General features: G+C 39.4%; 1 protein-coding gene and 1 non-coding gene across 6 annotated transcripts; both read right to left on the bottom strand.

The window, feature by feature from the left end:
• Positions 1-11,752: 11,752 nt before the first annotated feature.
• On the bottom strand, positions 11,753-126,856 carry Lims1 (LIM zinc finger domain containing 1). 5 transcript variants are annotated; one of them, XM_042695427.1, is made up of 10 exons: positions 126,659-126,856; positions 37,570-37,729; positions 25,366-25,432; positions 24,379-24,499; positions 23,957-24,106; positions 19,816-19,966; positions 17,900-17,992; positions 16,486-16,534; positions 15,000-15,075; positions 11,753-12,572 (listed from the first exon to the last, which is right to left on the bottom strand). In XM_042695427.1, the coding sequence occupies exons 1-10, from the start codon at positions 126,688-126,690 to the stop codon at positions 12,458-12,460; spliced, it is 1,014 nt and encodes a 337-aa protein (XP_042551361.1). In that variant the 5' UTR covers positions 126,691-126,856; the 3' UTR covers positions 11,753-12,457. The 5 variants fall into 5 exon arrangements, with proteins under 5 accessions (XP_042551361.1, XP_042551362.1, XP_042551360.1 ...); XM_042695428.1 differs by lacking the exon at positions 126,659-126,856 and adding an exon at positions 90,625-90,870; XM_042695426.1 differs by lacking the exon at positions 126,659-126,856 and adding an exon at positions 62,937-63,159.
• Positions 31,647-31,838, bottom strand: LOC122121388. Its single transcript, XR_006149932.1, has one exon. It is a non-coding gene; the product is annotated as a U2 spliceosomal RNA (small nuclear RNA).
• Positions 126,857-132,444: the final 5,588 nt, after the last annotated feature.

Raw genomic sequence — 132,444 nt, 5'->3', positions numbered from 1 at the left:
CCACCACCAGCCCATGGCAACAGCAAGAGTTTGACTTGTTTAGAATCTATATACAAGATCACACAGTATTTATTTGCCCATGTCTGGCTTATTTCACTTAGTATATATAAGTCTATCCATTTGGTGGCAAAAGACAAGATTTAGTTTTTTTCTTTTGAAAATACTGTACAGAGAGAGGGGTTACAATTACATGGGCAAGATAATGAGTACATTTCTTATCAAGCATTGTAGCCTCCTCCTTTGTTTCCCTTTCCCATCCCATCCTCTCCCCACCCCCCTCCCCCACTCAACCCTCCTCCCCCTACTACCAAAATTGTAAAGTTTGTTTTCCACATAAGGACTTGTATGACTTGTACTTCTCATTGTTGCAATGGGTCCACCTATATCCCTAGTTAAACAATTTGTTTTTCCCCCTCCCCTCCACAAGTTATACTGACATCAAATACAGTGAAAGCAGGGGTTATACCGTGGGGGAGGGACATACAAAGCAACAAAGAAATAATCTTATAAATGTGTTAGAAACAATTGCATGAAAGAAAAAAAACATTTGAGTACATATCTTAGGGTTCATTTCACCTAACGTGAACTTATCTGACCTTTTCTGCTTGAAAAGACAAGATTTATTTTTTAAGCCAAGTAATATTTGTGTGTGTGTGTGTGTGTGTGTGTGTGTGTGTGTGCTGTGTATGTGACACTTCCTTTTACCGCCCATTCATTCACCAATTACCTATCTTGCAGTAAACATGGGAATACAGTTACCACTTCAACATATTTCATTTCCATTAGGTATACATCCAGAAGGATTGCTGGATCATATGGTATTTGTAACATCTTGAGGAATCTCTACAGTTTTCCATTGTTTTAATTTATATTTTCCACAATAATCAAGGATTCCCTTTCCTTCTTTCCTCTTTCTCTCCCTTCCTTCCTTCTTTTTTTCTCTCTCTTTCTTCCTTTCTTCCTCTCTCCATCCACCTCCCCATCTTTTCTCTCTTTTTTTGTGTGTGCTGGTCCTGGGGTTGAACTAAGGGCCTGGGCACTGCCCCTGAGCTGCTTTTGCTCAAGGTTAGCGCTTTACCACTTGAACCACAGATCCACTTCTGTATTTTGTGTGTATGTGAGATTAGAGGTAAGCGACTCATAGATGTTTCTGCCCTAGCTGGCTTGAACAGGGGGCCTACTGAGTAGTGCTTGGCAGACTCTTAATTTCTCACCCAAAAGAACTATTTGCCCCCTTTTTTTTTTTTTTGGTCGGTTGTGGGGCTTGAACTCTGGGCCTGGGTGCTGTTTCTCAGCTCTTCAGCTCAAGGCTAGCACTCTATCACTTTGAGCCACAGTGCCACTTCCAGTTTTCTAGTGGTTTATTGGAGATAAGAGTCTCACAGACTTTCTTGCCTTGGCTGGCTTTGAACCTCCATCCTCAGAAGAGATCTCAGCCTCCTGAGTAGCTAGGATTACAAGCATGAGCCACTGGCACCCGGCTATTTGTCTTTTTTATAAAAGCTATTCTAAAAGGTATGCATACCTTTTAGATTTAAATTTGCATTTTCTGCTGATTAGTGATGATGACTACTTATCGCTATAACTTTTGATCAAGTGTATACCTTTTGAGAAATACCTATTCCAGTCTTTTTCCTATTTATGAATTAGGTGTTGCTGTGGGTATCGTCTTGTCGCAAGGTAGGGTGTGTGAACATATTTTCTTAGTTTTCATTTACTAGTTTTCTGGTTCCTGGTCTTATATATACATCTTCAAACACATAAGTTGGTTTCTGTATAGGTTGGGAGACAAAGATCCAATTTATCATTGCATGTAGATATCTAGATTTGCCAAAAATCCTTTACTAAAGAGAATGTCTTTTCCCTATCATAGGTTTTTGGCACCATTGTTGAAGACCAGTTGACCATGTAAATTCATGTATATATTTCTGATCTCTCAATTCTGTTTTTTTTTTTTTAATATTTGTTTCCATACTAGGGCCCTGCTGTTTTGATTACAATAGCTTTATATCATATTTTAAAATCAGGTAATGTGATGTTTTAAATGTTGCTCTTTATACTAAGAATTTCTTTGGCTATTCAGCCTTTAGGAGTTTCATACTAATTTTAAGATTCTTTTTGCTATTTTGTGATACTACTCAAATTTTTTATAGGGATGCATTGAATGTGTAGATTTTATTGAGTAATTAGTTGAGCATAGGTTTTTAAAGTACTGCCTCATAATCTTTTGGATTTCATGGATGTTTGTTGTAATGTTTCCTTTGTCATGTCCATTTTTATTGATTTGAGTCCCTTCTGTCCCTTTTTTGTCAACTTAGCTAAAGATCCATCAAATTTATTAATTTTTTTCAAAGGACCAACTTTTGATTTTATTCTTTGTATCGTTCTTTGTAGTTTCTAATTCATTGATTTCCTTTTATTTTGTTTTATTGTAAAGATGATGTACAATGGGGTTACAGTTACATGAGTAAGGCAATGAGTAAATTTCTTGTGGAGCATTGTTACCCCCTCCCCAATTAGCTGATTTCTGCTTTAATCTTTACTATCTGTCTCCCTCTAGTAGATTGGGGGTTGGTTTGTTCCAGTTTTTCTAGAAGCGTTAGTTGTATCATGAGGTTATTTACTTAAGCTGTTTCTGTTTCCTTTATGTACATGCTTAGAGCTATGAACTTTCCTCTTAACCCACAGCCTAGGTTTTTGCTGGTTATTTCGGAGACAGAGTCTCATGAACTTTTCTGCCCAGGTTGACTTTGAATCTCAATCTTCTAGGTCTCAGTCTCCTGAATAGCTAGGATTGATTACATAAGCCACTTGTGCCCAGCCTCTCTGTACTTTTTATCCAAGCTTTTCTAGGATGTGTGCAGCAGATCTTACCATGGTTTACTGTCAGCTCTGAATAAGTAAATATGTTGGACATTTTGCACAAATGTATTTCATCTACATTTCTCCTTTGCTAGGCTGTACATTTTAGTAATTTAAAATCAGATTGTAGCAGGTCATGTGATAGATGGGGTGATATGGATTGAAATAAAGTGTAAACATATGGAGATTTAACAATGAAATACTCAGGTACTGCTGACCTGTAAGCCTAACTCTTCAGGAGGCTGGTTCAAAAACCAGCCCAGGCAGAAAGTCTGTTAGACTCTTATTTCCAATTGACCAGTAAAAAGTGCTCCAGGCTCTGAGTTGAAGCAAAAAAGTACCAAAGATTTAAAAAAAAATAAATTTAGCAAAGTTGTACAATATAAAGTTAGTATCTAAAAGAATCCATTGTCTAATTGACACGATGGTAAACAAACTGAAAATAAAATTAAACAAACAATTCCAGCTACAATAGCATCAAAAGAATACAATGGATTATGAATAATTTCAATTTAAAATGTAAGACATAGTTAGGCGCCACTGGCTTATGCCTATAATCCTAGCTACTTTGGAAGCTGAGATCTGAGGATCACAGTTTGAAGCCAACCCAGGCAGCAAAATCTGTGAGACTCTAATCTCCAATTAATCACCGAAAGGAAGTGGGGTTGTGGCTCAAGTGGTAGAACACTAGTCTTGAACAAAACAGTTCAGGGATAGCACCCAGACCCTGAGTTCAAGCCCCAGGACTGGCACAAAAAAAAAGAGTAAGATTTGTAGATGGAAGCTACATAATCTAGTTCTGGAAACAACATAATCTTGTTAAAAGAAATGAGTTCAGCTGGACACCGGTGGCTCATGCCTGTAATCCTAGCTACTCAGGAGGCTGAGATCTGAGGATGAAGGTTCAAAGCCAGCCAGAAAAGTCCATGAGATTCTTATCTCAAATAAATTACCAGAAAACCAGAAGTGTCACTGTGGCTCAGAGTGATAGAGCTGAAGAGCTGAGGGACACTGCCCAGGCCCACAACCAACAGAAAGAAAAGACAGAAAAGAAAGGAAGCAAGAAAGGAAGGAAGGAAGGAAGGAAGGAAGGAAGGAAGGAAGAAAGGAAGGGAGGAAGGGAGGAAGAGAGGAAGGAAGAAAGGGAGGGAGGGAGGGTGGGAGGGAGGGAGGGAGGAATTAGTTCAGTGGAAAGATGACTTGTGTTCCTGACAATGCCTCAATCCACAAAAATGTGCATGATTACTGATAGCAGCTGATACCAGCATTGTTCATTAGTCAAAGGCTGATTAAATGTCCATTTACATGTCCCAACATAGATGACCCATGAATAATATATGATGGAAGCCAAGCATGACAGTCTCTGTTACATAATTTAATTCATGTAAAATGTCCAGAACAGGCAAATTAATACACATGGAAGGAGGGGCTAATGGTTATCTGAGGAGGAAAAGGCATGCACATGAGTGCTAACATGATTGGGGCTCTTGTGAAATGTTCTGGAATTAGATTGCTGGATTAGAATACTGTACTGTGGATTTCATTCAAAAACCACTGGTTAAATCCTATGGAGAAAGTTTTTTTCCCCCTTTGCTTCATGGATCAAACCCAGGACTTTGTGCATGCAAATTTAGATACTTTTGTTGAGGTAGACAATCTATTTAGTTAGGTTCCCACAAGTTCCAATCCGTCTTTTGCAGGCTTGAAAGTCAGTTTAGTTTTCTGTGTCCCCAGGATAAGACTTCACCATGCGCCACCCAGTGGCAAGTTGAGGGTCACACATGTATGTTCCTAGGAGACCCATGCCGAGACAGCAGGGGACAACTGGGGCTCCTAAACTGCATGATGGGATTGCTACCTGTGTTTTCACTTGCTGAGGCTTCTCTTTGTTGTTTTCCAATCAGGAAAGTTAGGCTTTATAGTTATCAGAGGGTAGAGTTGGTACAAAAGCAATAGAAAGGATTGCACTCTCTTGTAATCACAGTTCTGCCAGTTGAGGTCTTCTTCTTCAGCATTTTGGTTTTTTTTTTTGGTCCGGTCGTGGGGCCTGAACTCTGGGCCTGGGTGCTGTCCCTCAGCTCTCCAGCTCAAGGCTAGTGCTCTAGCCCTTGAGCCACAGTACCACTTCGGCTTTTTTCTTTTTATGTGTTGTTGAGGAATCGAACCCAGGGCCTCATGCATGCAAGGCAAGCGCTCTACCACTGAGCCATCTTCCCAGCCCCTCCTTCAGCATTTTGGCTCCTGGTATCCTGTTGGTCACCACAGCCTCAGGTATTATTGACTTCTCTTCTGATCACTGTTACCTGAACCTTAACTAGTGATGCCTCCACTCCAAACCTTCCTCAGTGTTCACATCCAGTCACAGAGCGAGGTAACAGGGGAACATGTTTTCACATCCTGCCCGGTTGTGATTGAACTCTCCCAATAGCTGGAGGAGTCCAGGGCCGTCTTGTGACAAAACACGAGTATTCAGATTGTTCTTAGCCAGATTAGTAACTTTCATCATTAAGCACATCTCCTTTTGTCTTCGGTAAAATTGTGGAGTGATTAAGTAGGTATGTCTATTTTGTCTAGCTAAATTTGGAGATGTGATGAATCTCTTCTCTCCTTCCTACCAGAATGAAAACTGATTATTCCTGAAAGAGTATAAAGGTGAAGCTATGACCAGTAAATAACTGGAAATGGTAAAACTGAGGGAGGTTTTTGTAGTAATGTGTGTGTGTGTTGAGGGGTGGGGTTAGGCAAAGGATAGGGGCTAGAGAAAGAGAGGGAAAGGCTCATTTTCATGACTTGCCACCAACACCACACCAGCAGATCTTCACAGCATATGAGGTGCCAATCTCACACTTGTACAAGCTTGGTCCTGACTACTGACCTAAGTGGAAGTCCCACTCAAGAGCTTCCCAAAAGCTCTGTTAACTTACCCTTTCACCTTAGTTGAGGCCTCTATCTATAATTGGGGCCTTCTGGTTTTGCCTCTTCTTTCCTAGATAAGTACACTCATTTCTTCTAGTCTAGCCTTTTTTAAATTTTAAGCCTTAGTTCATTCAGGGCTCCCACATTCCACCCCTACTATGTTAGAACTGGATATACGGTAAAGATGTAGAGAAACTGACCTAGAAAAGAAAGAACTTCAATTACCCAGGGTCAACCACAATCTGAATATATTTAATAAAATATTATAGGGCTAAAGGCATGGCTCAACTGGTAGAACAAGTGGTAGAACCTGCCTAACAAGTGAAAAGCCCTGAAATCAAAACAATAATCTAAAAAGAGTCCATTTTAAATTATATGCTTTTCTGAGTAATATGCTGTAATTTTACAATACCCAAGTTTATTCAGCCTGGTACATAAATACCAGCTTGGTTCAAAGTATTCATGTAGTATACTACCCACCCATCAGTCACTTAGTAGCTGTTTCCATCAATTGTTACCATCAATTATCATCATAGGGTTTCAGTTATTATACTTAACAATGTCACCAAAGTGCTAGAATAACAATGCAAAGGCGGCATCAAGGCATAAACATGAAGACACTGGTATCATGTGGCAACAATGCAGGGCAAAGAGGAGAAAAATACTTATCTATGGGCTTCAGTACCATCTATGATTTCATGCACCAGGGGAAGGAACTCTTGGAACAAATCTTCCAAGTACAAGAGTGAACTATTCTTATGTTAATCACCCCCCCCCTCAACTTTTTGTGGTTGAAATGGCAAGCTAAAATCCTTGAGAGCCTAAGCTTCTGGGGGCATGATGGGTGAAACTACTATTACCTCGGGTCTGGTCATGGCTCTCCAGGGGACTATTACCATTAGCCTGAAAGCAGATCAATCTCTGTCAGTTACCCAAGCAGGTATTTATAGTCTACCTTTAATATGACAGATACTATACTAAGAATTTCTCAGAATAGGTTCTCTTCCTTCTCAGATCACACCAGGCTCTTCTTGTTCTTCTTACAGGTTGTTGTATTAACCTAGGATCTCCTCCCCCCGCCCCGCCCCGCCCCCGCCTGCAACCCCCACCACCCTTGCCAAATCTGGAAAGCTGAGTCTTTCAAACACCCAGCTAGCATTGTCTATATCTTATTGATATTTCTATCACTCTGCACACATTCTGGTGCACTTTTGAAAAAGTTTATATTAATTGTACAGAGTAATTATACTTCCACATCTTAACAATATATTCAAATCAATCTCATCTTCTATCGCTGTATTTTCTCAATATAATTTCAATAGGTTTCCTTGGTTAGTTTTCATAGTTGCAAACATCTGGTACACTTCTTATGGCCTTTGGTAAATTGTGAGCTTCCCAGGGACTGAGGGTTTATACTTTATACTTGTTGTTGTGTGTGTACATGTATGTGCGTGCTTTGTGGTACTGGGCTTTAATTCAGGGTCTCATACTTGCTTATCTGGCTCTGTACCACTTGAGCTACATCTATAGCCTTGCTTTGGACTATTTGGGAGGTAGAGTCTCATGGACTTTTCTGCCTTGGCTGGTCTGGAACCACTGTCCCTCAGATCCGAGCCTCCTAGGTAGTCATGATTACAGGTATGAGCCACTAGCACTGGGCTGCTATTCAGTGACTGACAGTTGACCATAGATGTTTCTTTACCTTTAATCTACTTTCTCACTTCTAATTTTCTGTAGTGTATCAGTTATAGGTAACTCAGTAAGCTTGTTAAAATTATGTATCCCTTCAGAGTGAATAATAAACAATGCCTAAGAGATTTTTCTAAGTGCAAATATAAAAATCTTAGTATATGAAATTTTACATGCATTTATTTTGGCAGTACTGAATTACTACATTATGCCTGGCTTAGGTTTTTGCCTTTAAAAATTCTAACAACTAGCTGGTGCAGGTGGCTCATCTGTAATCCTAGCTACTCAGAAGGCTGGGATCTGAGGACCACAGTTCAAAGACAGCCTGTGCAAGAAAGTCAGGGAGACTCATCTCCAATTAAGCACCAAAATTTTTCAGAAGCGGAGCTGTGGCTCAAGTGGTAAGAGTGCTAGCCTTCAGCTTAAAAGTTTAGAAACAGCACCCAAGCCCTGAGTTCAAGGATGAGGGTACACACACACACACACACACACAAACACACACACACACACACACACACACACACAAACCACTGTTTTTTTTTTTGGGGGGGGGGGTCTGGTCATGGGGCCTGAACTGTGGGCCTGGGCGCTGTCCCTCACTCAGCTCTTCAGTTCAAGGCTAGCGCTCTACCACTTGAGCCACAGCGCCACTTCCGGCTTTTTTCTTTTTGCTTATGGGGTGCTGAGGAATCGAACCCAGGACCTCAAGCATGCAAGGCAAGCGCTCTACCACTGAGCCACATTCCCAGCCCCAATACTAACCACTTTTTGAAACTGCTCACTTACTCACTTAACAATCCCTGAGATGACAGGAGACACAGATGAAAACATTCTTTTCTCCAAAGCAGTCAGTTTTCTAGCAGAACATAAGTCAGGATTGTCAATGTACATCATGACCACTGAGACAGAAGTACATTCAGCTTGAGTAAGGTGGGATAGAATTCATCAATAGGATGGCATTTGAGCTAAGTCTCAGAAGGCTACATTTATAACCAGAAGTCAGCTGTGTCTGATATGCCACTGGACATTGAAGAAAGCAGACTCCACAACAGGTTGGGGCCTGCCTTTGGAGAAAGAGTGGGTCTTCATCTTGCTTGTCTCCATGAGCCAAGTAGGGAGTGAGCTGAGGACTTATTGTGGAGTGAGGAGGATGGCCTGTGGAGAAAGGTATTGAGATACGAGATGTGAGATCAGTTGGAGGTTACATCAACTTGTTATCAATTTTAGAGCCTGTATAGATAGTGGTTGAGAAAATAGAAGAGGACATAAGAGGCCTACCACCAATTGCCTTCCCTGTCTGGCTGGCTTCTATTCTTTGTACTATCCAGCTTCTCTAGGGAGTCTCCCTGGCTCCTATAGGTACCGTTATTGTACTTAATCCATCCTGGTATCTTCCACAAAGAGGTGTAATGGCCTATCTCACCTCCTCAGAGGGAAAGACAAGACAACTGAGACAGAGCCCCATGAATCTCTACATGTAGGGAGTTTTAGGTAGGTAAAAAGACAGAGGACTAAGCATAGGAATAAAAGTGTCCTGGCAATGAGCATACCCTCAACTCATTGTTCCCAATGGCTCAGGGCTGGCTAGACTGTGTATTAAGATATATATGTATCCCATGTGAAGAGTCATACACACCAGCATTTACACTCAACAGCAGCAAGATTCTACCACCATTCTATATGGTTAAGACCTAGCTTATACACAGTAGCCAAGCCATTTTCTTTTATTCATATACATAAAAGTTTCATACATTATATTGCATGAATATTTGTATCTTCATGTGTTGTGCAAAATGAAATGAGGTTCAACAGCTTGTTAATAATTATGAACATTTATTAAGCACCAGGAGTATAATGTAATAATTGCTAACATAAAAATATGTACTTATTGATACAGTTCCCTGCCATTAAGCTTACAATCTAAAATAAAATGCAAGAATGTGGTAAGTCTACCACAAAAATTTCCTTAACTTAAAAATGACTATACTGACAAACAGATGAGGCAAAATGGCCTTTTATTTCAGGTACAGTGTTAAGAAGGCTTTGCATATAATCTACTTTTCCTGGTTACTAAGAAACAAGAGCACTTAGGAATTTAGTAAGAAGAAGGAATTATTTTAGATGGTCCTGTATTTAAACAAAATGCTTATTGGGCTTGAGTTTCTCAGTAGCTAGAGAAATCCCATGAAAAATGTTATGAACTAGACCATTTTTGTCACTTATTACTTAAACCTGTTAAGTTTCTTCCTCTTCCCTTACATGTAAGGGCTCCAATGATACCCTATCAAGGAAATAAATACTGTGTCTAGATTCATGTACTCTAGTATGTTAGAGGCCTAATGAGCTAACCTTCTAGGGAATATTATTTCATATATATTTTTTTTTTTGGGGTCCAGTCATGGGGCCTGAACTCTGGGCCTGGGTGCTGTCCCTCAGCTCTTCAGCTCAAGGCTAGCGCTCTACCACTTGAGCCACAGCACCACTTCTGGCTTTTTTCTTATGTGGTGCTAAGGAATCGAACCCAGGGCCTCGAGCATGCAAGGCAAGTGCTCTACCACTGAGCCACCTTCCCAGCCCCTATTATTTCATATTTTAAGAGAAGATTGAGCAAAGATAGCAGTGGGACCTCTAACTGTATGAGATAACTGATTATGTATGACATGTAAACATAGGCAGTCAAATCCAGTCCCTAACTCTCTTAAATGATTAGGATTATTTAAAATGGCTTGCTTTTCTGTTCCATATTTCTAATACGGGAGTATGTAGAATTTAGCATCAAGACTCTAAACTACAAACTGTGTCCTATTTTTACTACATGCATAGTACAACTTTTAATAAATATTTTCAAGGTTTTCATTGCTGGTCATTATTAGCTGACAAAGGCACACTGAACACATTTTTTTTTATTAATTGTCAAATCAGAATTTAAAAAAGTGTTTTAAACTATGGCCACATACAATCTTAAAACTACATACTTTTTAGGGAAATTTTTTTTAACTCCAAGAGAATACTAAAAAAAATAAAGTAATTGGCTGAAAACAGAAACAGTATTTATTCTGTAATACGCATGATTAAAATTTTTAACAATTCATGCATATAGATATTTAATGGCAGAGTAGTAGCATCCTGAGATATTCTTTATGGCAAAATAGTATATGTCAGCAACTGTTAAAAAAATAATATTCCACTTAGTAATGTATCTTGAAACTTTTTAAGTGATTAATTTACTAGCAGCAACACTTAGAAATGTTCATAAAGCATGGTATAACAAGTTTATAGAGGAAGAATAGCCCAGATATTTTAGGATAAAACTTTTCATAAAATAAGAGTAATAACGTGAAGCCAGGCACAGGTAGCTGAAACCTATAATCCTAGCAATGTAGGAAGCTAAGATCTAAAGGCCATGGTTAGTTACAAGTCAGCTCAGTCAGGAAAGTCTGTGAGACTCCTATCCCCAACTAACTACAAAAAAGTAGCCAGAAGTAGAGGTGTCACTCAAGTGGTAGAACATCAGCCTTAAGCAATAAAGCTAAGGAACAGTGCCCAAGGCCTGAATTCAAGCCCCAGTACCTCACACACACAAAAGAGAGTAAGATGACCTCAGTGGTAGAGCACCTGTCTAGCATATGTGATACCCAGCTCCATCAAAAAGAAATAAAAGCACTAATGTGGATCTAAAGTTAATATTAAAACAAATACCTTCCAACTTAAAAGTATCATTTAGACTTTCTACTGATAGTAAATAAAATCCAATTAGTTATAAAATTTGAAATAGAAAACCTCAAAGCTGCTCTTCTTTAATAAGAAGACAAGAATCATCAATGGGTCCCACATAAAAACTCAGTCAATGCACTTATTTTTAGTTGGTATTATGTGAAACCAGAATTTCTGATTGTGGTATGTGTTTGTCTAAGGCAAGGCAAGTTTGACTATATATGAAGCATAGATATTAGCATGGTTATAAAGTCAGTATGATCAATACATATTCATCCTTTTTAAAAATGATACATTCCTAGCTACATAATACTTAATTCCATTTCTTATTTGAATATTATGTTTGACATCAAGCTTAGAAGCATAATTGTTGTATTACATTAAAAAATACTTCATTCTTCCAATATTGCAAAGTATGCTGTATTTTCAAATATCTGGTATGTTTTGTTTTTGTTTTGTCAGTCGTGGGGCATGAACTCTGGGCCTGCGTACTGTCCCTCAGCTCTTCAGCTCAAGGCTAATGCGCTACCACTTGAGCCACTTCTGGCATTTTCTACTTATGTGGTTCTGAGGAATCAAACCCAGGGTCTCATGCATGCAAGGCAAGCACTCTACCACTAAGCCACCTTCCCAGACCCTATTGGTATGTTTCTGCATGGAAATTTAAAAGATACACTTGCTAGTTACAATTACTGTGTTACAAGTAATTGTTCAAAGAAAGAAGTTCACAAGAAGAACAAAATAAAAACTAAGCAAAATAATTATTGCATTTAACAAAATATAAAATAGTTCTGAATATATTTGTTTCTTGTCCTAGCAATGTGTATATGCATTTTATAACTACTAATTTGATAGACATACTAAGATTATGCATGATTTGATTAGTTTTCTTCCTTATATCATCTCTAAGAGCACTGGGAGGTAATTTTCTTTTGAATAAAGTAAAATAATCTTATTTTTTGTTTTTAAATTTGAGTCATACACAAGTGACTCTTTAATTCTGAAAAGTTATATACTTCATTTTAGGGGTGAAATTAAAATTCAACATTTAATCATACTTTTTTCTATATAGTCTACATTGATATTGGGAAACAAAGGCAAGTCTTGATTTCATCTGTGTTTTAAATATGATTATACATTTTTTTCTGTTTAATGAGATGAAGAAAACCATTCTTCCCTCTCAACCACTTAGAGATACAGCTTTAAATACAGGTGGATCAAGTCAAGTAATATTGATTATCTATTATTTTTGCATAGAACACAAATAAAAGTAACATTATTTCCTTCCTAAGGTCTCAGCTAGTTTCTTAAGTCTTTTCTTCAGCTCCAGTGGAAATTTCTCATAACACTTCTTACAGACTGGCTTCATGTCAAACTCCACAAATTTATTCCTAAGGAAAACAAATATATATAAAAGAAATCATTAGAAATGTATTCAACACAGACATATAAGTAATATGAAGCAATTTCATGGAACTAAATGAAGACATAATAATTCTATTTTCATGTTACTGAAGAATTATAATTCTAATCTCAATCCTTATTCTGGTAAATGTGAAAATGCATAGTGTCAGCAGAAAAAAAGTAGCCTTTTGAATTGTTCCTTTGCAGTAATCTGAAAAACAGTATTCCGTTTTATTCAATGCTAAGTAAACAGGAAATCTAATAAGTCTATTGATGTAAAGTCAATTACATTTTAAAATATCATAAGAATACCTTAAAGAATAAATTTCCTTAAAGCAAACAATTGGTTTTTGTAATGTTAATTGGAGGCAGAATGATTAGTATCTTAAATTTTTATGACTGTTTTGCTTTTATTTCCTAATAAAGTAAGTTCTTACATTTATAAGTTCTTCAAAAGAAACTACCTGCAGGTGTTCTGTAACTTGTAGTTATATGAAGAATTCATTCTATTTTTTTAGACCTAGAACAAAACATACTACCAATCTGATTGTAAACAGAAAATGACAAGAGAAAATGACTTTTCAGATGGTCTGCCTTCCATCACTAACACATTTCTTAGTAATACAGAGGCTTATTGCTACTGAAATCCTGGGTATTTAATTTTTGAGTTGAGTACTTAACTTTTTTATAGAGTTATAACTCATTTCCTGTGATATATTTAGGAACCATTTGCAGAATATATCTAGTAGCACAATGTCATCTATGATGATAACTTCAAAATAAGCTTTAATGCATTCTTAAAGTATAGTAGATTAGACTACATGTTTTGAGGTAATTTTAAAGAACAATGTTACTAACAAAGTTAATTCCTAACCACACAATTATGAATGAAAACAAAAACATTTCTGTCTTTAGAGTACTGTACAGAGAGTTATTTTCTATTGTTTTTCACAGAGAAATTAATGGTGACATGTTTTCATAGAGAAGCTTATAGTAACTCAAATGTTACATTCCAACTGGCAAATCAAATGCTTCTGAAGAGTTTAATAAATTATCTGTTTTTACAGAGAGCACTTAGTATCTGTTCTATTGTCTTAAGTTTCCATTTGCCTTTTAATTCCTCTACAAAAGGAAACACAGAAATTGAAAGGTTCTTAGAACTTGAAACACAATGATAAATGAAAGGAAAAATGAAAGAACCATGCTAGTAATTCAACAGAATGTGAAAGACTGAAATATTTCCTGTAACAGTCAGATATAGTCTCAAAATAGGAGGAAAATGATTTCACAACCAATATCCTATGGCACTAAATGAGATTGTGTACACACACACAGTACACAGACATGATACACCACACCACCTATGTACCTTGTTATGTAAACAAGACATGCTGACAGAATTAAACACAGAGCTTATAACACATGCTATTTTAAACAAATCAAACATGAAACTTCTCAATTAAGTGATTTTAGACAAAGAAACCAAAGACTGGGATTTTTTTTGAAAGCTGCAGTTATTAGACAAAATTTAAAGTAACTGGGCCTCTAATCCTAGCTTACCCAACCCAAGAAGCTAAGATCTAAGGAGTTTAGATGAAAACCAGCCTAGTCAGTCAATTCCACGAGACTTTTATCTCCTCTTAAGCACCCAAAAGCTGGAAGTGGGGCTATGCCCCAAGTAGAAGAGTGCTAGTCTTGAGCACAAAAGCTGAGGGGCAGTGCCCAAGTCCCAAGTTCAATCCCCAGAACCAGCATATACATACAAAAAATATTTTAAAACTTTTGCAAATACTGTCAGTTAAGAGATTGGGAATCTTCTTAAGAGAAACTGTCTGCTATTATATGATTTAGAAGAAGAGGTTAGTTCATAGATGAAGGGAGACATGTGCCCAAAAGATAGTGTAAAGTGTGTAACTAAGCTTTACAATTTTAATAATTAAGCAAAAGGACCAACTGCACAGGACTATTTCAATCTCTGATGGCCAGAAAAGCATGCCAAATAAAAGAAACAAACAAAAGCAAGACTGAAAAAAATTCTAAAGGACTAACCAAAGAAGAAAGTAGTGAAAATGATGATAGAAGAGATAGAAAAGTTTACAAACAGACTGGCTTTTTCTTTTTCTGCTTGTCCTTATCCTTTGCTTCTCTCTCCCGTTTGGCAAGTCGCCTCTTAAATTCTTCTGGCATTTTCTCGTAACAGTGTTTGCAGACTGGTTTTAGATCAATTTCAACAAACTTATCCCTTTGAGTGAACAAAGAAAGAAGAGAACAAACAACAGGGAACAGGTTAAAGGGAAAACCTTTACTACCAGAAGTGAAACAAATAAGTGAAAGAAATAAGAAATAAAATTAACTCTCTTTTAAATTAGGAATGTTTCTCGCCTTGGAGTCACTGTATCAGACAGACGACTTACTTGAGTGTTAGTTTGGTGTTGCAGGTGGAACAGGCAAAGCAGCTCACACACCAGGCCTTGTTGAGGGCAGAGACAACTAGGAGAGAAAGGGAGAGAACATGTACTGGTCATATGAAAGTACAGACACTGCTGAGCTGAGGAAGTTTTACTTTAAATCCTGAAACAGGAAGAAGGCTGCCCCCTAGCTACTGCAGGAGGTTCCCAAGAACCTTTCTTGGCTGGGGATGGGGTGGTTGTTCCAGTGATTCTCTGTTATGCCTGTACAGCAAAGATGAAGCCAAGCTTAAACCCCAATGCCACACACACACACACACACACACACACACCAAAAAACAAACCCCTCTCTTCAGGCGTTCTTTTCTTACAAAAGAACCTTTCTTACAAAAGAACCACATAACTAAGAGTTCAATACCATTAAAAAGCATTGACTCGATTTTATTAATTTATTATGATTTTTTCACATTACTGAAAAAATTATATAAATCAAGTAACTAATGTCTTCCAGGACTGTAGGGTCCAATTAGAAAAGATAATTGTTTTTCCATTTTAATAATTAATTTTTTCCATTTCTTAAGAATCTGTGACATTAAAGATTCTGCACTTCCATCCTACAGACAATACAGCAACAAATGAGCCTTGCTGACAGGACTGGCAGACTAGCAATCAAGTTGCTTCTGTCCCTTACACTGTTGACTAAAGAAATACATTTGAGGTATATAGTTTTTAAGAATCTACATATTAAATTATTTAAAGTAGGAACATTTCTCCCAAAGTTGGCAATAAGAAAGTAGCTTTCTTTCATTGATAGCTTCCTTTACCTGGTAACAACAGTCTCTCAGTTAAGGTTTATTTTCAATGACACTAAAAGTTGTTTTCCTCAGCTAACTTTTCACAAAGTACATATGAACAGTGTTTCATAAAGTATTTCCTGAGTTAAGCGATGTCTGCTGATAACTATGAAGCATGTTGAAAACAGGATTGTTTAAAACTTGTGTCAGGAAGTCTCTGCCAGACTGTGCTGGTGACTATTAGCAAACACAGCTGTTTCCTCTCTGATCCAGTCAATCTGCCCTGCCTGATATCCACACAAGAGTGGTCAATCCCAGTAAGGCTTGCAGAAACTGTCAGGCTTTAGTGTGTGCAGAGTTAAAGTGACTTCCTAACTATCACAGCACACTGAATTGTTCCAAATAAACACTGTGCCAGAAACTGGAAATACAAACAGGTCCATGGGGAACAGCTCTCACAGGTGCTGGGCCAGCAAAACTGTGGCCTGAAGTACTATCATCAATGTCATTAATCCCTTAGTTCTAATTCACTGCTAAGATTACCTGTTAAATATACAAAAGCTGGGAGAGGGAATAATGATAGTGATTTATATTCCAAACAATAGCAACATCAGCCTTTTTCATATCAAAGTGATTTTGTGTCAAAATGGACCTGGCTGAGACCTACAAATATTTGGCCAAAACCTATAGATACTTACCATCACCCTCTATGACACGGTTGCAGTGGAAACAAACATCACCAAATAGCTGAGAATAGAAAAAAGTGGTAAAAGATGAATCAGAATTAAGTTTTGAACATCCAATATTCAATGTATCATTCTAGTTCTAGCACTTAAAAACAAACAGCTGTCATCCAAGATCTGAAACTTACCATTTCTACAGAAAGTCAGTACAAGTTCATTGACCATTTGTTACCATTTACAATAGAAATGATTTGTTATTCATTGTTTTAAAAGCTCTTCCTAGATGACAATATGCACAACAAAATAACTAATACAGGACTTTATGACTGCATATGGTAAGAAATGGATAAATGAAGACCTACAGTAGAAAAGGTGGACAGGCTCTTGCTCAAGCAAAGTGCTGAGGGCTGAGTGATAAGCCTGAAACTGTAATTTTTCACTCAGAGCATACACTAAATTTAGGGCAGATGTGATGAGGAACAGGCTGTATCCAAGGGAAAGTGGAAATACAGTCAACAAATACAGTGTAAATACAGTCAGGCAGGAATAAGCACAGTGTGATTTACAGAAGCCTCACTCAGTGTTCCCACCAAGAGCTCACAACCTCAATCAATGGTTAAGAATCAGTACAAGAGCACCAGGGGAAACACTAGAAACATGAAAAACATTAGAAATGTTTTAGACTTGAAGAAGTTAAGGAAATATAACAAATCTAGACCAACTCTAGTTTTATAGTAGGAAAAAACAGCAAACCAAAACAACTAACCACTTGAAGAACAAGGGCCAAGTAAAAAACTTCAATACAAGGACTGAAGTAATTTATTAATACTTATAACTGAGGTTATCTAAGAGGTTTCTATAAAATTGGGGAATATACAATGCAGTATTTAGGAATAAGGAAACATGATGACCATATCATAAAATGCTAATCCTCAAAAATCTGTTTTTATATATACAAATACATATATTTTCACCCATGCATATAAGAGTGTATTTTTTCTTTTCTTTTCTTTTTTTTTAATTGGTCATGGGGCTTGAACTCAGGGTCTGGGAACTGTTCCTAAACTCTTGCTCAAGACTAGTGCTCTATCACTTTGAGCCACAGCTCAACTTCTGGTTTTCTGGTGGTTAATTGGAAATAAGAGTCTTGTGGACTTTTGTGCCCAGGCTGGCATTGAACTGAGATCCTCAGGTCTCAGCCTGCTGAGTAGCTAGGATTATAGGCATGAGCCACCAGAGACTAGCTTAAGAGTTTGCTTTATACAGAAAAGCAAACATGAGAATGAAGCAAATGATGAATATAATGAATTTCTCAAATAAAAATCTAGAAATAAGAGCTTTGTAAAACAATGTGTATTTTCCAAAAGATTTCCTTCTAGCTAAAATGCTGAAGAGCTTTAATTCATAAGACTGTTTCTGGTATCAATACCTGGTTGTAGTGGGTTTCACAATAAGCCAGGCCTTTCCTCTCATAATGACGATGTCCAAGAAATGGTTTTTCACACTTGGCACAAACAAAATGCTAGAAAAAAAATCAATACAGGTCATTTTAAAATCGATTAACACCACAATGTTTTTTTTTATTTGGGGGGGTTGGGGGGAGGGGTTGGTCGTAAGGCCTGAACTCTGGGCCTGGGCGCTATCCTTCAGCTCTTCAGATCAAGACAAGTGCTCTACCACTTGAGCCACAGTGCCACTTCCAGCTTTTCCTTTCTTTTTTTATTGTGAAATACCGTACAGAGGGGTTACAATTACACGGGCAAGGTAATGAGTACATTTCTTATCAAGCATTGTTGCTTCCTTCTTTGTTTCTTCTTCCCCTCTCCCCTACCCCCCACTTCCAGCTTTTTCTGCTTATGTGGTACTGAGGAATCAAACTCAGGGCCTCATGCATGTGAGGCAAGTACTCTACCACTGAGCCACCATCCCAGCCCAACACCACAATGTTTATATTTTTTGTTTATGGTCACTCGTGGGGCTTGAACTCAGAACCTGAGTGCTGTCCCTGAGCTTTTTCACTCAAGACTAGCACTCTACCATTTTGAGCCATAGTGGTACTTCCAGTTTTCTGAAGGTTAATTGGAGATAAGAGTCACATAGACTTTTCTGCCTGGGCTGGCTTCAAACTGTAATCCTAAAATCTCAGCACCTGAGTAACCAGGATAACAGGCCATGAGCCACTGGTGCCTAGGTATTTACATTAATTCGGGTTTCTTTGATGGTTATGTTAAGCAGCCTATTCCAACAATCCACTTGAAAAGTGATATGAACATCTGAATGGTATCTGTAACTAAAAATAACAGTTCCTGTTGCTGGGTAGCAACCCTGATAGAATTATCTAAAGAATGTTTTTTAATTTTTTTGTGGTATAGGGCTGAACTTTGGGTCCTTGTACTTGTTAGGTAAACACTCTACCATTTGAGGCATACCCCTAGCCCTTTTAGCTATTTTTTTTTCAGATGGAATCTTGTGCTTTTTGCTTAAGCCATCCTTAAGGCTTCAAAATTCTTTGGCCTCTGATTCCCACATAGCTCAGATTACTATACCTGGCTTATTTGTTGAGATAGAGTCTCATTAAATTTATATCCCTCTGCTCACAGGCCAGCCTTGAGCCACAATTCTGCTATCTGTTTTGAGCAGCTGCAATTAGAGGTAGCATACCCAACCCCAAGAAGGATTTTTGTCAGTCGTAGGGCTTGAACTCTGGGCTTGGGCACTGTCCCTGCGCTCTTCAGCTCAAGGAAAGCGCTCTACCGCTTGAGCCACAGAGCCACTTCTGGTTTTCTAGTGGTTTATTGGAGATAAGAGTCTCACAGACTTTGCTGCCCAGGCTGGCTTTGAACCATGATCCTCAGATCTCAACCTCCTGAGTAGCTAGGATTATAGGTGTGAGCCACTGGCTCCTGGCCCCAAGAAGGATTTAAGAATAGGATATATATCCTGCACTATATTGACCTATCACAACAGGAGTGTATATTCTAGATTCTTAATTTCTACAACGTAAAGTATTGGGTTTTTTTGTTTGTCTTTTATTGTCATCGTGGGTCTTGAACTCTGGGCGTGGGTGCTGGCCCTGAGCTTTTCAGCTCAAGGCTAGCGCTCTACCACTTCCAGTTTTCTGGTAGTTAATTGGAGATAAGAGTCTCACCAGTATTCCTATCCAAGCTGGCTCTGAACTCAGATCTCAGCCTCTTGAGTAACTAAGATTACAGACATGAGCCCCTGGCATGTGGCTGTAAAGTGTTTTAATATGTCCACATTTTATTTCAGAATATCTTATTTTTACTAGTACAAATGAACCACAGAAATTCAAAAGTGCTAATATTCATGCTATTTAGTACATACCTCCACATGCCACTGCTTACCCATGGCATTTACCACACGTCCTTCAATAGGTCGCCTGCAGGCTCCACAAATGGGAACTCCCATCTTATCGTGGCATGGCAAGCAGTACAACTCCCCTTTCAGCTCTCGGGCATCAGCCGTCAGCTCCTTCCTATCAGCAAAAACATAAAAATCCTGCTGTAATAATCCCCAGTAATTGCTTTTTTACCATTAGAGGTGACCAGAGTAACCTGAACTAAACACCTGGAATAGGTTCCAGAGGGCTACCACAATGATAATGTTAAGGTACAAGAAGAGATCAGATATATTTATCATTTCCATCTCGTATTATCAATTACATTTCAGTCCATTTGTCTTCCTTAAAAATCACAGTGCTGACCCAAATGATCAAGAACAAGGTCACACTAAAGCTACCATAAACAGTGTTTATCGCAGCATTATTCATCAGAGCTAAGAAATGAAACCAACCCAGAGGCCCCTCAGTAGATGAACGGATCAAGAAAATGTGGTATGTATATACAGATATATACACAATGTAATTCTATGCCTCCATCAGAAAGAATAATACCACCCCATTTGCTAGGAAATGGAAAGACTTGGAAAAAATCATAGTAAGTGAAGTAAGCCAAACCCATGGTTTCCCTCATTTGCAATAATTAGTATACATCTAGGATAATTTTACCAAATGAGCAGGAAAGCTCAAAAGCTGTGTACATTTGACCATATAAGATTATACTAAGCAAAATGAACCCCAAGATATGGACACAAGAGGTCTGTCTTTGTTGTTGTTGTTTTTAATGTACTATGTGATTTTTTTTGTTTCCTTTGTATGTTCTTCCCCCGATGGTATATCCCCTGTTGTCACTGTACTGGATTTTGGTACCCTGCATCTTGTATATACAATTGTTTAATTTGGGGAGAGCAAGGGGAATAACAAAATGCTGAAACAAGGACACAGGATGACCCATTGCAACAATCATACCCACAAGACAGTATATTGGAAATGAACTTTACAACTTCAGGTGGGGGGAGAGGGAGTGGAAGAATGAGGGCGGTAAAGGAGGGAAGGGATAGTGGGAGAATAACAAGGGAAGAGATAACAATGCTCGACAAGAAATGTACTCATTGCCTTACTCATGTAACTATAACACCTCTGTACAGCATTTTTACAATAAAATAAAAATAAATCATAGTGCTGGTCAGGTGCTGGCTATAATGCTAGCTACTCAGGAGGCTGAGATCTGAGGATCATGGTTCAAAGTCAGCCCAGGCAAGGCAGTCTGTGAGACCCTTATCTCCAACAGACTACTCAGAAAAGGCCAGAAATGGCACTGTGGCTTACATGATAGAGCACTAGCTTTGAACACAAAGTAGTTCAGGGACAATGCCCAGGGCCTAAGTTCAAGCCCCAGGACCAGAAATTAATTAATTAATTAAATCATAATGCTGAGCTCTGTGCATTGGTGCACATCTATAATCCTAGCCCTTAGAAGGCTGAGACAAGAGAAATGTGAATTTCAGAACAGCTTGGGTAACACAGGAAGAACCTGTCTGAAAGAGCCCCAAACAAGCAAACAAACAACAACAAAAAGGCAAATCAACTGTGCTAAGGGCAACTACCACCTTCCCAAACACAAAGGGGATTGGATACCAGCTTCATAACGATTATTGAAGTTGTAACAAGCAATGGAGAGCCTAACTTATGGTATGGGAATAATAGCTTAGTGGTACAGTACTTGTGCCAGTTTGTACTAGGTCTTGGATTCTATTTCTCATACCAGAGAGGTAGTAGAAGGGGTAGAGAATAAAAAACTACCTTACTATAATATTTGGTTAATAGAATATAAACAATAAAATGGGGCTGGGAAGGTGGCTCAGTGGTAGAGTGCTTGCCTTGCATGCATGAGGCCCTGGGTTTGATTCTTTAGCACCACATAAGCAGAAAAAGCTGGAAGTGGCGCTGTGGCTCAAAGTGGTAGAGCGCTAACCTTGAGCTGAAGAGATGAGGGACAGCGCTCAGGCTCAGAGCTCAGGCCCCATGACTGACAAAAAAAAAAAAAATGCTCAAAATTATTTCTGTATGTGTTACTGGCTCATTTCAGGGTCTTGTACTTTTGCTTAGCTTTTTCTCTAAAGGCTGGTACTTTACCACTTGAACCACACATCCATTGCCAGGTTTTTCTGTGATTAATTGGAGATACAAAGCCTTTTAGATTTGGCTGCCCAGACTGGCTTTGAACCCCCATCATCAGATCTCAGTCTCCTGAGTAGCTAGGATTACAGGTACGAGTCACTGACTCCCAGCTTATTTGTCTGTCTGTCTGTCTGTCTGACTATGTCTACCTACTAGAATTTCTCTTTTTACATTCTTTGTCTTGGGAAGTAGGGTTTGAATTCAGCATCTTGCACTCACTTGGTTTGCCTGCTTGACTGACATTCTCCCATTTGATGTTCACCTTAACCCCTCAGAATTTTTTTTCTCTAAATGCTTAAATTAGCTATTATTTTGTACCATCAAACATTTAACCAAATATATTAATTTGAATTTCACTTCTTAAAATTCTCTTCTTAGAAATGATATGAAAGGGGCAGGGAAGGTGGCTCAGTAGTAGAGTACTTGCATGCATGAGGCCCTGGGTTCGATTCCTCAGCACCACATAAGCAAAAAGACAAAAGCTGGAAGTGGCGCTGTGGCTCAAGTGGTAGAGCGCTAGCCTTGAACTAAAGAGCTGAGGGACAGCGCTCAGGCCCAGAGTTCAGGCCCCATCACAGAAAAGAAAAGAGAAAAGAAAAGAAATTATATGAATGAAAAGTGGAAACTAAATTCTAAAGTAAGGAATAATAAGCAAGGAAACTACTCACAAAATAACAATTCGATCAATAAAAAGAAAGGGCACTGGTGGCTCTTGCCTATAACTCTTAGCTACAGAGCAGGCTGAGATTTGGAGGAACATGGTTGAAAGCCAGTCCAGACAGAAAAATTCACTCCATCTTCAATTAACTAGCAAAGAGCCAGGGTTGGGGGATGTCGCTCAAATGGTAGAGACCCAATCTAGCATGTCCAAGGCCTTGGGGACAAACCTCAATAACTGACAAGGAAGAAAAAAAAAAAGATAAGGTGAACTTTTAAAAGAAAACTGTTCTTTATCCTTAATCTACTATCTCTCCTTCCTTCTGAGTACAATGTAGCACATAAATTCATATTAACTAAAGTAACGAATCATTTTCCATGAAAATTTTATACCAAAAGCCGCGCTACAGTCCTGGGTACTTGGAGGTTGGGGGGAAAGGACAGTGCAAGGCAGAAGGAACCACTTGAGTTCTATATGCAGTTCAAGGCCAGGGTAGGCAACATAATGGGTCTCCTCAAAAGAACAACAATAATAACAAAACAAAACAAACAAAACCAAGATGTGGTAGCATACACCTATCTTTCCAGCACTTAGTGGCTGAGGCAGGAAAAAGGGAAAGTGATGGAAAAGAAAACAAATGAAATCAGAAAATTCATGGCTTAACAATTTATATAGCCTTTTGGAGATAAAACTGATTCAGATAAAATCAAAATAGAAAAAAATGCAATTTAGCATAATTCAAGACAACACCAATTATAAAACTGTGTAAACATATATAGAAATGTAACAATGAAGTTTTCCCTTGTGTAACTCTGTAAAATAGTAACAATAATAACAACAGTTTTAGGAACATTTATAGTTAATTAATATGAGCTGAGTAACTGACATAAAATTAGTTAATTTCTTAGGTCTGATGAGAATAGAGTTTTATAGGATAACATCCTTCATTCTCAAGGATGTGTACAAGAGTCACAATGTCAACAACTTGCTTTCAACTTGCTCAGTGACAAAGATGTTAAAACTAGGTGCATATATATACAAAAATATACATCCTGCCAAGGGAAAGAGTATGCTGTATACACTCAAATGTACAAAGCGTTAGCTGGTAAAACTAAAGCATATAATGCTCCTTATATAATTTTTCTTAGCCTTCTATAGATCTAAACTTTTCCATATTAAAAGTTGGAGAAAACCAACTTAGTTTGATGGAATAATGGAAGTATGGATTAATGGAATCTTTTATTTTCATTCCACTGCTTGCTTCTAACAAGAAAGAAGAAGTGTAATACCCGCAGTTGGCACAGTTGAAGTGGTCTGGGTGGTAGGGGTCATTCTTGAAGATGAGAGGCTGCTCTTCAATGATCGCATGGCATTTCTGGCAGATGTATTTCCCAAGGCCTCTGGCTTTCTCACGATTATGACAGGGACGACATAGGTGTCTAAAGAGGGTCCAAATTGAAAATCTTAAGTACTTCTTAATAAGTATGCTTCCTGTATCTCTGATGTCCACAGAACTTCCTCTCTGCATGGGTCCCTACTGGCAACACAGAAGGCATGATAATAGTCCTGCCAGTTACACAAAGCTGTGGGGTTATTTCCCATGACACCAGGCAGGGTGGTCTATGGTAGGGTCTGAGGGGAAAATGCATATGACCTTGTAAAAGTTATTATTTCAACCACCCCACACCCAGCACAGATGGCCAACTCCTACCTGCCAGCATTCTTGACAAACCCGATGTCTGCCAGCACTTCTTGGCAGAGGTCACAGCGGAAGCACTCAGGATGCCAGCTGTTGTTCATGGCTTTGATAACTCGACCAATGATGAATTCACCTGTGGGAAAGAAATACACAAAGGATGTCCTGTTGGCAACATATTTACTAAAACCAAGAGAAAAGAACACCTAAATCTTTCTTGATAAAGTGGTACTCCAAATTAAAGACCAAAAAAAAGGTCTTTATTTCATATGAATCCTTGTTTTTTGTTCTGTTTTGATTTCAGGCTGTTTTAGCACCCAAATCTAGCTTTCCTTTTAATGATCTGTGAGCTCTTTGGTGAGTTTTGATAATATCTGATCATTGCTGACAGATAAGTGAATCTACAGAACACTTTCTTTTTTAGTTTTTGATACTGGGGATTGAACCCAAGGCTTCAAGTATGCTCTACCTCTGAGCTACACTGTCAGTACACTTTTAAAAATACATACTTACTTTCTTCCTTCACTAAACCATTACAACATTCTAATCAGGTTCCCTAAGTATCCTTCTGGTAAGTGCTGTAGCAGAAGCAAGTCATGCAGGCTGAAAGCACCAATACCCTCCCTCCCCACTGAGATCTTCCTTGTCTTTTTCCTGGCCAGCCCATAAACAAACAAAGGGTATTTAAAAAGGAAAAACACTCCAGACCAATCACAGAAGTGTTCCCTAAAAACCTTCAGTCTCCTTTCTGTACAAGTCAATTCTGTTTAGGACTTGATACTTCCTAGTTTGGTATTATGTTAGTAATAGGGAAGAGGACAAATACAGTACTTCTACAATAGTCACTTGTAATAAGCATCAAAAACCATTCCTACCATTGGAGTTTTAATAGTGCTAAGTGAGGAATGGGACAAGGCTCAAGTGGTAGAGTGTTTGCCAAACAGTGCTAAATGATGTAAATAACTGAGAAACTTTTTAGTCTACATTCAGTGTAAAACTTACCACACTGATGGCAGCAAGGAGCAAAGAGCATCTGAAAATCATGTTCACAGTACTTCCTTCCTTCAAACTGAAAAAGAAAGACTTGACTTGTAAATAGGAAGCAACCAGCAGGAGTATTAGTTACTTTATGTAACCTATAGAAAATTAAGAACTCTTCCCTAAGAACTTATAATAAATTCTATTAGAATTTCTAAAAGTGAGTATTTGTATGATCTTCCATCTACTGTCATGTTAATGTAGTAAGGATAAACTGAACAAGCTGAAACCATAATGAGTGAACCTCCAGAGTCTGCTGGTCTTGCCCCTCCATGTGCTTAAGTATTTGCTGGCTCACCTACACTTACGGGTAAGCAGCTGGTGAAAGCTACAGACCCTATAGCCTAGAATTCTCTTCCCACACTATTTTTAGGACAGTATCTAAAAGTTTTTCACTTAAACATTTATAAAAGGCACATTTTAGTATAGCTTTAATATTAATTTTTTAAATTCTCAAAACCCATTAAACACACACAGACACACACACACACACACAAAACAACAGCTGCATGTGGTCAACATGTACTTGTAATCCCAGCTACTTGAGAGACAGATCTCAAGTTTTCAAGGCCAGCTTAGGCTACATAATGAGAATCTGTCTCCAAAACAAAACCAAATAACAAACCAAGCACCCCTCTCCCTGCCCCCTCAAAAAAGAAACCTCCCAAAAAATCCCCAAAGTAGCTGGATGAAGTGGCTGTAATTCTGCAATCCTAATTGTTTTGGAGGTGTAAGATAGGCTGTTCTCAGTCTTGGCCCCAAACAAAGAAAAGTTAGCAAGATTCAATCTCAAAAGAACAAGCCAGGCATAGTGCTTTACACCAATAATTCCAGCCATGTTAGAGGTGTAGGTTAGATGACCAAGGCTTAAGGCTGGTCTGAGCAAAAAAGGTGAGATTCTATCTGAAAAATACCTAAAGCAAAATGGACCAGGTTATGGTTCAAGTTATAGAGTGCCTGTCTAACAATAGTGAGTCCCTGAGTGGCCAAAACAAAAACAAAAATATAAACGTGTCTATCCTTTCAACCCAAGAGTTCTCATGGACTTGTGGTAAATATAATTTATTGGGAGGAAAGACAGGGCTCAACTTTAACCTAGGTTATTTATTTTTTCTTTCTTTGGGATGGGGAGCGAGAGAGAAGGGAAGTATTGGGGTATGAACTCAAGGGCCTTGAGTCATGTCTTCAGCCTTTTCGCTTATTTTAGGCAGGATGCCTATGCCTCTTACATAGCTGGGAAGACAGACATGAGCCTCCATGCTTGGCTTACTGGCTGACAAGGTTTCACTAACTTTTTGCCTAGGATGGCCTTGGACTATGATTCTCCCAATCATTGCTTCCCAAGGAGCTGGATCAGGATGTGAGGGCGATCTGGCTGTGACATCTGTCACCCCATTGATCACCAGGGTTGATTCGGCTGATCTGGCTGGCTAGGCGGGTGTCCCCTTCCTCCCTCACCGCTCCATGTGCATCCCTCCCGAAGCTGTGTGCTCGGTTGAAGAGGACGACCATCCCCGATAGAGGAGGACCGGTCTTTGGTCAAGGGTATACGAGTAGCTGCGCTCCCCTGCTAAAACCTCCAAACAAGCTCCCAAGTAGCTGGATCACATAGGGGAGCCACCATACCATGCCTGGTCTGTTTATGTTTTAAAGATATGCTAAATTTTCACTTAAATAAATCACAGTAATTGTTACAATAAAGTTTCTCTTGAATCTTTGAGCTTCTTATAATTCACATGTCAAAAAAACCCCACATACTGTTTATTAAAATACACTATTTTGTTGTTGTTGGTGGTGGTCATGGGGCTCGAACTCTGGGCCTGGGTGCTGTCCCTCAGATCTTCAGCTCAAAGTTAGCACTCTACCACACGAGCCTCAGCGCCACTTCCGGTTTTCTGAGTGGTTTACTGGAGATAAAGAGTCTCACTAGACTTTCCTTCCCAGGCTGGCTATGCACTGTGATCCTCAGATCTCAGCCTCCTGGGTAAGCTGGGATTATAGCTGTGAGCCACCAGCACCTGGCTAAAATCCACTTTTAATAATGTATCATTTGTCAATGGAATTTCCTGTTATAACTATTGATTGTGCAATTTAGTGAACATCTAACAAATTTAATTGGCAAAATTAGTTCTTGCTGTTAAGCCAACCAATTATTTTTTTAATTTTTTATTGTGAAAATACTGTACAGAGGGTTACAATTACATGGGCAAGATAGTGAGTACATTTCTTATCAAGCATTGTAGCCTCCTCCTTTGTTTACCCTTCCCATCCCTTCCCAGCCTTCCCCCCAACCCCACCAAAGTTGTAAAGTTCGTTTTTGACATGACAACAACTTCTCATTGTTGCAACAGGTCTACTTGTATCCTTATTTAAATGACTTGTTTTTCCCCTTCCCCTCCACAAATTATACCGACATCAAATACAGTGAAAGCAGGGGTTATACCGTGGGGGAGGGACATACAAAGCAACAAAGAAATAATCTTATAAATGCATTAGAAACAAATGCACTAAAGAAAAAAAATTTTAAATATATATGTTAGGGTTCATTTTCCTAACTTCACCTTATCTGACCTTTTCTGCCAAGCAATTATTTTTTGCTAGAAAATGTCTTACTTCAATTTGAAATTCACATTAATGAACTCTAATATGTTCACTATATCTTATTTTTATTTATTAATAGAGGATAATAAATGGATCTATTACTCAATACTCTGTCATAATACACTGTAATGTACAGTCAAAAGTAGATGTTCAAGCCGGGCACTGCACCGGTAGCTCACGCCTGTAATCCTAGCTACTCAGGAGGCTGAGATCTGAGGATTGCAGTTCATAGCCAGCCTGGTCAAGAAAGTCCGTGAGACTTATATCTCCAATAAACCACCAGAAAACCGTAAGCGGTGCTGTGGCTCAAGTGGTAGAGCACTGGCCATGAGCTGGAGACAGCGCCTAGGCCTGAAGTCCAAGCCCCACAATAGACCAAAAAAAAAAAAAGTAGATGTTCTTTGTGAAGCAAATTATATACTGATTAATGTATGTTAGACAGATAGATAGACAGACAGACAGATAGATAGATAGATACATGTAGAAGTCTGACGTTTATTTAGCTTTCAGTAGAAACTAAAAAAAAAAAAAAAAAATTAAACCCCAAAACTCAATTCCATTAGTTAGAAATGATCAATTTTATTGGGTTCAATGGAAAAGAAAGACTTGTGTTAATTAAAACAAAAGTTAACATATACATTTGTTAAAAGACACTAGAAAATCAATACAAACACTGTATAAAGTGAAATAAAATTCAGATTAACAGTAATTTGAGAATGGGGGGGGGGGGGTGCAACTGGTCCTAGGGCTTGAACCTGGGACCTAGGTGTTGTTCCTGAGCCTCTTTGCGTTCAAGGCTAGCACTCTATCACTTGAGCCACAGTGTCACTTCCAGCTTTTTCTAAAAAGTTTTATTAGAGATAAAAGACTCATGGACTTTCTTGCCCAGGCTGGCTTAGTACCATATTCCTCAGATCTCAGCCTCTTGAGTAGCTAGAATTACAGGCATGAGCCACCAGCACCTAGCTTAGTAATTTTTTTTTCTTTTTTCTTTTTTGAGGTGCTAGGGATTGAACACAGGGCCTTGAACCTTCTAGACAAATGTTCTAGCACAGAGCTATAGTCCAAGCATCCTGAATAAACCTTTTAAAATCTGATTCAGAAGATACAGGGTATCATAGAAGCTGAGAACATTAACCATGTATCCAGACTACATGAGTTCACATGCCAAGACCGCCCACTTTGTGACCTTGGGCAAGCTGTTTACTGTCTCGCTGCTTCTGAAGGTTAACAACCCTAGACTGCCTTGGCTGTCCTTTGATCTCCCAGAATACCTTACTATATTCACAACTTCTTGCCAATATTGCAGTGATTACTCTTACCTCAACAATTCACCATATACCTGAATACAAAACACTCAATGTGGTCCCAATGCCAAACTTTACCATTAACAAGAAAGTATGTGGCAGGAAAAGCAACAGGCTTCTAGGTATAAGGATTCCCAACTGATGCTTTTTTGTAGGAATCCTAGAGCAATTAATCAGAACAGGATTTGAGATTCCTTTTCTTTGTAACATGGAAGAAGCAAGTGCTAACATGAATGTAAATATATTATTGGGCAAATCAGAAAGGACCCAGAAACCAAGTCCGGAATACAAGCATTCAGAAATGATTGCCATGCTCCTGTGAAGTGTGTGCCCCAGTAGAAGGGTACTACTTCAATTCCCAGGGGTAAGCTGCTTCTATAAAAGCTGCCTGTGTGCAGACAGAGGTAGGCCCAAGTAAAACTCTGGAATGTAACAAGGAAGGAAAATCAGAAATCAGAAATTCAGAAGAATCAAACTTCCATAAATATTGTCTTTCTAGATTATGACACATCACATTCCAAAATGAACTTAAAACTAAATAGGAAATAGCCTACTAAAAATATTAATGCTTGGAACTAGTAGTGTTTTAAATTTTTGAGTTCCACTGCAGGCGCGAACATGTGAGTATAAAGGTGGACTTGAACCAGCAATTGATCTGCTTCTAACTGCTGGAGTTTGTGGTGATTTCTTTCCATGGGCAGGAAGGGAGAATAACAATTTTGTGCATTCAGCTTAGAACTAGAAAGTTAGTTGGCCTCATTTCAGGACAAGTCCAAGTGCTAAAGCTCACTTGATGGCTTAGGCTAGTTCTGCAGCGAGTGGGCAGCAGATAAGCTGGCAGGCTAGTTTTGGAATTTCCTTTTACCACTCTTTTTCTCAGCTTCATTTCTTCCTGAGTAATCAGGATATAGTATAAGAGGAAATTAGTTAAGAAATGGTTTTGTTAATGACCTTTCCATTAACCTACTCACTACAATGGCTCTTTGTTCATCCATTTTGTAATAGGGAAAAAAGGAATACTTTTGGGAAAACCAAAAAAGGAGAGAAATATGAGATTAATGGAGAACCCAGCCATGACTGTCAGGCGGAGCTGGCAGCACACCAGGTCCTCATCTAGGTCCTGCTTCTTGGCTCAGTCCATCTCAGCTTGGAATAGTTCTGGAATTGCATCACTCTGTGACTACTGGTTCTGATTTACTTCAAAATGAATTTGCTTAAGGGAAAAATTTAGATATTCCTTTCACTGGAGATAATCAAGATGCCATAAAGCCAGGCTTAGGAACTACTACAATTGGTGTCAGGGCCTGTGACTGAACGGGAATTTCTCTGAGAAATGGCATTTATTAGCCTTTCCTAACCACCACTGATTTGGTGGCTTTACAAAAAAATCTTTACATGCATTGGAGGATAATTGGAGATACTGAAAACTTAGAGTAACCATCACAGATGCACATTTTTCTTTGAGTCAAACTACAAAGTTTCAATATCAGTAATAACTTATAGCCCATAAATTTATATAATCTTTGGCTTTGTCTGAAATGATTACAGGAACCATAATTTCACCAAAATTTACTACAAAACATATTCCTGGTACCAGAATAAAGTGTGATCTAAGAGCATGCCATATGTTGTGGGCTTTCCATACATATGGTAGGATGAGGGTTTGAACTCAGGGCCTCATACTTGCTATCAGAACGTACCATGAGACACACCACTAGCTCCTTTTTTGCAGTGGTTATTTTGAGACTGGGTCTCACTTTTTGCTCAGGTCTGGGCTTGGACTTTGACCCTTCTGTTTTATACTTTATTGCCATAGCTGAGATGACAGATGTATAACAGTAAACCCAGATTATTCCATTGAGATGAAATCTTGGAACTTTTCTGTGTGGGCTGACCTGGAACTGTGATACTCTTGATCTCAGCCTCTCTGTAGTTGAGATGTTGGGTATAAGCCACTGCACTGGCCATAAGTGAATAAGCAAAAACAGCAGTGACAGCTATGTAAGAGAAAATCATGTCAAATTATAAAATACAAGTAAACCATTTCACTTCCAGAGATGCTGGTGATACATTATAATATAAGGTGGGCAAAGGTCTCACTTTGGTCATTAAGCCCAACCCAAATTCAACAGAAAGAATATTGCTTTTAGAAGTGAGTTCTAAATGAGTTAATCCTTTTAACATTCTAGAGATGTACTTGAAATATGTAATCATTATTTGTAGCTATGTAGGTTCCAGGTTCACGGCTAATAGTTAATGAGCAGTTGCTTGCATTGGGAGGATGTTGCCAAAGCTGGGTATACAGACCTTCCAAACTTTTAGAACTGTGATGGTAGAATGGGATGCACCATTCTTAGAGATACTTTCATACTAGGTTAATGGGTACAGTGGATAGAGCAAACCCTTTTTCCACTTCTCTGTTCCAAAATCTATTTAATAATTGCCTTTGGATAGAGGAAGTATGAAAGAATAAATTGACAAAAATAGGTACTATATTTGAACTTATGTCAAAGAGGCCAACAAAGTGGTGTAAACTTTTAATTAAGAAATGATATGCCAATTGCTACAAGTTATTATATTAAAATCCCAATTAGATATATTAGACTCTAACTTTAATATGTTACTAAATATGAAAACATTTAGGAATGTATCACAAAACCATCTCATAACTGTAACTCCTCTACTGCTCCTCCCAGAAAGTCAGATCAAGAACTATCCTCACAAATACTTAAAGGCAAACACCAAAGTTGTAGCAAATTGAAAGTTAAAAGTCTGCAACTTATTTTCAAATAATTTGGCAGAAGATAAATGTGGTGTGTTGATGAGAGAGTTATAAGTTATATGATGATCACTGTACTAATGTTTCAATTTTCCTGTCCGTTTTTAAATGTTCAAATACAAAACAAGGTTATTCAACAACTCAGAATGGCTTTCATGATCATATTTAATCAATGTTCAACACATGGTACTGGGAGCACGTCAAGACTTAGGAAACTGACTAAACTGATGGCGGGGGGGGGGGGGGGTGTTCTCACAATTGGACTTTCTAACTTCCATTTAAGAATGCATTTCGGGGGCTGGGAAGTTGGCTCAATAGTAGAGTTCTTGCCTCGCATGCATGAGGCCTTGAGTTCGATTCCTCAGCACCACACAAGCAGAAAAAAAAACGCAAGTGGTGCTGTGGCTCAAGTGGGAGGGTGCTAGCCTTGAGCTGAAGAGCTGAGGGACAGTGCCCAGGCTCCAGTTCAGCCCTTATGACCAAAACAAATACAAAAAACACAAAAATGCATTTCTTCCAGTTACTTGCACTGTCCACTGATAGGATAAAGTTTAAATGAGTAACAAGGTTCTGACATACAGCTTGACAATGTTTAAGTTAGGAAATGATTAACTTAGTTCTCAATTAATATATTAGCATTTTATTTTGTGACTATGCCATCCAAGCACTATAAATACCAATCATCTATTAGACATGTACTATATCAACTAAATTAATACTAGAAATACAAAGTGCTGTGTGGATTCTGAGAAGATACATAAATGAAACAGATGGGATTAGACTGTGAACACCATATAATAATAAATGCCTTTGTTAAAGATGACAGAACCTGTAGAGCACAGGAATCAGTAAATGCTTCCTTGCATTCCTTAACGGGGATGATATCTATCTTAATAACACTTTTCAGTTCCATGTTTGGGGAAAAAAGTCACAATGAGTCAAAGCCAATATAGGTAATAACCCTGATAACTGTTTTCTCTCTAAAAAAAACTGCAGATGAACCAGAAATACCTGTGTTCTTATCTCCAGATAAGGACATAGTAAATGGGTAGGAAATAAGGGTCACATTCCAGGCTTGTCTTTGTGGGCAGAATGTCCTGACTAAAAGTATCAGAACTTCCACACTGAAAAGTGAGTCACACTTTCCAAGGCAGAACTCATATGTCTTTGTTGTTGTATTTTTGAGACATCATTTCACTGTGTAGCCAAAGTTGGCCTTGACTGCACTATCTTCCTGTCTCAGCCCCTCAGGAGCTGGGATTGCAGGCATATGCCTCTACATCTGGCTCATCTATAAGTCTTCAGAGCTAGTTTACCAGGTGAAAAAAAGTTAAGTACTGGAAAAAGATTCTTCCTTCTTTTTTTGTGTGTGTGTGCAAGGGATAGAACCTAGAGCTTATGCTTGCTAAGCAAGGGCACTACCACTGAGCTATCTTGCCAGCTGTGCCTGTATCATTATACAAAGACTGATACATGTAAGTGATGTTTCAAATACTAACCAAATAAGGTAATTCAAACTTCCACTTTTGGAAAACATTTTATTGTTGGACATCACTGAAAATGCAGGTTATTTGTGTTTGATGCTATGGGTAGCTTTTTCTCTTAATATTATTTAACCAAAAGTAAAATTCTTATTTCCACTTGCAGGTTTTCAAATCCCTGACTTGGATAAGAAGCTTAAATAATAAACATTACACCTAAAATAGCAATCTTCTTTAGATCCCAGGAAGCTTAAATTGGCAATAACTCATTAATGGCCCAGGCCTGGGATTCATAACATCTTTGGAGAAATACTGGAGAAGTATTTATAGTCTAGAAGTGAAGGGGAGTAAGGAGTAGGCAGGATGACAAGTATGAGTCATGCTTTATTCTGTTCTGCCTAAGGCCATTTCTGAACCTTTCCTTCTGATCAAACACAAGTGGCCTTGTAGCTGACAGGACCACATGCAAAAGGAGGCATGTAGGAGGCAGCCATTCTGGCTGATAAAGATAGTATAACATCAGCATTCATTCCAAAATGGCAGGCAAAAAGACAATAAAGGAGAGAGTTGAAGAGAGGGTACTCTCCTAGGGAACACGTAGGGAATTAAGAAAGCAGCTGGTGCACTGGACATTGATCAAAATGAACTAAGCAACTCAATGGCAGTGATGGGAGGGAGGGAACAAGTGGGAAAGAGGGAACAGCTGATGGTATGCAAAATATATCACCCAATGTGAAAGAAATAACTGTATTGTCAAAGCTCATAGAACTCATAAATGTTATAGACCACGATAGACAATTTGCCCCATGAAAGTTAGAATGTGTTTGTGACTTTAACTAAGCATCACCATCCCACAATACTGTGAAATTTGAGAAATTATGTAATCAATCACAATATAGAATTTGGGGGGGAAAAGAAGAAAGAAAAAAAGCAGCTGGGCAGAGCAGTGCCTGCCTCTTCTCTGAGCTCCTGAGGCACCATCTTGATGCCGTTGCTTAACCATCATGTCTCTAGTAATACCTTACCTTTGAAAAGACCATACTGGGTAATAGAGACCAAAGCAGGGCCTAATACCTTTCACAAATCTACTTTTTTTTTATCACAAATATTTCAACCACTCTAGGAGGAAAAGAAGAAAAACAAGGATTCATAGGGTATGAAGACTAATGATCCTTCTGGAGCTATATTTCTAGGACCTTCCCATATGCTTTAGAGTCTGCAGTGAGTTCCTGTGATTTCATGCTGTCTCAGTATACGCTGTACTATAAGCTGGATTTATACCTGAAGTTAAGAGCAGTCACCTTAGACACAGGCTCCAGTTCTTTCTGACTTGTTTCTCAGTGTGATGATGCAGACAAGAGTGGGCTGCTGACTCCAACATCCTGTATGGACTGTGCAGATTTATATGCCTACTTTATCAATGGCCAGGCATAGCAGTAATCCCAATGCCTGGAGATAGAGACAGGAAGACTGCAAGTTTAAGGGTAGCTTGGGAGCCAGGCGCTGGTGGCTCACACCTGTAATCCTAGCTACTCAGGTGGCTGAGATCTGAGGATAGCGGTTCAAAGCCAGCCAGGCAAGAAAGTCTATGAGACTCTTATCTCCAATAAACCACCAGAAAACTGGAAGTGGCGCTGTGGCTCAAGTGGTAGAGCACTCACCTTGAGCTGAAGAGATGAGGGATGGAGCCCAGGCCCAGAGTTCAAGCCCCATGACCGATTTAAAAATTTTAAAAAAAAGGGTAGCTTGAGCTACATAGTGGGTTTGAGGTCACACAATTAAAATTCCCCATGGGAGGCTTATTTGGATAATACCTGTACTTCCCTTCTTCTGACTGTGAACCTTGACCTGTGCTCACGTGGCCTCAAGATGTATATAAATAATAAAAGCCTTATTTCTATCTTGTGCCTCCTTTAATTCATGTTAAAACAGTCTCATCTCCTTCCAGCACATTACTAGTGTGGCTGAGTGCCTTTTACCACAGCTAAGCAGGTCCTTAGTAAGTCAGTTTCCCCAAGCTGAATAATGGCAACTGCTAACAGCAATCTCTTTTCTCATCCTGTTGCCCCAGTCTGTAGGATTCTTTACCAATTGCAGTCTGTGCCACTATGCACACCTTGGGAAGCCTTCTGTCCTTCTTTCTCTTCCTGCTGTTAGATACTAGCCTATTCTTCTCCTGTGCCACTCCATGACTGTTGCTTCCCATATCCATCTCCAAGGCAATCATCCTTAACTAAAAGATTTCTGCTGCCTTGTTAAGTGTTAGGAAGAACTGGAAGAAAAGACGACATCCTTATCTGCTGTTGAGGCTTTTAAAATAGGAAATGTGTGTTTCTAGGACAGAAGGAACTAGTGAATAGACCTGCATTCCCTGAATGAACTCTCAAATTTACTTTTCAGAGTTATATCTCTAACACACATGCTACCTCCCATGTCTCATGTACTCATGAGTAGATGACTGTCTACAAGCTGGCCTGGAACTGTACTTGCAGGATCATTTCTTTGGGAAAATGTTGCCTCAGTGGTGAACAGTTAACTTACAAATGGCATTTCTAAACTACCTTTCCTTCCTCAGAAATGGTATATAAGATAGGGAAATCTATATATCTGGTAGCCAAAAAAATAAAATCAAACAGCAGCCATCTTTGGCTGTAACAGAATCCTATATACATATATTACCCTATAGCAAGACATAAATACATATACATACATGCATACATACACAAATATGTAAGTAGCAAGTAAACAAAGTAAATCACTAAACTGATCCCTCTTTCACTCATACAATGTAACACTCTCATCTTCATTTATACCATTTTTACTAGCCTTCCTAGACTACCTGCCAAAATGTATGTTTAGTATGAGAAAAAGTTACAATAATGGTGAAATATTGAATATGACACAAAGGACGTAGAGATCATGTGGTAACACCGAGGATCAAGAAGAACACACATTTAGAAAAGAACTCAAGAAGGGCTGGGAATGGGGCTTAGTGGCAGAGTGCTTGCCTAGCATGCATGAAACCATGGGTTCAATTCCTCAGTACCACATACACAGAAAAAGCCAGAAGTGGTACTGAGACTCAAGTGGTAGAATGCTAAACTTGAGCAAAAGAAGCCCAGGGACAGGGACAGTGTCCATGCCCTGAGTTCAAGCTCCAGGGCTGGCAAAAAACAAAACAAAACAAAACTCAAGATACCTAGAAAAGCTAAACATAGTGCTGTTCCCTAATACTCACTTCCAATATTTTTGTTTGTTTATGTCAATCATGGCGCTTAAACTCGGGGCCTGGGCATTGTCCCTGAGTTCTTTTTGCTTAAGGTTAGTGCTCTATCACTTTGAGCCACAGCACTGCTTCCAGTTTTCTAGTAGTTAATTGGAAATAAGAGTTTCACAGACTTTCCTACCCAGGCTGGCTTTGAACCACAATCCTCATATCTCAGCCTCCTGAGTAGCTAGGATTACAGGTGTGAGCCACCTGTGCCCAACTTTATTTTCCATATATATACATATACATAAAATAACTGCATGAAAGCTCTTGTGCATGACTGGAAGGCTATACAGTAGATCACTTAGACTTTACTTCAGGGAGAATATCCAGTGGTATCCTGAGAAGGAGACACAAATATGGGAGTTGGCAAGATCTATACAGGAGCAAACATATAGGTGCCTATGTACAAAAGCCAGAGATACTGCAGCTATAGACTGTTATTTGGAACAGAAATGCTTATGTCTGATAGGCAGAGTTGCAAAATACTGTGGATTCTGAAACAGGAAAATAAATGAGCAATGCAAATGCTGGTGTCTAAAATGGCATCCTATCTGAGCTATAAATTATGTGTTTCTTTACACACATCATCACTAACCTCAGAGTTACTAAACACCTTGGCAAGCATATGGCACTTCAATCTTTGATAATGAACTTGAGTATGAAAGAGACTCTAGAAAAGAAAGGAAGGAACAGAGATGATGCCTCTTTGCTCCTGTCCAATGGACCCACCTCATAGAAGAGTCCTTCCGGAAACTGCTGGAAGCATTGAGCACATACAAAGCACTGCTCATGGTATAGCTCACCATTACTGTTCACAATCTTCTCAGCAGGTGCAAAGCCCCCCTTGCAGCGCTCACAAGTAGCACTGGCCAGGGCATTGGCCATGTTGCTGTAACACACAAAAGAGAGCAAGTCAGACTGTTAGTCTTTTTGGAGGCTTAACCCTGGACATAGATTGAACAATTAGATCATAAAACTTGTATTTGGCCTATAAAACCCTGTTGTTTTTGTTTTGTTTTGGATGCTGGTCTTGGGGCTTGAATTCAGGGCCTGGGCGTTGTCTCTGAGCTTTTGTGCTCAAGGACAGTTAATGCCCCACCACTTGAGATACAGCTCCACTATCTAAAGCCCTGTTTTCTTGCCAATCCAACTGTCCGGAGTCTTTTCACACTAGCACCTTACATTCTAAAGTGACCCCCTCCCTCCCGCTTTGATTCTGTCGTTAGCATTTTTAGCATTCTTCTAGTTAATATACCGTGAGTCTTTACTATGCATTTGGGTACCAGGAATGGAAATAAGAAAATAAGAAGTAAAAAATTGTTTTCAGCTTAGTATAGTGGTACAAACCTGTAGCCCCACTTTACTAAAGATTAGGCTGAAGTGGAATTATCACTTGAGCTTGAGAGTTTCAGGTTAGCCCAGACAAATATACTGTGATCCCATCTCCAAGAAAAAAAAAAAAAAAAGGAAGTTTTCCTCAAGGAAAGGTTCCTAGTTGCTTAATTAGAATACCCATGAGACATCTCAAAGTCTCCCTTTTGAGAATGGAATCTAAACTGCATGCCAACTAAATGCCATATCATAACATAAACATAGACTATTCCTTTGAGTATATCTTGTTGAAAGTAAATCCTTATCTCTTAAAAAACAAGCCAAGGTGCCCAGTCCTGGGTGGCAAACCTAGCCCATGCTTCATAAACAAATCTCTACTGTGTCATTTCAGAATGTGTGATGGGGGGAAAATATGTAGTTTCTTTCTGTACAAACAGTGGCAGTTTTGTCGAAGCTCCAAAGTTTTTCTTGGTCAAAATCCACACATAGCTGGGTGTTAGTGGATCATGCCTATAATCCTCGCTATTCAGGAGCCTAAGATCTGAAGATTGTGATTCAAAGCCTGCCTGGACAGGAAAATCCATCAGACTCTTATCTCCAATTTACAACCAGAAGGCCAGAAGTGAAACTGTGGCTCAAAGTGGTAGAGCACTAGCCTTGAACAGAAAAGCTGACAGGCAGTGCCCAGGTCCTGCATTCAAGGTCGATGACCAACCAAAACAAACAAATAAATTCATACCTGTCCCTGAGTGACAAAGCAAGTAAGCCCAACATCTGCCCAATAATTTTCAGAACTGTTTTGATGCTGCTGCTCCTGACAACATGATTAGTTAGTACTTGCAAAAGATTCCTCAAACCTCAGGGATCTTAATGAAACTCTGAACAGGCAGGAGGATTCTGAAATGTCCTAATTTGTTAACAGAGTACAGTTCTCATAGTGTCAGGAAAAAAAAATCCCCTCTTTTTTAACCATATGTTTGTGGTGGCTACATTCATCTATTGCAACAGGCACATATGAGACAGTGTCTTTTATCAACAAACAATAAGATTTGCACAAATGTAAAACAATGCCATTTTTCTCTCTATATTACTAACATGTTAGTAATGCTTTTAAATAAATTTGTAAATATTTGTTATTTTTCTCAGTTTAAATTTCTTATGTATAGTGATAAATGACTTCACTATTCCCCTTCCTCACCCCCACCTCAGCACAGGGAAGATTAAAGTGGTCCCCTGATCAAAATGTTTGATTTCCACTGACCTAGTCATATTCATTAAAACATAGACTTCATACTCAAGTTCAAATACTCACACAGAATTAGCAAAATAGACACATTACAAAAACAAGTACAGAGTTATTTCACACTGGAAAAATGGACTGGCCTAGAGATAATGTGATAACATATTTTTCATGAAGTATTCTTCTTAGAGTAACAAAGGAGGGAAAAGGAAATGCTATCATCTTGTCTTCCTACTGAACACTTTTCTTTCCTCTTTTATCTTGACCTCCTGGAATAGTGCACTTTTTAAACAATCAGTTTTTTACATTTTTTATTATTATATCTTTAAGTAGTTGTCCAAAGAAGCTCCCATTCTACAAAACAGGTTAAACAATCAATTTTATAATTAATACTACATATGATAGATGGTATATCTTAAAACAGTGACAGTTATGGCTGTCATCAGTTTATTTATAATTAACTGGCTAACTTTTCAGGTAACAATTTTCACTAAGAAGTGTTGATAATAAGAAATACATGGGGATAGATGTGTTTATGTAAAAGCCTTAATATGAAATTCTAACGAGCCTCTCATGATTGATTTTGTAGATCTACTTCTACCTATTAATCTCACATAGGAAGCAGCAGCAATCCAGCTATCTATTATTTTCATTTTATAATCATATGTGAGACAAGTTTTCTGCTCCTTAAATACAGCAATGTATAAAATCCAAAAATCATCTTGAGAATTTATTTAGTAAAATATTGGTTACAGAGTTAAGTCTTCAACAAAAAATGTTGATCTTGAATAAACTTGGCCTTATCTTCAAGAAGTTCGAGCGTATACATTTTTCCTATTGTAAATCCTGACAATAAAAATTCTCCTTTTCCCCTAAGACATAATGAAAATGTACTGTTATTGGGAAACTACTAAAGACAAGGACTTTCTACTACTCTTATGATGACAACACTTTCCTTCTCCTTTGAGAAAGGAAATCTTCCAGTAAAATCTTACAAGGCAACCTGTTGGCTGGAGGCTGTATTATGAGCCATTCCCAGGGTCCACAGATCCCCCATGAAAAGCCCTGCTACATAAAATAACATTAGATATATCAAAACTGCTAGGGAAATGAGAGCTGAAAATCTTGAGATCCAGAAGAAGGAATTCCAGGAAGGGGGAGACTCACAATTTTGCATAAAAGTCACAAAACTCCTTGTAGACTTTGACATCACTGTGCCTGCGCTGCAGTTTGGACACAGCCCTCTCATCTTCATTCCCATTAGCTTCGTGGACACTGTTAAGAACTGTCGGGGGGATCTCTTCATTCTCCGGGATAGCATAGGGGCGCATTCGGCTAGAGAAGGCCATGGTGGGTGCTGAGAGCTCCAGAGCTCAGGGATCAGAGCAGCAGGGCGCAAAGGCAGTAGGAACAATACCCAGACCTCCGGGCTTCCTAGCCAGGGTCACTCCCACTGTTCCCATGCACGTCAGTCAGCTGCCAGGGTCACTACTGACGCGCTTCATGTTAAGAGCTCAGCTGTAAAGTACTCAGCAGCACAGTAGTCTGAGTTTACTGCGGCTTCCTCGAAGTTCTAAAAAACATTCCACAGAGTAGTCACAGTCTTTTGGAACAGCATCCCCACAGATTGTGACCATAAACACTACTGCAGAAGAAGATGGCTGCTCTATAGGCCCTCAAGAGAAATAAATTTCTGTATGTCCTAGGTATTTGTCATCAGGCAAAGCCAACACTGTTCTCGTTCAATTTCAGAGAGCATAGAATCTTTTGGAGAGCTTGCTGGACATCCATCACAAGCTTTCAGTGAGACTGATGCTGCTGGCACCTGATCTGTGTTCTCACAATCCCAGGGTGTGAATGTTAACTATGCAAAGAATCAGCAAACTCCTGAACATTTAAGTGCAGTTTTGCCTTCTCTTATTGTTGCTCCTAGGACACAGCAAGAATTCAGTAAAGGTTTCAATGAATAGATATAAGTAGAAATAGGAACAAGATGGAGTTTAATTTTAACTCTCTTCTACTTAGCCTCAGCTAATCCTGTAACAGGTGAAACAGGGCTTCTTAATCTTATCCTAATAGGAAGCTATCATATGCTCTGGCTTCCTTGCTATATTCAGTTCACAGTACTGTTTCATAATTGTGTTAGCAATGACGATGACAATGATGATGTAGCACTAGTGGCCACAAAAGAGCCTACCCATTATCTTTCCAAGACCTCTTAGCATGGTGAGCTGTCCCATCTAAAGCAAGAGACAAAGGGAAACTTGTGAAGATTTTACAGAAACTTGGAGGTTCACACCTGTAATCCTAACTACTCAGGAGGCTGAGATCTGAGAATCACTGCTTGAAGTCAGCCCAGCAGGAAAGTCCATGAGACGTTTATCTCCAATTAACCAACAACCTCTTGTGGTTCAAGAGGTAAAGTGCAAGCCTCGAGGAAAAAACAAAACAAAAACTCAGGACAGTGCCCAGGCCCTGAGTTCAGGAACAGGTAACTGATGGACAACATAGGTCACACTGTTGGCAGGAGAGCCACAAAACTAGCAGCAGGCAAGCAGCATGCAGTTGAGACTCAAGCAACAACAATAAGCAATAATACCGACGTCTACAGGGGCTTCAAGTCCCATCACTTAACCCTATGACAGAGTATTATTTATATCAGGCACAAAGTGACTGAACAGCTAATAAATAGGTGATGAATCACAATTTAATTCTAAGTAATCTGATTCTAGAACTTATACAAGAACTCGTATATGAGAAAATAGCTAAACGGAATCAGAGAAGCAAAACAGGTGAGCTAGAAATAAATACAAAATAGAAAGCAGAAAACAAGACCCCCATTTTAAATCTTGAAGATAACAGAGCATGGTCAGAAATTCAAAGGCTATGGGCTACATTGACCCAAAAGCCCGAGACTGATTGCTAATGGACCAGGGGAATTAGCAATTTTAAATAGAAAGCAAGTAACTTCATGGCTCAGGCTTACATTTTTTCCTTTCTACTTATCGACACTTCTTATCTTTAGCTTTCTTTTTATGATAACAATGTAAAAAAGAGGAAAGAGTGAATCAAACCAACAGTGGTAGGTTAACTACAAAACACTCCTGAGGTATCTCCTCAAGACACAGACCTAGCCCAGTGTGCAGAGACTTCTTTCCTGTTATTTCTGCCAGTTACTCTGGAACAATAGAAAAGTCCCTCCAATTCTGCCATTCCTAACACAATAAATAATAATGGCAGATATTGGTTTTTTCCACATGTATAATTCCATTGTTTAAAGAATATTACACCTGTAATCCTAGCTACTCAGGAGGCTAAGCTCTCTTCTGAGGATCACAGTTCAAAGCCAGCCCGGGCAAGGAAAGTCTGTGAGACTCTTATCTCCAATAAACCACCAGAAAACTGGAAGTGGCACTGTGGCTCAAGTGGTAGAGTGCTTGCCTTGAGCTGAAGAGCTCAAGGCCCAGGACCAGAGTTCAAGCCTCACAACTGACAAAATAAATAAATAAATAAATTCACATATGGAATTCTACAGTAGAAGATGTCTTAAGATTGGTGTTGTTTTTTTTTAAACACAGTATAATACTCCTGAGATCCATCTATGTTGAGATGACAGTGTGGTCCTTTTTTATTGCTGAAATAGTATTCCATTGTACTGATCTATGGTCTAAGTATTCACCTCATTCACCTACTGAATGATATTTAAATACTTCATGCCTTTTTTCAGTTATTTTTTCTTGTTATTATAAAGATGATATACAGAGGTGTTATAGTTATATAGTCTTACAAATAATGAGTGCATTATTTTTGGACAATGTTACTCCTTCCCTTTCCCTCTCCTAGTTTTTCCCTATTGTCTCCACAAGTTGTATAATTCATATTCAACATAGTATCTAGTGAATACCACTGCTGTATTTGCTTATCCTTTGTCCCTCCATTTCTGTGTCCCCTTTACCCTCCCAAAGACAGATAAACAAAACAAAATATAACAAAAACAACAACAAAGAAAAAAACCTCGTTTCCATTTCCTGAGTTAATTTCAACAAACATTATTTTATAGAATCAAAGACACACAGACATTGCATTTTTGTGTTCTTCCCCTAAGAGTATCCTCCTTTGGTCTCACTGTGTGTAGACGCCTAGAGCCCTGTTTTCTATAATGGCTGTATTAATTTACATTCCCATCAATACTGCATGAGAGTCCTCCATTTTTTACATTCCCACCAGTGTTTACTTTTCTGTCATTTTGACAAAAGCCATTCTAACTAGGGCACGATGCTATCCTATTTTTATTTTCATTTAGCTAATGTTTAGTGATAGAGACCATATTTTTCATATACTTGTTGGCATTTGTATATCATCTTTGGAGATGCATTTAGGACACTTGCACCAACACCCCCATGTGTGTATCAAACCTATGGCCCTCCATATGTAAAGCACATATCTGCCACTAAGCTACACCTCTGTACATTCTGTGTGTGTGTGTGTGTGTGTGTGTGTGTGTGTTATCTGCCACTAAGCTACACCTCTGTACATTCTGTGTGTGTGTGTGTGTGTGTGTGTGTGTGTGTGTGTTACTGGGGTTTGAACTCAGGGCCTGGGCATTGTCCCTTAATGTTTTTTGTTCAAGACTAGTGCTCTACCACTTGAGCCACAGCTCCTTGTCTGGCTTTTTATTGGTTTATTGGAGATGAGAGTCTCACAGACTTTCCTGCTTGGGCTGCTTCAAACCTCAAATCTCAGATCTCACCTTCCTGAGTAGCTAGAATTACAGGCCTGAGCCACCAGTGCCTAGCACTTTTGTAGTTTCTTAATTTTGGATCTTAAATTTAACATTTGGATCTGTTTTAAGTTGATTTTTGTTTATGGTGAAAGGGAGGGGTCTAGTTTCTTTCTTCAGCACTTGGATATCTAGATTTCCTAGGATCATTTATTGAAGAAATCTTCTCTGATATGTTCTTATTGCCTCTGATGAAAATCAGTTGGTTACAAATCTATAGACTTTTTTTCCTGGATTTTTTATTCTTCTCCACTAGTCTATTTGCTGGTTTTAGGCCAGAGCTGTGTTGTTTTGCTTACTACTACTTTGTAGTACTTGTATGTGCGTGCATGTGTGTGTGCACGCGCATGTGCACATGCATGCCACGTGCCTAAGCTTCAACTCAGGGCCAGAGCACTCTCCCTTAGCTTTTACATTCAAGGATGGTGCTCTACCACTTTCTGCTTTTTACTGGTTGATTGGAGGAAAGAGTCTCAGAGTGTTCTGCCAGGGCTGGCTTCAAGCTGAGATCCTCAGAAATCAGTCTCCTGAGTATCTAGGATTATGGATGTGAACCACTAATGCCTGGTTTGTAGTATGTTTTGAAGTCAGTTACTGTACTTCTAGCTTTGTTCTATCTGCTCAGGATTGCTTTAAAGTTTGGGATCTTTGTAATATAGACATTTATATTTTAATGTGAATTTCGTGTTTTCATATGAATTGTATTGAATTTGTAGCCTGCTTTGGGTAGTACGGACAGTTTAGTAATATTCATTCTTCTAATCAATGAATACAGATGTCTTTGTACATTTTTGAGTTATCGTCTTCAGTTTTTCCCATCAGTGTTTTGTAATTTTCATTAGGGAGATTATTCTTTTCCTTGGTTAAATTTATGCCTAGATATTTTCTTCTTTCTTTAAAAAAAACAAAAACAGAATAGGATTGCCAACTTGATTACTTTCCCAGTAATTTCATTATCAGTATAATTTTAAAAAACTATTAATTTTTGCATATTGATCTTGTATCCTGCACCATTATTGAATTCATTGGTAAATTCTAACCATTTTGGGGGTGGATTCTTTTTTTTTGGTTGGTCGTGGATCTTGAACTCTGGGCCTGGGTGCTGTCCCTCAGCTCTTCAGCTCAAGGCTAGTACTCTACCTCTTGAGCCACAGCATTACTTCTGGTTTTCTGGTCATTAATGGGAGGCAAGAGTCTCACAGACTTTCTTGCCTGGGCTGGCTTTGAACTGCAATCCTCAGAGCTCAGCTCCCTGAGTAGCTATGATTACAGGTGTGAGCCACCAGTGCCTGGCGGGGTGAATTCTTAAAACTGTTGTCTACAAACATGGATATAATGCTACCTCCTCCTTTTCTGTTGGGATTTGCTTAAACAGAACTTCTAAGTAACAGTTACTTCAATACAAATTAGCCTTATGATAAAAACTGTTCATGCAGCATGAAAATATTTCACAATGGTTCGTCAGCATAATAGGATTTGTATAGATGTAAAACAGACAGATTTGTGGCTTTGTCTCTTGGTTTATATTTTTTCTAGGTCTCATTCTTTTCTTCTTTCCTTCCTTTCTATTACAGAGAAACATCCTAACTGGAAACCAGAAGGAGAAAGAGGAAGAAGTTCTGAAGGAAGAAAGGATAGGGCCTGAAAGACTAGATCATCTTCTCTTCCATATCTCAGTTTTGTTAGCCTCTCATAAACGCACATGGCAAAGAAATTCTTTGTCTCTTATATGGTGACTAATACAGAAACAATAGAGGTACTAAAGTGAGAATTGAAAGCTAGCAAGGAGGCTTAAAACATATCACCCTCTAATACAATGGTAGTCAACCAACTGTGGGATTTTAGGGGTAACTTACAAGTAAGCTACCCTTCCTTTAAGTAGCTCCTCTGGTAAGTTCTATATCTTCTTGACCAACTTCATCACCATGACCTCAGTCTTTGGGAAATCTAGGTCAAGTCTTAGTCCCATCCATTCTCCTGGATAACCAGAGTATAGAGTTTTCCATTTTATAAACTCATCACTTAGCATTTGTTGTGTATCAAAATCTATCACTGAAGGGTGGAATTGGGGCCCTGGGTCAGTGTGCCTCACACCTTGTTAGGGGCTACTATATATACATGACACAGCTGGTACTGAGTTTGCCTACTTTAGTGTCCTGTACAGATGGCTGCAGAGTTTCAAACTCTACCAGTCTGCAAACTCCATGATTTCAGCCAAAACAAACTTCACCTACAAATGGCCTAAGATAAGTAACCTGCTTAGAGACATAATAGAAAACACTGCAGCTATTTATAGGAGTTCAAACACTTTCAGTCTGCATATGATCATAAGCATAGTCACCAAAATTAAGAAAAAAGCAACAATTTTTTCTTGTTTGTTTCTTTTCTTTTTTTGGGGGGGTCCAGTCGTGGGGCCTGAACTCCGGGCCTGGGCACTGTCCCTCAGCTCTTCAGCTCAAGGCTAGTACTCTACCACTTGAGCCACAGCACTACTTCTGGTTTTTTGAGTGTTTTATTGGAGATAGTCTCAGAACTTTCCATCCTGGGCTGGCTTTGAACAGTGCTCCTCAGATCTCAGCCTCCTGAGTTGCTAGGATTACAAGCCTGAGCCACCAGTGTCTGGTGCGCACGCATGCGCTCTCTCTTCCTCTCTCTCTCTCTCTCTCTCTCTCTCTCTCTCTCTCTCTCGCTGTCCTGGGGCTTGAACTCAGGGCCTGGGCACTGTCCCTGAGCTGCTTTTGCTCAAGGCTAGCACTCTACCACTTGAGCCTCAGCACCACTTCTACTTTTTTATGTGGTACTGAGGAATCAAATCCAGGGCTTCTTGTATGCGAGGCAAGCACTCTACCACTAAGTCACATTCCCAGCCGTATTTTTTTCTTTTTTTTAGGGAATGAATCTAGAGCCTTGCATATGCTAAGGCAAGTGCTCTACCACTAAGTTACACTGATTTTTCCCAGATTACTAAAAACAATACAACTCTGAATTGTAAGTAAAGATAATGGAGCTATAAAGTTCTTTCTTATGTTCCAGCTTTGAGGACAAACACACCGCGTTTTCTTTTAAAAGAAAGAAACAGACAAAGGTTATTCAGAAACGGATATGGATTTATCATCAATATGTCATTTTGGTTTGTATGCTAAAATTGTTTCCTAATTCTTGATTGCATAACCCCCCACCCCCTGCTCAAACAAAGCAAAACAAAACATTACCATAGAAGCATGAGAATGAGAAGAAAAGCACATTTTTCTTCAATTAGCTTAAATGAAACTGCTGCACATTTATTTAATTAATTAGTTTATTTGGGTCCAGGCATGGGGCCTGAACTCTGGGCCTGGGCGCTGTCCATCAGCTCTTCAGCTCAAGGCTAGCGCTCTACCACTTGAACTGCAGTGCCACTTCCGGCTTTTTTCTCTTTGCTTATGTGGTGCTAAGGAATCGAACCCAGGGCCTCATGCATGCAAGGCAAGTGCTCTACCGCTGAGCCTCCTTCCCAGCCTGCACATTTATTATATACTGGAGTTATCAAAGTAGAGCAGAGAAAGGCCAGGTAAAATGGTACATACTTAGCTACTAGAGAAGTGGAGGCAGGAGGGCCTTGAGTTTAAGGTCAGCTCAGACAAAGTTTGTGGTAAGACCCCATCTCAAAGCCAATATTAATATTTAAACAAAAAAACTGGGAAATATCTCAAGTGGTAGTGTGCTTTTCCCAACAGCACTGCATAAACAAAGGAAAAGACGCCTGCACTTTGTTGTAGAATAGATTAAATGGAAAAAAATCATTAAAATAAAATAACCAGATTAAATTATCCCTCTATTACTATTAATGCACCATTCCAGGACCTGAAAACAATCCCAAAACTAAGAATTATAATGAGGCTGTGACTAGGATAAAGCAATTATTCCTTGACTATTTTCTTTTTAAAAATCTCTTTTTGAGGCAAAACTTAGCTGAAAGACGTACTTTGTATGGGAGACAGAATTACAACACAAACCATACGATATTTTAAGTGTGTTCATTTACTTGATAAGAAAAAAATGAATGGAATGCTATTTGGTTGCAGGCTAAAAGCTTTCTGGAAGTAAACTAGCAAGCAAATACTTTGCCCTAAAATCAACAATTCAAATACAGTGATTCTAGTATAGATGGAGGTAAGGCAAAAATTCCCTTTTGGGTTTCTGAAGCCTATGGAAATAAAACTTGCATGAGAGTGGCCACTCAGGAGTCACATATCTAGGAGCAGCAAAGAGCCATCCAAGTCAGATAGAGTAATCTGGCTCTTGCCCAGTGTCCACAGGGTCCTAAATGTGCTCCTCAGGGTCAGAGATACTCAGCCCAGAAGGAGCACAGATACTGAAAATCAACAGTTCAGCTATTCAATGTTAGCCTTCAAAAGTATGGACAGCCTACTTAAGGGCTCCCCGACTTCTTCCCTCCAAACCCCACTTCTAGTACGGGGATTGAACTCAGAAGGGCCTATCACTTCGCTTGGCTTTTTATAGATGATATCCTATTACTTGAGCCATACCTCCACTTACCAGGGGTCTATTTCTTCTCTGGATGATCTCTGTAAGTTTCTCAACATGACTCAAGCAACAAAAACCCATCCAACAAAAGACTTTGATGTGTAAACAATAATGAGGAGAGATATGTAAATGCTCCTCATTGCATGCTCCTCTTTCTTCATGAACCTCTCTGACATTAACATTTTGAATCATGAGCATCGAAAAAGCAACAGTGATACTCCATCCTTTCCCCACACAAACACAACAGAACTAACTTACTACCTGCCTTTGGCCATCATGTGTCTACAAGGAGACATTCTCATCATACAGGCAATCCACCAAAGAAAGACACCAAGAGACCAGCCTGGGGAAGCAGCGGAATATACTGCCAAAGGTTAAGAAATAATTCATGCCTGTACACCCACCTATGTGGGAGTATGCACACACTAACTATGACAGGATCACTAGCCCTCACTTCATTTGATAAGTTGAATTTGCCCTCTTCCATCACTCAATATAATAAAAAGTTTATTATAGAAAATGAGTGAGGCTAGGAAGGTGGTTCAGTGGGAGAGTGTTTGCCTTGCATGCATGAGGCTCTGGGTTAGATTCCTCAGCACCAAATCAGCAGAAAAAAGCCAGAAGTGGCACTATGGCTCAAGTGGTAGAGTGCTTGCTTTGAGCTGAAGAGCTGAGGGAGAACACCCAGGCCCAGAGTTCAGGCGCACGACTGACAAAAAAAGAAAGAAAGAGAGAAAGAAAGAAAGAAAAAGAAAATGAGTGAAAGGCAGAGACGTATCAATTATATCCCCCCTAGCCAATTTAATATTTTGGTCTGTTCTTTTGAAAAGTACATGCACACCACATGTATTTAAAGAAAACAGGCTTGTGACTATAATCATCTTTTCCTTTTCAGACAAGTGTCCCTATGTTCAGACCGGCATTTAACTCATGATCCTCCTGCCTTAGCTTCCTCAGTGCTGACATTATAGATATGCGCTGCTACTGCCTGGCTACAAATTATATAATTTGTAGTGCAATTATATTTTAATGGTGGTCAGTGTATCTATTCTCAGTGACACATCTAAACAGACACAGAACTACTTTCATTTTGGCCTAGCTTTGTGCTCATCTGAAACCCACCAGCTCTGTCCTTAAAAACCTGCTTTAGAGGGTTGAAGGGGGTTCAAGTCCTGGTCTCAGGCCTAAAAAAAAAGAAAAAGAATAAGAAAAAGAAATCTGCTTTAGAACTGTCAGTTACTTCATTTGGTAAATATAGTACTCACTGTGCATCCATCCAGAGGGCACAATTTTACAATTTATTTTTGAATAATGCGTTTTATATTACAAAGGTACTCCTCATTTCTTCAAGAACACCAGCAGGAGCCCTCAAAAATAAAACCTCTTAACAGGACTTGTAATAATCCATATGGAACTGAGCACTTCCCAGCCTACAAATAATTCAGCTGGATGTCTATGAGAGCAATAGGTGTTAAGCCAGGGCTGTACTGGTGGGCTGCTGTGCTCCCCCCTCCCGCCCCTCACTCACACAACTCAGTGCCCTGCATCAGTAGGACTCCTTCAGTACAAATCTTACTCATTTTCAACAACTCTCGTAAATTTCCCTCTTAGGTGATTTTTCACTCACTTTTCAAATGCTTTCCCTGAAAAATGAGGAATCCCTTCATTGTTACTCACCTTTACCTTTTAACCTGTGATCCATTAACTTTTCTCAACCCTGAATGTCTTTATAAAAAGATATTGTGCCCTGATAAAAATAGACACATTTGAGGAAGCCCTGTGCTTTAAATATAGAACACTATTTTTAGCTGAATGTTGATTTAAGAGATGCCCAGATTACCAGGGAAACCTTTTAGTGCAGCTAGGAGCTCTTTATATGGCTATACTGGCTACCAGCACCAGACTTTCTGGCTCTGAATTTCATTCTTATTTTAGTTCTGACTCAGCACAGCTATCTCACAGAACACCGACCACACTGGGACAGGAAGTCAATAGGAGTTTTTACTCTATGACTAAGCTTAATTTCTTCAATAAGGTTAAAAAAGGAATGCGAGCAAGAGCGAGAGAATTTTAGTATGAAGGTAAAATATTTACTCCAGTCAAGTGAAAATAATTTTCTTACCCAAATCTACTATCACTTCTTGTTACACACATTAACCAATATTTGAACATATTGGCCATGATCAAGTATAATAACTGAAAAGATATTCCTTTTTTTTGTGCTAAATTTAAAAGGGTTTTATGTCTTTATAAATTTCAAATTTTATGAAGTGTACAGGTAAAAGAAAAGAATTGTTTTAGCTACAATACAGATTACATTGTAAGTATATGAAAGAGCAACGTGGAGATGATAGAATAAGGTCCCAGGAAGCTGATAATGACCACCTGTGGGTCAGCTCACAGCCGGGGCTGCTGGCTCCCCTGGGAGTCTTGTTCTGGCTCCTGTGCTCACCTTTTGGCACAAAATGAAATTCTGGTTTTTGAAAGTAGAGCTTACATAGTTAGTTCTTTGTTAAATTCTGATCGTTTCAAGAGGAGGAATTCTATAAACCTAGAAAAATGTGTAATATTCCAGTAATGATGACCTCAGTTAGAGCCACTTACTGTTCTCAGGGAGTATCATTAAAACATTTCTGGTCACTGGTCATGGAATACCCCTCTTTACCTTTCTTTTTTTTTTTGTAAAGTTTGTTCTTCGACATAACGATTTGTACATCTCATGGTTGCAATGGGTCCCTCTTTACCTTTCTTCTTCTTGGTAAGCAGTACTGAGGCTGTGTCAGTAGAGGGCACTGTCAAGTCAAATCAGGGGACGGATTTGCTCCTACAGTAATGCAAGGTTTCTCACACATCCATAGCAGCCAGCAGCCTTCTGAAACAGGGTGCCTTGGGCTCCTATTGATACTCAGTAGCTAGCAGCACCCACCCTACTGGGGAGTTCTGCAGGAAGTAGGGGGTACTCAGGTTACTGGCATGCTAGAGGGAGATTTAAAGCACACAGCTCCAGGGATTTTTCTGCCACTTGATGGGCCTTGTGAGGGTGGGGGATGGTGGCTTCTGGAGCATTCATCTCAGGCCTTGGATAGTAGTGGCACCATGGTAGCCCTTCCAACTTCTTTCTTTTCCTTTCCTCCTTTGTTTTTCTCTCTCCTCTCCCCCACCTTCCTCATTCCTTCCTTTCCTCCCTCTTTGTCCCAGCACTCAGGCTTGAACTCAACAGCCTAGGTGCTGTCCCTTAGCATTTTTGCTCAAGGCTAGTGCTCTACAACTTGAGTCTCAGCTCCAACTCAGCTTTTTGCTGGCCAATTAGGAACAAGAGTCCCAGTGTCCTGAGTAGCTAGGATTACAGGCATGAGCCAACAGCACTCCTATATATTGAACTTTATTTTTCAGATTATTGTGTGTTTTATTTCTCTCCTGCCTGGACATAGACTGACAAGAGGGAGCCTACAGAATCAGGATCCTATAGTTGGGAGGTCTTGGATGTTTACTGCTTATGCAACAAGGCAACTAGTCTCACTTAAGAACATATTTACATCTGAAACTAGAAAGGGGTAGAAGGTGTGGGTTACCAAGACAAAGTGAGATAAACAGAAGCCCACACAGTAGATTCCATTCTTTGTTTCTCCAAGTCAGAGCAGTAAGCAAAAGGACTTGCTGTTCAACCCAGGGCCTGCCTACCTCTCCCTACCATACAGTTCAGGGTGCCCTCCTTGATAGCACCATGCTCTGGTAGCATGTGGCCAATCTGGGTTCCTGTAATGTTTCACAAAGAACAGAGCCTATGTCAAGCCTCAGAAGCAGGAGGGCAACTGAGCTCTTGCTGTTTCTGCAGAGGGTGGAGGGGGGTGAGAATCTACTCCCCAGCCCTCAATATCCCTTGAACACACTTAGCTGTGAGGACTGCTGCTTTACTCTGAGGGCCACCTATCTTTTCTTGTCATGGCCATTTCTGTGTTTCTCTTCCTGCCACTTCCTGCAATATAATGAAGTAGCAGCCTGTTTTCTATACAGTCCTTTAGTTTCAGAATGTTTTATGCAGTGAAAAGGGCTACACTGTTGAATACTATGTTTATAGTCTCTCCAGAGGTATGGGTGTGAGGAGACACCAGAATAAGAAAACACAGCTGCTGGGGCAGGGGTGAGTGTGGAATCCAGCTCTGGGAGGGTTCAACAAGCCTTACTCAGTATCTACAAAGACAATATCTAAAAAGCATTAAAGTAATGGTTGGAATGCTTTCTGTTTAAAAAAAAAAGAGGGGGGCAGGGGGGCTAGGAGACAACATTATCACCTCATTCTCTCTTCTCTTTCCCTATCATTTACTCTTTTCCCAATCATCACTCAAACAACTGGTGCACTGAATTAAAATGAAGAGTCCTGGAAAAATGAGTGTTGTTAGAAGAAAGCCTTGAGTGAGCAGAAACCAGCTCCGTTGGTCTTCCATTTCCTCCCCTCATCTCCTTTGGCTGGCTAGGACAGGGACTAAAGGGATTCCTAAGAACTCTGTATAGCTTGCTTCTTCTGTGCCTGCTTGCAGGAGTTCTTGAAGACACTGCTCCTTCCTTACTCTATGGAGCCTGGCCTCTACTGCCAAAAAGAGGCCACAGGCAGCATCCCGTTCCCTCATCAACCATAAACCTTTAAGGACAGTGTGCAACAAGGAGCAAAGCTTAGGGAGAGGAGAACTCCATGGAACTCAGGTGAAATATTAATACTTCAGTAATTGTAATTGAGGCACAAAGGCACACATACACAGGCACCAGGTGGGCTAATCCATGTATGGGATATGCCTCTTAATATTTAATTACTTAAATGATGTAAAATGAAACTTAAGCCTTCCTCACTGGAGGAATAGGCAACTTCCTGCTCAAACCCTTTTATAAATCAAACCCTTTTATAAACACAACTGTTGCCAGGCATTTCAGTTCAGGATAGCAAACATGCACTTGAATGATTATGAGACTATCTAGTCCTTTAACCCACACCAAGTATTAGTAAAGCAGCATGAGATCCAACCATCTCTCACCAAAGTTTACAGATAAGAAATTATTAGTTAAATTATCAGTCTGGGAAAACAGACAAAAAAAGTCTTCAAAGAGGTTAGAATCTATTAGCAAATCAAATGAAGCACTAAGAATGATTCCAATAAACTAGTAAAACCACATGGACTGGATATAAGTGAAAACACTGCCTAGATCTCTAATGATAATAATTATTTATGTTGGTTGTACCAGAAGTCATTGATTGGGGACAGGAGTAGAGAAAGACAGTGGTAGAGAAAGCCCTAGTGTGACCCTCTAGCATTACAAACAATCAATGATTTTACCCTATTTAAAAGTGAAGGGGGAGGGGGGGTGTTGAGAATGTGGCTTAGTGTTCGAGTGCTAGCCTAGCATGCATGAAGCCCTGGGTTCGATTTCTCAGTACCACATACATAGAAAAAGCTGGAAGTTGTGCTGTGGCTCAAGTGGTAGAGTGATAGCCTTGAGCAAAAGAAGCTCAGAGACGACACCCAGGCTCTGAGTTCAAGCCCCAGGACTGGCCAAAAAACAAAAAAAAAGAAAGGGAAGGGAAGGGCCAGGCGTAGTAGCTCATCCCAACTACTAGGGAGACAGAGATATGGAAGATGGCAGTTCCATACCAGTTTAGGCAAAAAGTTAGCAAGACCCTATCTATCTCAATCAATAAGGTAGGTATGATGGTGTGTCACTGTGATCTCAGCCACATGGAAAGCTGTGGTTTGCGACTGTTCTGGAATAGAGACCCTACTTTAAAAATGAAACAAAAACAGAATGGGGGTATGGATGATGTGGTAGAATGCCTGCCTATCAAGTGTGAGGCCTTGAGTTCAAATTTTAGTACCCCCACCATGCGCGCATTAAAAAGAATAGAAGCAATTCAAAATGGTACAATCAAAATTGTACATTCCTATTATGTCAAACACTTAACACATAGAATGCACCAATGCTTTCTATGATGGAGGTAGAAATCACCTAGTACACATTAACCTGACCTCAAATGCAATCAGAATAATAATATCATAATGGCTCATAAGGCAATGTCAGTGTTTTCTAATCCAGAATCAATGTGTACACTTGCTATACAGGTATAGATTGCTTTCAAGTATACTGCTTATATAAACAGACTTTAAAAGGTCAATTTACCTTCCTCCTTGCTTAATATTTTCATCTAAATTTAGGCAGCCTGAGTCAGTACTCCAGTGTTCTGAGACTACAATCTCAGGACTCCCACACAGTAGAAGCTGCTAAATCATGCCATTGTTCATATTTTTGTCCTTTAGTAAAATACATGCCTTCCTCCCTACCTCTCAAAGTTGAGGAGACAAAGAAAGAAGTCAGGAGGCTTTTCTCTGGTTTGCTCACATTTTATGTCTTAAGGCTAGGCACTACTTGAAAAAGGGAAAACTGTCCAGAGCCACTGGGATCAAGGACCCATAATATCTTTTTTTTTTTTTTTGGTCCGGTCGTGAGGCCTGAAGTCTGGGCCTGGGCGCTGTCCCTCAGCTCTTCAGCTCAAGGCTAGCGCTCTACCACTTGAGTTACAGCGCCACTTCCGGCTTTTTTCTTTTTTCTTATGTGGTGCTGACGAATCGAATCCAGGGCCTCATGCATGCAAGGCAAGCGCTCTACCACTGAGCCACCTTCCCAGCTCCTCCCCCCCCCCCCCCCCCCAATATCTTGTACATTCCTTATCCTTGGCCACACTTTTAGAAAATTCTCTATGCTTGACACAGGGACATTTGTTCCTACGTATGTATGCATTTTTCTCCTATCTCCACCTGAAAGTTATAATGTTCATTTTCAACAAAGTGTTTAGTGAGTACTACTGCTGTATTTGTTCATCTTCAATCCCTCCATTTCTGTGCTCCCCTTGCCCTCCCAAAGATATAAATGAACAAACAAGACATAAAGAAAACAAAAACTGCAATAAAGAAAAGAACTTGTTTCCATTTCTTGGATAACACTCAGGCTCTTCAGAGCTAAAGTATCCACCTTCATTAAGCCAAGTCCATATTTCCAAACTAAACTTTTTAATAATGAAAGAAATTAATCTCTTTTCCATGGAAGAGTAGTAACTCAAAACGTTTGAAATTTACTTAATTAAGTCTCTTAGCCACTCATTATGAAAAATATATTTTTCTTTTGAGTCCAGTGGGCTTTATTGAGATAAATTAATAACAACAACAAATCAAGGTTTTTAATAGTCATTTTTCCTGACCCTTATGCTAACTATAGACTGGCCTATATATTCATAACCCCTAAACATTATGCTAAACTACAGACTGGTCTATTTTGTTCATACCACACAACATATGCCAGTAAAAACCAAGCTTCAATGTAACACTTGCCAATTCACAGAAAGCCAAATTTTACTTTTCCCAAAATGTTTTCAAAACTTAGATTACTGAACTGTCCACTTCTCAGTGGAATGATCCCTCATAGCTAGGAATATTATTGCAAGTAGACATCCTAGATTAAGGTAAAAGATGTTATTTCTTTTCATACACCTTTTTCCCTTCAACCTTGAAGTCAGTGGTGAATACAACTTTGACTCATTTGCCAAAGGATACACACATTTGCCTTAAGGCAAAAGGAACCTCACAGGCTTTGATTTGTACTATTGTTACATATCTCAGTACTGGGCTAGCATTACTGATGAGCTCCAAAGAAACAGAAGGTTACAATGTGATAACAGATAATACTTGTGTTAATGTTCCCAATCCCAAGCCAAAAATGTCTAGACAAATACATTTTATACATAACAATCCAGAAAACTGGCAACTTAATAAACCCTTTAAATATGCTATGGTGACTTTAAGAGCTTAGACCAAGGCTACAACACTACAATTTGTAATTTGTGTTGGTGTTTTAAAATAACCCTTTTCATTCCCCCTCTCCCTCCATCTTCCCCTTATCCTTCTCCTTTTCCCTTTCCCTCTCCCATCCCCTCTCTCTCTTGAACTCAGGGCCTGGGCCCTGCCCTGCTTTTGTGTTCAACGCTAGTGCTCCACCACTTGAGCCACAACTCTACCTTCAGTTGTTTTTTTTTGCTGTTTTTTTGTTTCTTGTTTTTGGTGGTTTATTGGAGATAAGAATCTCATGGACTGGGGCTGGGAAGGTGGCTCAGTGGTAGAGCGCTTGCCTTGCATGCATGAGGCCCTGGATTCGATTCCTCAGCACCACATAAGCAAAAAGAAAAAAGCCGGAAATGACGCTATGGCTCAAGTGGTAGAGTGCTAGCCTTGAGCTGAAGAGCTGAGGGACAGTGCCCAGAGTTCAGGCCCCATGACCGGACCCCCCAAACCAAAAAAAAAAAAAAAAATCCCATGGACTTTCCGTATCACCAGGAAAGCAATAAATAGTATGAAAGTGCCGAGTTGATTTAAAAAGTAATTGTATTTAATAATAAGTTTAATAATGAGTTTTGGGAAATATTTTCCAAATAGGACATTAAAGTATAAACCATACAAGAAAAACAACAAAATATCAAAATAAAAAAGATTGCTTTTCAAGAGGTATTTATAAAAGTTAGAAAGCAAATCTGGGAGGAGACCTTTTAAAAAAATGCTTGACAAAGCATTTGTATCTAGAATACATAAAGCACCATTACAACTTAATATTGTAAGTAACATGCCAATTAAAGATGGACAAAATAATCTAAACACATTTTTGCCAAAGATGATATATTGACTGTAAGTAACCACAGGAAGTAACTCAACTTCATGAATCAAGGAAACACAATTAAAATCTCAGATAACCACATAATGGCTACAACTGGAAAATAAAATGGTACTGTTTGTTTAGAAGACAACTGAGCTATTTCTCAGAAAATATAGTTAGCTAAGCAATCTACTTATTCCAAAATGAAAGCATAGATCCATATTAGAATGTGTAGATGACTGTTATAGAAGCTTTATTTGAAATAGTCAAAGACTGAAAACAAACAAAATGTCAACCAACAAGTGATTGGACAAATTATAGTGTATCTTCTGAGTGAAATACCATTCAATGATAAAATGGAACCTATTATTGATACATGCACCAACAAGGATAGATCATAAAATAAATTATACTAATGGTGTTTTGTCTACTACAGAAAAATATTTTTGATGAGAGACAAAAGCGTATTTCCTTTAGAAACTAAGCTTCACTATATTACAGAATTAGTATTATGATCTATATTCTAATATATGTATCCCTACCTTTGGATTCTCTCAGTAGGATACTGAATTTAAATTCTAAGTTTAACATTAAGAGTAGAAAATCAGCCAGGTACTGGTGGCTCATGCCTATAATCCTAGCTACTCAGGAGGCTGAGATCTGAGGATAATGGTTCAAAGCCAACCTGGGCAGGAAGTCCGTGAGACTTTTATCTCCAATAAACCACCAGAAAACCAGAAGTGGACAATGGTTCAAGAGGTAGAACACTCGCCTTGAGCTGAAGAGCTCAGGGACAGTGATCAGGCCAACTTCAAGCCCCATGACCAACAACAACAACAACAAAAAGACTAGAAAATTAAGAGTATGAAGAGTTTAACCTGCAATAAGAGAGGTAGTTCTCAGCTAACTTAGTGTCTCGTTCACTTTTTTATTCAATGGGAAATAGATACTGAATAGTGAACACCTACCAAGCACTGTGGTAGGCGCTACTGATACAAAGGAAATATAGGCCTCCAGCCTTGGAGCATCCCTTATCATATGAGGGCAGGGAGAGAGTGAGAAGGGTGCCTATGAACTCAGTTACTATAATGTAAGTATTATGGATAGTACTCAAAAATGCACAGGAGAAAGCTTTACTGTTATAAAGCAACAGTAGCAAATGGATACCTCTTTATACAAAGAGAAAAAATATTTATTAATGATGTGACATGCTTATTCACTGTTAAGATGACTAAATGTGCCTCACTAAATTATTAAATAATGACAAATAATGAAAAAGTGCAATTTTATCCTCCCAATTATTTAACAGCCTGAAATTAAAATATGAACATAGTTTTTCAGCCAAAGAGCAAACAACAAAAAGCAAACAACAAACTGCCAACAGGTGCAGCAGGAAACTCACATAGATTGATCTACTCCAACCTCACCTCAAGTCTGAGTACTGACTTATTTGAATAAAGGACAGAACTAGTTATATAATGATGGCTGGCTTTTCTAGACACCAGTTCCTCTTCCTTTATAGGACCATGAGAAAACACACAAATATACACACAAAGTCCTTAATACAGGGGTCCACACAGAGACTCAATAAACAGTAATATATTATCCAGGATCTAATTTTTTTTTAACTTTCAAACCAAAGCAAGGACATATTTATATGCTTTATCTAGAAAGATATGAGCTGGTTTAGCCAATAACCACAAGTAAAGGTTACATTTGCTTTGCATTTCCACTCCTGATTATCTTGATCCACTTAGAAATCAAGAAAAGAGAAATTCAAGGTTAGTCGTACAGAAAAGGAGAGCATGAAAAAACATTTCTAAGAAGCAATGCACAGAAGCTCACTGCTGCATTCCAGTAAGTTTCAAATTACGTTTTTTTAAATTTACACTCACATTCCAAATGGCTGGCATAGTTTTACAAGCACCTAACTAGGAGGTATAAGAATACAGGAGACAGAAGCATAACCAAAGACAGAAAGTTCTTAGGGTTTATCTCAGTACTAAGTCAACATCATATAAGAAATACTTTCCATCTTTCTGGGCCATACCAATCTATTTCATAATTAAACTCTAGCAATGTAACAAAACCACCAAAGACAGGAAGTATAAATAAATATGCCCGTGTTCTAATAAAATTTTATTATGGGCACTGATTTCTTCATAAATTTTGTATAAGTTACACATACTAATAAATAATTCTCCCTATATCAGGGCTTAAACTCAGGGTCCATGTTTTCTTGCTGAGCTTCTTTGTTCAAGGGTGGCACTCTACCACTTGAGCCACACCGCCATTTCCAGTTTTTTTGGAGGTAAGAGCCTTATGTACCCTTTCTGCTCAAGCTAACTTTGAGTTCTAACTATAGATTGTCTCCAAAGTAGCTGGGATTACAGATGTAAACCACCAGCTGCTGGCCCAGCCAGTCCTAGTCAGATTTCCCACATTTAAGGGAAAGCAAATGTAACTTTGAAATTTTTTTAATAAAATATTTTTAATTTTTTGGACAATATTGTTTTGGACAATGTCACTCCTTCCTTCATTCTCTCCATTTTTCCCTCCTGTCCCTGCCCACAATTTATATATTTCATTTTTAACATAGTGTTTAATGAGTACTACTGCTGCATTTGTTCACCCTCTGTCCCTTCATTTCTGTGTATAACTTTGAAATTTTAAACAGAGAATTAATTGCTTAAGTGTATTTGCCATTCAGGTTCCCGAAAAACAAAACAAAAACATCAAGTTTAGGTGCAAAATACTTCAAGAATAAATAGTAGAGAATAAGAATATGTACATGGGTATATAGTAGAGGGGTTGGAGACATGGCTCAGTCCTAGCCAATGAGTGTAAACATCAGGTACCATGATCGAGTTCTAGGTCTCAGACCTAAAGAAAGAAAGAGCCAATGCTCTACAGAAGGGTATGACTCAGAATGATTCAACAGTCCACTGAAAACCCTATTATCCTCAAATACCATGGGTCTTACAAAATATGCAAAAAGTAACTTTCAGGTCACATTTGGCAAGATTAGCATAGTGCTTGTTATTATACAGGTACCCACCTCTAACTCTTTAGGTCATGTTTAATGATATAAGACAAAAATCTGTTAAATCCAGTGTTTTTCATACTGCCTTTCACATTTGTTTTTACAAATAATTATAAGCTCAAAGTCAAAATTATTTTTAGGTGTGTTATGGTGCTACTTTAAACAACTGTATTTTACGTTTCAGAGCAGGCTTTTATTTAAGGTATTTAAATTAAAAAAAAATGTTTTCCGGCAACAGATACTACTTTTTCCAGTCTCTCTCTGATCCTTTTTCTGTTGAGTCCACACACATACCAAGAAAATGAATATGTAAGAAAGAATTAATGTAAGAACGGACCCTGTGCAATCCTTCAGACAACATTCAAAGTGTGTGATAGTTCATGTACTCCCTAAGGGGAAGGATAGTGTCCTATTTACTATTGCAACATTATTTAGCATGTATTAGACACTTAGTAAAAATTAACTAAATGATATTCTAACCCTATAGGCCACTATTTCCAAGAATACTGACTGCCTCACTGAGTAGGTAGTGAGGATTTTATGAAATAGTAAATGAAGCTCAATAATGGTAGTAATTTTTATCCCATTTTAAAAAACAAAGACCTAAAGGATTATATACCTTATCCAGCTGAATGGCACTAACACTTGTGTGTATATTAACTCAACGTTCTTCTCTCTGATTCCGCTGAGTTAATACTAAAAAATTAGCGCTCTTTAAATACCTCTCCAAAGTGATGAAAAATTGCAGATCGAAACTGCAATGGTGATTCTCTCAACTTTAGGGCGGGGTGGGTGGAGGAAATGACACAAATCCCTTATATTACCAGGCAACTGTATCACCCAAATAGGTGGAAAAGTATTTTTCTTCAAGCAACATTTAACATTGATTCTTCCTCTCTTAATTTAAATTCTAAGCTAATCTATTTGTTTCAAAACCACTGTAACTAGGTAAATAAGTACAACCATAGGCATATAGTAATATCTTACTTAAGGGGAATTTTGACTTCTGTGAAGATTGGTTTAGAATGTTTTACCAATTTTTTTTCTTCTTGCAGTACTAGGGTTTAATTCAGGGCCTGTTTGTTATTACCCCAGCAATACCAATCAATGCTTTTTACTTGTTACTTTTCAGATAGGGTCTCACATTCTTTTGCCCAGACTGCTATCTTCCTACCAACCCCTCCTTAGTATCTGGAATTACAGGTATGAGCCACTGTGTTTGTCTGGCCCAATCTTAATTTTTTTCAAAAATGAAATTCTAGAACCTCACATTTGAAATTACAACTGCTTTAGATAGTTTTACTCTTGGCATTTAAAATTTGTAACAATTCAGGGCTGGAGAGTAGTTCAGTGGTAAGGCCCTTGTCTAGTCTGTGTGAAGCCCTGAGTTGGACTCCCAGAATGGGGGTGAGGGGTGAAATGCAAGTAAATATGTATATATTTCAACCCTGACCCTTAAAAACTATTTAATCCAATGACTTCAAAGTCAAAACATTAGATGTAGATAAAAGACAGCTGACATAGCAAAGAATGAATACTAATAACATTATCACAGTACTTTTCTGCTACCGTATTCTTTAAAAATCGGAAGTCAGTAATTTTCAAATCCATATTTCCCTCCCAAAGTATAATCTCTGTACTATAAGTTGCCTATAAGACAAATACAAATTTGGAGAAGTTATGAGGAGTTTGTCAATTTTTTTCCCAGCAAAATTTAAGAGAGTATTTAAAATAAACTGTGACAATGTATTTCTAGGACTAAAACCCAACAGTATGCAAGGTATAAGTAGCCCTCCTACCCATTAATCAAAACATTCAAACAAATCAGGAAAAAAAACAAACTAAAGTTCTATACAATAAGTGTAATTGAAAAGAAAAAAGGAAATCTGTCTTCTGTCAACACAAAATCAGGAACTTTTTATCTCAGAAACAGAAAATCCAAACCTTCCCCAATAATACTTTAACACATGGGTTTTATATGTTGGGACTTTTTGTTTTAGGCTAATTAACCTTTTGTTAACTTGAGCCTTCCTTCCTAAATTGCATTTAATAATCCCACTGTATTCCTCTGTTACAGGACTGCAGCAACAAAGAATCAAAAGAACCCCTCCCAATTCCCATGCAACCCTCCCCAACACACACTGGAAGAAAAATTCCTCATAGAAACATGCTTTAAATAAACCAAAACAAACCATCTCTAAGTTAAAGGGGGGGAGGAGGAGACATGACCAAGTACTTCCAATTTTAAAACTACTCTGGTGTAAAATCAAATTTTAAAGACAAAATAGCACTCTTGGTTTAGAGACAGCAAAGACCACCCAAAGCCTGGTGAAGCAATTGAAAAGAGGTCTGGGGTTGTGACTACCATGTGTAGTCACAACTGAAAGAGTTCCTCTCAGTGTGCACTTCCCATCACTGCATCCATACAGACAGGAGTCTCACTCAGTCATTAGGAGCCTTTGACCTTTAGCCAACTCTGACTTTGTACTCACCTTAGTCCTTCCTCCCGGAGCCCAGTTAGTCTCAGACTATCAGGCCGGTCTCTCCTTCTCCGGTAGAGGCCTGAATGGGAGAGCTCCTTAAGCTGTAATGCAGTCATAGTTCTTTACACTGAGGTGAGATACTTTACAGAGTGTTTATACTTAGTGGCCAGGCTGCTGGGCTCAGAAGAGCAGTGTGTACTGTCTAGGGACCTGAGCACACACCTGACACAGGGTTAGAAACCTCCACACAGGCCGAGCTAGGCGCTGAACAGAGCTTCCTGTTTCTCCCTGGTACACACCCTCCTCTCGGCAAGGCATGACTTGCCTTATCTCTGGGCCTTGCACCTTGGGGAGGGGGAGGCAGTGATTAACATATTTACCAATGAGAAAAATAATCACACCAATTTTTATTATAGATCTCTCCAGAATCATTCTGTAGTAAAAACTGAGGTAAAAAGCTCCAATAAGTTAATGCCTAAAGAAGGGTCCTGTGTTAGTTATTTGCCAGGAAATCCATTAACGTTTCACAGGCAGCTGTCAGTTTAAAGAAATGCCTGGTCATCAGGAGCACTTTGGGACATTTTCTTTAAAAAAAAAAAAAGAAGGCAGAATTCTAAACGGAAGCAGGCCAATTCCTCCCTCTCACCACTGCACTCAAATCCTCTTTAGGAAGGAAGGAAGTGTCTAATCCACCCCGTTCCCATTAAACATTACTCAAAAATTCATAACCAAAAAGAAGATATTTTCCCCTGCCAACCACTATAAAATGACTTTCTGAATCTATAATACCCATTCTGAATAACCTCCACTCACAGTGACCTCAGTACAATCAACACTGTCCAACACTGCCTAAAAGTGCCTGTGGTGCCAATGCAGCCTATATTTATCTGGGAAGGAAGGTTAGGGGAGTACAGACAATTGAGGACAGATATTATTGGCAAGTCCTCTGTTATCAGCTCTAAATGATGTTAACATACCATAGGCAGGGTTTCATCCTCTAGGCTCAGTCCCACATATCACAAACATAACCTAGCTACTTGCAAATTCTTAGCCAAAAAACATTGAGAAACAGGTCTGACTCTGTGTGTGTGTGGTGGGGGGGGGGGGGATGTAAGTATTGTACTGGGGCTTGAACATAGGGCCCCATGCTTTCACTTGGCCTTTTCAATCAAGTCTGGTGCTCTACTACTTGAACCACAGCTCTACTTCTGTTTTTTTTTGCTGGTTAATTGGAGATAAGAGTCTCACAAACTTTTTCTGCCCAGGCTATCTTCAAATTGTGATCCTCAGATTTTGGCCTCATAAGTAGCTAAAGCCTGGATGAAATAGGTCTGAGATTTATCTATCTGTCTGTCTGTCTGTCTGTCTGTCTGTCTGTCTGTCTGTCTATCTATCTGTATATATATATAAGTATATATACGTATATATACATATATATTCATATACATACAGATATACACATATATGTATATATTTATATACATATATATAAGTAGCTAAGTAGCTATTTATAGCTGAGATATATATCGTATATATCTGTATATATACATATATATATGTATACACACAGAGTTAATAGTTAATATATTTCCCTCAAAAGAATCTGTACACCAGGAACTGGTAGCTCACACCTGTAATCCTAGCTACTCAGGAGGCTGAGATCTAAGGATCACAGTTTGACGCCAGCCTGTGCAGAAAAGTCTTTGTGAGACTCAAATCTCCAATTAACTACTCAAAAATCAAAACTAGAGCTACAGCTCAAAGTGGTAGAGAACTAGCTTTGGGCAAAAGTGCTCAGGGACAGCGCTCAGGTCCTTAGTGCAAGCCCCACAGACAAATAAATAAATAAATAAATAAATCTGTAGTACAAACACAAAAATCTCACTAAGAAAAAGGGGTGCTGCAAAGGAGGAGGCAACATGCTTGATAAGAAATGTATTCATTACCTTGCTCATGTGATTGTAGCCCCTCTGTACAGTGTTTTCAAAATAAAAAACTTATTTAAAAAAAAAGAAAAAGGGGTGCTTTACCCATTTACTCAGATTGCAGATTCCAGCTCTCACTGAGACTATCAATGGTACCCTATCACAGTGGAAAACAAAAGACATTTTCTAACTGTCATTAAACATAAAAGAGATGTTTGAAGATGCATGGAGAGATTGAACTCATTTTGACTAGATTTAATTACCCATGAAACACTTTTCAAAAAATCAGGTGACAGCTGTATCCCTCTTCCTCTCTCTGGAAGGTTACCTAAATAATTGCCAATATTGGATAGATCAAGGGAAGCAGACAACATGTACATCACTTTATATCTTTTCAACTTTGAAAATAATGCCTATTTAAAAATAAATAGCTGGGTGCCGGTGGCTCACGCCTGTAATCCTAGCTACTGAGGAGGCTGAGATCTGAGGATCACGGTTCAAAGCCAGCCTGGTCAGAAAAGTCCGTGAGACTCTTATCTCCAATTAACCACTAGAAAACCGGAAGTGTTACTATGGCTTAAGCAGTAGAGTGCTCGCTTTGAGCTGAAGAGCGCAGGGACAGCGCCCAAGCCCAGAGTTAAAGCCTCAGGACTGACAAAAAACAAACAAAAAAAACACCAAATAAAGGGGCTAGGAAGGTGGCTCAGTGGTAGAGTACTTGCCTAGAGTGCATGAAGTCCTGGGTTCGATTCCTCAGCACCACATAAACAGAAAATGCTGGAAGTGGTGCTGTGGCTCAAGTGGTAGAGCACTAGCCTTGAGCTGAAGAGCTGAGGGACAGTGTCCAGGCCCAGAGTGCAAGCCCCACCCACAACCCACAAAAACAAACAAATAGAGCCAGGTGCTGGTAGCTCCCAGCTTATGCCTGTAATCCTAGCTTTTCAGGAGGCTGAGATCTGAGGATTATGGTTCAAAGCCAACCTGGGCAGCAAAGTCAGTGAGACTCTTATCTCCAATTAGCCACCAAAAAGCCAGAAGCGGAACTGTAGCTCAAGTGGTAATGCTAGCTCAGGGATAGCACTTAGGCCCTGAGTTCAAGCCCTAGGATTGGCAAATAAAATAAAATGAATATATACATAAACAAATAAAAAGCCCTAAGTCCTAAGATTTAAAATACAGAAAAATTAAAAGTTTATACTAATGGAAACACACAATATTTGGCTTTCCAATATAATTCCCATTCATAAATGACAGGCAAAACAAAAATAAAGCCTATAATTTTTTTTCACTCTATGAAGAAAACATAGATGTCTGGTGAATAAAATACATTGTAAAATTGGGTACCGATGGCTCATGTCTGCAATCCAAGCTACTCAAGAGGCTGAGATCTGAGGATCATGGTTCAAAGCAAGGCTGGGCAAAAAAGTCCATCATGAGACTCTTATCTCCAATTAACCACCAGAAAAACAGAAGTGGTGCTGTGGCTCAAAGTCGAGAGTGATAGCCTTGAGTAAAAAAGCTCCAGGACAGTGAGTTCAAGCTTCGGGCCCTGAGTTCACGCCCCATGAACTGACTGACAGACATACATACATTACACACACACATACATACACTATACATACACTATATACCAGTAAATATAGAAGAGGGAACATTAAACATGACCTCTTATGGGGTCTTGGGAGTACAGCTCTCCAGTGGTAGAGTGTTTAGCATACGCAAAGTCCTGCATTTAATGACCAGCAACACTCCCCTCCTACACTATGTGTCTATAGAAAAATGTTAAGGAAAAGCTTTATTGATAGCTTTATTTAAAAAAAGAAAAGACCATTAAAAAAAAAAACTGATGCAATAGGTAACAAGGAAATGGAGTGTGATGATGACTGAAAGGTTACCCAGACAGGAAACACCAAGCTATGTGGGAGGAATCTGTAAAAGGATGTGAGGAGAGGAACAAAAACCAGCTCCAAGCCCTGTAATAAACAAGCTGACTACTCCTGCCCTCTGCCTTTTCAAATCGTTGCACTGACAAACAGGAATCTCAGTTAAGCCAGTGCTTATGTTTCTGTGAAGCTTCTACAAAAGAAAATTAAATTCTGGGCCTTTTATCCATAGTCTACATGAAGCTGGGACACAGAAAGGCCTGCCACCCTCTCTTCCCCAATCTTCAGATAGGCACTGACTCCTGAGTGCTATAAGGAAAGCTCTGGAAGTAATATGTATAAATCATGGAAAATATATCACTGACTAGCACTCAGGTTAAATAGCCAGACAATCTCACTGTCACATCACAAAATGTTCTGGTGTACAGGCACTAAAAAAAGCACATACAGAAGATGGCATAAGGAAGGGAGGTCTCAGATCTCTTTTTTTTCCTTTCAAATGCACTTTCCCAAAGAAATCGGTGTCACCACCTATGCCTGATTTCCCAGACACATCAGGTCTACTGTTTAAAGTGTTTCATTTCAAGCAACTGAGTTCACATGATTTTTAGTGCACGGTGGAGAGCCTGAATTAATTGCCTTTCCCCATGGGTCTCTAAACAGAGAGATTTTTTATTTGTGCATTCTGAAAACTCTCTGAAGACCAGTCCAACCTTCAATTTAGTAGAGGGCCCCATTCTGTTCTTCACAAGGTTTCCTCTCTGTACAATAATTGTAATTTGGGGTTTTGTCTCTTTTGACATTTAACTGACTGATAAAAATCCTCTGGCTCTCCTTCATGCTCAGTGTTGTAAAAACGAAAACAAAAACTAAACCAAGGGCTGCGAAAGTGGCTCAATGGTAGAGTGCTTGCTTTGCATGCATGAGGCCCTCGGTTCGATTCCTCAGTACCACATAAGCAGAAAAGGCCGGAAGTGGTGATGTGGCTCTAGTGGTAGAGCTCTAGCCTTGAGCTGAAGAACTAAGGGACAGCGCCCAGACCCAAAGTTCAGGCCCCACAACTGGCAGGAAAAACAAAACAAAACAAAACAAAAACCACAACCATCCCACAAGTTGCTAAGGCAGTGTCTTCTGGTCTACATGTCTGTCTACATGCCAGTCTTGAGCCTCATTACAACTTTCTATCCACTTTTGGTCTTTCTAGCCTATTGAGTTCTTGTTAATTCTGTACCTTGACTCTTAGCATATACAGAAATCTGTTCCAATTATTTCCATCAGCAAAACTGATAACAATTTCTGTTGTAAGTTTAACCTCTTGGTCAAAATGGTTAAATTCACAGTTCTATGAAGCACTAGGCAGGGTATGTCTCTTCCCAGTTTAACAATAACCTGGTACTTTTCCACATTCTGAGGATTATGGACCTTTGTGAATGTGAAGAAATTTAATGACTCTCTGGTAGAAAAAGCTTGTGCACACATTTTACAAGTTTCTGGTATCTGACAGATTCCCTGGGAAGACCACACGTAACTCCAAGTGAGACCCTCTGAACTTGGTCCCACTTCTCTTAACAAACTGCCAGTGTCACAGCGTAGGAATTTTGTCTCACTTGTTCACTTGTTACATATCTATCCTGAGCCCTGTAGTAGGTTAGCTACTATTTCAAAAAAGTTCTTGTCTCCTCAAATTTCAATCTCTCAATATCTTTCTGTCAATAAACTCGTCTTCTATAATATAGACCAATCATTTATTGACCCTGCTTAAATATCTACCCATGGCTCCACTTGCCCTTATGAGACAGTACAAACAAGAAGAAGGTGTGCCAGCAGCATCAGATGTGACAGAGCCCCGGTTTTCCATCCCTAGCATACTAGCCAGGAGGACTGTGCTTCCTTCTATTCCCTGGCCTTTGCACAGGTATCCTCCTAAGACAAAAAGGATCCTGTGGGGCTGGCTCTTAGTCATCCTAGGACATGGGCAAAGGCTGTCTCTGCTGAGAAGTTTTTCTAGGTATCACTGCCCAATCCCCTTTGTGTTCCAGGATCCTATCATCACAATTAAGCACTCTCACCAAGTTTATATTTATTTTTATTGTGAAAGCTCAAGCTGGCCTCAAACTCTCAATCCTCCTGCCTTAGCCTCCTGAGGGGCTGGCAACACAGATGTATACGACCATGATTGGCTTGCACTTTACATTTCACATTATTTAAATGAGATTTATAAAGATACATTTATTGTATAGTTTTAGAAAATGTATTTCATGAGATTTCTGAGTATGTAAAACTCTGAAGCCTTCTCATCTGTAGGGTTCAACACTACCTTCTACAAGTTTGAACAGTTGTAGATAAGAACCAAAAGGAGCATTTTTATTTTTATTTTTACCTAAACTTGTCACCATCTAGTTTTCAGCTTCCTATTCCAAGTAACCTCCTTCAGGCATAGGAGGATAAATTAGAAACTTAGTTGGAAAAAACCTCTAAAATTAGTCATTAATGTTACTGAATTGTCAATTCCTTCTTACAGAGTTAGAAAGTTACAAACTTGCTTTAGCAGGAGAATCATAACTATGGCTCATTACCAGTACCTTTTATGCCAGGCATTAAAGGACTATGAACTGGTTGAACAGCTGTACATTTCCAGGCTATTAACTTCCTTGTATGATATACACTAGAATTTTATGTTTTAAAATTAACATTAGACTTGATAGAAACAAGTCCTTTTTTGGTTTAAGTCTTGCCTTATGGAGAGAATAATCATTCTTCCATAAAGCAGAAATACCTTCCACACTATTTGTAGCACACGTTGATTCATCAAAATCTGATTTCCTAGGCACTGTGTCTTCCTAATGAGGGCTCTGAAGAATGTTCCAGGCTCTCTATTAGTTTTGTAGGTCTGCTGCACAAGAGGTTTTAAAGTATTTTATTAGGAGGGTGTTCAATTTCAAACTAAAAAGAAAAAAGAACACAAGAATGCAAGAACTTGTCAGGAAAAATGTCAGATACTAGGGGGAAAAGAGGCCAAAAATATAATCCCATTCACCTGGGGATGATGTTGTCACTTTTTGTATCTCCTCTAAGCTTCTTCCTCCATCAGCCTTTCTATAACTGTGACACATCCATGTGGACGTGGGTTACCTAGAGACTTGTTAGACAAGTATAAATATTCTCAAAGGTGACAGACTTTTCCTGGTATATTTCCAAAGAATTTAAAATAAAATTCCAAGTAAAGTAGCCAATTCCACACCTTTAAGGGACCAAGAGACAGCACAAGCCAGGCTGATTGAAGGGTACAGTAGAGAACTATGAGATATTCTGTTGATAGTTCCATGTTTTATTTGCTGTGGTAGTCATGTAAATACACAGGAAGCTGCTTAACTATTAAAGTCCTCAATCTCTCAATTTGGAAACAGAAGCAGATGAATTAGATGATCTCAATGGTATTGTCTAGATTAATAGTACCAGATGTTATTCAATGTGTAGCTACTGCCTAGACTCCCTGACTGTGCATGCTTCATTCCTTCAGTCAGAAATCCTACTCCTGAAAAACAACAGGAACCCAAAGGCAGGCTTCACACATTCACTCTACAAACATTTCCTAAAGGCCTTACCTATGCCAAGCCACTTAGTGTGAAGGCCGGAAAAGGAGAAAGACAGTGGACAGCCTTTGGGCTTTCCTGTTTATTATTTCCTGCTCACTTTTTCTCAGGGCAGCTATTTCAAGAATGTAAGCTAAGGCCACAAACAGGTCTAACATCTCTATGCCCCAAAATTATTCTAGAAAATTATAATAATTAACATAATATTTGTTCATCCTCTAAGTTAGTTTGAAAAAAGATTTTAATGGTAATCTTTGATAAAAAGCTATCTGTAAATCCAGATTTTCATGTAATTCGACTTAAAATATATACATGTATATATGGATTTCACTTTTTAGATAACATAGCCATAAATATTGTTGCTGCCCATTCTGTCTGTTCACCTACCATATACTTTATAGTGAGTCAGGATAGATCAGAAAAATGAGGCATGGGAAATAGAGCCAGGAATTCAGAAATAAATATGGTATTTATAAATAGCTTGATTAAAAACGGAAAGCACTATTCTTATACTTAAGTTTCATTCTCTCACTAAGCTACAATATAAAGCTTTTTTTTAGGCATCCAGTGAGACTCATCCTTTGTTGAATGCTAATAGAAAACAGACATCTATGTAGTAATCCCAAATATAATAAACCAACTCAAATGTAGTAACTCAACCACACTTGACATCTCTGGCTCCTCTAACTGATGTCAAAACAGTTTAAGAACAGAAATGATTAAATGTACCAAGTATCCAAATACTTAGTACCAAATATTCATCTTAACCCACTTTTCTTCTCTTTTTTTAGTTGGTCGTGGGCCTGAACTCTGGGCCTGGGCACTGTCCCTCATCTCTTCAGCTCAAGGGTAGTGCTCTACAACTTGAGCCACAGTGCCACTTCCGGCTTTTCTGCTTATGTGGTACTAAGGAATAGAACTCAAGGCCTCATACATGCAAGACAAGCACTCTACCACTGAGCCACCTTCCCAGCTCCCCACTTTTTTTTTTTTTTGGGTCCAGTTGTGGGGACTGAACTCTGGGCCTGGGTGCTGTCCCTCAGCTCTTCAGCTCAAGGCTAGCACTCTACCACTTGAGCCACAGCGCCACTTTCAGCTTTTTTCTTTTTGCTTATGTGGTGCTGAGGAATGGAACCCAGGGCCTCAGGCATGCAAGGCAAGCACTCTACCACTGAGCCACCTTCCCAGACCCCCTACTTTTTTTTTTTTAACCATAAATATCCTTGATGTTTGAGCATTCAATAAACCTGTTATCAGATATGCCTGTACCCAAACTGGATTTGTGCTATCCTTTGTTTTTTGTGTGCCAATACTAGGGATTGAAATCGGGCTCTGGGCACTGTTCCTTAGCTGTTTCTACTCCAAGCTGGTGCTCTACCACTTGAGCCACTTTCAGACCTTTGCTGATTAATTAGAGAAAAGAGACTCACTGACTTTTCTGCCAGGCTGACTTCAAACCTGATCCTTAGATCTCAGTCTCCTGAACAGCTGGGATTACAGGTATGAGACACAGGTGCCCAGCATCTTTGCTTTGCTTTGCTAAACCATTTCTTAATCTCTATCTCAATGTGTTCTTCCCCCCCCCCCCCATGAATTCAATACACCAGGGTCTTATAAAGGTCTTTTATCTTTTGAATATCTCTATCCTGGAGCCTCACAATTCCAGTAACAATGGCAAATCTATGTCTGTTAAGTAATTTCTAAACAAAATTCGTATTTTTTAAAGTATGACTACAAGTGGTACTATGGTTCAAGTGGTAGAGAGCTCACCTTGAGCTGAAGAGCTCAGGGACGGTGCCCTGAGTTCAAGACCCACAACCGACAAAAAAAAAGAAAAAAATTTGGCCTGGTGCTTGTGGCTCATGCCTGTAACCCTAGCTACTCAGGAGGCTGAGATCTGAGGAATATGGTTCAAAGCCAGCCCAGGCAGGAAAGTCCTGAGACTCTTATCTCCAATAAACCACTCAGAAAACCAGAAGTGGCTCTGTGGCTCAAGTGGCAGAGCACTCTCCTTGAGCTGAAGAGCTGAAGGACAGCACTCAGACCCAGATTCAAGCCCCAGGACCAACCAAAAAAATCCCAAAAAACAAAAAAACAAAAAACAAAAACTAGCTGCCTAGGCACTGGCAGCTTATGATATAAGGATTGAAATTCAAAGCCAGTTTGGGTAGGAAAGTCTGTGAGACCCATATGTTCCATTAATCACCAAAAAGCCAGAAGTAGAGCTGTGACCCAAATGGTAGAGTGCTAGCTTTGAGCAAAAACAGCTCAGAGATGCTACTAGGCTCTGAGTTCAAACCCTAGGACCAGCGTGCGCGCACACACACACACACACACACACACACACACACACACACACACACACACACACACACACAATGCCTGTTGTATAAGCATAAGAAAAATGGAGTTGGTTTCACATTCCAAAATAGGTAGTTACAAGCTAGTAGTTTTTGCTCCTCTAAGGACTAGGAAGAACAACAAAAAAATATTTTCCCTGCCTCCTAAATTCAGGAGGTATGTCCTAAAAAATAAACCACAATCCCTGCCTCTGAAGTATAGATTTTATTACTTTAGGCAGTCATGTCAACACATCAACTATCATGTCGAAATTATTTTCACCAGGTTATCAAACTATTCAACAGGTTTGATGTAAAAATCATTTCATAGCTTCATTTCTTGACAAATATTATACCATATATTTATAACTCAGATACAAATTCAACTTGATTATAAACATACGATTTAAAAAGTTATAATTATATAACAATTTAATAACAAAACATTTTAAAAGTCATGAAGAGATGTAATTCTTTTGCTCTAAAGATACTTTTAAAAAAAGACAATATTTCCTTTATTACTGTTTCAAAGTGCAACTGAAAATGACTAGACAAGGTTCTTGCTTAGCCTGTTTTGTGTTGCTATAACAAAATACTAGGGGATGAGTACTTCATAAAGAAGCTTACTGTTCTGAAGGTTAGATTGAGCAACCATATTTGACAAGGAGGGCTTCTTGCTGTGCCGATACACAGTAGAAGGTATCAGAGAGTGAGCATATATGAAAGCCATCAACAACGCAAGTGAGAGAAACATGTGGGGTAGTCTCACTTCACAACAACATTCTAAGAGTGGTGTTCTCATAATCTCATTACTTTCCATTAGGTCTCACTTTTTTTTTTTTTTGGTGCCAGTGCTGGTGCTTGAACTCATGGTCTGGGAGCTATCTTTTAGCTTTTCACTCAAGGCTAGTCTCATAGACTTACAGGGTCTCAAAGACTTTCCTGTCCAAGCTGGCTTCAAATCATGATTCTCAGATCTCAGCCACCGGATACCTAAGATTATAGGTTAAGCCTCTGGTGCCCAGTAGTAATCAATTAAAAAAATTTTTTTTCAAGTTGATTACAGAGCGGTTACAGTTACATACATAAGGTAATGAGTACATTTCTTATTGGACATTGTTACTCCCCTTCATTTTTCTCATACTTTCCCTCCCTTCTAAGCCCCCAGTTGTAAAGTTCATTTCTAGCATATTGACTTGGGAATATCACTGCTGCATTGGTTTGCCCTTTATCCTTTGTCTCATCATTTCATTGTTGCCCTGTTCCCTTCCCTAACTCAGATAAACATATATACAATACATAGGGTACCAAAATCAAATACAGTGCAAACAGGGATAAACCACAGGGGAAAAAAGAAAAAAGAAATAACCTGGACTGGGAAGGTGGCTCAGTGGTAGAGTGCTTGCCTCGCATGCATGAGGCCCTGGGTTCGAATCCTCAGCACCACATAAGCAGAAAAAGCCAGAAGAGGAGCTGTGGTTCAAGTGGTAGAGAGCTAGCCTTGAGCTGAAGAGCTCAGGGACAGTGCCCAGGCCCAGAGTTCAGGCCCCACGACCAACAAAAAAAAAAAAAAAGAAAGAACCTCACGGGGCTGGGAAGGTGGCTCAGTGGTAGAGCGCTTGCCTTGCATGCCTGAGGCCCTGGGTTTGATTCCTCAGCACCACATAAGCAAAAAGAAAAAAGCCGGAAGTGGCGCTGTGGCTCAAGTGGTAGAGTGCTAGCCTTGAGCTGAAGAGCTGAGGGACAGTGCCCAGGCCCAGAGTTCAGGCCCCATGACTGGACCCCCCCCCCAAAAAAAGAAACAACCTTACATAGTACGTTAAAAACCACAACAAAGAAAAACCTCTTGTTTCTATATTTTGGAGTTCATTTCACTTAGTATCATCTTATACGGTCATATGTACATAGCTACTGAGCTACTGTGATCCTCTTCTAGGACTATCTTGGACATATACTATTGTTTATTATTGAACCATAGAGCTACTTCTGGCACCAACTTTTAAAGACAATTTCTTAATACCATTAAACTAGGGATCAAGTTTTTCTAAGCCATAGTAGTGCACAGGATATACTGTTAAAAAAAAAAAAAAAGAAGACAGATACAATAGAAGTATAGGCACTATGAGATTCTACTTTACATGAGAAGACCACATGTATATACCATATATGTACACTTCAGAATCTGGAAGAATTTTACTATTAATCTTTGGTTCATCAGGACTGAAAGACTATGTAACATCTCTGCGTGGAGGACAGAGGATATGGAAATGTCTATGTATTGTGATGAACTATCAGAGACATGATAAGACTGAGTAAGTGATAAGACTGACAGTGATAAGACCACAGATTTCAGGTTGATGTGGAAAAAACAGAAGTCATGTATCATGTTTGGAAGTTCTGTCATCATCCAAGTAAGGGTCCAGACAAGGCTCTTGTAAAAAAGGGATGGAGACACAAGCACACACAAACATGTAACAGTCTAACAGAAAGGCAGGGCTCAGCAACAGGGCAGAGTGAATGCATTGTGTCTCCCATAAAGTTGTTCAATTTTCACAACTTTGCTCTGTTGGGCACATACAGGATGGGCTCTGTTCTAAGTTATCTAGGATCCTTCTGGAATATGCAGGCTAATGGACACTGGCACTGTTCATGTAATAACACAAACAAATTTCAAGTTTTAGAAGAACAAAATACTACAGAATGCTGACAGCAGGGAGGAGGATGGGATACTGCAGATGAAAATTTCCTGGGGCTGAAACCAACAATCTGAAAAGGCTGGAGGTATAGAGCTCGGCCATGTAGCTAAGTGGGAAAGGCTAGAGGTAAGCTGAGATAATAGAGACAGGCAGTGACATGACTCAAAGCCTGCTGTTTTCATCCTAACAGGGAAGAAAAGTCATTATCTGAAGCAGGACTGACAAGGTCAAATGTGGCCTATCGAATGTAGCCTCTCACTAGGGCAGCAGCAGCAAGTGGGATAAGGAGCCAAGAAGAGCAGTCCAGAGCCCATGTCTCATGTCACAGTACAGGGAAGAGAGCAGCAGGAGCTAGGATGGCGATAGTGAAAAGAGAAAAAGGGCACCGTGGACTAAAGGAGAGGCAGGGAGGCAGCAGGCACTGACATCGCTAACATTTTTCTCCACATTCTTTTGTAAACATAGCAACAGAACAGCCTTGATGAAGTACACCTGAGATGTACTTCACAGAGCCTAATACTGTCCACAAAAAGGCAAGCATTTTAAACTTACTTTAAATCTGATACAATGTTTTAAATGTACATGCAAGTGTGTGCATGTGCATGTTCACACACAAACACACACACACACACACACACAGGCAAAGACAATATGTTCCCCTTCACTGCTGCAAAATCCAGTCTCTCAGTTGTTTATTATAAACAGTAAGGTATGAGTGCTCACAAACACAATGTGATCTACCTTAATCTTCGTAATGGTCCCATAAGCAAGGAAGACTCTAAAACAGTTAAATTATTTGACCAAGCAATACAATAACGAAGAAAGTATGGATCAAAACCCAGTATATTTCATTCAAACACTCCTGCTTTAGCCATTAAACTATAGCATAAGGGTCCCCGAACGTCCTTCCCCATTTACCATCCAAATTGGGTCAACTTTGAATCAGAGTAGTGGCCCCAAAACACTAAAAACCTAACCCAGAAGGATTCTAGAAAATGCAGGAGCATGACAGCCAAGAAGCCCTGAAGGCTGTCTCAACTTCTACAGACAAGAGACCAAACCAAACTCACCTCACTAACTCACAGTCCCTTTTCCCCAAATAAACCAGTTAGTTGCTGTATTGTAGGTAAGACTGTGGACATTCAGTTTGAGGGTTTTGGAATGAGACTCATGGGAGCCTCAGTTACTATTGCCAATAACATACAACTTCCTCTTTAGCTGATTTTCTCTTGCAGATCTGGAAATAGAAGCCAGTGAAATGGGTCAAATTGGTGACCTTCAACTTGAGTTCCTGAATTCTTGAGTAGTCTTTGATCTAAACTACTAACATAATTTTATTTCCTTTTTGAGTAACGTTATTGCTCAATGCTTCCAAGAATTCTATAAAAAAGAGCACAGATTCTAATGAAAACAGATTTTCTTTATCATAGCAACTTGCCAGAACCAGCAAGAGTAAACAGCAGCAGGGGCAGCACTGGAAGTAACTGAGTCCACGGAGACATTGTGGAAGGGTGTGTGTTTCAAGAAGCCCTGATGGTATGACCAAACCAATTCCAGTTCCTCATACCATAACATACTTGAGGGCCTGAGCCATTCCAATAGCTACTTGGAACACAAACTGATGCAAAGATGGTTTGGTAAAGAAGATGCATTCTAATTTACAAAACAGTCTTTCTGTGAGACTAATAAGAGAATAGTTTGACATTTTGTCCTCAAATCCTAGTATTCAGCAATCTCTGCAGAGAAAAAACTGGTTCTTGAAGCCAATGCAGTATCTGATTGGTTCTTGAAGCCAATGCAGTATCTGATTGATCAATGTTTTTATTAGTCTACTGAATAAAGTTCCTAAAACAGAAGTGTAATGAGACTACTACACAAAAAGCAAAGGTATTATTTCTAAGCAAATGGAAGAAAACATGCACACATTCTTTCTAAAAACACACTTTAGATAAAGTCTAAAATCATGCCCTAGATAAAACAACTTTAACAATGATAAAAAAACAAAGTACTATTATTTTATTCTATTTTAAAACAGATGAAACACAGAAAGTCTAAATAATCTGCTCAATATCCTGCAGTTACTAAGTGACTAAGTGAAAATTTAAAACTTAACCTTATGGGGCTGGGAAGTTGGATCAGTGGTAAAGCGCTTGCCTTGCATGCCTGAGGCCCTGGGTTCGATTCCTCAGCACCACATAAGCAAAAAGAAAAAAAAAGCTGTGGCTCAAGTGGTAGAGCACTAGCCTTGAGCTGAAGAGCTGAGGGACAGCGCTCAGGCCCAGAGTTCAGGCCCTACAACCGGACCCCCCCCCCCCCAAAAAAAACAAAAAAACTTAACCTTATGCCTAATCTAATTATATATTTTAACTATTACACAGTATACTGCTTCCAAGAAGAAAATGGTAATTTTTCTTAGCAGAAGATAGGTTATGTTCAGAAACGATGTCATAATTTAACCACAGCTAAATAGAATGTGGTATTCTGGGTTGGATGCTGAAACAGAAAAAGGATATGTAAAGGTGATATAGGGTGCTGATGAGAGGAGGTTGGGGGGGTTATATGAGGACCCTATCTTTACAGCTTCTCTATAAACCAAAAGTTATTTCAAAAGAAGGGACTTCAAAAATTTAAAACTGCAATTCTAGACCAGAATTTGTTGTATGCACCACAACATTAAGAAAAACAAGGGAAGAGGTAGTTTGAGGGGGGGGAGCTGAAAAATTTGAAGTGCATGACAGATCTAGATGCATTGTATACATAAACTGCTTTGTGAAGCTGCAAAATATTTCTAAATGTATTCTACAAAATTAAGAAGAGTGAGGAAAGGGTGAATTGGAAGGGATGGGTAAGAATGTTGAAAGGAGTGACATTGGTCAAGATGCACTATATTCATAAACTGCGTTGTACAACTAAAGATAATACAATATTTAATTAAAAAACTGCAATTGCCGGGCGCTGGTGGCTCACGCCTGTAATCTTAGCTACTCAGGAGGCTGAGATCTGAGGATCGCGGTTCAAAGCCACCCCGAGCAAGAGAGACCATGAGACTCCTATCTCCAATAAACCACCAGAAAACTGAAAGTGGTGCTGTAGCTCAAGTGGTAGAGCGCTCGCATTGAGCTGAAGAGCTGAGTAACAGCGCTCAGGCCGAGTTCAAGCGCGATGACTGACCAAAAAAAAAACAAACAAAACTGCAATTATATATGATAACAGATCTAGTATCCCCAACAAATCCAAAACAGAGGACAAAAAATGAATAAGAGGTTTTCCTAAGATTAGAAAAGATTTAAGATAATTGTCAAATACATTATTAAACTATGTATTCGGCTTAGATACTAAATCAAACAAATCAATTCCAAAAGGATAATCTTGGGACATGTAGTTTTTTTCCCCCTTTTGCTCATACCAGAGCTTGAACTCAAGGACCTTGCACAAGTTCAGCTTGCTAGCTCACTTCAGTTGGCACTCTATACTTGAGCCTTACCTGAAGTCTGGCTCAAAGTCTCTAAGACTTTTCTGCTCAGGGAGCTTTCAACCCCAATCCTCAAGGTCTCAATCTCTTGAGTAGCTAGGATTACAGGTTTGAGCCAGGTTTCACAATGTAGTCTAGGCTATCTTTGAACTCCATGTAGCCCAAGCTGGCATCAAACTTGAGATCCTCCTGAGTCAATCTCTTAAGTGGTGGGATTATAAAAATGAGCCACCATGCTAGCTGAAGTGAGTAGATGACTTTCAATCAAATGTTATTAAATGATGCCAGGTAAGCATTGTTCCTTTTGTATCACTGATGATAACAGCATATGGCTCTATAAGAATATTCTTAGAACTCACATCTGTAATCCTAGCCACTCAGGAGGCTGAGATCTGAGGACAGTGGTTCTAAGCCAGCACAGGCAGGAAAGTCCATGAGACTCTTAGCTTCAATTAACCACCAAAAAGCTAGAAGTGGAGCTGTGGCTCAAGAGACAGAGTACCAGCCTTGAGCATATAAGCTAAGGGACAATGTCCAGGTCCTGAGTTCAAATCTCAGTACTATTACCAAAGAGAGAGGGGGTGGGAAGAGGTAGAAGAGGGAAGAGTGAGCGGGAGGGATGGGGGAGAGGGGGGAGAGGGGGGGCAGAAAGGGAAAACAAGGAAAGAGAGGAGAGGGAAGAGAGAGGAGGTGGGGCTGGGAATGTGGCTTAGTGGTAGAATGCTTGACTAGCATGTATGAAGCCCTGGGTCCGCTTCCTCAGTACCACGTAAACAGCAAAGGCCAAAAGTGGTGCTGTGTCTCAAGTGGTAGAGTGCTAGCCTTGAGCAAAAAAAAAAAAAAGCTCAGAGACAGTATCCAGCCCTGAGTTCAAGCCCCAAGACAGAAGAAGAAGAAAGAAGAAAGAAGGAAGAAGAAGGAAGAAGGAGAAAAAGAAGAGCAGGAGACGGAGGAGCAGCAGCAACAACAACAACAACAAGGGAGGGGGGGTGAGCCAGGCGCTGGTGACTCACACTTGTAATTCTATGAACTTTGGGAGGCTGAGAACAGAAGGATCTCAATTCAAATCCAGCAGGCAGGAAAGCCTGCTTTTCTCAACTGATAGCTGGGTACAGTGGCATGTTCTTATCATTATAAACTATGTGGGAGACTGAGATTGGGAGGATCAATGCTCCAGACCTGCAAAAAAATTCACAAGATCCCATCCCATCTCAATGTAAAGAAGATGAGTATGATTGTGCAGGCCTGTCATCCTTGCTAAAACAAGAAGCTTAAAGCAGGTAAATGGAGGTCCAGGAAATGAGACCCTATTTAAAAGCCTAGAGAAATCCAGTTTTTGTTTTTTGTTTTTGTCTGGTCGTGGGGCCTGAGTGCTGTCCCTCAGTGGTAGAGCTAGCACTCTACCACTTGAGCCACAGCGCTACTTTCAGCTTTTTTTTTTTTTTCTGCTTATGTGGTGCTGAGGAATCGAACCCAGGGCCTCATGAATGCAAGGCAAGTGCTCTACCACTGAGCCAACTTCCCGGCCCTACAGTTTAGAGGCTATCCAGGCAAGAAGAGCCACAAGGGTAGGGGAGAGAAGACTCTGAAGTAGGGAACAGAGGCTTCATTTTTTTTTTTTTTCACGTAAGTTAAGTTGCTGAGACACATGCCTACACAGGAAATTCTTTTGCACAACTCTAGCCAAACCATGCCCTGAACAAGGCAACTTCAAATCCTTAGTGCTCTAGAATTACCTATCCCAGCCTTCTTTCTGATTACTTTCAACAGATAACCCTCCTCCTTTGTAGAAAGGACAGGTCTTTGGAACAAAGACACTGTCTACAAGTGCTTTGTGCTGTTCTCCCTCCTGCTTTCAGGATGACTTCTACTGTTCCTCTAGTGTTCAATAAGTGGCATTAAACAAAAACAACAACAGAAAAAAACAATCTCACGTACTGTTAAGAAGACATAATAATGTGATAGAGATATAAAGCCTTAAATATGAGTGACACATACCAAATTCAGCAAAGATTTGCTTCCTCTTGGAGGAAAAGCAAAAAGAGGGAAGTAATCAGAAGAGAAAAGTGTATTTTAATGTGTTATTTCTTAAGGTATATTTGGATGTTATTTCCATTAATTCATTACATCTTCATAATTCTTACTAATTTCTATAGCTTCATAATTATTCATAAAAAATGAAGAATGAAGATATAAAGACAGTATCCAAGAGCATGTTTCTCAGATCATAAAGTTTCAAAACTTCTTCTGCCACCATGTGGCTCCAACAGATACTACATGCACACAATTTCCAGGAGATAAAAGGGCCATAGTTTATTCTTCACTCTGTATCATCTATGTGTAACCCTATTAAAAATCTAAAGAGCTATCACTTGACATATATTAACAACATACTTTGGTTGGGCATGCAGCTCAATGGTACAACATTTGCCAAAATGAATAAGGCTCTGGGTACCATCTCCAGCACTGAAAACAAAACAAAACAAAACAAACTCCAAACAATTTGTAAAAAACACAGAAACTAAAGACACTATTGAGCTAGAATGTAGCTCATTGGTAAAGCTCTTGCCTAGCAAGTACAATGTCCTAGATTTGATCCTCAGTTCCAAACAAGAAAAGGCAAAAAAAAAAAAAAAAGTACAGTTAAAAAACCAACCAACCAGCCAGGCACTGGTGGCTCATGTCTGTAATTCTAGCTACTCAGGAGGCTGAGATCTGAGGATTGCGGTTCAAAACCACCTGAGCAGGAAAGGCTATGAGACTCATCTCCAATTAACCATTAGAAAACCAGAAGTGGCGCTGAGGCTCTAGTAGTAGAGTGTTTGCCTTGTGCTGAAGAGCTGAAGGACAGCACCCAGGCCAAGAGTTCAAGTCCCACAACAGACAAAAAACAAACAAACAAAACCCATTATCTTATTTCCAAACAATTTACTCAAAGGAAAACATAGTGAGAAAGTTGCCAAATATGAACTGTGAGAGAGAAAAAAATCAAAGCAAACTATATTAAAAGATTATAAATCATAAGACTAGCAAACATGGAAGGGTTGGCTTTGCTTTTTAGGTACTGTTAACTCAGAGGTTAAAGAGGACCTAAACACAGATTTCAAACCACACAAGTTAACAAACAGAAACGGTATGGCAAAAAGGAATGGTATTAATAAACATTATAAATAATATAGTATTATAAATAAATATAGGGGCTGGGAAGGTGGCTCAGTGGTAGAGCGCTTGCCTTGCATGCATGAGGCCCTGAGTTCGGTTCTCCAGCACCACATAAGCAAAAAGAAAAAAGCCAGAAGTGGCGCTGTGGCTCAAGTGGTAGAGCGCTAGCCTTGAGCTGAAGAGCTGAGGGACAGTGCCCAGGCCCAGAGTTCAGGCCCCACGACCGGACCGAACCCAGGGCCTCTGGCATGCAAGGCAAGCGCTCTACCACTGAGCCACCTTCCCAGCCCAAGAATAAATATAGTATTATAAGTACCTGTATTAAAAATTTCACTCGTAAACTTCAGCACTTTTAATAGTAAAACTGGATAGGTTTATGCCCCTTTTATGAATATCCATGATTGAGAGAAATGACTCTAAAACTTACCAGAGTGAATCCTACTAGAATTTATCCAGCAGGATAAATTTATACATAATCTGCATACAGTCATTTGCATATGTACATGATTATGCTACTTCCCTAGAGCTAATACTAGATAACTGGCATGCCTGTGTTCTATTTACATTTCATTTGGAGGGTAACTAAAGTACAGCAGCATGCTCCATATCCTTTATCCTGACAGGCTATGTCACTTGGCTGCCAAGCCACACTCAGTCATCTTCACTCCCTCTTTAGCAACGCAGTAATAAAAGAAAATGTGAGTCTACCTAAAGAAAAAAAAAAATTGAATTTGGTTATCTAATTAACAAAATAAAATTCTCATTTTCTAATCTGTGCAACTGAGGAAACCAAATACTTCTTTCTGATGGGTTCACTGTAACACCTGAGCGCTGACAGAAGAGGATGACAAAACCACAAAGCCAGTTTGAGGAGGGTCAGGGAGGCTCTTGACTTCAATGGCTATTATCTTTGGCTTCTCTAGATACATGAAACTGTAAACTTGCATTCTGTGAGCTGAATTTAATTATTTTAAATTAATTTAGCTAATTTAAATTATTGTATGAAGTTCAATGAGATTATTTTTCCTGCTCCCCAAAACACACAAGGCAGAAAATAGCTAAAAAGGGACTAAGCCCTACCCACTCAACTATTTGCTTTAATTGAAACAAGTAAATTTTGATATCTTGTTCGGTGAGGATACTTTAGAATAATTTAGTTACTTTCCCTAAAAAGCTGTACATGGTAAAAGTTTGAGGGCAGTCTGGGCAGTATAGCAAGACTCAAAAGGGATTAAAATATAATTTAGAAACCAAGTTGGATTGAAAATCCTTATTCTCAGAAATTGTAACTTGCTGAAATGAACAATTACTCTTTTTTTTTTTCGGTCAGTTCTGAGGCTTGAACTCTGGGCCTGGGCAACTAACTGTCCCTCAGCTCTTCAGCTCAAGGCTAGTCTCTACCACTTGAGCCACAGCGCCACTTCCGGTTTTCTGGTAGTTTATTAGAAATAAGAGTCTCATGGATCTTCTTGCCTGGGCTGGCTTGGAACCTTGATCCTCAGATCTCAGCATCCTGAGTAGCCAGGATTATAGGTGTGAGCCACCAGAACCCAGCTAACAATTACTCCTAAGTTATTATTTGAAGCTTTATATTGAAGAGTACAGTGGGGTTTTGTGTGTGCACGCATGTGTCCCAGTACAAGGTGCTGTCCCTTAGCTTTTTTGCTCAAGGCTGGCACTCTACCATGTGAACAACACCTCCACATCTGGCTTTTTGCTGGTTAATTAGAGATAAGAGTCTCATGGATTTTTCTGCCTGGACTGTCTTAGAATCACAATCCTTAGATCTCTAACCTTCTGAGTAGCTAGGATAACAAGTGTGATCCACCAGTGCTGGCAAAACTACTGCTGAATAACAAATTACTTTGCTGACTGTTTTTCCTACCACAGAATATCCTCATTTGTAAGTTAGGAAACATTCTAAATTATCCACAAATTGTATTTTAATCCCTTTTGAGTCTTGTTATACTGCCCAGACTGACCTCAAACTTTTTTTTTTAGATTTTTTTTATTTAATTTTAATTTTTATTTTTTGTGAACATACTATACAGAGGGGTTACAATTACATGGGCAAGATAATGAGTACATTTCTTACCAAGCATTGCAGCCTCCTCCTTTGTTTACCCTTCACATCCCTTCCCAGCCTCCCCCCCACCCCTCCCCCCAACCCCCCCCCCCCCACCAAAGTTGTAAAGTTCGTTTTTGACATGACAACTTGTACTTCTCCTAGTTGCATCGGGTCCACCTGTATCCTTGAACGACTTGTTTTTCCCCATCTCCTCCACAAATTATACCAACATCAAATATAGTGACCTCAAACTTTTAAGTTCAAGTGACCATCCTGTTTTAGCCTCCTAAATAGTTATTATGAACTAAAACCAATTACTGACCAAAGAAATGAAAAGCAGTTTAAGTGGTCTTTTGTTTTTTTTTTGACTACAGTCTCAATAAGCTCTCTCACTAGCTCAAGTAATCTTCCTGCTTTAGCCTCTAATCCTACTGCTTCATGCTTCCTGAATAGCTGGGACTATAGGCAAGTATCAAAGTACATGGCTTAAGATTTCTTTTAATTGTGTGTGTGCGTGCATGCTGATCCTGGGCTTCAACTCAGGGCCTGGGCACAGTCCCTAAGCTTTTTTGCTCAAGGATAGTGTTCTATCACTAGAACCACAATTCCTCACTTCCAGTTTTAGGGTCATTAGCTATAGATAAGAGTTTCACAGATTTTCCTGCCCAGGCTGGCTTCAAACTGATCCTCAGATCTCCTGAGTAGCTAGGATTACAGGTGTGAGCCACTGGTACCTGGCAAGTTATTTTTTTCTTTTAAAGGTAGAAAGAACTACATAATATTCATCTCTCCTGCTTTTCTTCTACTAATAGAATCACATGTATAATTTTGGTCAAAGAATAATATAAATAAAAATCAATTTCCATTAGTATTTCACAAGACAATTGCCTAAGGAGCAAAGTAGAAGAGGAAACCAAAGGAAAGGGCTGGGAAAGTCACATGCAACACAGCAGTCAGAAGGCCAGCAAGCCACAACCATCTGCTTCATTATCTGCTAGCCTGCTAGCTCTGGCACCCAGCTGCTATCAGATAGAAGGCTCCTGAGGCCTTACTATGTGATCTCCAACTACAGATACTTCCATTTCCTCCCCCACCCCCAGTAAATCCAAGATAGCACATTCTTTTTTTTTTCTTTCCTTAAAAGACAACTTTAATTACTTAATAGAAAAACAAAGATTTTTTTTTTTTACTCATCTTACTTGAATAGTTGAGGAATGACAGTTTTTTTTTTAATATACAAATGATTCTTAGGGTTTGAATAACATCATAAAGAGTTACTCTTTAGGCCCAAATTCTCCTTTATTTGTTGGTTTCATGCCAAAACAAACTTTACTTAGGCAACAAAATGGCTTAAAGTTAACTCTAGATTTAGGTAGCAGCTACCACTTATGGTAAAGACCAGGGGACATATTCCCCTCCTTTACTGGATCAATCATGTTTGAATGACTATGATTGGCTCTGTTTGGATCGTATCTCATCATTGGTCCAATCATCCTGAGAGAAAAGTAAGAGCCTCTGATTGGCCAAACTTCCTAACATACTTAAAGCAACTATTTTATATAGTAAAGCAGAGGTGCTAGACAGGCAAAAGCTTAGATACATAGCCATGCATTCACTCACTTCAGTAAAATAACGTATCTTGGTTTGAACTACCCATTCTAATTATCAACCATGTCCATCCAAGGAAAATATGTTCCTTTTATGTTTTTCACTTCTGATTTTCTTTCATTCATGTATTGTATATAATAAACCAAAGGGGTAAATTTGTTCAAAGTATACTGTATGTGTTTATGAAGCGATCACAATGAAATCCCCCCATACTATTAATATGTGTTAATTAAAAAAATAGCAACAAAACAAAAAAGCCAAAGATAGCATATTCTTGTTTACCTCACAAACTTTTTTAAGGATTTAATGGGAAGGTGAATGAATGAGGAAATGAATGAGGAAAGTAATAAACTCTATAGATGTTGGCTGGTAATGGTGGGCCTCAGGATAAGGCCACTGGAACATAGTACATTGTATAGTAACATACCTCAACATAACTTCAATATAACTCAACATAACTCAACATACCTTAAGGCATCTCTATAAATACACACTGAAAGGGTCACCCTGTTCTTTTTTTTTTGGGGGGGGGGTCACCCTGTTCTTAATCCTCCCTTTCAGACAATTAACTATACCAGTGTGAGCCTTCCACTATTCATAAGATATCTCAGGTTCTCCTAGCTCACAGGTTCTGATTTAACTTAAGAAGTAGAAACTTTTGTGCTATATATTAAATTACTGAGGAAAAAATAAATAACCCATCCTTCACAAAGTTAAAAAAAATAGGACTGAAAGAGAAAGCAGGAGAAAGAACAGAGGAGGCAGAATCACAGGAAAATGATGAAGGAAAAATTCCAAGAATATTCTTTAAAGTATAAACAGAAGGAATGACTAAAGATCTTATAAATATAGGATGATCTCTGTTTTGCTGGAAGGGAAGCCTGAAGCTACCATTTATATTACTCTGGGCAGAGTTGAGGTCTGGAAATTTCCATATTAGGTAACTTGCTCATCTTTATTTCCTCAGGCATTACAGCTCCCATCTGAAAAAGGCACTTAGAAGAGACTCTGGCAACAGTATCCATATATACATTAAAGGAAGTGGTTTCTGAATAATTAGATTTGCAAGGACCTGTCATTCTCTGACACCCTAGCCCAAATATAGTTCAGGACCTAGTAGTTCCAACACTGGGCTTTCCTGTAGTCATTACTGGTGGTGGTGGGTCTAAATTTACTGGGTTTTCTCCCCCCACCCAGGCAATATCATCCTTACACAATATGGTCATGTTCTTTACTTCCTTGTTATAGAGCAGTCCTTCCTTTTCTTTATATCTTTCCTCCATAGAGTTTTTTCTCTCAGATGAAGCTATTCTTTCCCCCAATTCCTCACAATGGCTTCAAAGCAGGACCCTCACCTTTAATACTTATTTTATATTTTTTTATCTATATACTTATTTAATTTTATGATTTTCTTTTTAGGGCAAACCTCTCTACCTTCTTTTTTTTAAAATATGCTTTCCAATTTAGTTGGCACAAGCCACACAACAGTGTGACACTGAGTTAACTAAAACATTATTAAATTTAATTTCACTGGTTCTCTTACATTTTGAATGTAGTCACTAAAAAAATCTTAAACTTCATGTGGGACTCATTATATTTCTATTGGATAGAAGCATTTTAGATAATACGTCCCACCGACTCCATAGAGACATGTAGCACTTTGAGAAGGAGGCACTGAACACTTGGGCCCACTTTGTTCAAATACGGGGGAAAAGAATCCTCAATCCTTTCATTTCTAACATGTGGCAAAGGGTAGAGGCTGCCCGGACCAGAATCCTGGCTAAATTTTTAACCTGAAGGTCAGACTTTCTAATGTGGACAAAATAAAACTCCCACTTAGGCTGGTAAAAACTAAAAAGCACAAGGTATGAAAGCATTTTATCATGCAGTAACAGAAAGTACCATTCCTGATAAATGCTACTTCCCTTTCTGTGAATATGTTCAAAGGATAATTTTAGTCATTTTAGGATAAATCATGGGACATCAAATTACTTCCACATAATTCACTCATGAGACCGAGGTATGTGGTGATTTTTCTAGACAAAAATCTTTTCCCTGACCCACAGCTGCCTATATTCACAACATTTATTTACCATATCCTTCTCACCTCCACATGTAATTTCATGCTTTAATAAATTACTAAAATTAATCTCAAAATTCATTTTCTCCTTAGGACTGTTACCAATAGCTTCTTACTAGTACCTAATTTAAATGTGGCTTTGTTATAATTCTATTTTATATGTGTACATTTAATTCATCTGAGATGCATGGATACATGCAGTAGATTTACTAGGTCTATGCATTAGCTATATGTTATGACTAACAACCCTTATGATGAATGCTCTTAGAAGTAAAATAAAACTCATTGTTGACTTTTGATTGCTGGTGAGGCAAGGACACAGGGATTGAAAAACACTTTGGCTAAGAAATCACATTTGATTTGGCAATCTGGAGTTTTTTTCTCACTGATTTCTTCTTAGCTGTGCAGCAGGTATATCAGCTCTGCTGTCTAAATCCTCCCACTGGATGATGTTTCCCCATTCAACCTTCCCCAAATACCAATTTTTAGTAAAGTACTAATTATTATGAAAGTATGGCTTAAAGTTGACTGTGAGTCCATTTAACATAGTCCTACACCTCATTTTGTCTCTATGACCTTTTCCTATAGAGAATAGTAGCTCTGGTCCAGCAAAGGTAGTATACTTTAGAGGAGGTAGGAAGGGCAACAGAACAGAGTGTGAAAAGTGAAGAATGAGGGGGAAAAAAAGAGAGAGAGAAGATTTAAGGTAAAGAAAGGACTTTCTAAACAGAAGCAGTCAGGCAGTGGGAGGTTGGAAAAAACTGCATCTCTTAGAAACTGAGGAAAAACCATGTTTACCAGATGCAATACAGAATGTCATAGCTTTCAATTCTAAGCTCCGGTGGCTCCATATCTTAAAAGAGATATGTATAAGTAGGTGGAGAGGGGAAATATGGCAAGAACAGTTTGGTGATTTCTCAAAAAGTTAAGCATAGGGCTAGGAAGGTGGCTCAGTGGTAGAGTGCTTGCCTTGCATGCATGAAGCCCTGGGTTCGATTTCTTAGCACCATATACACAGAAAAAGTCAGAAGTGGGCGCTGTGGATTAAGCGGCACAGTGCAAGTCTTGGGCTGAAGAGCTCAGGGACAACGCCCAGGCCCAGAGTTCAGGCCCCACAACCGACAAAAAAAACAAAACAAAAAACTTAAACATAGAATTGCATGACTCAGCAGTTCCTGCTCTGGGTATAGGCCCAAAGCACTGAAAACAGGGTCTTAAAAAAGATACCTGCATTCATAGCAGCAGTTTGCCATAGCTCAAAGGTGGAAACAATCTAAGAGTCTTTCAATACCTGAAAGGATAAACAAAATGCTATATGCTTATACAGAATATTCAGCCATAAAGAAATGAAGCCATGAATAGATCTTAAGCAGTTTAGCCAGAAGAAGCAGATAGAATATCATATGTTGTAAGACTGTGGACACATGAAATATCTAGAGTGCGCAAGTGAGAAGTTACTAGAGGTAGGAGCATAAATTGTGAAATTTTGAGAATAGTGGTGATGGTTGCACAAAACATTGTAAATATAGTTAATGCCATGAAGTATACACTTAAAGGTAATTAAAATGACAACTTTATGTGTTTTGTATGATGTACATATTGTCTGTATGTAAAATATTTTAGAGATGCTGGGGTTTGAACTCAGGGCCTAATGTGGTAATTAGACAGTTACTCTAAAACTTGAGCCATGTCCCCCAATACTTTTTGCCTTAATTTTGTTGCTGTTGTTGTTTCTTGTTGTTGTTGTTTTTTCTAATAGTATCCTGATTTTTGTCTAAGGTAACCTCGACTGTGATCCTCCTATTTACAACTTCAGGCATAGCTGGAAAGGCAATTATGTCCCACCAAATACTACTTGATATGTCAATCGCACTAAATTTCTGGTCTCAAACCATGATTCTTCTGACTTCCACCTCCCTCCAAATAGCTGGTTTATATTAAATATATTTTACCACAATAAAAGGAGCCCTTAGCTGATCACCTAAATCCCACTAATTATCTTAAGTACTCCTCATGATTTATGTATTAAATGCTACTGTCATTTACAGTACATTTACTCTGCAACTCAAATATTAAATAAGTTGTTCAATGTTATATAAGAAGCAAATATGACATTATTTCAATATTATACCTCTAAAATCCATGGTATTTGATTTTTTTTTTTTTTTTTTTGCTGGACATGGGACCTGAACTCTGGACCTAGGCGCTGTCCCTCAGCTCTTCAGCTCAAGGTTAGCGCTCTACCACTTGAGCCACAGCGCCACTTCCAACTTTTTCTGCTTATGTGGTGCTGAGGAATCGAACCCAGGACCTCATGCATGCAAGGCAAGCACTCTGCCACTGAGCCACCTTCCCAGCCCTCTTTAAATTTTTTTTAATGTTTTAAATATAAATAGGTTCAATGAATCAGAAACAAATTAGTAAAGTATACCTCTTTACAGTTCTGAAACTATTAAAATAGTAAGACCATAAACAGATGAACTAAATGTTTTAAATTCCTTCCCAGGCTGAAAATAAACTTTGAAGTATGCCCAGATACATACACACAAACATACATGGATATACTCACATATACACATATACATTGTAAACTTCAAGTATTTTTGCAAATATGGGTATAGCTTCCCTTCCATATTCATCTTTGCTTTGAAACCTATAAAATATAGTTGCTCTCATTTGTATTCAATAATTAAATATAAAACTGCCCTTGCAACATGGAGATGATTTTAATTAACACAGATAACAAACTAAAACAAGATCCTTTCTGGTACTGTCTATGAGATTTTATACATACAAACATCTTTTAGGTTTGTTTTAAGTAACTGAGAAAGATCAAATTGAAAATAATTCAATCGAGAGAAGTCACAATACCTGGTGTAAGGCTGGTTTACTGTGTCAGGTACATGTCTCTTCAATTTCCACTCCTTAGTCTGTCACCTTACATACACAGTCGGTAGAGACTCCAAGCCCTCTACGTGTAGTGTCTCTTATGTTCTCTTAACTCAGAACAAAAAAAAAAATCTCCTTTTTGGTACCTCTCTTATTTTAATTCATTCTCACATCAGAGTGTTATCTTCCAAAACGCCTATTTCCTATATTGCATAGTACTTCCTCCTCTTTCTTTTATCTGTTGCCCTGAACTATACTTGAGCCAATGAAACCAAGTTGAGGTTTTCTGATTCCTGTATTTAGTCAAATCATGTGACATGACATGTTACATGATAACCCCACAGTTCTGAAGCAATCAGACAACACCCCTAAGTGTCATAACTCACATCCTGCTAAGTTATTCTATATTCTTTGTGAAGTTAAGGCATTCATCTACAGACTTACTGAAGCATTTTTAATGTGCAGACAACCATTTACAAAAGTAGACAATAACTAATTGGAACAGAAGGTAGTAACCTTCATAAAACCCTAACTTTCATCCCTCTGGATCTTGACAATATACATCTTTATTTGAAGTAACGGAGCTAGTTTATGTCTCCTCTGGATGTCTTAACACTTGGTGCTAAGTAGTCTGCCTTTGTAATATCTTCCAATGGCTTGACTCAGGCCAGCTTAGTGATGCATATCTGCCACGCCAACTCCAGTACAGTCTGCTTAGCATGGGAAACCATCTATCAGACCTAAGATAGGGGCTTCAGAGACCTATCTCTGAGTTTTGGGACTTCACCCAAGTCTACCTCAGAGAATGGGGCTTTACAGAAACCTATCTCCAAGTTTTGGGACTTCACTGAAGTCTACCTTGGAGAATAGGGCTTCTAAGAGGCCTACTCCTGGAAAAAGGCTGGCAAACCCCTGGGAAAGATGTGTTTCTGCCTTTCTTTTCCTCATAAGAGTGCCTATTAATCTTTTACTGTTTCTACTGCTCTTTGTACTTGCTCATTGTCAACGTTCCCTTATTCAAAGCTCTTTCTTAAGAGTGTTGACGACTCCAATATCTGATGAGTGTCTTAAAAATATGACTAACTCACCAGAGTTAAGTGCTACCCTGAAACCCCTCTTATGGAGGTCAGTAGACAAGTTATAAGTAAATATAAAAGTATTGGGGGTTTCACAAAGTCACTTCAGCAGAAGGAATTATTGGTAAGGGATTTACAAGAAGCTGTAGGCTCAGCTAAAACAAAAAGAATGCATGGCAATTGCTGAGATAACTATTTAGGAGAAAGAATTTCCTGCTATTTACAAAGAGACTTGCTAGATCTAGGTCTCCTTGAGGTTTACTATTAAAGAAAAAACAAGAAAGATCATATGGGAAAGTTAAGGCCTCTATAAAGATAGGTAATGGTTAATTGGTGACAAACATCGAAACCCAAACCCATTGTATTCCTTAGAGATAAGCCGGAGACAAGTGCCTATCAGTCGATCAGCTGGTGACCACCCAAAAATGAAGCTATGCAGCAAGATTGTGTAACCTTTTGCCCTTTCTCATGAAGACTTTTTGCTATAAAAGTTTGTTATCCTCTGCATTAAATCACTCTCAGCACTCAGCATCCACTCCTCTTGTGTTGAGTTGTCTGTTTGCCATCTCCCCATCCTATTCCAGGTTCCTCCCCTAGGTGTCCTCCGTCGTCCCGACAGAACCCGGTCCGCGGCAGGTGGCGACCACGAAGGGACTCGAAGCGGGGCACGAAGCAGTCTCTTCAGTCAAGGAACCTTGGGAGGTAAGCATCTCTCTCATTTCATTTCGCCTGGAATAGTAGTCAGAAACTCGTTGGGGTGCTGCAGGCCCCTCAGCTGCGGCTGGGAAAGATAACGAGTAAATCATGGGGAGTTCATCTTCTAAGAATAAGAATAGGTTTGTCTCTATCTTAAAACATATGCTAAAAGCACGAGGCATTAAAATCTCCACAGCAACAGTGAAAAAATTTTATAATTTTGTGTTACAAACTAATCCTTGGTTCCCAGAGGAAGGAAGCCTTTCTCTACAAGATTGGCAAAAAGTAGGACAAGGGATAAAAGAGTTCTACCAAGCTCATGGCTCAGCAGCAGTCCCTATGACAGCTTATTCACTATGGACTCAGATAAGAGATCTTATGGAGGAAAAGACTGAGCTAAAATGCTTAGCCGAGGAAGCAGGTCCCGCAGTCAAAGAAACCTGAGTTAAAGAGTTCCAATCAGTGCCCCAACTATGGCACAATGATGGAAGCTACAAATCTAGATAATAAGGAAAAACCATGTATAGATTTGGATGGAGACGGAGACAATAATACTGAAAAAGTGAAAACGCCTGCACTTCCGTCCACAGGCTTTCAAGCAGCTATGTTAGAGGCAAAAAGGCTCGGTGATACTACGTTCACTTTCCCTGTTATTGACCTAGACCATGGCGCGCCTCAGTGGGAGCCATTATCCTTAAAATTGCTAAAAGAATTACAAACAGCAGTAAAAACTATGGGTCCTTCTGCCCCTTTTACTTTAACAGTCCTTGACTCCATAGCAACTGATTGGCTAACTCCTTATGATTGGTATCAAACTGCAAAATCGGTGCTAACCCCGGGGCAATACGTATTATGGAGAACAGAATATGAGGACCTTGTTAAAGGAGAGGTGCAACGGCGATTATTCACTACTTCAGGCCCTAAGCCTACAGTCTCCATGTTAACTGGTCAGGAGGATTATGCAGACATTAGAAAACAACTTAAACTCTCAAAGGAGATTTTAGAAACCATCACTAAGCTTGCTGTTATGGCCTGGAAAAAGTTACCATCAGGGGAAGGAAAGACCACTGTCCTATCAGGAATTAAGCAACGGCCTGAAGAGCCATATGAGGAATTCATAGCTAGGTTGGAGGAAGCTACTGCAAGAATGTTCCCTCCTTCTGAGGGATCTCAAATGATTATCAAACAATTGGCATGGGAGAATGCTAATACTGTGTGTCAGGAATTAATCAGGCCAGTAAGAAAAACAGGAAGCCTACAAGACTATGTTAAGGCTTGCATAGATGCTTCTCCTGCTATGGTTCAGGGACTTGCGTATGCTGCTGCCATAAAAGAAACGCCTTTTCAAACATATGTGAAAAAGGTAACCAGAGGCTCAGGATATAATCCTGAACAAAGAGTATGTCATAATTGTGGCAAACCAGGCCACGTTCAAAAAGAGTGTAAAGCTCAAAAGCAACAGAAGGGATCAGGAAAAGCACCAAGCTTATGTCCTCGGTGTCAAAAAGGGAACCATTGGAAAAATGAATGTAAATCTAAGTTCTATAAAGACGGAACTCCTCTTCAAGAGGAAACAAAAAACGGACAGAGGGACAACCTCTCAGCCCCTCCCCAAGATAATAAGAAACAATTAGATCATTTGATACAATTTGATGATGATTGGAAAATTGCTGTATTAACTTATACAGGTAAAATAAGCTTTCATATGCCCCAACATCCTTTGTTACGTTTTTATACTGAAACTCCTGTGATATTTCCAAAGGTTGTGGTTACAGAGCCTTTGGGCGGGGCATTAACTATTTTTACAGATGGATCTAGCGGAAAGTCTTTGGTTTATTGCAGTACAAGACCACCATTAATATCTTTTTTTTTTTTTTTGTCGGTCGTGGGGCTTGAACTCTGGGCCTGAGCGCTGTCCCTCAGCTCTTCAGCTCAAGGCGAGCACTCTACCACTTGAGCTACAGCGCCACTTCCGGTTTTCTGGTGGTTTATTGGAGATAGGAGTCTCACGGTCTCTCCTGCCCGGGCTGGCTTTGAACCGCGATCCTCAGATCTCAGCCTCCTGAGTAGCTAGGATTACAGGCGTGAGCCACCAGCGCCCGGCCACCATTAATATCTTATAACCCAACTGTATCTGCACAACAGGCAGAACTTATTGCAGTTCTGCTAGCCTTTCAAAATTATTCAGAGGAGTTTAATCTTTACACAGATTCCCGCTATGTGGTTTCCTTGTTTCCTGCCATTGAAACAGCCCTAGTTACTGGTCAACCTAAAGTTAAAGAATACTTAGTAAGATTACAACAGCTATTACAACAAAGAACGGCAAAGGTATTTGTGGGACACATCAGGGGGCATAGTAATCTCCCTGGACCTTTGTCTCAAGGGAACAAGTTTGCAGACTTATTAACTAAGGGAAGTCATGTAATGTCAGCTTTAGAAGAAGCTCAGGAAAGTCATAATGCTAATGCCTTAAGAAAGATGTTTCAAGTGTCTCGAGAACAGGCAAGACAAATTATCAGGGAATGTGAGGCATGCCCAGAAGTTTTTCATCCACAAAAAATGGGAGTTAATCCTAGAGGCTTAAAGCCTAGAGTGTTGTGGCAAATGGATGTTACCCATGTAACAGAATTTGGGAAACTTGCCTTTGTCCATGTCAGTATAGATACTTATTCTCATGCCATGGTTGCTACAGCCCATTCTGGAGAGGCTGTGAAAGATGTTATTCAACATTTGGTTAAAGCCTTTGTGGACCTAGGAATTCCTAAGGAAATAAAAACAGACAATGGACTAGCATACACCTCCAAAGCTTTTGCAAAATTTTGTGCACAATGGAAAATCGTGCACAAAACAGGGATTCCGTATAATCCACAAGGCCAAGCAATCATAGAACGGGCTCATCAGACTTTAAAAAATCAATTGACAAGAATTAGACAGGGAGGAGGGAAGCAATACTCCCCCCATTACACTCTTAACCATGCTTTGCTGGTCCTTAATCATTTCAATGCTGATGAGCAAGGAATAACCCCGATGATGAGACATTGGGGCATGGAAAAAACTACAACTTTTCCTTTAGTAAAATGGAAGGATCTGCTCACTGGAACCTGGCGTGGGCCAGACGTCCTGTTAACATCTGGGAGAGGCTATGCTTGTGTCTTCCCACAGGATGCAGAATCCCCCATTTGGGTCCCAGACAGACTCATCAGGCCTTTCTCGGGCCCAAAAAAGAGTCAAGAAGAAAGTGAAAATACATCGGGAGAGAAAAACTGGTGCAGAAGATGAAGACTTTCTCTCTATCACTACCGCAGGCGGATTCTACAAAAATCGCTGCACCACCTACATGGGAACAGATTAAAGAATTTTCAGTAGTAATTATTGTAAAAAGACCTGAATATGTAATGCTTCCTGTGAATTTGCATAGTGATCCTTGGTTTGATAATTCTGCTTTGCAAACACTTCGTGTTTTGTATGAACTAATACGACCAAAAAGATTTGTTGCAACATTGATCTTTGGAATTGCTTCCCTTATAGCATTAGTAACCTCGCTTGCTGTATCCACCACTGCGCTAGTACAACAAGTGCATTCGGCACATTTTGTTAATGAGTTAAATAAGAATGTTTCTCTAGCATTAACAGAGCAGCAAATCATTGATCAAAAGTTAGACAGCAAACTAGAGGCTTTGGAGGAAGTAGTCTTAAAGTTAGGGACTGAAGTTAATAATCTTAAAACCCAGCTGACCAGTAGATGTCATCAGTCATTTAAGTATATTTGTGTTACCCCATTGCCTTATAATGACAGCTTAGATTGGGAAGCTACCAAAGTGCATTTACAAGGAATCTGGAAGGACAATAGCTTAACTCATGATATAGGACAGCTACAGGAAGACATCTCAGCCCTTAGTCAAGTTCATTTGGAAACCGCAGGGATAAATTCTTTAGCAGAAGACTTACAGAAAGGATTAAAAAGTCTTAATCCTTTAGATTGGTGGCACTACTTGGTTACATTTGGAGTCATAACACTAATTGCTATATGTATTCTTGTTGTCTTTCCAGTCCTCTTCAAACTAGTCTTCTGCTCCATCTCCTCCATACGAGAAGAAATTTCTCTGGCACATCTAAAAAATAAAAAAGGGGCAAATGCCACACCGACTCCAGTAGAGTCTGCTTAGCATGGGAAACCATCTATCAGACCTAAGATAGGGGCTTCAGAGACCTATCTCTGAGTTTTGGGACTTCACCCAAGTCTACCTCAGAGAATGGGGCTTTACAGAAACCTATCTCCAAGTTTTGGGACTTCACTGAAGTCTACCTTGGAGAATAGGGCTTCTAAGAGGCCTACTCCTGGAAAAAGGCTGGCAAACCCCTGGGAAAGATGTGTTTCTGCCTTTCTTTTCCTCATAAGAGTGCCTATTAATCTTTTACTGTTTCTACTGCTCTTTGTACTTGCTCATTGTCAACGTTCCCTTATTCAAAGCTCTTTCTTAAGAGTGTTGACGACTCCAATATCTGATGAGTGTCTTAAAAATATGACTAACTCACCAGAGTTAAGTGCTACCCTGAAATCCCTCTTATGGAGGCTAGTAGACAAGTTATAAGTAAATATAAAAGTATTGGGGGTTTCACAAAGTCACTTCAGCAGAAGGAATTATTTGTAAGGGATTTACAAGAAGCTGTAGGCTCAGCTAAAACAAAAAGAATGCATGGCAATTGCTGAGATAACTATTTAGGAGAAAGAATTTCCTGCTATTTACTAAGAGACTTGCTAGATCTAGGTCTCCTTGAGGTTTACTATTAAAGAAAAAACAAGAAAGATCGTATGGGAAAGTTAAGGCCTCTATAAAGATAGGTAATGGTTAATTGGTGACAAACATCGAAACCCAAACCCATTGTATTCCTTAGAGATAAGCCGGAGACAAGTGCCTATCAGTTGATCAGCTGGTGACCACCCAAAAATGAAGCCATGCAGCAAGATTGTGTAACCTTTTGCCCTTTCTCATGAAGACTTTTTGCTATAAAAGTTTGTTATCCTCTGCATTAAATCACTCTCAGCACTCAGCATCCACTCCTCTTGTGTTGAGTTGTCTGTTTGCCATCTCCCCATCCTATTCCAGGTTCCTCCTCTAGGTGTCCTCTGTCGTCCCGAAAGAATCCGGTCCGCGGCACATATCAAGCCCTGTTGGCTGAGCAATGGAAACTGTTCCTTCTGCCCCAAATATCCTTGACAAACAGTGCAAAGAGCAAGGGCAATGTGATCAGGCCTCACATAGCCAACTGAATCACCTCCTGAGACTGCTTGATGCCAAGTTTCCATAGAAGAATAAAGAAATCTTTGGTTGAGGCCATGGAAGAACTTGGGACCAATTAATGCAGCTTTTGCTCTTCCATGAATGAAAGTTGGTCACAATTTGGTCTGCTACCACACCCTAACTGGACTTCTCATCTCTATTTTGTTTTTTTTTTTTTTCCCCCCAATCAAACCCAACAGATTTAATCAGCAAATGAGTTCTCCAAATCATTACCTTGATGAAACCCACCAATAGTTTTTTACAGTGTTAGAGATCCATTAAGGTACTCCAGTATTACCTGGCTTCACGTATTTCCCTAAACCCTCATCTCCAGCAGTGACCCACACTGAGAATGCTGCTGACACTGGTTTGGCCTGAAAGGTCTGAGCTTATATTTGTAAGCTTAGCAGGAACATTCTTTCCCACCCATCCCCATCTTGATCAGCACTATCCTCCTCAAAGGCCCTTGACTATGCTCTCACTTACGCTGCAAGAGTTGTTTTATAAACTTCTTTTCTTAACCTCCTAGAGGGAAAGAACTGGATTCTTACTCATCTATGTGTCCCTGTACTTATCTATGGCCTACCTACAAGGCATTTAATAAAGTTTGACTAAACTGAAGCCTGTGGGAAAAGCATTTGTCATTCTTACCTTAGATGAGGAAAACAGAGCAGAGAAACATGACTTTTAAAAGTCACCTAAGGAAAAATCAGTTGCTAAACCAGTTATGTACAACAACATCTCCTTAGATCCTCATTAAAATCATCTTTTTAGAGGGAAGTGTGCCAGAGATTTAATCCAGGTCCTCATATATACTAAGCCTCCACCATAACATGGACCTATACCCCTAGTCCTTACCCAAGGAAAATTCCATGCAAATAACTTATAATGCAAAAACACATTCAGAAAATTATATCTTTTTCTTGAGAGCAGAAGGCTTCAAAGATCTAGGTGTGGTGGAAGCAAGAAACATGTCTTGGTTGTCACTCTTACCCTAGAGCCTGACAAGGAGCTGCCCAGCATGAAAAAATGCACTTTCATACAGATTTAGAGTGAGTCTACTTCTCCCCAGTAGATGGAGCTATAGCTTTGTACACTCTTTAGTCAGGACTAAAGCCCTCGAAAAAGAACCTTATCCCTTGGCTCTTCCATCCTGACTTTCACAAGAAATACAGAAAATCAAGATAAATGTTTTCCAAAGAATACATTCTGAATGGACACACATCTTTTTTTAATTTTTACTTAGGCACTGTCCAATATTCTTCATAACTCTTCCTCTCTGTCCTTTTAAACCACCTGACTTGAGCCAGGCACCGGTAGCTCACACTGTAATCCTAGCTATTCAGGAGACTGAGATCCTCAGATCTGAGGACCTCAGTCTCCTGAGTAGCTAGAATTATAGGTATGCACTACCTGCACAGGGCTTTCTTTTTTGTTTTTAACTAATCAGTCTTGTGAATGTATACTTCATGGCATCTAACATCTCTGGCCCTCGTGTACTTTAGGCTATGGTGCAGTGTCCCTCAGCTTAATCTAGGGTTAGAAAGAATCTGGCCTTTGAATATAAAAGCTGTGAAATCATTTGGTGCGTGATAGGAAAGGGACAGACATGTATGCTTCTCATTGGCAGCCCTTTGCCATCAGCCTAAATTGATCATTTTGGAGGACCCACAAACTGCCAGAATAAAGGTTTCCCTCCCCTGCAACTTTGAAGGAAACAAAAAATGTTCCATGGGTTCCAGGGCTCCCCCTTAGGGTCTCCTACTAGAGACTACAGACTCTAGGATTCCTAGGCAGGCATTCTTACCATTTTGACATTTGAGTCACATCCATCCACTGACCCAGGAGATTTTTAAGGCCATTAAGCTACCACAAAAGCATTGACTAATGCCTCTGAAGAAACCACCTGTCAAGGTTTGAAGTTGTTTATTTAACAAGGTAACAACACTGAATATTACTAAAATTAAAACATAAACTCGAACTAAATTGTTTCCAGAAAACACTACTATGAAACCATAATACTTTTAAAGGGCCCTAAACAGCAGGCCTTTATCCTTCATGCTTCCAGCCCTTGAAGCCTTTCTGAGAAAGTTCCAATTCCCCTGACCCATTCAGACCGAAACTTGCCCTAAGTATAGGAGGAAAAGGGAAAGCAGTTTGCAAATTCCCAAGGCAATCATGTAGGAAGGCTCTGGCATCCTAGGGACATAAAAGCACAGCGACCATGCTGGCAGATAAAACTATGTTAGAGTGAGAATACTCTAATAGCAGAATCTAGATGCCAGGAACAGTTTATTATAGAACTCTGGCTTATGCCCAAATTAAGTTAAATGTGGTCTGCTTTGCATTCCAACTTAAAACTTCAAAACAGAAGGAAAGCTCCATTCCTCTCCTGAAAATTAGCTCTACATGTAAGGAAACACTATTTGCCCAGTGGTTCTAGCCCAATCCAGAATCATGGGAGTCATCTTCAACTGCCTAATCTTTCTAACAAATATTCCAAAGTCCAACTGCAAAGTCCTTTAAGTATGTCACAATTTATTTGCTTTTTTCCCCTGTCTGTAGGCTGTCCCTACTGCTAATAACATTATCTCTCACTGTATTAATGCAATAGCTCACTGGTCTCTGAGCATCCACCCCTTCCAGATCATTACACCTAATCCACTCCTTCGCCAACCTATGACACAGTCTTCTAGTCAGGGTCTTCTGTACACTCCAACTAACATGTTCTAACTATATAGCAGCCACCTACCAAGAGTCTTCATTCTTATCATCTGGCTACAATGATTGGTTATGGTTTCAGCAACAAATCTGAACTAAGCTATCGGCTATTCCTCAAACACATTGGAAGCAGAACACTCTGTAGTTAGAGCTAGTAGAATAAGGGCACAGCTCTGCAAAAACTTCACTAAGTCCTGCCAAAATGCCAGGTAGCAGCTGCCCTACTTATTTGCCTTTTAGCTGTTCTCCCTTTAATTATGGATGCTACCCCACTATTTTCCAATAACTGCCTCTTTAGCTTATTTTTCCATAGTAAATTCTGTTGTTTATGACAAGGAAATTTAAGTAACAGTAACAGCTGACCTGGCTGCCCTAACCCAGCATCTCCAGTTCCCCTCCCTAATTCCCAGGCTCCAAGGCTGCCAGAGATCTCAACATCCTGCTTCCCTTTTGGCCTCTTGCCTTTTGCTCTTCCTCCCTAGAATGCTATCTCTAGATGGTTCCCATTCACACAGGGACTCTTCTACATGTTACTTCCTCTGAAAAATTTCCCAAAGGCTGGACACATTCCCACAGTAATTTGCCTGATTCCTTATTAATCTGGTCCCAAGTAGAAATTGTCTAAAATGGCGATTTTTTTATTCACAACTCCATCCCCACACCTACACCCATTACTAGCAGACTAGGTTCACAGTGAAATTCTCAACTAAATAAACAAACTTGGAAGTTAGAAGTCAACTTAATTCAAATCAGCATTCATGGAATATAAAAGAAATTTTAAAATAAACATAATTCAAAGGACAAGGAGGGAACCAATGCAACAGTGATATTTACAAGACAATATGTTGGAAATAATCTCTACAACTCGGGGTGGGGGTGGGGAATTGAGGGGGTGGGAAAGTGGGAGAAAAATGAGGGGAGAGGTAACAAGTTTGAAAGAAATACACTTATTACCTTACTTATGTAACCAGAACCTTGACAATAAAAAAATAAAACAAAACACATGGTTCAATGGAATACAGAGGCTCTGCACTTAAAATATTAAGTTCATTGCAGTTTAGTATTAATTCACATTCAAAGTCATTTCACTGTGTTCACTTGTGAGTAGTCACTAAGCTACTAAGATTTATGTACCCCTTTCTATGTATTTTATACACCAATAAAAAATACTTAACTTTAGCCAGGCACCAGTGGCTCACACCTGTAATCCTAACTGCTAGGAGGCTGAGATCGGAAGATCGTGGTTCAAAGCCAGCCTGGGCAGAAAAGTCCTCAGGAGACTCTTATCTCCAATTAACCACTCAAAAACCAGAAGTAGAGATGTGGCTCAAAGTGGTAGAACACTATCCTTTAGCAAAAGAGCTCAAGCCCCACGATTTACAAAAAAAAAAAAAAGATTTAAATGTATTTAACATAGTGGAAATCACCATTTTAGATTAGAAATAAGTTCACATAATGAAAACACCATACAGTCATAAACAGTATACTGACTATAAAACTGTAGCCTTAAACTGTACCACTTTCTAGTTTTAACAGCTTAATTCAGTCTTGATTTTGGGACTGGGAACTAAACTCTGGCTGGGGCTCACTATTTGAGTCATGCCTCTTCAGCACTTTTGTTTTTTAGAATAGGGTCTTACTAACTGCTGGGGATAACCTGAAACAATCCTTCTGCTTCCACTTTTCAAGTAGCTGGGATTATAGGCATGTACTACCAATGTGGCTCAAAATTTTTGACATTCAACAAAAAGCATCCATAAAATGGGATAAAAGGTATCAACTAACTCCTGAAGCTTTAAAAAATAAAATAAAATGAGCTGGGCGCCAGTGGCTCACGCCTATAATCCTAAATACTCAGAAGGCCGAGATCTGAGGATCGTGGTTCAAAGCCAGCCCAGGCAAGAAAGTCCATGAGACTCTTATCTCCAATAAACCACCAGAAAACCACAAGTGGCACTGTGGCTCAAGTGCAGAGCACTTGCTTTGAGCTGAAGAGCTGAGGGACAGTGCCCAGGCCCAGTTCAAGCCTCATGAAAGACAAAAAAAAAGAAAGAAAGAAAAGAAAAAGAAATCAAAATTGAAAATTCAAACCTATGGTGTTATTACAAAACTATGAGTCATCTTAGAGCTAGTACTAAACTATAAAAACTCAGATTGGAAAATACAATAGTTTAGCATGAAATTTCATACAAAATTTCATACCAAAAAGTGGTATAGGATAAGTAATCCAGGATGCCAACCTAAAATATAAGACTAAATTTATTCTTGAGGAACAAAGAAAGGATATCCCTACATCATTTCTCTCGGGAACTAAGTTAAAGAATTATTTATACTTGTTGAACTAAAACAAACATTTCTCATACTTCTGAAAGCTGAAATGCTTTTTAAAAGTTCAGCTACAACATTATTTGGTTAAAGGAATCTCAGAGGAAAATATACATACCACTTACTTCATATGGTCAGGATCTTGACACCACCAAGTTATTTAAGTTTAACATTTGAAAAATATTTCAAAATAAAAATACTTCCATTTAAAGAGTATAAAACTGGATATACACATTAGAAATAACAATCAAATTACTTACCAAATGCAAAGAATAAGCTCTGTTAAAAAATAATTTAAGTGAAGACAATATAAATCATAGTTAGAAATTACTGGTAACTTCGAAATTTTCTTATATACTTTACTACAATATCAAAACATGCACAAATGAGCTGGTATGGGGGGAAAAGTGAGCCTGCTAGTTCCCACTTGTAATCCTACCTACTCTGGAGGCTGTGATATGAAGGTTGCAGTCCCACGCCAGCCTGGGCAGTAAAGTCTATGAGACTCTTATCTCCAACTAACCAGCAAAAAGGCAGAAGTAGAACTGGTTCAAGTGGCTGAATGCCAGCCTTGAGCAAAAAAAATTTCAGGTTCGCCCAGAGTTGAAGCCCCAGGACTATCATACCCCACCACCACCACCCCCCACTTTAAAAAAAAAAAACAAATTAAAGCATGAACAATCTTGGACGAACATTTACCAATCACTTGGCAAAAGGGAAGGATATTTGGGGAGGATTTTACTTCTCAGAAAAGTACTTAGGAAGTGAAAATTGGAAGGATTGCAGTTCCAGATTAGCCCAGACAAAAGTTTAAGAGATCTCTATCTATCTCAACAGAAAAAAGATGGTGTGGTAGCATGTATCTATCAGCCTCATGTACAGCAAGAAGTTAAATAGGAAGACTGCAGCCCAGGAGCAGGGAAAAAAGTGAGCTCTAATCACAAATATACCCAAAGCCAAGTCTGAGTTCTGATGGTTCATACCTAGTGTTTACTCAGGAAGCCAAGAACTGAAGATCAATGTTTAAAGCCACCTGGGGCAGACAAACTTGAGAGACTATTATCTCCAATTAAGCAGCAGAAAGCTGAGCTGATTCAAGTAGTAGAGTACTGAGTTCAAGCCCAAGGACCAACAAAATGAATGTATGAATGAATGACATGAACAAGTTGCAGAGTGCCTGCCTAGCAAATTCAAAGCCCTAAGTTCAAACATCATTCCCTAAAAGATGTTTTTAAGATTTTTAAAAAATTTGCTAATCCAAAATACTACAGAAGCTCTAAAAATTATATATAGCATTTTGAAGAACAACTGAGGAAACTTTTTCTCTCTTACAAAATAAAACCTATAATGTTGAAAACTTGGTGTGTGTTAAAATATAAATCATGGACAAATGACTTGCCTAAAATGAATGATTTCCTGAATTTGATCACACACACACACACACACACACACACACACACACACACACACACACACACACACACACACACACACACACACACACACACACACACACACACACACACACACACACACACACACACACACACACACACACACACACACACACACCAAAATAAATAAGCAAACATATTTAGTTAGTAGAAATTAACCTTTGAGCAAATGGAAGTGATAGGCTATCATTATCTACTTCATTACACAAAAACAGAGAGGTAAGCCAACAAATTGAATTATTTCTTTTAATTTCAGTTCAGCATGTAACTGTGACTGTAAAAGGTGTGGCGCACACAGAATGAATGTGAGTTTAGCCCTGGCTCCTGAATAACTTCCTAGATTGAGGTGTATACTCACAGTAGCGGGGTTATTCACAAAAAGCTGCAAGAGAGGGAAGAGGGGAGGGGAGGGGAGGGGAGGGGAGGGGAGGGGAGGGGAGGGGAGGGGAGGGAAGGGAAGGGAAGGGAAGGGAAGGGAAGGGAAGGGAAGGGAAGGGAAGGGAAGGGAAGCAGTGATGGCAATGGCTACACCTGCTATACTTCTGAGAGGTCTGCCGGTCCTTTAGAGTCTTGATTACTAGATACACCTCTTTTTAAGAGTATTTACAAAGTGCTACCATGTATCAAGATCAATCTGGGACTTATTTTGTTCTTCCCTACCAGATTATAACCTCTGAAGCCATATAATAAATTCCAAATGCTAAAACTATGATTAACTCATTAAAGCCGACTTAATCTAACGTGTAACTGGAAAAGAGATAGGGTAGCAGCAACAGAGGCCATGAAAACTAAATACATTGATGCATTAGGGATGACTTAGGACACATTAGTTAACATTTCTGAACTTCCCGTGTCTCATCTATAAAATCAGTACAGGAATATGTGCCCTTGAATTCCATTTGGTACGCAAGCTCAAAGGAGACTAGAATACTTACCAGTCATAAATAGCATCATCCCTCTTCTTCCCTTCCAATCAAATCCAGGACTAGTAAAGGTGAGGGAGCAGAGGCAGGCCAGCTGACCAGCCATGCCCACAGAAGAAAAATTGGCATTTACAGAAGGAAATTCAACACTGGGCAGTCGAGAATAGAAGAGAGTTGACTGTAAGTAGCTTTCAAAAGTAGAGAATAATTTACACAATTCTTAACTTCAATGTGCTTAAATAAAGGCAGTATCTTCCTTCTAAGCTTTAATTTCTTCTTTGAAAACTCCAAATATTGTCTGGCTTTCCACATCCTCTATAGCAAAATTAGCCACTTAAAAATGGAAATTCAATTACAAAACTCATGTACTTTGTACATGAAAAAGATATTCAAAGCTTTGGAAATTATCCAAATGCAGTCAAAAGTGAAATCTGCATAAAGATCAGACTTTTAGTTTGTGTCCTGACATACAAAAAAAAACCTCTTTTCCATTCCCGAAATGATTTCCATTATTTTGGGTTTCTGAATCTCTTAAACCAGATTCATGGGAGTGAGCAGAGAACATAAAGCTGAATTTAAAAAAAACAAAAACTACTTTTATTATCAGCCATTTTACTAGCCAAATGAAGTAAGAACCTTTTAATCCCAATGAGTTCCTCAAACAATCTCACCTATCCTTGCTGCTCTCTGAGTGCTTCTCTCTGGCTAAGTACTACTACTCTCCCTCTGCCTCTCAGGTCTTTTCCTCAAAGTCACTTCATGGAAAAAAGCCACACTGTGGTCAATCACCTTGTTTCAACGTGCAGGGTACTTACAATATTCCTGTATTCTTTTAACTTTTTTGTTACCTGTCAATCTTTTAATGCTTCTCTCCCCCAGCAAAAATGTAATACAGGAGGATAGAGCTCTATCTGGTGTGTTTTCTGTTCTATTCCCAAAGCCTAGCACATACCAAGTATCTAGCAAGAATTCAGCAACATTTGTTGCTTAAATAAGTGAAAATAAATGAGTCTATTCATGTGGCAGTGGGGCTAATATCACTAGCTTTATAGGGTTATTTTGAGATTATTGAGAAATAAAAAATAAAAATGCTTTGCACCTTACATTTCATAATTACTTGACAACTGTAGTTTCCTTTCATTTTATAAGCCAAAATAACTAGGCAAAAGTTATACAATATTCCATAAGGGAACTCTAGAGTTATGGACAAAAGATCAGTAGAGAAAGACTGGATGCTAGGCGTGCTTCTCAGCGGGTTAGGAATCATGAGAGTTTGTTGTCAATACGCAACAAAGTCTAACTATTTAGAAACCTGTCATTTTTGAAAGAAACTTTTTATGAGCTGAACATAAAGAAAAAATTAGTCTTTTGTTCTTGTGACTTTTTCATATTTCTAATAACCCATTTAGTTATCTTTTATAAAATATGAACAATAGAAAGAAATTTAAAAAATTCTCACTATAGTTTGGACAGCACTGGAAAATCACACAGTCAGTGTAAAGAGGTACAGCAAGGGACAGAACATCTACAAGCCTCACTTAAGTTCAGAACTGTAATTTATGAGGGTTTCAAGTCAGAAGTCAAAATGAGGTTAGTGGTGAAACAGATTTAATTGTCTTGAGTTGTCTCAGAGGTCTAGTGAACAGCTACCAACAACTCCTCTAGACTGAAACTTTCTATAGAGTTCATTTTCTGGTTAGTTTTGGCTAACACTTGGTAGAGAATGGGTTTCTGCCTGCCTTCCTCCTTTACCTTCATGGAGACCAGACTATATATTCCATATGGCTTTTTCCCTTCTGGGTCTTGTCTTGCCTACTCTCAGAGATGCTGAACTATAGGGCTGACACATTTCTTCTGGGAAGCTACTCCAACACCATCACAACACATACAACCTCTTGGAACCCTTGTATTTTTCTCCTTCTGTGCTTGTCTACCTGTGGGTATTCAAGGCCTCTGCAGTTCATATCACAAAGGTTTCTTGCTTAATCACCAACCTGCCGGCATCTGCTTGATTTCAGAATACTGCGTTTTTGAAAATCTCTTAGCCAAAGAATATAGTGTTACTGGAAATTCTTTTTCTTTCCTTTTTTTGGAGAAATATCGTGGCAAAGACTTATTTTATTATTATAATAAAAATGTGCAAAGGTACAAAGTCAGGTAAAGAGCACATCTCTTTTTGGACAATGTCACTCTCTTCTCTTTCTTAGCAGAACCATTTGAGTGACTCTACCAGCCCCTCTTTTGAAGTCAGGATCTTGCTTTATGCAGTACGTAGTCTGGACATCAATCCTATCTGTGCTTCCCTTTGTCACTGAAATTACAGGCATTTGCTATGCCCCACCACTGTATTTCCTCCATAGTTTGGGATTTCAAGTGCATACTACCCAGCCATTGGTGGGGATGGATTCTGGTGAACTTTTATGCTTGAGCTAACTTCAAATTTAGATTTCCCAATTTTGCTCCCAAATAGCTAGATTACAGGCTTAAGTCACTACACCCAACTACTGTAATGGTTTTTTCCCCAATAAGAATATGAGTAATGGGCTGGGAAGGTGGCTCAGTGGTGGAGCGCTTGCCTTGCATGCATGAGGCCCTGGGTTCGATTCCTCAGCACCACATAAGCAAAAAGAAAAAAGCTGGAAGTGGTGCTGTGGCTCAAGTGGTAGAGCGCTAGCCTTGAGCTGAAGACAGCACCCAGGCCCAGAGTTCAGACTCCCCCAAAAAAGAATGTGAGTAATAATTAAATTCCCTCTAGATCCAAGAAGAAAGTTCTCCGTAATTCTTGTAAACCTATTATACTAGCAAAAAAAAAAAAAAAAAGTGTGCCAGCTACTGGGCCTTGAACTCAGGGCCTCTCATCCTCATGTGACTTATCCACTCACAGATGGTGCTCTACCACTCAAACCATGCCTCCAGTCCAGCATTTTGTTGATTAAATGAAGATGAGGTCTCTCAGATTTTTCTGCCTTGGAACTGTGATACTCAGTTCTCAGCCTCCTAATCATAGCTATGAGTATAGGCATGAAGAACTGACACCCAGCTCATACTAGGGGGAAAAAAGAATGTATGTAAGCCTTTCTTCATTTATAGAGTAGCAAACAAGTTAAAAATGACACCCAGACACAAACATCTATCCTTTCTCATCATTCTCTCTCTTCTTAGCATGATGAATAATATTATATGATTTGTAGGAAAATGGATGGGCCTACAACAAATCATGTTAAGTAAGATAAACAAAGCTCAAAGAGAAAAATGGTGTATGTTTTCTCTTATGTGTGGACGCTAGATCTAAAATATACTAGGACATAATAAATTATATAGGACTCTAGGCATTTACACACAGTGAAACCAAAGGAGGACACTCTTAGGAGAGGAACACAAAGGTGCAATGCCTATGTGCCTCTGATCATATAAAATAATATTTATCAAGATGCACTCTAAGAAATGGAAATAAGAAGTTTATTGTTTTTGCTGTTTTATTTTGTTTTTGTCTTGTTTATTCACTTATTTGTCTTTGGGAGAGTCAAGGGGCACAGAAAGAGGGACAAAAAGTCAACTAATGCAGCAGTGGTAACTAACCAGACATTATGTTAGAAATGAACTATATAACTTGCGGGTGGGGATGGGAAGGAAAAACTCAGAGAGAGAGGGGGAAGAGGTAACACTACCCAAAAAATGTACTCTACTTAGGTAACTGCAACCCCTCTGTATATCATCTCTACAATCACAATTTTTAAAAATCAGCATGATAGAAACAACAGTCTTCAACAAATAGTGTCAGGAAAACTGATATCCACATATAAAATAATACACTAACAAAAACTACCTCAAGCCGGGCGCCAGTGGCTCACACCTGTAATCGTAGATACTAAGGAGGCTGAGATCTGAGGATCGTGGTTCCAAAACCAGCCCCGGCAGGAAAGTCGGTGAAACTCTTATTTCCAGTAAACCACTAGAAAACCAGAAGTGGCGCTGTAACTCAAGTGGTAGAGTACTCGCCTTGAGATGAAGAGCTGAAGGGCAGCGCTCAGGCCCAGAGATCAAGCCCCACGACCAGCAAAAAAAAAAAAAAGAGTTTGTTTACTATTTGTTTGTCTTGTGTTGATGGGTATTTGAAATCAGCATCTCTCTAGCCCATAAAACACATATATAGCTATTTTCGCTTTAGTTCATAGTCCTAATATCCATGCCTCCTGCAGGAAAATGATTTGGTTAGTATCAGACACTATGCACAAAGAACACTATTTGGAAGAAAGTTGAAGTTCAAATATCCTAGAGCCCACTCTACCTGACATCAGTCCCAAAAGAAGAGACACAAACTATTCCTATAACACTAGCACAACAGACTCTTGATGTGCATTTCACCACTACCACTTCTTGCTTATATCGTTAATTAATAAAGTAAAACTGGGAGACAGCAAGGGAAGGGGTGACACTGTCCAAAAAGAAATGTTCTCATTACCTGACTTATGTAACTATAACCCCTCTGTATATCATTTTATAACAATAAGAAATAAAATCTTAACAAAATTAAAAACTAAACTCTTTCCCTCTCTACTATCATAAACCATCTTAAAATTATTTTCATCAAGTTAGGTATCAGTAGCTCACATCTGAAATCTTAGCTACTCATGAGGTTGAGACCTAAGGATTGTGGCTTGAAAGCCAGTCCAGGTTGAAAAATCCATGAGACTCTTACCTACAATTAATCACCTAAAAGCTGGAAGTGGAGCTGTGTCTCAAGCAGTAGAGTGCTAGCCTTGAGCAAAAAAGCTCAAGGACAGTACTTAGACCCTGAGTTCAAGCCCTAGGACCAGAGTATATGCACTTGTGCATGAGCACGTTCTTTTCATCAAATTACTTCAAAAACAAACCTCCTAGAGAAAGAGGACAAAGTGTCAAGTTTGAGGATCTGAAACACACTTTCCAATCCTCATGCACCTAATTTCCATGGAACAGGTCCATATTAAAGGCATATCTTTGGGGCTGGGAAGGTGGCTCAGTGGTAGAACGCTTGCCTTGCATGCATGAGGCCCTGGGGTTGATTCCTCAGCACCACATAAGCAAAAAGAAAAAAAGTCGGAAGTGGTGCTGTGGCTCAAGTGGTAGAGTGCTAGACTAGAGCTGACGGACAGTGCCCAGGCCCAGAGTTCAGGCCTCACAACCGGACCCAAAAAAAAATAAAATAAAAAAATAAAGGCATACCTTTTATACATCATAGGACACAATCTGAGTGAAAAGGCACATTACGGGATGGGAAAAAAATCAAATCATATACAACGAATAAAAGTTTAATATCTACAATATATGAAGAATTCTTATAACTTAGAAACGACAACAAAATGACACAGCCTAATTTAAAAACAGGCACAAAGTCGGGTGCTGGTCAATCATCCTTGTTTAGTCTTAGCTTCTCAAAAGGTTGAGATCTGAGGATCAAGTTTTGATTGTGGCCCAGTTTAAAAAATAATCTGAAGATGCTGGAGGGGATGCAGACAGAAGGGAACCTTACTGCATTGTTGGTGGGAGTGTAAACTTGTTCAACCACTTTGGAAAGTAGTATGGAGGTTCCTCAAAAGACTCCACATAGAGCTCCCCTATGACCCAGCAATCCCACTTTTGGGTATTTACTCAAATGTTCACAAACAAGACCACACTAAAGCTATCAGCAGAACTATGTTTACTGCAGCATTATTTACCATAGCTAAGATATGGAACCAGCCCAGATGCCCCTCAGTAGATGAATGGATCAAGAAAACGTGGGATATATACAATGGAATTCTATGCCTCCATCAGAAAGAATGACATTGCCTCATTTGTTAGGAAATGGAAAGACTTGGAAAAAATTATATTAAGTGAAGTAAGCCAGGCCCAAAGAAACATAGGTCCCATGGTTTCCCTTATTTGCAATAACTAGTATATGTCTGAGACAAGCAGAAACAGTCAGATAAGTCAATGTTAGGTGAAATGAACCCCCAAGACAAGGATTCAAATTTTTTTTTCTTGCTATTGTTTCTAACACACTTATAAGATGATTTCTTTGTTGCTTTGTATGTCCCTCCCCCACGGTATAACCCCTGTTTTCACTGTGTTTGATGGTATACTTTGTGGAGGGGAAGGGAAAAAACAAATTGTTTAAATGGGGATACAGGTGGACCCATTGCAATGAGATGTACAAGACGTTATGTCAAAAAACAAACTTTACAACTTTGGGGGTGGGGTGGGGTGGAGGGGCGGGCAGTTGGGGGGGACTGAGGGGGGAAGGGGGAAGCAGGGTAGCAGGGGAAGATGGGAAGGGATGGGAAAGGGAAACAAAGGAGGAAGCAACAATGCTTGATAAGAAATGTACTCATTACTTTGCCCATGTAATTGTAACCCTTCTGTATGGTATTTTCACAATAAAAAATAAATAAGTAAAATAAAAAATAAAAAATAATCTGAGATTCAAATCTCCATCCAATTAAACAGCTGAATGTAGAGGAATGGTTCATGTGGCAGAGGGCCAGCCCTGAGCAAATAAGCCAAGTGAGAGTGCAAGGCTCTGAGTTCAAGCCTCAGTACCAGCACAGGAAAAAAAAAAAAAAGGCAAAAGACCTGAAGTGGTATTTTGTTAAAGACAACATACAAATGGCCAGTAAGCAGATAAATCACATTAATCATCAGAGAAATTCAAATTGAAACCAACCCAAGACAGGACAGTCTGTAAGACTCTTAACCCTAAATAACCTAAAAAATCTGAAAGTAAAGCTGTGGTTCAAGTGCCAACCTTGAAAAGAAAAGAAAATGGACAGATGACCAGGCCCTGAGCTCAAGCCTCAATTTTGGCACCAAAAAAGGGACAACAACAACAAAACAAAACCATAATAAGATATCACCTCATAATGAATTATTAGTCATGTTGGTAAAATACCTAAGAAAATAGTTAAGGAAGGAGTAACTTTACTTTGGCTCTATTGTTTCTGGGCTTGTGATAAGGAAATATTGGAAGGGCTGGACAAGAAGAAATCTAATTACCTCACAGCAGCCAGAAAGGAGAAAAGATAGAGAGGAAGAGGTTGGGAACAAGATACACTAATTGAAGGCATGTCCCCCAGTAACTTTCTTTCTTCAATTAATCCCCATCTTCCATAGTTTCTACCATCTACCAATAGGTAGGTGGTAGAATGCATCAGTGAATTTAACCATTGACTAGGTCATATTCTTATAATCCAATCACTCTCCCAAAGCCTCATCTCTAGGCACTTCATTGGGAATCTAGCTTTAATATAAGAGCCTTTTGGGAGAACACTTCATACCTAACCTGTAACACCTGTTTCTATTACTTGCCTATTATGAACACTGCTGCAATGAATATGGGTTTGCAGGTAGCTTTATTTTATTCTCACTTGCAATCTTTTGGATAATTGCCTAAGAGGAGTGTTGCTAGGTCATAAAGTAGTTTTATTTTTAGATTTTTTTTCCCCCTGAGGAATCTCTATGCTCACTTCCATAGTTTCCATAGTGGTTGTATTAATTTACATTCCCACTAACATTGTATTATGATTCTCTGTTATTGAAACAGCCCAGATGTCCAAGGGATCAAAAAAATGTGATTTTATATATAATGAAATTTTATTCAGCCAGAAAACAGAATTATGTTATTTGCAGGGAAAGAGATGGACCTTAAAGAACTCAGATAAGACTAAGAAACAAAAAAGACATATTTCTCTCATAGGTGGAAGTTTGGCCTAAACTATAAACATACATGAAAACACATATAAGGTCATGTGCATATATACAAGATTAGACTAAAGTATACAATACTTTACTTATGCCAGAGTAGGATTCCATGGTATAACCCTTTGAACAATTAACAGTTTAACAAATGAATACAAGGAACCTAAAACATGTCTTGATTGAGAAGAATAAGGACTAAGGGAGAGAGGTATAACAGAATGGAGAGAGGAATGGTGGACAAATACAGTACATATTCAATTGTACATCTCAACATGTATACATGAAAGTAGAACTAGAAAACTTGGCATGGGTGAGGATGGAATAGATGGAGGAAAGAATGATGGAAGGGATGATACTAGTAAAGATGCATGGTACATGTAAATAAATGGACATGTTAAAAACCCTTCTAGAACAACTACTTGAAGATAATAATAAAAGAAGAAAAATGAACCTAAAGCAAAATCTTAAAGAGAATTGTCTACCTAGAGATAGATAATACTATTCACAATAATAAAGATGAAGAAGCAACCAACATGTCTATCAGACCTATGGATAAACAAAATGCAACACACAAAAGATTATGTAGCCTTAAAAAGAAAATTCTGGGGCTGGAAAGGTGGCTCAGTGATAGAGTGCTTGCTTCACATGCATGAGGCCGGAGGTTCTATTCCTCAGCACCACATACACAGAAAAAGCCAGAAGTGGGTGCAGTGGCTCAAGTGGTAGAGCGCTCACCTTGAGCTGAAGAGATGAGGGACAGTGCCCAGGCCCAGAGTTCAAGCTCCATGACCAACAAAAAAGAAAAAGAAAGAAAGAAAATTCTGTTACATGCTATGTCAATGAACTTGAGGACATTGTGCTAAGTGAAGTAAGTCGGTCACAGAAGGACAAATACTGCAGGACTCCTGTATGAGGTATCTAAATCAGTCAAATATATAGACAGAAAGTAGAATGGTGGTTACCAGGGGCTGAGAGAAATGGGGAGTTGTTTAATGGGTATAAAGTTTCAGTCCTGCGAAATGAAAAAGGTCTGTAGAGATGTTTTATAACAATATAAATATACTTAACAGGACTAAACTATCCACTAAAAAATTATGACACTGTCCAAAAAGAAATACACTTATTAAATGATTTATGAACTTGTAACCCCTCAGTATATCACCTTTATAGTAACAATAAAAATTTTTTAAAGTTAATTCTATGATGGTAAATTCTATGATATAGGAATTTTAAATCATAATTTTAAACAGCACAATAAACTTTCAAGATTAAGGTTTGAGTTTTATGCTCTCAAGTTTGAAACAGTGTCAGCTCTGCCACTTAATGTGTGGCCTTTTGCAATGTTCCTTCCGAGCATCAGCTTCCTCATCTATATAAATGAGGGTATAAATAATATATATGTTAAAAGGAATTTGGAGATTAGAAGAGAACTGCTGACATAGACAAATACAGTTGGATTCATTAATCCTTCCCATAGGGACTGTATTCAACACAACATTCTCACCGAACAAAAGCTTACTCAACCTTATACTGCCCTGACCAATTCACCAGGATTCCACATTGAATCCTTGAAGACAGTAAAGTAGGTAGGACTGCAATCCTCACTTTGCTGTTGAAGAAATCAAAGCAGAGAAATGACCTGACTTATGGAAAAGTGATGAAACCAAATACAACCTGAATAGTGTGTCATTTTATTCTACACAGACATAAGCCAGAAATAGAAACACAGAAAATAAAGTAAACTGCATAAAAAAGTCAAAAGGGAGTTGCAGAAATAACACTAGATGGTTATCAATGCCTTATAAAAGGGCTGAAGCTCCAGGAAATGGAAACAAGGGTTTTTGTTGTTGTTGTTGCTTTTATTTTCTTTTTGTCATTTGTTATCTGTCTTTGGGAGAATAACACGGAGGGGGAATAAAAATGGAGGTACAAAAGACAAATGCAACATTGGTACTCACTCCACACTAGGTTGAAAATGAATTATACAACATGTTGAAGACAGGAGGGAAAACCTGGGAGAGAGCCAGGGATTTTTACCTGTAATTCATCATGCAATGTACTTTTTTCTCCAGCTAAGATAGAAGAGTTGTATAACAACTTCTATGACTGTGTCACCTATATTTTATCAAAGATCTTTGTTTTCGCCAAGTTTAAAGTATCTACTTTCACAACCTTCCCAGATACTGTACCAACTTGGCTAAACACATACCAGAAATAGAGTAACCTTGAATAATTTACCTTATAGAATCTAAACAGTATACTCAAAGAAAAAGCATCTCCTAGCTTATAACAGCACACTTAGTCATCAAGGTTGAGTTGAAAGAATTAAGTGGTCCTGATAGAAAAAGAGGCATAGCACAATGGTAAATGCAAGTGATAGGTAATATGGTAAAAATGGCTACAGGTAACCTGCAGTTTAAAGTAATGTGGGTTCTCTACAATGCCAGCTTATTTTACCAATTTTTTGCTTATCTGTCTTCATCTTCACAACTCTGTGACTCAACTCCTTAATCTCACTCTGCCTTCCCCACATCTTTCTCTCACTGAGCACATTAGTTCAACCTCTCAGGGAAAAATGTAATGAAGAGTAGTCATAATTAAGCCAGGTGCCAATTTCTTATACCTGTAATCCAAGCTACTCTCAAAGCTGAGATCTAAGGATAGAGGTTCAAAGCCAGCCTTGGTAAATAAATCCAAGAATTAAACAGCAAAATGTCAAAGTGAAAGTACAGTTCAAGTGGTAAGTTGCTAGCCCTGAACAATGAAGTTAATTGTGAGACCATGAAGTAAAGCCCTAGCAATGCTACAAAAGAAAAAGATTGGGGGTGGGGGGTGGGGGAGGAGATGGGAAGGGATGGGAAGAGGAAATATAGGAAGAGGCAACAATGCTTGATAAGAAATGCACTCATTACCTTGCCCACGTAACTGTAACCCTCTGTATGGCATTTTCACAATTAAAAAAAAAAAACTATCTGAAAAATCTGGAAAAAAGAAAAAGAAAAGGATTCAATACGTTAAAGTGAGACTCAAATATGTTAAACACTTACAAAAACCTTGATTGCAACACTCAGGCTCCCAATTACCACTGTACCCAATGGTAGAGATTATATATTTCTAACCCAGCAATCTGTCAAATCTTTCACCCAAAGATGAGGAATTATGGACTCTTTCTTTTTCTTTTCTTTTCTTTTTTTGTAGTCATGAAGCTTGAACTCTGGGGCTTGAGCACTGTCCCTGAGCTCTTCAGCTCAAGGTGAGTGCTCTACCACTTGAGCCACAGTGCCACTTCTGGTTTTCTGGTGGTTAACTTTTAGAGTCTCAGGACTTTCCTGCCTGGGCTGGCTTTGAACCATGATCCTCAGATCTCAGTCTTCTGAGTAGCTAGAATTACAGACTGAACAAATGGGACCACCTTAAAATAAAAAGTTTCTGCACAAAGAAATAGCAACCAAATTAGAAAGAAAGCCAACTAAACTGGGAAAAAATATTTACCATCAAAATATCAGACAAAGGTCTAATATCCATTATATACAGGGAACTCAAGAAACTAACCCCTCACAAATCTAACAAACCAATCATGAAATGGGCAAGGGAACTAAAGAGAGACTTCTCAGAAGAAGAGATAAAAATGGCAAGGAAACACATGAGGAAATGTTCATCATCCCTGGCTGTAATGGAAATGCAAATAAAAACAACACTGAGATACCACCTTACCCCAGTCAGAATGGCCCACATCCTAAGTCAGCCAACGAAAAATGCTGGAGGGGATGCGGAGAAAGAGGAACCCTACTGCATTGCTGGTGGGAATGTATACTTTGGAAAGCAGTCTGGAGGTACCTCAGAAAGCTAAATATAGACCTCCCCTATGACCCAGCCATACCACTCCTAGGCATCTACCCTGAGCAACAGGAACCAGCATACAAAGACACACGCACCTCCATGTTTATTGCACTGTTCACAATAGCCAAGATTTGGAAACAACCCAGATGCCTCACTATTGATGAGTAGATCCATAAATAGTAGTACCTATATACAATGGAATATTATGCAGCCATTAGAAAGGACAATATAGTGGCATTTGCAGGGAAATGGATGGAACTAGAGCAGATTATTTTGAGCAAAGTAAGCCAAGAACAGAGACAAACAGAACATGTTCTCCCTGATACGTGGATGCTAAAGCCAAAATACAAGAAGATATGACAAAGTAACAGGACTCAAGAAACAAAGGACAGCCACCCATTTTGTCATATCATTGCTAAATTACTACATGTTCTAGACCATATATATGGTAGATAGATGCATGCAACGGAGGAAGCCAGGAGGAGGAACAGAGTAAGTGGGAACAGCCTACACTAAGCTAAAGGAAAGAAATGTAAACATCACCTGATATGGAAAAAATAACTTGTATTGTCAAAGCCCATAGAATTCATAAACTGTATAGACCATGATAATGACAATTTGCCTTGTGAAGGTTAAACTGTGTTTGTGACTTTAACTAAGTATCACTATTCCACAATACTGTGAAATAATCTCAAGAAAAAAAACTTCTTTGTATAACTACTTAAAGATAATAAAAGAAAGAAAAAACAGAAGAGATGCAGTGAAAATCAGGAACATACATTGTCACAGAAAATGCACAGGTGGTAGTTGTCTATGATTATCAATGGTACAGGCAGGAAGAAAGCTGCTAAACTTGGTGCAAACATAATTTTACAAACTTTTATTGAAGTCCAGAGTACATGCAGTTCAAAGAAACAATACCAAGAGACCCCAGCAGCACATTTTCATTTTCTTGTAATGAGAATATCTAACAAAACATCATAATAACCACAACCATGAACTGACATTCATACAAGATACAAAGGGTCCCTCACGTTTGCTGTTATGGCCATTCTCTACTCCACTCCCATTCTAGCCCCACTTTCATTCTCTCCTGGCTTCTGATCACTCATACCTTTTCAATGTCTATAATTTTGTCATTTAGAAAATGTTATGTAAGGGGCTGGGAAGGTGGCTCAGTGGTAGAGTGCTTGCCTTGCATGCATGAGGCCCTGGGTTCAATTCCTCAGCACCACATAAGCAAAAAGAAAAAAAGCCGGAAGTGGCACTGTGGCTCAAGTAGTAGAGTGCTAGCCTTGAGCTGAAGAGTTGAGGGACAGTGCCCAGGCCCAGAGTTCAGGCCCCACGACTGGACCCAAAAAGAAAGAAAGAAAGAAAGAAAATGTTATGTAAATGGAACATACAGTTGTGGTGTGAAATGGATTCCTCCCTCAGTATAATGCCTCTGAGACCCATTCAAGTAGTGTTAGTAACAATAATTCAATCCTCATCCTCATCCTTTTTTTTGCTTAGTACCCAATGATAAAGTTGTTCAACCATTTAATCAAACTGTTTTCTTACCAGCTGAAGGACATCTGGGTTGTTTCTAGAATTTGAAAACAAAATTACTAAGAAAGAAACATGCACTATTCATACAGATTTTTGTGTAAACTAAAATCTTCATTTCTTGGGGATAAATGATCAGCAGTAGTGGTATGGTTAGTTTAAGAAACTGCCAACTGTCTTCTGGAATGATTTCATGGTTTACATTCCAACCAGTAATAAGTGAGTGATTACAGATTCTAAGAATTAGGACAAGGAAATCTTTGGGGGGGAGAGGACGTTAATTTACCTACCACACACTATTCTTTTCTTTTTTATTGTTATTATAAAGATGTTACAGAGGAGTTACAATTTCGTAACTCCTCTAGTCGAGGGGCCTGAACTCTGGGCCTGGGCGCTGTCCCTCACCTCTTCAGTTCAAGGCTAGCCCTCTACCACTTGAGCCACAGCACCACTTCCGGCTTTTTTCTTTTTGCTTATGTGGTGCTGAGGAATCGAACCCAGGGCCTCATGCATGCAAGGCAAGCGCTCTACCACTGAGCCACCTTCCTAGCCCTTTTTTAGGATTTTAAGGTAGAAACAGATTACTGATATGAGACCTTTCCTCTTTTCTTTTTTTCTTTTGTGAAAATACTGTACACCTTTCCTCTTTTCTAACACATTTAGAACTATAAATTTCCCTTCCTGCATTATGTTCTAAAGTTTCTGATATGCTTTATTTTCCACTGTCATTTAGCTCAACATTTCTTTATTCTCAGAGTTCCTCTTTGTCTAATAAATATGTGTGTTTGTGTGTTTCATTTGCACTTGTTTAGCCATTTTCCTGTTATCTTTTGTTTGTTTGTTTTTTTGTCAGCCTTGGCCAGAACTCTGGGTCTGGGCGCTGTCCCTCAGCTCTTCAGCTCAAGGCTAACACTCTACCACTTGAGCCTCAAAGCCAGTTCCTATTTTTTCTGTTATGTGGTGCTGAGGAATGGAACCCAGGGCCTCATGCATGCAAGGCAAGCACTCTACTACTGAGCCACCTTCCCAGCCCTCCTGTTATCTTTAGGTAACTAGTTATCTTTAGGTACCTATTTCTAGATACCTAAAGTTTCTGAAGTTTAATAGCCAGAATACAGATTATCTTAGTATATGTTTCATGGGAACTTGAGAAGAATGTATGTTCTCTGGTAATGTTGTCTCTGGTAATCATTTCTCTAAAGTTATAGTTTATATGATACCTTTATGATTAATATTAATAAAGTCCTTCAGTTCCTTCGGTGTTTGCATAAAGCCTATTTCCATCTTTCTATTTCCAATTTGCCTATATTGTTATAGATGGAAGTTTCTTGTACATAGCATATAGTTGGATCATGTTTTGTTGGGTCTTTTGTGTATGTGTGTGTGTGGTACTGGAGTTACAACCCAGAGCCTTGTACTTGCTAACAGGCACTGGGCCACTTAAGCCATTCTGTCAGCCTTTGGATCTTATTTTTTAATATATACTACTAAAATCTGTCTTTTATTTGGTGTATTTAACACATTAAATGAAATGGGCTTTCTCCTTTCCCTTTAGGATCCCAATGATGCAAATGTTAGGTCTTGCTTGTTTGTTAACATAGGTCCCTGGAACTCTGCACTACCCATGCTTCCAGACTATTTTATGTTGTACAGACTAGGTAATTTCTACTATTTTATCATTCTGTTCATCACTGATTCTTTCCTCTGTCCCTTCAATTACTTAAACCTAGCCAACAAGCTTTACATTGGCTTTGTTACTGAATTTTTCAGTTGTTCAACTTTCATTTGGTTCTTTATTTCTACCTCTACATTTGCTTCAGAAACATTCACTGAAGCATTGTGGCAGCTTTAAAATCTTTGTCAGGTAATTCTAACATTTCATCGGTGTTGGTATCTTTCATCATTCACTTTAAGATTTTCCTAGTTCCTAATGGTTGTGTATTTCTGGTTTTCTGACAACAGATTTTCTAATGAAACAAACATTTTTGTATTATGCCATGTTACTGGATATTATCTGAACTTCCTGTTTCTACTAGCATTCTCTGATACCAATGAGACAAGGAAACAGCTTCTGCTAGCTGGAGTGAGAAATCCAGGATCTTCATTTTGCCTCTAGTGACTCCCAAGATATAGACTCCTCATCACAACTGAGGAGAGTTTTGATTCCCTTGGTCAGCTTAAGAATCTTGGGATGATGGAGGGGTGTGATCATTACTGTCTAGGAACATGAAAAAAAGTCTTGGCTCCCTATGTGGCTTTCCCTAATACCATCTCATAGGATGCTGGGTGTCATATTACTGACTAGAAAGGGTGTAAGTCTAGGTCCTCCACTTTGAACACCTTTGGCATTGGTATTAGTGGTATCAGTGTTTTGTATAGGTTTACCTGGAATCAAGCTTTGTTTGAACAATTTTCGGGACAACATTAGGGATTTGGGGAATCTCTAATTCCTAGGACATGGTGAGTGCTTAATAGATGTTCCCAGCATTTACTGACATGGGAGAAATGGCAATTTTGCTCCAGCTTCCAAGATAACACAGAAGATGGTTTTCTTTTTGTACCATCCTAGGTCTTTAAATCAGGGCCTGGGCGCTGTACCTGAGCCTTTTTTTTTTTTTTTTTTTTTGCTGAAGGCTAGTGCTTGCTCTACAACTTCAGCCACAGCTCCACTTCTGGGTTTTTTTGGTAGTTAATTGGACATAAGCATCGTACAGACTTGCTTGGAACCACCATCCTTAGATCTCAGCCTCCTGAGTTGCTAGGATTACAGGTATGAGCCACTAGTGCCTGGCCAGAAGATGGTTTTCTAGATCAAGAAAACAATGTGAAAAAAAGCACCGAGAGAAGAAATCATTAGCTATTGTCAGAAGATGGTAGTGAGTTAGAAAAATATAAACTAAGGGAATAGTATATCCACAAAAGCTTTATAAAAAATGTCTTGGGCTGGATTACAGTCTTAAATTCCAGGCTGAGGAGTTTCAACCTTATTTAATAAGAAATCAGAAACACTGGTTTTGTTTTTGTGGTTGTGGGACTTGAACTCAGGCAAGGCACTGTCCCTGAGCTCTTTTGCTCAAAGCCTAACACTCTACCATTTTGAGCCATAGCACCATTTCTGGTTTTCTTGGTTAACTAGCAATAAGAGGCTCATAGACCTTCCTGCCTAGGCTGGTTTTGAACTGTGATCTTTAGATCTCAGCCACTACAGGTTTGAGCCACCAGTGGGCAGCTCATTTGGTTTTTGTTGCAAAACTCAGTGCCTTGTGCTTGCTTACAAGGCAAGTGTTCTACCACTGAGCCATACTCATGGCTACATACTTTTTTCTTTCTTTGCTTTTAGTTTTTTACAGGTAGAATCCTGAGTTCTTGCCAGAAGCCCATGCTTATCCATACCTCCCACATAGCTTGGATCTCAGGTATGCATGGCCATGCCCAGCTTACTGTTATGTGGTCTTGCTAATTTTTTGCCTTGATCTGCAGTCCTCCAGATTGCTATCTCCTGAACAGCTAGAGTTATAGATATGGATCATTGTGCCTGTAAAAAAAAAAAACTAAACATTCTGAAAACGATGAGTAATGTGAGCATAGATACTTCAGGAAAATGGGCAACCAACATGAAAGAACATGGAAGCATTCTTGAAAACAAGAACTATGTCTCATACCTCTTCAATCATATCAGATACATCTGGACTATGCATATAAAAAAAAAAACTTCTCTCAAATGTACTACATTGAGAAGGAAGAACAACAAGCTGTGGCAGAGGCTATAACTGCCTATCATATGTCCATTCTCCCTTTCTCTAAGACTTCATTAATAAGGTAGATTTATATGAGGCAGAAATGTGTTCTGCTTTTAAAATAAGCAAACTGGACCTGTAATTCCAGCATTTGAAATGATGAGGCGGGAGAATGAAGTTCAAGGCAGTCCAGGTTACTTAGCTAGAGGAGGCTAGCCTAGGCTACATAAACAAGATCTCATCTCAAAAACATTAAATTAACAAAAACAAAATAATAACTATACTTCCCAAAGACAAATAAATTTACAATCTGCTCAAGTAGATAGTAACACTTATCACTTCATTGATTCATCAATAAAGATGCCTTTCAAACCAGATGCCAGTAGCTAACATCTATAATTCTAAATTCTCAGAAGGAAGAATTTAGAGGATCACAGTTCAAAGCCAGCCAGGCACAAAAGAGAGAGAGACAGACAGACAGACAGACAGACAGACAGACAGACAGACAGACAGAGACAGAGAATGAGAGACAGAGAATGAGAGACAGAGAGAGAGACAGAGAGAGAAAAAGAGAGAAGACAATGAAAAGGAGGCAGAGGAAGAGAAAGTAGAAGAGGAGGAGGAAGAAGTGGAGGAGGAGGAGCCTTCCAGTAGAAAGAGATCTCCTAAGGCAGTGCCATGTGGAGACACTGTCCTAAGCCTCTGTGGATAAAGAATTACTGGCATTAGAATGAGTCTGAAATACCATAGTGAAATACCATAGAAAAAAAAGCAACCCAATCACTTGAAAGATACTAACATTTTTGGAAATGCCTGTCTTACATCTTACTTTATCTTACCTGGCCCTCTGAAATTGGTAAGCTCCAGAGTCATGGGAATCCTAATGGTGACTCCTGTGTCTCCTATTGCCATCATATGTGCTTACACTACTTTAATATCCTTTAATATCCTTCACAAGGCACTATTCAGAGCTTGCTTTATCTGCAGCTTCCATGTCTTTGTTAAATGTCACTGCAGATTTATCAAGTTCCCAAATGTATTCCAATGTGAAAACTGATGCAGGCAAACTGACTCCCCAACTACCACATACACAGTACAATCCAGTGCAGAAATGTCAGATGCAATCAACTAAAAAAGATGAGATAACATCAGGATAAGGAGGATAAACCGCAGAGGCATAGTACATGGTAACAAGTAGTACAGCTGTTCCAGGATCTTTAATTTAGGAAGGAAACAATCCAACCTGTAACATAGGTAATATTCCCTCATGTGGCAATCCACACTTTAAAGCTTAGTCTGTAAGTCTGTAAAACTGACAAATAGTCTGTAATGTTTTCCTTCCATTTAAGTGCAAACCTAAGCTAAGCATATGACTTATACTGAGATGTATTTAAATACTATTGTAAAACAAATGCAATATTACTGAAAACAAGAGACATACAGAGTAAAGTTCTACTCTCCTGCACTGACTTCTTACATTGCTGAGGTCTTCTGCCCTGGGACGGGTTCTGACACACCCATACTTAGTCAGAGAAAGAGCTGACCAGAAGACAGGCCAAGAGGCTCCTACAAAGGAAAAGGGGTAGGAGTGGTAAAATAAAATCATGACAGTAAAATCCTGATGGATAATCTTCTCTAAGTCTGCTGGAAATAGAACAGACCTCAGGGGTCTTTTCTACCCTGACATTTTCATAGGCTTTCCTTAAAACTCAGAGTTGTTTCCTTACCCTACAAACAGACATAGAACACTGAAGTTTTATGAGGACACGCCCTGCCATGACAGTTTCCCTCTTTATAAGAGCAATGTTGAGCAGAAGATTAAGGAAATGCCTTAAAGGCAGAGATTGCTTTTCCCATGCTCATTTAAGTTTTAGTTACAAAGTCCTAATAAAACTCCTTAAGACTAGAAAGTACACACTAGAACAGATACTCAGCAAATAGTTTTAGGAGAAGCTTTTGTAAATATTTCTTTTTAAATAACCCAATGATACACATTATTACCATTTAGGATTATGTTTTGCCAGTGGTATTAAGGGTGGTCTCCTAGACCGTTTCAAGGATTATGTTGGATCAACACTATTTTCATAAAAATACTAAGCTATACCAAAGGAGTTACTCTAGTTTTCTGCACTGTGTTGACACATAGTGAGCTGCAAAGCAATGATGGGTACAACTCCTGACCACCTAAAACTAATAGAGGTGGTGGTAGCATAACAGATTTCTTTACCTTCGGATTTCCTTCCTGAATTATCAGGAAAAAAATACCAATATCACCTTTAAGTGTCTTTGAGAAAATGAGACAGTCTATGAAAAAAATCTGTAAATTCTTAAAACACTAAACATGCAATTACAACCTTGCAATTACACATTCCTAAGCAAAAGGAAAACAGTTCACATTAAAACCTGTCCATGAGGGCTGGGAATATAGCTTAGTGGTAGAGTGCTTGCCTAGCATACATGAAGCCCTGGGGTCAATTCCTCAGTGTCACATAAACAGAAGAAGCCGGAAGTGACACTGTGGCTCAAGTGGTATAGCGCTAGCCTTGAGCAAAAGCAGCTCAGGGACAGTACCCAGGCCTTGAGTTCAAGCCCCAGGACTGGCAAAAAAAAAAAAAAAAAAAAATCAGTAAAATCTGTCTGTGAACATTCACAGAATCTTTATTCTTAATTTCCCAGAACTGGAAATATACAAATGTCCTTCAGATGAATAAAATGTTTTACACCATGGATTACTACTCGCAATAAAAAGCAACAAACTATGATACATGCAACAAATACTGTGTGATTACCCTTAAATGAGTTACAAAGTCAAAATCATAAGAGACAGAAAAATACAATGGTGGTTGCCATTTACTGGGAAGAAGGAATGGGGAGGTGCTAAATAAGTTCTCTCTCAGGCTGGCTGCCAACTACAATGCTATTAACCTTATGCCCACTGGTAGCTGAGATTACAGATTCACCACCACACCTGATGTGTTGGATGAAATGGAGTCTTGCCTCAAACTGCCATTCTATCTGTCTCTCCCACCTGCTAGGTGGCTAGGATTACAGGCATGTACCACCACATCTGCCACACATATAGGCCTGTGTTCTGGAGATTTCTTATAGTCATGACTGCCTAACAATGTGTGAACTTAAAAGAAATAGTAAATAAGAAATAAGGGATTGCCAACTCATTTACATCAATTCAGGATGAGAAGGGGTTAGGACCAAGGAGGGCACTGGGTCAAGGAGAGACTTGAGGATCTTAAAATGAGATAATTATGTTCTATTCTTTGCTTGTGTTCCTTGTATTATCCATATATTTTCAATTCTTTATCAGCTTAATAATACTAATCGTTGTTATTAACTCCTAACTAACCTTCCTTCTTGTTGAAGTCAAATGGCAAGCATACATAAAGCACTTCTGCATAACCAAGCAAACTGGCTATTTAATGAAGAAATGGATGCATGATTAAGCCATGAGCTGAATTAGGTGCTTTTCTCATACCACTTTTATTGCAAGAACCGAAAGACAACCCTAAGGAATCAGACTTACATTTAGCAGGCATTTCCCTGAAACTAAACTTAACCCTATAATTTAAGGGGGGAAATGGCTGGTAATATTTATTGCAAAGGAGAAAATTCCAGCTTTCCACTGAAAATTACAAAGCTGGAAAATCTGTATCAGTCTTGAGTTTGAAGGCTTCCCAGTACTTAAACAAGACTTTAATTTCCTCAGTAGCGATCTTAACAGATGTTATTTGGTGAGATTAATTAAATTACTACTTGCGATTTGCCTAATGCAGAGGGTCGATATTTTCCAAATGACCAAGAAACGAGATTACAATGGGTAAACAGGTCCCTTCAAACTACAAGGCAGACGAAGGGATTTTACTGTAACTGTGAAAAGCACCAAAGACTCTGCTTCAGATTTCACCCCCGAAGTATCCTTTAAGAAATCCCCACTTCAGAAGTTTGGGCGGGGGAGGGTATGTTAACCAAGAATACCCACAATTATCTGGGAAAACCAAAAATAACTCCTTCCTCTTCCTAACTACACATCTGAGTAAGTCCACATTTTCTTCACGTGGGTCCATCAAAAAAACATCACATGACAAACCGATTACAAAAAACAACAACAACCAGGAGCATCTAGTTATCTCTGGTCCTCAAAAGGGCTAATTTTTTTTGTTGCATAGTATCTCAAGGCGCTCAGCACGTTAACCTTTCCCCGACGTGGTCAATGAATGAGTAAGTCTCCTTAGACGTCTCTGTTGGGCGGGCACGGTCGTCCCAGCCTCTCCGGGAGGTTAGAACGCGCCGGCCTCCGGGAGATCTCCGGGCTGGGTTAGGACTCATTCACTCGGATCACCTCGTCGGTGTGGGAACTCCGCCCCGCGCCCTGAGGCATCGGCCTTCTCGGCTCCCCCCCCCCCCACCCCCCCACCCCCCCGCACCGGACACCTCAGCGTGGGTCACCATGAATCGCCGAGCCCCGCGCGGCGGCGACCGAGCTCCCGCCCCAGCCGCCCGAGCTGAGGGTCGCCGCGGGACTCCCCGGGCTTGCCCGCCCGCCCGCCCGGGCCAGGCCGCCAGGGGCTTGGCGCGCGAGGCCGCCGGGCTGGGAAGGCCGCCCGCCCGCCCCGGCCCGCGCTTAGGCCCCGCTAGGCCCGCGGGGAAAGGCGGCCGACGTGGCGGGCGGCGGCGGGTGGCACGAACCTGTTGGTCATTCCGGCCGCCACGCCCAGCATGTCTCCACAGTCCCACGCCGCGTCTCTAGGCACCTGGACTTCCCCTCGCCGCCGTGGCCGCCACCTCGTCCCAGGCTGCTGCGAACGGCTGTGGACTGGCGGGCGGGTCTCGAACAGGAAGGAGAGGCGGGCCTGGGGCTGAGAGGCCGCCGCCGCCGCCGCCTCCTCTACCTCACGCCAGCCCGTGGCTGGCAAATGGCGACGCTGGCCGCACGGGGGCGCGCGCGGGTTTGAGGGCGGGGCCTGTCGCCGCGCGCGCCCTGGCCACGCCCCCTACTTGGACTTGGCTCCACCCTCTGCGTCCCGCGCTGAGGCTCCGTAGCCTCTGACTGTGTGTACGCGGGGTCTTGCGAGAGAGCACCCGTCGTCGGCGTTCTCTGTAACGATGATTTCTTAAAATAGCAGAGCTGGCCTCTAGTTCCTCTGTGTGAGACTAACAGAGGGACGGGCCGGAGAGTCCTTGGCTCAAGACACTTCTGATTCCGCTTGGGCGATGGACCACGGTGGCTCTGGCCGCAGGGCATGGGGACTGCACAGGGTTCTACCCACCCTGGGAAGGGCCCGTGGACACCAGGATGGGGGTGTCCTGCCAGCAAGATGTTGGGGAAGGGAGTCTTCCCCGGATTGGCCTTCTCTGAGGCTCTGCAGAAACCTGGAGCATGTGGGGTGCCCCCATTTGGATGTTCGCTTTGCTTCAGAGTGGAATTAGGCAGAGTTAACTTTGATCTCATTTAAAATCAGCTTACGTGGCTAGAAACTATGGCAGCCTCTTGGTTCCCCGTTAGTGGTTTTAAAGTAGACGTGCATTGTCGTCGTGGCTGTGCTGTCTGTGGAATGTGCTGTCAGAGTGACACAGCTTCTGTGGTTGACCAAAGTCTACCACAAAGAAAACTTGAGGAACATACTGCCTATTGCATAATGTGAGGTTGAGTGTTTTGCTGCTCAACTCCAGTTTCTGAGGAAAATAGATGTCTCTTGACTATATGATTCGTTTTTATTCTGGCTTGTCAGACAACTTTTTTGTTTGTTTGTCTGGGGAAAAGTATTGGGTTTAAACTCAGGGCTTGGTAGGGAGGCACAAAAGCTAAGCCTCCTCCCAATCCACCAGCTTTGTGTGTGTGTGTGTGGTGATGGTTACCAGTACTGGAGCTTGAACTCAGGGCCTAGGTGCTGTCCTTTAGATTTTTTGCTTAAGGCTAGTGTTCTACCTTAAGGCTAGTGTTCTACCACTGAGCCAGCTTTTTGGGGTAGTTAATTGGAGATAAAAGTCTCAGGAACTTTCCTGCCTATGTTGGCTTTTAACTATGATCAACCTTCTGAGTAACTAGGATTACAGGTATGAGTCATAGGCACCTAGCTAACCAGCTTTTTAAAAATACATATCTACATATATATGTATATATATATATATGTATATATATATATATATATATGATGCTGGTTCTTGAGAAAGGGTGGAAATGGGTCTAAGCAATATTCTTAAAGCCAAACAGGCCTTTACAATAGTGGGTGTTAGCCAGGCACTGACTGGTAGCTCACTCCTGTGACCCTAGCTATTAAGGAGGCTGAGATCTAAGGATCTCTGTTCCAAGCCAGCCCAGGCAAAATCCAAGAAACTCTTATTTCCAGTAAACAACTCAGAAAAAGCTGGAAGTAGCACTGTGGCTCAAGTGGTAGAGTGCTAGCTTTGAGCGAAAGAGCTCAGGGACAACACCAGAGTATAAGCCAGGCCTAGAGTTCAAGCCTCAGGACTGGTACAACAACAAAAACATTGGTGAGTGTTGAACCTTGGTCCTCAAGTGTGCTGAACATTATCTCCAGCTCTATGTTTATCATGTTGTTAAGAAAAAAGTCTAGACTGGGAGAATATTGTGCAAGATGTTGCCAGGCAAAGGAAAGTTCAGTGTTCCTAAAGTTTTACTCTGTTGAGCTGTACATGAACAATACCATTATTCACTTTCATGATATTATTCACACAGCTTTTTCTCCAACTAACCACCAGAAAACCAGAAGTGGTGTTGTGGCTCAAATGGTAGAGTGCTAGCCTTGAGCTAAAGAGCTGAGGGACAGTACCCAGGCCCAGAGTTCAAGCCCCACGACTGACCAAAAAAAGAGAAGGGTTGGGAGCATGGCTCGGTGGTAGAATGCCTGAGTTCCAAAATCAATTGTAAGAAAAGTATAAAGACCACTCACAGAAAGTCAGTAACATTTTGGTATATTTTTCCCAGTATTTTTCTTTGTGTGTACAAGATATGTACATATTACTGAAATGACACAGTGGGATGTAAACCACCATGGTCTGTGATGCAGTCAAACTGGATTCACTGTGTGAATAATATCATGAAACTTCCTGTTTTCTGAGATGAGTTTCATAGACTTTTCTGCCAGGGCTGGCTTTGAACTGTGATCCTCAGATCTCAACCTCTTGAGTAGCTAGGATTATAGGCGTGAGCCACCAGCACCTGATTCCAACCCTTCTCTTGACTGGACATTTTTTTTTTTTTTGGTCAGTTGTGGGGCTTGGGCACTGTCTCTACACTCTTCAGCTCAAGGTGAGTACTGTACCGCTTGAGCCACAACACCACTTCCGGTTTTCTAGTGGCTTTATTGGAGATAAGAGTCTCACAGACTTCCCTGCCAGGGCTGGCTTTGAACCGTGATCCTCAGATCTCAGCCTCCTGAGTAGCTAGGATTATAAGCATGAGCCACCGGCACCCGGCTTTGACTGGATATTTTTGAGATAAGGTCTACCTTTCTGTGTAGGCAACATTCTTGAACTGTGACCCTCCAGTTTTAGAACTCCCTGTTATTGTTGGAATGACAGGCATGTGCCACCCTGTTCAGTTCCCCTCCTTAGAGATGGAATCTTGAAAGCTTTTCTGCTCTGGCTTGCTTGGAACTACAACCCTAAGGCTTAAGACGTTGCTCAGCTATGGTTTAAGAATTGCTCTTCTAAACTTTTCTGCCTAGGACTGGTTTTAAACCTTGATCCCTCCCATTCTCAGCTTCCTATGCACATAGGTTTACAGATATAAGCTACTGATGTCCAGCTTATTTTTTGCATTTTTAAACTAATCATCATGGATTTATTATAATTCTTAGTTCATGATATACTTCTATTCCACTAGTCTGTGAATGGCTACCTTTTACTTAGTTTTTTCCTTAGGTATTTTTGTTAATGTAATAACTCCTGAAAACACAAGTTTTCTTGGGTATTGTTGCGCATTAAGAGCCCATTAGCCAGCCAAGCACTGGTAACTCACACCTGTAATCCTAGCTACTCAAGAGACTGAGCTGAGGATTCCAATTGAAGCCAGCCTGAGCAAGAAAGTCCATGAGACATTTATCACAGTAGAGCTGTGGTTCAAAGGACTAGCCCAGAGCACAGAAGTTCAGGGACAACACCCATGTTCCGAATTCAAGATCCAGGACCAGTACAAATCAATCAATATACATTTGTGCCAGCTTTTGTGTGGATGTAAGCTTTCAACACATTTGAATAAATGTCAAGAAGTATATACTGGGTGTCTGTGGCACCCACCTTTAATCCTAGCTACTCAGAAGACTGCAATCTGAAGAAAAAAATTCAAAGCCAACCTTGGTAGGAAAGTCTGTGAGACTCTTATCTCTAATTAACTACCCAAATCCAGAAGTGGAGTTGTGGCTCAAGTGGTAAAGTCAAACCCAAGGACAGCATGTAGGCAATGAATTCCAGCCCAGGACTGGCATAAAACAATAACCCCCCAAAAAACCAGAAACAAGTAAAATTAATTTAAACAATTATTTAAACCAGTATGTTCTCAATGTTAAAATTTCAACATGCAATAAAATATTTGTGCATTTTACAATCCTTTTTTCGCCATTCCTGGGGCTTGAACTCAGGGCCTGGGCACTGTCCCTCAAGACTAGCACTTTACCATCTGAGCCATAGCGCCACTTCCAGCTTTTTCTGTGTATGTGGTACTGAGGAATCGAACCCAGGGCTTCATGCATGCTAGGCAAGCACTCTACCACAAAGCCACATTCCTAGCCCCTACACTACTTTTTAAAAATGTAAATCTTGTGTGAATTTTTTACTTGTGGTACATCTCAATGTGGAATAAGATACATTTCAGTCTTTCAATTAGCCACATATGACCCTAGTACTGTGTCACACTGAGCAGTTCTAGAACAAAGGAGGTCTTTTTAAACTATTTCAAAACTGAGCCCAGTGGCCCATGCTCTGAATTCAAGCCCTAATACTGGCACAAAAGAAATATTTCAAAGCTACAATATAAAAGATAATTTGACAGCTGGTCTGAATGATTTGTCTTTTTCCAGGAATAAAATTACGTTAGCTGCATATTTTATGGGTCCCAGGAGAAATAAGTATGATCCAAGAGAAAGATCTCAGTCAGAAACTCAGAATGAATCATATGAATTAAATGATGGATAATGTCCAATGCTCAACAGAAGATTTTTAGTTTACAGTAAGATCCCATTACAACATCACCAAATATAGAGATTTCCTAAACAGGCTTAATGTAGGAGATACGTGATGACATTGTTCTCCAAACTGCCACAGTCTCCTACTACATGAAAAATTATATTTCACTCTTGGAAATTATTATTTTTAATAATTTAATGTTAACCCACTCTTAAATAACTAATATAAACCTCCCATAGATTTGCTTAGTGCAGGTTTAAATACTATTTTGGTTATTAAGTGGAGAATAAAAATCATGCTTGGCTTTTTTTTATGCCAATACTGGGAATGGAACTGAGAGCCTCATACTCTTGCATGGCATTTTGCCCCAAGGCTGACACTCTAACACATGAGCCATGCTTCCACATCCGGCTTTGCTGGTTAATTGGAGATACATGTCTAGAGGATTTGTCTGTCTGGATTGGCTTGAAACTGAAGTCCTCAGACCTTAGCTTCCTGAGCAGCTAGAATTACAGGCATGAGCCACGAGCACCCAGCTAGACATCATGGTTTGTATACCAGCTGGACACGTAAAGTAGTTGAGGGTGAAATTTCCTGAATTAACCAGCACGCTCTTACCAAGAGAGAGCATACCACTTAGAGCCTGGCACACCATTTACTACCAGTGTGGGCTTTAGGTTGCTTCAACTACTATACTTCTATTTTGTAAGCTTGTGTGTGCGCGTGTGTGTTTGTGTGTGTGTGTGCATGCATATGTACATGTGTGCACACACCAGTGCCTGCATGTGCATGTATGCCAGTACTGGTGTTTGAGCTCAGGGCCTCATGCCTGGCTTTTTGATCAAGGCTGGCACACTACCTCCTGAGCCACCATTGGAGATTTGAGACTTCCTGACTTCTCTGCCTGGGCTAGTTTGGAATCAAATATTCAGATCTCAAACTCCTGAATAACAAGATTCCAAGCTTTCTTTAATCTTATAAATTAGTGTAGTATATATACATTATTACATTCTATAGACTACCATAGTCCCATGCTTTGTGAAAATTGGTATTTCACTCTTTGGAAATTGCTTATTTATTTAATCTTAAACTATACCGAAGTAAATAATGTAAAAGACCCATGGGATTACTCAGCATGAGTCAGTTAACAAAAACAATTTTTTTAACCTTTCACTGAATACAAATACTTGTTGGATGTCAAGTTCTCTTTAGTCTTTATTCCACTGGACTTGCAGTATTGCCTTCGCTATGCAATGGGGAACACTTGTACAACGCTCAGACAAAGCAACCAAATAAATACTTCCTTGCATAATATAATAATTGTAAGA

Source organism: Dipodomys spectabilis, unplaced genomic scaffold (genome assembly GCF_019054845.1).
Source record: "Dipodomys spectabilis isolate Male_0828 unplaced genomic scaffold, ASM1905484v1 ptg000187l, whole genome shotgun sequence".
NCBI lineage: Eukaryota > Metazoa > Chordata > Mammalia > Rodentia > Heteromyidae > Dipodomys > Dipodomys spectabilis.
Note: the sequence above shows the minus strand (reverse complement) of the source record. Positions and strands in the feature narration are given on the sequence as shown.

Coding starts and splice junctions, on each gene's coding strand:
- Lims1 (XM_042695429.1), bottom strand. CDS start 40,761: ATGGCCTTCTCTAGCCGAATGCGCCCCTATGCTATCCCGGAGAATGAA. Junction 17,993..19,815: donor GTAAGCAGTGGCATGTGGAG/GTATGTACTAAA, acceptor TTTTTTTTCTAG/CATTTTGTTTGTGCCAAGTG. Junction 15,076..16,485: donor CCGTGTCATAGAGGGTGATG/GTAAGTATCTAT, acceptor TTTCTCTCCTAG/TTGTCTCTGCCCTCAACAAG.